Below are 144,179 nucleotides of genomic sequence, written 5' to 3'. Positions count from 1 at the left end.
CTCTAGGAAATATTATAATAATGTAATATAAAGTATATTGCTTTGAAAAGCCAGGCAAAGTCACGAGTTTGCAGCTGAATGATAAATTACAAGATAATATACATGGATGGGATCAAATCTAAAGTGAACTAAATCGAGATATTCTCTTCTAACCGAATGAAAGGTACATACTGCAATATAATTGCCCGATCCAGGATTATACTTGACACAACATATGTTTGCTTTCATGTCTATATTTAGGACACTGGCCTCCTGCTTTGTGCACCAAACTTTGACCTGCTCAAAGAAAAAACAGAAATTACAGAGTTTAATCACTCTCAATCATACAATTGAATTGATAGTGGTAAAAACAAAATTTATAAAAGTTTACTATTTGATTACTTATCTACCTTGCAATTTCATCTGGCAGGAAATGCTACATTATCTTTATTAAACATAAATATGAAGTAACAAAATAATATATTTGATGGGACCAGAAGAATGAAAAGAAAATATGTATAGTGTACATTCGGAAAAGGAAAGAGAAGACAAGGAAAACAAGGCAAAGCAGTTAGAGCAGTTACAGAATTGGATAGGTAGTTAAAGTGGTTAAGTGCAAGGGCTTAGCAAAAATACTAGTTCAGATTGTAAGATTAGGGGAATCAAGCAAGTGGCCAGGTAGTAAAAATGGAAACCCTTTGTTGAAGGGGAATTCCTTGGAAGGAGAATTCTCTCCTTTGATCTTTCTTTGTGATTCAATAAACCATTAGAGAATTGGTCATTCTCTTTCGCTCTTCTCAATCTCTCATTTCTCTTCCTAAGATTTAAGAATTTTAACATGGGCCTGTGTAACAATATTCCATTTTGCTATCACTAAAATCCCTTAATTATACAATAAAAATAAGTTTATCTAACACATTAATATTCAGAAACATATGTTTTGATGTTCATTGCAAAAATATCAGAAATTACTGACGCATTCCAGGGAAATTGGCATAAGAACTTTCAAATAAATGTTCAAGATTACCTTACAGTCATCACTACCAGAAACAAGCATAGAGGGATCAGTTCTTGAAAAATCAACACTCCATGCACGTTTTTCATGCTCTTCATATTCCATTAAACTCTGCCAAAGGGAAATGATAGTCATGAGTAACAAAAACTTAAATATTTAAGCAAGCGTATAACAATAAAGACAATATTAATGAATTAAGATACCAAATAGCTGATAAAAGAACAAACTGTCCATTTGAATTCAATAATTACCTTCCGAGTGGTTACATCCCAAACGGTCACAATTCCTTCATAATCACTACTAGCAATTTGGTTCTTAGAAAATTTATTCCAACTCAAGCAACTAAGTTTTGAACGTGTAGACATTTCCACAACAGGACAATGCGCATCTGCAGGTTCATTCACAACCTGGAAAGCAACAACATAGGGAATGGTTATTTTTGTATTCATAATCTCTTGGATCAAGCAACATTACAAGAGTGAACCCCCTCACGTTAATTTTAATATCAAATGTGCCTTGCCTAGGTTTAGGTACTACAACCTCTCAAACACCATAATATATGTAGCGCTACAGATTGCTCACTCTGGTTATATAGGTGTACATGCACTGAGTTAAAATACAAAACAATTTCAACCAGAAATGCTTTAAATCAAATTAATTCCAAGGAGATAACAATAAACCAAATATTACATGCTTTTACTTTATTAATAAAGCATGTCAATGTCCTTATTTTTTTCAATTTTATCATATTATTCATATGTCACTTGAAGGGTTACTAATGTTGTTCCATCAAATGTTGATAATTGCTCTTCTCCCGTGAATCAGTTTTGGTAGTAGAATTAAAGAAGATAAATTGGTCAACTTGCTATGAAAGTAATAGCACAAGTAAAACTTTTTATTCATAATTCATAGAAGTGATATTTTATGCCAAGATCTATGAGCAGTCCCTACTGCCAGGGAAAAGCTGAAGCATTCATTAACGGAATGTATATAAGAACAACTTTACAAAGGGTTACTAACCAATCAAAAGAAATAAAAAGGATAGCAAAAATAAAAGTGAAAGGCCATCCATCTTACCGCAGAAAAGTCAAAAACTTTAATGCGCCGGGAAACTCCGGCAGTAGCAAACAAATCATCATCGCGGTCAAACTCTATGCTGCAATATACATGGTATATCCATGCATTCAGTAAATAAAGTATACATAGATAATATAAATACGTAAGTACGAATATAAATGTGACATGACCACTTCATTTCACTGAAGCAGTTTATTATGTCTAAGTCCTTCATATTAAGATAGCAATGGGAACAAGAGAAAGTATATCCGATTATAAAATAAAAACCTACTTGTTTGTCGTAGTACCTAACATTCTTATTTCCACATAATCTATCTTCAGCATGAATTGTAAACATATATGAAGAGGGAGTTTAGTACCAGCATAACCAATTTCATATGTACTGGCGGATCAAGACCTTAAATTTGATAATAAAAAATATGGTAACAAGGCCATTACACAATAAATTTTACATTGAAGACTTGAACAACAAAGTACATGAACCAAACTAAATCTTAAATATTGCACCATAAGAAGATAAGGATACTGAATATAAAATAATTATAATTTTATATCCTTTTTGCTCATGGTCGGAGAGCCTTGTGCACGGGGGTTTGCTCTTTATCCTTTCTGCTCATGGAAGTAGCAAACCCCTTTGCTTCAACTGTTCAGCTAACACTTTAACTGTTCAGCTAACACTCCTTCAGACACACAGTTCATCAATGGAATAACTTCTAGTACACCAGCAACTCATAGTGGGGATTTCAGTGTACTGGTCTTCAAGAGAATTTGCATAAATAGCTTATGGATTGAGAGACATTTCAGCTAAATAAGGACCTTACGAACAATGGATAGTTTTCAGGTCAGAAAAATTATCATTCAAATTGAACCTGGAGATGGGAATTTCAGTGGAAAAGCGAAGGAGATGAAATTATAAAATGTTTGACTGTTGTTTGACCAGAGCATAGACAAGGCAAGGGGATTCATAAAGTCAGCAATGTCTTAAAAGGCATCAACTTAAGCTGGCATGGCTCACTTTTTCGGTCATATAGATCATGAAGTTAAGAGCCACAAAATATCTTAATTAAGAAAAGTGCCTACAAAAAACAAGGCCATTGTCAAATTAATTGGCTAAAAAGAAAAAGTATAAAAAAGCAAAAACTGGAAGCTAAGCCTCTGAGTAGACTCCTACAGTACTTCTAACACGTCCAACATACCTATTACATGATGATGTAAGATCCTTATTACCCTTCCACAAATACATGATATAGCGTATGAGCTCAGTGGTGACAAGAAAAGGGGTTTACTAATCTTAACAAAGATCAATGATGATGAAGAACATTGACTTTTCAAGTTAAATGAATGCTTGGAGCAGTGATGAAAAACATTAACCATTCAAGTTAACAACAGCCATATGTATAAATATATGTCAAAATCTCTTTGCATCCAATACTTACCAATATTCAAAAAAAAAAAAAAATATATTTCATGCCGGCAATTAGAATCAAATTGATATTGTGCTTCTGATTACACACATCATTATAATATTATGGAGAAACCATATATAAAAGACAAAATTAAGAAAGCAACCATTGTTGACCCATGATGAGGCTTCAATGTCAACAATGCTGCTGAGATATAACGCAATAGATGAATACCAAAAGTTCTATCAGCAATTTCAAAAAGAACAACTCACCTTGACACTATGTTAGCTGAATGAAATATATCCCCATGCCTTAGTTCTGCAATGGGCCTCAATCGACTGTTTCAAATGAAGCAAAAAGGTTAAAGATAACTGTGCATTGCTGACTCAAGAAAATAGTAATTGACATTAATACCAGCATCTCTGAATTGAGAAAAGGACTGAGAGCAATACCTGTAGCGTGTAAAAGTTGTCAAGACTGACTGAAAATCTTCAAGACCAGAACTGTAACCTTCTCGACTAATGAGATTTGTATCTCTTTCTTGTTGGCTATGGGACTTATCTGCTGCATGTCGTCGCTTTTGAAGGTAACATTCTTGTAGATCATTGAACTGGAGTAAGGGAAGGCAATCAAACAGGATCCGGAGAGCAAAAAATAAAACCATAGAAATAATAGAGGGCAGCAAATAACATAAATTCTTCAAAAAATCCATGCCATAAGTTACAAGACAATAAATAAAACACAAGGAAACATTAAAAAATACTCTAATTTTGATACAAGTCTTGCCTTTCATAAGCAATATGGTGACTGCAACTCTGCTAAGTGAAGCTTTCTGTTACGACCCCTAATAATAAATGTGATGAGTCAGCAGTGGTAGGATAAATTGGTTAGAGTGGTCACGTGGACAGCAAGGGGTTTGTTTCAAGTCTGTTACAAATAGGTGGAGGAGGAGGGGAGAGGATCATCTTTGAACTTGGAGCTTTTGAGCACCTCTTGGGTGATTTGGGAGAGACTAGAGCCTCTCGAATACTCTAGAACTATCAATGTTATCATCTCTTTTCCATTTCTGTAATTGTCTCTTCCTTACTGTTATTGTAATTTTCCAAGCATTATGTTCTCTCTGTTATTGTAATAGCTTCACTGAACTTGTATCGTTTGGTTCATATCAATATATTGTTTCTGGAATTATATTGTTGATCCTTATCACTTTCTTTAATTGCATTTTTGGTTTCTGGTTATTTTAGCAGTTTCTATGATTGATAAGACATTGTAATTGGGCTTCAATTGTAACTTTGGGTCTAAGGAAATTTTATAATGATATTTGGTTCTTAATTTTTATTTTAGAGGCCAAAACATAGCCTGTGAGGGTTTTGATGTAGACACAACAGCCTTAATGTATTATATACCCTAGTTCTGTAAATGTAATGCATGACTTAAGGTTAATCAGAATTTCATAAGACACAGCTTGTTTCTGACACTGATGCAATTCCATCTTAAAGCATGATTCCTAGATCTTATCTTTCTTATCGTTTATTTTTCTTTTCTTTAAACTTCGAAATATCATCCAGATCTGTTTCCTGGCTGGACTCCTCAATATACCACTACTTACACAACAATTATCATATTTTTCCTTGCCTTCTTCAGATAATGTTACTATCCACAGACATAGGTCACATGAGCCCCATATTGGTATTTGTTTGCCGTCCTTTTGTATACAAGCCATCCCTAGTCCCTACCCTAACATGCCATTAAAGCTTTTAATTTGAAACTAAGATTTTCAAACTTTTCTCATTGTCCACTAACTCATATTTTAGCCATGTCACGTCCTAAATTTGCTGCTGTATTTATAAGTTCTATAAAAGGAAACATCTTGGCAGTTGAATCTCATTGCATATTTGTTTCAGCTCATTTCAGGGAAAATAAAAAAATTTCCCTCAAAAGCTGTGTCAGGAATATGCCCAAAAAACAATATAATCCAAATACACGCTAAGTCTGTCTTAAGATGTGCTACAGCTATGTCAATCTTGAAGCTTGTGACAACATAAAAATGACCACAACACAAAAAGTATTTTAGCTAAAAATGTGTTGAGTTAACCAGTAATATTTTAGGTAGCATTGAGTGAAGATATGAATGGGATTTATTTATGAAAAAAGTCCAGAACTACTTTTGATGTTATGAAGAAGGACTTTTCAGAAAAATAATGTAAATAAATAAATAAATTTCAAATTTTAGAAAACTCAGAAAATAAAATTTCTAACTTCTCCAAAATTTCTTTGCTTTTCTTGTCATGAATAAAACTTCTTCGCTGGCAAAAAGCTTTCACAGACAGACACTAAAGCTTTCAAAAAGCACATAGCAATAAACATGAAATAAAAAAGTTCAGGCACACAAAATTAACCCAGAAAAACCTGTGTATGCACTCTCTTCTTTCTAACTAGAGCAAGACCCGATTGATTTATATATTGTGAATCTGATCCACTGATGGTCTCTTTTCTCTGGACTCCATGCACAAGAGAGCTGATTTGGGATTTTCCATCTTTTTTCTTATTAAGGCTCCCTGATGACAACCCTCCCCGAGGATTTAGAGGACCAGATATCAGGCCACTGCTTTTCTTGTCCATTGATGAATGCCATGATTTTCTTCCACCAGAATCATCAAGCATCCGCAATTTCACAGAGTACCTGTCACGTGCATGATACAAGTCCATTCTATGTTTCTCCACAGCACTAATGTCCTCTTTTATAAACTGGAGATCAGTTTGCACCTACATGCGATTGATTGCGATAAGTAGGAATAAATGTAAAAAAAGAAAAATGTCTAAGTAGTACAGTAAAGACCAACTAATGCAAACAGAGGAAAGAAAAAAGTGGAAACATTAATTACTTGGTAATAACTTAGTCAAAAGAAAAAAAATAAAAGATATAGATTGCAGCCAGCACACCTCCTTCAATTCATCAACCTTTTGCTTGCGTAAGCAATGCAAGAAGTCTAACAATATTTGCATATTTCTCTCAGCTTCTTCTTGTTCCATTTTTCTTTTCTTTTCAGCAAGGACTGACAAAAGGGTGTCTAGATCCTTAATTGTCACTTCACAGCCCTGCTCCAAGATTCAATAGATAAAAATAAAATAAAATGAAAAAGGAATTTAAAACAGATCCACAAATTCATGTCAAAGAGAAATATGTAGCAATAGAGTGATCATAAGTATACTAAGTCGTATAAATTCCACTAAAGCTAATAAACAAGTGAGTCTACAACTTAATTAAAACCCTTCCATACGATATATTAGAAAATACAATCTGACAAGAGTTAAAACTAATATTTTTGGTCCTTGATCTAGTTGCATATATAATAAATAAAAGAGAATTATATAACATGATGAATCTTAAACCAGCTCTAGTTGTCCTCTACTACTCTTCCATCTGCTGCTATGTTATCTGATTACGACATGCTGAAAACTGGCTCCAATAAACTGAAAAAAAATTGGTGTAGATTCTGAAAGTACAGAAACAGCCAAGCTAGAGAGATGCAGAGAATTGGACACCAAATGATTGGTAATCAATGATTCTACTCATATCTACTTTTAAAGGAAACTGACACTGCAAGCACTACAGTTTTCCCCTAGCGCCCTTCCACTTTAAAGGCCAAGAATTGGGGGATTATATTCTGCACAGTGGAATTTTCTGGAACTTGGAAACTTCTTTGTAGAGTTATATTAATAATTTAATAAACATGAAAAGCAAGAAGAATAACCTATAATTGCAACAAAGACCTCTTACTGTTGCACAATTAGCATGGTTGGAAATGGAAGCGCCATAATAAAATGTACCAAGTGTGCATGAATCTTCATTACCGTGGCATAACAGCTAGATGCCATATATCCTCATCAAAGTCACAAAATTAAATATTCATTTGAAGCAAAGCTAGAAGCAATAATGAATTACTACGTTTAAGACAATTAACAAAATAAAACAAATCAACTATAACAAAGGTACTAATCAAGAAAAGTGGCGAGAGTACACCCAACCTTTTGTAATGCCTGCCGGAAATGTTCCACTGGGGAGGCAGTTTTTGACATTTGACGAGCAGATGTCTTTTTTAGTAGCTACAAATGTGGTACAGAAACCGTATAACAATAAGCTGCATTTCGAAGTAGATCAAATTCAAGATAAAAATTATGCTCCAATCAGATACTCAAACTTTCACACATGAAATAACTAATAACAAATATGACATTAAGTAAGCAACATTACAAGGAGCGATATCGAATGCACAAAAAAATAAAATAAAATCTAACAACTCGTATCAGCATTAGCTGGATGCGTTACACACCAAAATAAGTTCAGAAACACAAAAAAAATCTTCTCTTCAATGCAATTTCAAAACCGAAATAACACAATTCGCAATTCAAGTTCTCCTGCTAAACAATACTGAATCGAAATGGAATATACTAATGAGGTAAGGGCGAACTTTATCGAGCAAGAAGTTAGGGAACAAGTTGCTGTTGGTGAGGAAATGGCCGCAGCAAGGGCAATCGCTCTTGTTGCGGAGGTGAGTGATGATGCACATGTAGCAGAAGCTGTGGCCGCAAGCCGTTAGAAACGCGTCCTTGATGATCTGCATGCAAATCGGGCACAGGAAGTCCTTGTCCGGCTCCGACACAACTGCCGGAACACCATCACCGGAGGTTTCGGGGGCGAAAGTGGTGTCAGTGTCGACGGCGGAGGGTTTAGAAAGATCAGGTTTGACGGCGGGGACGAGAGGCCCCGCTGAGAGCTCTTCCATAGTGAGGAGGGGTTTTCTGAGTTTGGGATTCTGTAAAGAGAAAGAGAGAGTGTTTGTTTGATTTTCTTTTTTTCTTCTCGTATGGGTGTTGAGATTTGAGGAGGAGGAGAGTGGGGCCCAAAACTGTGTAATTGTGAGGGTGAGAGAACTCCACGTGATAGCTATGCCTGTAGCATGATGCTTCAAACCACGTCACAGAACGCCAACCTCTTGTGATAACAAGAAACAAGCATGTTTTACCGAAAATAAAAAATAAAATAAGAAACAAGTATTTACTTGTTGGCATTACTCTTTATTTTTTAAAAGATATAGAATTGTATTATTTTAGTCAAAATTATAATATTTTATATTGAGAAAAATAGTTACACAATAAAAATTATAGTAAGAGAAAGTAAAAAAAAAAAAATTTAAATATTATATAAAAAATTGTAATTAAAATGATTGCGATAAATAATTTTTTCTTATTTATTTATCCCTTAAAAAGGACAAACATTTCTCCCGGTTGCCTCGGCCTCTCTTTTTATTAATTTGGTTTTTTTGAAATCCTAACCTGAAAGGCGTTGCTCTTGCTTTATGTTGAGTTTTTCTCGTCCTCCGAGTCTTGTTGTTTATCATTATCTTTAGGCTCACTGACTTCTTTGATCAAGGTCGTCACCTTAGTTCTCTCCTTAGCTACCTCAATCATCTTACATCAATTAATAAGAGTTGTCAGGTTCCTGATCGTGTAGCCCACCAATGCCTCACCTAAGTCAAGGCGTAAGCCTCCCTCATTTTTAGTCGTCATCCACTCGTCGCCAAATTGCCCTAGGCCGAAGGAAGTGTACATGGCAAGTTCCTAAAACTTCATCATATCTCCCTACTCCAATGCCAAAAACTCATGTTCTTTTCTCTCGCACTCTACCCTGGGCAAGTACTTTTCCAAGAACACCTGCTCAAAAAGCTGCCAAGTGATTACCTAATTCTATTGCTACAACAGTCACATGTCTCCCTGCCACCACTCGTCAGCATCTCCCTGAAGCATATAAGTGGCAAAGTTCACTTTCTGATTGCCAGTGCACTCTATAACTCTGAAAATTTTATGCATGGCTTGTAACCATTTTGCCTCTGCCACCGGGTCATAAGCTCCATTGACCTCTGGGGGATTGTGCTTCCAAAAATCATTCAACTGCCTATGTTCTCCGGCATCTGCAAGGACCTCTAGTGTGTGTCCCAGTTTTTGATTCGACGAGCGAAATCAATGCATTTTGTTTGTTTTGTTAGGGTTCATATTGACCCATTTGTTATGCCTTGGAATTATGAACCCATTTTTTAAGATGGAACATTTTGTTTTAAATGTGAGGTGCTGATTTGAGTGTGTTTCTGAATCAAATGTAGCAATGACATCCAGATAGGTGGACAAGAACCCCTTCTTTACTAGATGAAGCCAACCTCAAATTCCAACAAATTCAAGAAACTTATTCAAGTATGGTTTCTTGGAATTCTTGCATTTTTTAAGACTTCAGGTTCTTGTTTCTGTTCTAGTTTCAAATTGAAAAAATAAAAATAAAAATATTGAGATTGTTGAATCTGGTTCTTTGCATTTTCTTGGAGCAAGATTTTGTTTTTCAAGTTGTTATTTTGCTTGTCAAGTGGTACTACATTGATTACATTTTCTCTGATTACTTTTATGTTTGCAGGAAAACTTTGCCAGTGGAGGAAATCTTAACAATTGAAATTAAACTCAGATGGAAAAAGGGGACAAGAATCACATTTCCAGAGAAAGGAAATGAACCAACCAAATGTTATTGTTGCAGATATTGTGTTTTTTTATTGATGAGAAACCTCACAGTGTGTTTACAAGGGATGGTAATGATTTGGTTGTGACAGAAAATAAACTGGCAATCCAATCATTGTAAAGTGAATCCTGTGTGTAGTCTTTATTTCTGTTTTGCTCTCTTTCTTAGTTTTCTTTCTCCTCTTCTATTTTAGATGGCTAAAATTTTTGTAGTTTGTGTGTATTATGTTATGTAGAGTCATCCACTCAAATAAAATCCAAAAATCTTTAGTTGAAGATTAAGGTGTAACATACTGAATTACAGTAGTTAAGGAGTGATAGCTACATAACTTTTGGAAATGAGTTGGCTCCGTTAAGATAAATCAATCCAGTACCTTTTTCCAGTAGCTATTTGTTGGATTGGTGATCTTATATACTCCCCCCCCCCCCCCCCACGTTGATCATAAGTTTTTTGTATTATGAACATTGTCCTTATTTGTCATAAAGCAAAATCATGAAGCAGGTAACCTATCGGAATTTTTGATTTTTCAGACTTCTACATTCAAGTAGTCCCATTATAAATTAAGTGGAACTCGAATGCTTAGAACTTCTACCATCAAATAACTCCAATTATATAATATAGATATAATGCTTTAACACATTGCAGAATTTTACTCTTGAAGTGCTGTGAAAACATAGTTGATTTTTGGCCCGCGGGGTTATACGATTTTTTGGTACGTGCGGGCTTTTTAGCCCTAGCCCGCGCAGGCTAGGGCCTAATGGGGCCGGGCTGGCTCGTTTTGACAACTCTACCAGCCAATCCACACACATTGCATTGCATCAACAATCAATTTTTCAAGGACAGAGAAATGGGTGTCTCAAGCAAAGTACTTACTTGGCAGTGAAGATGAAGTTTTCTTGGGCTTTTTCCTTTCTTCCCTCCTTGCCCCTCTTTCTCTTGACAATATTTCCAGCAATTACAAACGCAAGTGCAAAGATGGTGGTGAGATGAGAGTTCTGTCCTTTGTCACAAGTGAAGTGAAATTGCTTCTTAGGAAGAAAATAAACAAAAGAAAGGAATAAAGAAAAGTTTCATATATTGGTGTTGGTTCAAGAAATGTGAAGATGAGGAATTTGGGAAGCAGTGGTAGACGTATCAAATTTTATTTATGTCTGTACACTTAGTGGCTGAGTGTTGCCCCCGAAAAAAAAAATTTAAAGAAATTTTTAAATGCATTAAAAAATAAAAGAATGTAAACAATAAGAGAGAAAAAAACTATTCACATATATCAAGTTTTGTTGTTTTACGCATATTTTATTTTTTGTAAATGTTATTTCAAGTGAGAGTAAAGTACTTTTTGAGTCATCAACAAATATCACTGGCCCAACTTAATCCCTTTGAAAAAAAAGTTCATTTGTGGTCCCTCTAAAATTTAAAATAGACCCATGTTAGTCCTTTTGAGACTAATGTGTGTCTTCTTTGAATTTCAGAGAGATTACGATTTCGACTAATTGTGTCTATTTTGAATTTCAGACAGACCACGAGTCGATTTTTTTTTCCTAAGGGATTAAAATGGATCTTATGAATTTTGTTGAGGACTTAAAAGGTACTTTACTCTTCAAGCTATTAAAAAAAAATGTTATTTCAAGCTATTCATATAGCAAATTTTGCAATAGTAGAGATGACTCACCAACTATTCATATATATTGGGAAGGAAAAAGGCTAGGTTTCGGTTATCATAAAAGAAGGGAAAGCTCAAGTAATGAAGTAGGCAGAGAAATGATAAGAAAAGAGAGAGAGATGGGAGGTCTTCCATGAGAGTTGTTGGAAAAAAAAAAATATGGCCTAGATCTTTTAAGGCTGACTGATTTTTAACAACATGTAATCATTAAGAAAGGATAAGCCAACTTTGGGTGCACTTTTTTTTTTTCTTTTTGTTGTTACATTGGGGTGTACATTTTATGGTTGATGAATAGGAATATTATGAAAGCTATTATAAAATTGGAATATAATTAAGTAATAAAAGCCTTAGTAGAGCATGAGGGTTTCGACTTTCACGGCCTTGTGCTGAGTAGGGAGAGGAATCGTAAGTTGTAACTATGCCACGCCCGAGAATTTTAGTAATTAAGTAAAATAGTCGATAAGAGTTACAGCTGGTTAGAATAAATTAGGAAATTACCAGAAGAATTAATGTCTTTGGTTGTATGCATAGATTTTTTTTACATAATTGGTTCTTAGATTAAGAAAGAGTGTCATTACTCTCTCTTGTTTGATTACTCTTTATAATTGTCACCTTTAAGAGTTTCTTCTCTTCATAGTTCATACTGAAAGGTGAGATTGATGAGATCGTGGCCGATATATATTGAAGAGAGTAGAAAAAACAAGTCGCCTGAAAAGCCTGCCTGTGCGAAGGATTCATCAATTGAGGAAGCAAAGGTTTTTGTCATGTAACTTTATTTTCTTCTTTCATTAATTTCTTTGTCCTTTTATCAATCTATTGAAGATATATACATATATGCCTGCATATTATCATAGTCCATAGACATACTTATTATAACCGCTCAATTTTACGATTCAAATCCTGCAATTTGATATGAAGCTAGGAGCCATCGGTTTATATCATGCAATGAATTAGATATGATTTTAAATTATATGGTACATGCATGAATATATAGGTGGAATTTCATATCATTCATATAAATCGAACGATTTAATCATTTGTCAATTTATTTTCATGAATCTTCCTGAAAGAAATTAAAAAATCAAACAAATTTAATGCATAAAATGAAAAGAAATTAAAGGAGTATTATTAGATGCTCTCCGTGATAGCGGTAATAGCAGCGTGATAATGTTGTGATTGCAATAACGGTAATGAATCTAGTGATTGAAAGGGAGAATGAAAATATTACGCAAATAAGTTAAAAGAAAATAAAAAATATATATATATTCTCCTTTTTTTAATTCTAAATTTATATTTTTTTAAATAATTTTTGAAAACGATTAAATAAAAACTTAAATAAGTACCTAATTAATTTTTTTTTGTAATTTTTGTTCTTAAAATAACAATTATTTTAAAAATACTAATAAAATAAATCCTATAATTTTCTTTTTTGTATTTTTTTAATATTTATACAAAGAATACTACTTTTTTTTTACTTGATTTGGTGCAGATGTAATCGACAAAGCAATACAATTTTAATAGATTATTATGTTTTTCTTGTGATACTGATTTTTAATTTTTTTTAGATCATTCGATATTTTTTTGTTTAATTCTTTTAAATCCAGCTCTATTTTATTATTTTAATAAATTACAATATATATTTATGATTAAAATATTTATGTTCCTTAATTTTATTATATTACATTTTTTATAAATTATAAAAACAACTTTAATCAATCAGAATTAATTTCCATAATTGAAACATCATTGTAAGCTTTTAATATATTATATTCTTTTTAATCTATCAAATTTAATTTTCATATGCGAAAATTTTATCAATGTCTCGTGTTTAGGAAAAATTTTAAGTTTGAATCTTATGAATAGAAAAAATAATTCTAAAAAAAATTTGTCCGCATAAATGGAAAATATCTTTAGTACTCCATAGTACTGAAGGCAGTGTACATCTTTTATTAAATTTGGTAAAAAATAATAGAACCAACTGTTCTTAATTTACCCATAAAATTATTGATAATGTCCCATATTTTCTTATTTTTAGTAAAGGAATCTATACTCCAATAGTAGCAAACATGTGCTCGCAAAAATGAATATAGTTTAGTTGGAATATATTCAATGTAATTTGAGCTATTAACATCACACCAAAAACTGAAAACATTTTCCTTTGATTTAATAATTTTTGTATTCAATTGGTATTTTTCTTTAATTAATTTTTTATACCAACATGTATTACATTTATCATTATAAAAATACTAATGTCATAGGCCTTTTTACTTTGGGTAACTTACATCCCAATTTCAATCAATTTTCTTTCATTCATGCTTATTAAATGGTCTACAATATATACATCAATTAAAAAAAATTGTGAGTGAATTTTTGGTTTAAGTTTAAAGTCTTAATTCCGGGACCCGCCCTGAATCGAATTAGTCGAGAAACGATGAACCGATTGAAATATTTTTTTTCTAAATATTATAATATTAATATCATCGTAAAACATGTTAAAGAGAAAATATGTTCGTAGAGTAAATAAGAGCACAAAAAATTGAAAAAATAATTAATCACTGAAGGTACACGTACCCAATAAGAAAGAAAACTTCGTTTTTACACGCTTGTCCACAAAGTACATTGCTTCCTAATTCATCTTTGTCAAACAATTTAGTACAATACAACAAAAAATGTTTCGGAATATATATTTGGATCATTCCCTACAAGATAGAGTTATTCTATATATATATCTACCTATATTTTACCAACTTCAACAACCTGAATAATGCTCCGCGGAGAGTAATCTAAATGAAGCAAAGGTGGGAGCTCATCATTCATTTAAATATGTCGAAGCTTAAAAAGCTTTCTAATTTGTATGCCTTGTCTTAAATGATCTAGCGCATAACGCAACTCTGTTTATGTTACGTGAGGATTGGGGATAAGCATTTCTTACCCAAAATAGATTGAGCCACAAAGCTCTCTCTCACACAGCGTCACTCTTATTATATTCATAGTAGAAATACGAAATTAAAAGTAGCTAAAGTCTTATGATTTCTCTATGGAGAAACATGTCCTATAGGATTAAGAAAGGCTAAATACTTCGTAACTCAAAATAGAAAACATGCAGAACTAGTGCATAAAGTGTCAAATAAGGAAAAAAATTTAGTAGTCATGTCCTCGTGTGGTCCTTCCATTGAGACATTGACACTTTATAATTTTTTTTTTTTTACTCTCTCCTCTCTCCGGGCTAATTGTCACATCTTTATTGGTTTAGACCACTGAAAATTTGATGTTCCCCGAGCACCAAAACTCTTCTCATCAAATAAGGTACATGAACTTTCACTGGCCTACATAAAGCAATATTGTTATCATGTCCTTACTTATAAATACTAGCTAGCACCCCTAGTGATGCATTGAACAGACCAAGCTGCAACTATGAAGTGTTTCTGTGTGATCTCCTCTTGCTTCCTTCTCTGTCTCTGTATTCAAAGGTATGTCATCCTTCATCTTGATATCTATATAACATCTTGCTTTATTTTCAATATCATCATTCAGTTGCTTGAGTTTTAGCTAGCTGCATGTTGTCTTGAAGACATAGTAAGAAACTGCATAGGTTATTTCGAGCTTTTCTCTATCTTTATAAATGGTTTTTTTATATGTTATCAGAGTTATCCAAAGAAAAGAAAGAGAGAGAGAGTAAAATTTAGGCTTCTGGATATTAATGGGTGGAATAGGATAGAAACCGGTGGAATGGGATCGAGTGATATGGAATAAAATTACCGTACCATTGTTTAGATGTCTTACTAGTTTTTATAAAGTGGACTTAACGTTAGGAAATTTATGAATAATAAGTTGGTTGCATCTTATTCCACCTCATATTCTCCAAATTGGGAGCAAGAAAAATGGAGGCATTAGATAAAATGGAACGGAATACATTCCATGAGGTTGCTTTTCATTCCATCCCTTTTTATCAATTTAATCATGGGAAGGATCCCTTTACAATAAAAAAATTTCATAAATTATATTAAGTATGACCGGTCATACACTTTTGATTGAAATATGACCAGTCAGTTTGTAAGAGTTTATAAACAAAAAATTTATAAATATAACATTCTCCTTTCATCGTAGCATTACTTCAAATATAATAATAAAAAAATATAATATAAAATTATTAATATGATATGTATCTCAACATCAACACCATTTAAGCCAAGTTAATTGGGGTTGGATATATCCTTAAAAAAAAATTATTGAATTAATTATTTTTCCTGATATCAGTTGTGATCAAAACATCACGAGTTCATTTCTTATCACCTTATTCTATCCATAAATAATTAAAGGGACTTATTAATTTCATGTTGTTGGAGTTATCTTGTTTCATGTTGTTGAGATAAACGTGTGAGTCCCTTTATTTTTATTTTTTTATAAAAGGTGGACCCTACATGCTTATCTCTATGACATAAGACAAGATATCTCGCACAATATTAAAAAATATTTTTTCATAATTATATAAGGCTTTATTAATCTTATATTGTAAGAGAGTAATTCTCCCTCACCATAGACACAATCAATATCATGGGTGAAACTCGTTCATTTATAAAAAAAAATAAAAATTGAAGTATATGAAAATCCATAGATGTGTAAGAAAGAGAGTTACTCTTCAACAACATAGTTTTTCCCGATTATATATTATGAAATTTTTTGACACTAGTCCAACCATTCTTCAGTCAACCTTTCTCCATCAGTTTAAATTTTTGAGTTAAAATGAGTATTCCTTTCCTTTCATTTTATCTCTTGCTTCTTTCTTCATCTAGGATTTGGACATCACTTCCCTGTTCACCTGTTATGTCATTAATCATTTACGAAATCAGACAAATACATAAATTCTGCCCAATCATCATGTTATTTCTCGGTCTTTTGTCGAAGCACCTGGATCGATTTCATAAGATCATTTTACCAAATTTACAAGTATAAATGCAAGCCAAAAAAATGAATATTTGATCATGTTAATGATTGTTGATTCCAGCGTTTCATCCCAAAATGCTATCTTCCCTCCAAGGGGTTGGAATTCCTACGACTCCTTTAGCTGGGTAATTTCTGAAAAAGAATATTTACAGAATGCTGATATAATTTCTCAGCGTCTCCTTGTTCATGGATATCAGGTATAGTACTAATGCTTCTGAATTACAGTTCATTTGAATATGTTAATTAATGTATGGATATAATATATTTCCTTGAAACCATGTAGTATGCTGTTGTGGATTACCTCTGGTATAGGAGTCTCAAGGGTGGTAATAATTCTCTTGGTTTTGATACCATTGATAAATGGGGGCGATTGCTCCCTGACCCTGAAAGGTGGCCTTCTTCAAGTGAAGGCAGAGGGTTCATTGAAGTAGCTGATAAAGTACATAGCATGGGTTTAAAGTTTGGGGTTCATCTTATGGCTGGAATCAGTACACAAGCATTCAATAACAACACGCCTATACTGGATACAACAACGGTACTGATTCTTATATTCCCACAACTTTGTTTGATAAACTCTGGTCATATATTAAAATTGGTATTTAATTATAATGTTGTCAAATTTAAATTTTATGCGTTATAAATGTCATTAGTTTTATCCCATATTGGGGTATGTGTAATGTGTACCCATCAAATTTTTGTTGATCTTTGATTTTTACCTCCTGCAACTTTTGCTAGGGACAAGCTTATGAGGAGTCTGGTCGATTGTGGCACGCAAAAGACATTGGAATCCCAGCAAGGGCTTGTGAATGGATGACTAATGGTTTCATGGCTATAAATGCAACAAATGGAGCTGGAAAAGCCTTTTTGAGATCAATTTATGAGCTTTATGCTTCATGGGGAGTTGATTTTGGTACTCTGACTACTCAAATATATTCTGCTTAACATGCACTGTCACAAAATATGCAATATATATATAATGTCCTAGATTAGCCATCAATCATTATGTTTCTAAATAAGCAGTTCTGCGTGTATTTTTCTTGTTGCTTTGATTTCATATGGATTTTCTGCTTTCCTTGCAGTGAAACTTGACTGTGTGTTTGGTGCTGACTTGGATTTGGATGAAATAACTTCTGTATCACAGGTACAGTGCAATTTCCTCTCCCTTTCTGTCCTTTCCATTTTAAAGGTGAGACATGGAAAGATTTATGGTTTGACTTGCCATCTACAGATTCTCAAGGACCTTAATCACTCCATTGTACTTTCTCTGTCTCCTGGAGTCGGAGCAACACCAGACATGGCTAAGGCAATCAGTGGACTAGTTAACACATACCGTATAACAGGAGATGACTGGGATGAATGGCCAGCAATCTTGGCTCACTTTAATGTATCGAGGTGATTATAAATTACTACGTTTGACTTCAAAATGTGTATTGCTCTTCCTTCTGTCTTCTGTTACTCTAACATCAAATGATCTATAACTTTGATTCATTTAATTTATCTTTCAGGGATTTTGCTGCAGCTAAGTTGATTGGAGTAGAAGGTTTAAAGGGAAATTCATGGCCTGATTTGGATATGCTACCATTTGGATGGCTAACTGATCCAGGTTATAAGCCGAGTTACATTTTTCCTTTAATTCTTGGGACCAGGCTAGTTAAGGCATTCCAAACAGTACAGCTTTATATTCCAATGCATGGTAATATTCAATGAAAATATGTTTTTTTAACTACCAAGTGGCAACGGGGTTGGTTCAGTTGGTAAGTTTCGAAAGACTTGGGTTCTAATATTAAGATTCATGTTTGAATTTGTTTTTACTTTCTGAATCATTAGAAATTTGAAAAAGTTGTTTTCAGTTTCATCCCATATCATACTCGTAATTGCGATGAGTTGTTTGAATTTTAGATGTTTAGGAATATAGATAATAAAACTACCCTTTGATTTTTATTTTTATTTTCTGCTCTTTTTCTCAATAGGGGTCAATGAAGGTCCACACAGGTTTTCCAGGCTTAGTCAAGAAGAGAAAAGAACTCAGGTTTATATGCACAAACACTAAACTGAATTGCATTACTATGTTGGAGTGGACATGAATAAATCAATAGATTCTAAGTAATTAAACTTATTTCGCCAGATGACTTTGGGATGTATGGCAAAGTCTCCCATTATGTATGGAGGGGATCTACGAAAGCTTGATAAGTGGACCTATCATCTCATCACAAATCCTACCCTTTTGGAGATAAACTCGTTTAGCTCAAATAATACGGAGGCATGTAAACCTTCTGTCTTGTTTTCTTTTTTCTTGGTAATCATATGTTTTTTAAATCTTAGATCGGTATTGTTTCTGCTATTTTTACAGTTTCCTTATATCACAAGATTAAACGATGTCAAGATTGAAGGACAGGATGTAAAAAAAGTACCATTTACTCATTCATTAGCTCTTACTGGATGCACTGATCCAAAAGCAAGTGGTTGGTCTAGTGAAAAGTATAACCAAGATCTTGAAAGAATCTGTTATAGAAAGAATCAGGAGGAACCTTTCTGTCTACACAAGAAAGAACTTCTGTAATCATGCTTTACCCTTCTTCAATCTATTTGTCCAAATTTGTTCCCATTATTTGTACTAAACTGTAGTATTGCTGCGGATGCAGAGATGAAAGAAGTATGTATAAAGGGAAACTTCAGTTAATGGTTATAAACAGAAAGCAATTTTACTTGGACGCTTATCCAAAAAGAACACTTAGTAATCAAGAGGTCAAAAAAGAAGGTCCATTTTCTCCATGCAAATTTGAAGCAAGTCAGGTACGTTGCAGTGTGTATTCCATTTGCATATATAGCATATGCCACCATGTGTATTGGAAGCTGATCTATACAATCTGAACAGATGTGGGAGTTAAAATCTAATGGGACTCTGATTAACAGTCATTCCGGCATGTGTGCAACAGTAGAATATGTTCAAGGTAAAAATCAGTAGAAAATAGTTATCTCAATGCAATTGCAGAATTATTGAATTGTATGTTTAAGTTCTCTCTTTCATTTTTTTTGTTTTTCTTCAATAATGCAAGTTGACTAATCATGCAGATGAAGGTTATGCTAATGGGATTCGATCTTGGGTTGCAACTGGAAGAAAAGGTCTGATGCTAGCCATCCTAACTTCATATATTAAAATAAGAATAATGAGAATATTCCAATTTAATATTTCTGTTGTACCAAATTGAGATGCACTGAAATTAACACTGTCCTATAACTTGATTTTATTGTTACTTTTGCATTCAGGGGAGACATATGTTGCTTTTTTCAATCTAAATGATGAGAAGACAACAATATCTGCAAAAATTGGAGACTTGGCTAGTGTGCTTCCGGGTAGAAAGTTGAGAGGTTGCATGGGAAGGGATATGTGGAGTGGAAGGACCATACAAATAAACGAGATGTTATCAGCGAAGGTAGCAAGGCATGGATGCGCATTATTTGTACTCAATTCATGTTGACTTTGACCCAAAATCTTATTTAAACATGAGGAAGGATCCGTTTACAATTTTTTTTACAAATTACACTGAGTATAACCGGTCATACACTTTTGATTAAAGTATGACCGGTGAGATGTAGTGTAGTTTGTAAGAGTTTGTAAATATAACATTTCCCTTTAAATATATATAATTTATAGTTTCATATTTCAAGTTGGATTCATATTTTGTTTTATTTAGCGGTAGAAAAATAAAGTCAATCCTTAGTCAATAAGGATGTTGAGAGCAATTACTTGCTGAATAATTTTTGATAAAACTCTAGTCAAAATACATGTTTGCTGTACAGTTTTGCTAGTTTCTTGATGCAGGCTTGTACTCTTTGAATAATTTTTTGTTGCTACCTAAATATTTTGACTCATCCAAGAAAACACAAGGTTAAATGTAGTTGCAGTGCAGTAACTATACAAAATGCCAAATAAATTTAAAACAGTTATCAATTCTTTCTTTCTTTTTTACTTTATTAAATTTAACCTCTCCCACTCCCACTCCCTTGAAATTTCATGTTTGTAGTATTCAACACATTTATCCATAACCCTAGGGTCTTTTGGAAGCCTTGTCAAACACCTCCCCATTTCCCACATTGTTCTGAATTCAGGCTCCACCATTTAAAAGATAAAGGCCACTCCCTCAGTAAGTGACTAAGGGTTTATGGGTAAAATAGGCGCAAGTGGGACTGGTCCAAGGGGCTGGTCCAAATTAATCTACTGATCCATCACATTATAAAATTTTAATATTAGGTTGCATTTACTATTTAGTCATTTAGTGTGATATTATATAAGATATTTTTTTATTATAAAATATTACTATTTTATTATTTTATATTCAATCATATATTTTACAATATTATATTAGATAAATATTAATATTTTTGTAAAAATCTCTTTATTAAAAAATATACACAATTCATTTAAATTTATGTTATATTAACTTTTAAAAAACATAAGTTTCAATGTCTTAAAAAAAACTGATGACCATTAGGTATTAATAAAAATATATAGAAATTAATAAAATTAGATGCAATATACACTGTAGGCAACAATTCTTTAAGATTTCCCCATACCATTCACCCCTCTCATTGGCGAAATCACCTACTTTTTATGGCTTTTAGCCACAAAACACCTTCCTATCAATTTTGAACTCTCAAAAAAGATATTTTTTTATTTTCCTTTTCCTTATTTTATTTCCGATCTCTTATTTATCTGTCACTCAATCATAATAATGACTCTTCTGTCATAAACCAATTCCATAAGCCTATTTTCGACATGTACAAACACAGGGCATGTTTGGTGAACAAGATAACGAGAATATATATTGTATTCTTATTCATTGTTTGGTGAACTAACAAGATACGATAAGCTTATTCTATTTACTCATTTTATCATATCCGCAATAGAATAATCTATCCTAAGAGGGAATGCGGGTTAGGAATAGACATTAATAAAATCCGCGATATGATAACACATATCACATCTCTCTCATTTCGAATATAATCTTATGTTCTTTCACTACAAATATTATTGGGCACGTGAGGGTTATCCCTTGCCATCGACCAGTTATCACTGCGCCAGTCATCAACCTCCTCTACCATCTACTACCACCACCACCATCGTCACCGACCATCACGATGAGCTACCAGCCACCACCATTGTCACCGGCTACAATCACTCCCAACCATCAACCACCAAACACCAAGTACCTGCCACCACTGATTAGCTCCACAATTGCCCCCACCCACCACCGCCACTATTGTCACTAGCTACCGGCCACCAATATTAACCATCAATTTAAAACTCAATTGGTGAGGATATATTTTTTAATATTTTAAAAGAATTTGATAGTTATTTATGTATTTTAATATAATTTATTTAAAATTATGACTTTTAATCTTTTTTATTAATTTAAAATAAGAAATAACATGTAAATAAGTAAAAAAATTAATTTAAGAATCAATTTTAAAAAATCATATAAAATTATGTTAAAAGGATATTTTTGTCTATTTATATCATATCATGACTCTATATAGTTCGCCTTCAATCACCAAATATGATAAATATTATCTTATCAGAATGCTTATCATATACATATCAAACACAGTATAGGAAATGAGCTTATAAGCCTCATATCCAATCATATTCTTATCTATCCCTCATATCGTATCTATTCATATCATATCCACCAAACGAGCCCTAAGTTTATATTACATGGATTACATATAGGGAAAAAAGACTATCATTTAAAAGGACACAAGTTGTGTCCTTTTAGATGATTTACACAAAGTATGACCGGCCATACTTTATGTAAATCTGAAAAGCTGTTTTTTTTTTCTCTCCTCAGTCATATCGCTGACATGTAAAGTGAAAAAAAGAAACTTTTCAGAATTACACAGAATATGACCAGTCATACTCTGTATAAGTCACTAAAAGGACACAACTTGTGTCATTTTGAATGACACACACTAAACCCTTACATATATTACATTTTCCTTTATCCTAACCCTTTTCCGCAAATAAATGAGTATTTATCAACAGAAACCCAGTATAGTAGCAGCCCATAACAGGTTTTGCATGGAGGAAAAAAATAAGGAATTCATAAATGTTTCTGAACTAGTAAAAGAAAAAAATTGAATTATTTCATATGTATCATTTTATTTGTGTGAGTTATTATTGTGTGCTATTAAAACAATATTTTTAATATTATAATTATCTTTATATATTAAGAAATATAAACTAAGAATTTTTTCTCATCTCAAAATTATCAACGAATTATTTTTTTTCTTTAAAAAAAAATCAGCTGAATAAGACTAGCCAACCCGGATGCGCGTAGCCGCATGCTGCACAAACTACCAAAAGTGGAGTATCTACCTTTTTCTTTATGCTGGCATGTGCGGTACCATTCATATTAGGATTGTTGTTAGTACTGTGCAATCTATGGGCTTAGGTAAACCCTCGGATTTTTGGGCTTACCTTAATGTGGACCCTAAATTTGGCTCATTTTCAAGAGCATTTCTGGTCCATACACTTCTTTGCTTCACGATAACTGAGAAGTTTCATTCTCGTTCTGTGTTCTTTTCATTTCTTTTTTTATTTATTTATTTTTAGAAGTAGAATATTCATACTATCAATTATTTCTACTGCCACTCTAATATAACTATGTATTCTGGGAAATAAATTAAAAGTTATTTTTTTTTCTCTCTTTAAAAACTTTTTAGAGATTATAGGTTAAAAAGTAGAATCTAACAGTAATTAAAATGATAAGAAATTAATAATAAAAATAATTGATAGTATGAATATATATCTCACTTTCTGAACCCTTCTCTTTTTCTTTCGCTTCGACCATACTAGATATTAAAAAAAATAAAAATCTCAAACATTACAATTAGATGACAGAATCACATTTGGGATTGGGACTACAAACATGGTTAGAAAATTAGACCAGCGTTGTTGGCAATTTTGAAGCACGATAAATTTTGCATCAAAAGCGTAGTTTTGATGCCTAACTTTTATGGTCAAAAAATTTCAACTATATGTATATTTAAAAAAAATTATAATTTAATATCAGAGATGAGTTACGTTTATAGTTTTTTTTATTTATAACTCTTACAACCTCAACAGTGTACTACCAGAAATATAAATACTTGAGAGTATATTTTTCGAATTACATAATTGTAGTTGTAGGAATTGTGAACAAGAAAAGTTATGAACGTAATATGTCACTTAATATTATGCTAATGCTTTAATCATATTTAAATATTTGCATTAAAAATTATTAATCTAAAAGTTCAAATTGTTTTTATCACGACCACTTTTGAAATATAAAGTTATAAACAAATTTTCATTTATAAATTCATTTTTTAACAAAATTAAATTAAAGTTGGTAAATTTTAATTTAAATACACCTTGAATGGTCGGACAATATTCCGATGAGATGAGTCATAAGTAGGACCAGTTTTTCCATGGAATCCAAATATTTCTCTTTCTCAGAGATTTTGATTAGCGTTTGGATGCGAAGTTTCTCTTTCAGTATATATGTTGGTATTTGAGGGTAAGGTGTGACCATATGGGACGCCGCCGGGAACTTTATTCCATGACCCCATTTTATTAATTGTTGTGGCCTTGAAAGTCAATGATTATTACTCATCGTGTAGGCACTCCTCAAGTTGGTGCTGTATGTCACAGGTACATCATTCAAAGTTTACTGCATACAACCTACCCTTTCCTCATGCTAACCATAATGGTAATGTGAACTTAATGCACAAAAAGGAGAATGTGCCTAATTTTGAGGGAGAATATCAAAAAATTAATATAAATTATTAAAAATGAATTCATCCAATATCTTAAGATTTTGGGTCAAGGTAATTATTTGCACGAAAAAAAGACTTTTTTATTTTCCTAAATATAACTCTTCTTATTTTATTTTCTCAAATACACCATTTTTATGCATTGAAAAAATCGATTCTTCTTAAGAGTTTTTTTTGCCTTCGAGAGCACCGTGCTCCTTTTTAAAAATAAAAAATGAAAATAATTTGAAAGAAATTATGAAAAAAAATGACAAAATTTTAATGGAATCATTTTTTTTTCATTTTAATAAAAAAAATACCTAATTTTCAGTGACCATGGAGTCGAATAAATCTTTAGTACTACCGCTGTATTTAGATTCAGTGCATCTCATCAATGAAAGCATTACAAATCAGAGGAGAGAAAAAAAATCTGACAGAAAAAATAAAATTTTAACTAACATGTAATATTTTCATTGATGAAATATACTGAACCTTTAGTATAGCAGTAATACCAAATATTTATTCCATTAAGTGTACCACCGAAAATTTTCTCGTTCCCGTCAAGCCCACTTATCATTTCTCATTGTTTTTTTTTTTTTTTTAAGATGTTAAAAATTCAATTTTTCAGAATCATAAAAAAACATGTTAAATATTTGATTGCGTTCTATTTTTTTTCTTCTTAAAATTATTTTGTAAAATAATTAAATTAATAGGTGCTTTCTGTATTTTTTGTAATTTTTTAAAGTTAAAAATCAAAATATAAAACAAAAATAATACAGATATATTTTTAAAATTTGATTTTAAAAACTAAAAAACAATTATAATTTTTAGAATTATATTTACAAAACAAGCATTGTAATTTTATTTTATTTTCTAAAAATTAAAAAATTATTTTTGAGAACTAAATTCATACATGACCTAAGTATCTATCTTTTGAAGGCAAGTGTATTTTCTAGAGAAGTACTAGTTATTAATTAGAAGTTAACATTACTCAAATTCTAATGTAGCGTCTAGTCTGTTCATTGCGACGTTAATGAAAACTTAAAAATAAAAAAAAAAGTGACTAAACGCAGTTACGTAGTAGACTCGAGTGAAGAATTTCCTGAACCGTGGAATCTACTTTTCATTGACTATTTGACTATCTCGAAATAATAGACTCCGTCGCTTAGTACTTTGAAAATTCTTAAGTGCTCCTTCCCGGTTCCCGCATTTATTCCGTTTTTTTACCTCATTGGTTGGTTGTCATTTGTCAATGCCAGTCAAAATAAATTTCGTTTAAACAAATTTATATCGTTACATAATTTTTTTCTGGATTCCAATTTAGAAAATAATTAGGATTACTTTAATTTTATTTAGAATGTACTGCGATATTAACCAATGTTAGAATTTATGGTTAATTCATTTATTTTTATTTTTATTTTTATTTTTTAAAAAAATTGTCCAGTTCATCGATTACCCAAAGTTGGGCTTTGAGCATGAATGTGTTTGTAGGAAAAGAAGAAAAAAAAAAAATCGTAAACCTGTTTGTGATTCCTAGGGTGTCGATATAGGTTTTGACACGCAGGTCGATCCGTACACGACACGAAAATTTGTGTTCAGATTGACTCGTAAAAAAATTCATGTCATGTTTGTGTTAGAAAAAATGACTCGTAAAAGATTTGTGTCGTATTAGTGTTAATGTATTCGTGTCGTGTCGACCCGTTTCAACACCCCTATCCTCCCACCCTTGTCGTATTCTCATGAATAATTTCGATTTAAGAGCAGGCGAAAAAGCAAAGTAATTTTTGTAGTATGGTGTCGGTGGCAGAAAAAACACAGAAGAGTATGTGTTGTGAAAACCCAACCACTTTTGCAAGTCTTGCAGCATTGGCATTTACTATTCAAGTCAATCACCTGAAAATCAGGTGCTCCATGCCACTTTGGTTTGGGTCTGGCAAAAGATAATAACTTATAAAGTGGTGTTAATATCATGGGTTTTATGTTTGTTACGTTATGTACCATAATAAATTTATTCACACAATTGAAAAGAGAGAGGAGAGAAAAAAGGAGAGAGAAAAATCAAGAGACGAGACTCATATAAAATTGTATGTGTAAAAAAATTATGTTACATCATGTAACATAACAAACATAAAACCTTAATATCATTCTAACAATTGAGACATTTGAGTGCTCTGGAAATTAAAAAAGTATTAATATTAAGCCATTAATATTGGTTTAGTGGTGATGGTTTTAGTAATTTATAATGGGTTATATGTTCAATTTTTATCAATATATTAAAAAAAAAAGTAATAATATTTTTTTAAATAATTATTAAGAAGATATATTAATGCCTAACAATTGAAGCATATATATATATATATATATATATATATATATATATATATACTTATGATTGGGACATTTACTTGCTGCTTGAAAATGGTGCTAATTTACTTGACCTTCATGATCCAAATAATGGTTCCTTGTCCTATTGCGAACTGCCTTATTTAAAACAAATAAATGAAAGGAACTAACTTTTGTTTTACGTGTTTGTCGTATATGAATCTTACTACCTATGCTATTTTAGGACTCTCTTGCAACTACCCATTTTTAATACACGGGTCCAAGAATCAATTAATGAATAAGGGATTATAATTATAAAAGTTAAGAATTAAAATATTTCAATAAATAAATAAATTCTTATCTACCTTTTTATAAAAAAAAGTAAAATATCTCAACAAAGTATATTTTAAAAAAAGTACAGAAAACGAATTTGTCATCCCCCTAGATCCGTGCCTACACTTTTAGTCATGGACGGTAGTAAACTGTTTAACAATTTGTTGTAGGACTAGGAGTATAATTTGTTCAGATTTGGGATAAAAAAAATCAACAAATTTAAATGAATTATTTTATTTTATTTTTTGAAATTTTGTTTAACAATTTTAAACTAAATTAATCCGACTGAGGTCAATTTTGTTGGTTTGAATTGTCAGATTAAAATAAAAATATTTGTTATAAGGTGAAATACTAATCCCTTATTTATCTATGATCTGATATAATAATTAAATCTATACCAGAGATTGATATTGCAGTTCACTACTATTTAATTTTTATAGTTTAACTTTTACGTCCTGATTAATATCTTTATGCATATAACTGGCGGAAAGAAAGGGGTTAAGGTGGATGCTGACCCCTTGAAATTAACACTTCTTTGTAAAAGAAATAATAATAAATAAATATGTTATTATAAGATATTAATTTTGTAGGTGACCTTAGCCCCCCTGAGAGCTGTTCCTCAGGTGGTCTCCATCCCCCACAAATGTGGTGTTATTATCAGATTCGATCCCCAAAAGCCTATCTATTTTCTTTATCAGACCCGTTTGGATAGGTTTTATTTTTCTTCCAAAAGCTGCTTTTTTTTTTTTTTTTTTCAAAAAAAATACTTCTCGGTTTTAATTTATTTGGATAACAGTTTTGAAAAAAAAAAATCAGAAGTCATAAAAAGAAGTTAAAAATTTACTTTTTTCAGAAGCTAAAAATTTTAACTTCTAAAAAAAATAGAAGTCAAAAAGCTAAATATTTTTTTTAAAAATTAAATATTTTTATAAAAATATAAATAACTTTAACTTATATAAAAAGGACTTATAAAATAAAAAAGAGATAAAAATTATTTTTTTTGAAAGTAAAAACAAACTGGCTCTTGATCTCCTAAGCATACCCAAAAAGTTATAAAATAAATAAATAAAATTGTAGATGGCTTTAGAATGAATATTAACCACTCATCATTTAAAAGAGGTCGTGACTTTGACCACCTACAGTCTCTGGATGGAAGAGTTTGTCAGTGTTTAGGATGAATCTGGCTATGGTTTGACACCTAAGTTGCCCTTAAACATTACATATAAGATTATTTCTCTCATACCACGTGAGAAAAGTAAAGTTCATATTTTAATTAGTGACATAAAAATATTGTTTATTTGAATATTTAATAATTAGATGGACGAGATCATCTCTCAGAATATTGTACCATTCTCAATCTTAAAATTAATATTTGTTAAAAAATAGATATATACATTCTTTATTTTTATTTTTTATTTTTAAAGAGGTTTCATATCGTCTGCCAATAACAAATTCACTTACATATAGCATGAAAGGAGTAATAATAATAACGATGATAAGTATGATTTATTTTTATGTATTAAATTGAATTACATTTTCTTCAAAGTAACGTAATATCTTAATATATACTTTTTAAGTATTGATACATTTTTTTATTATTTTAAACATTCTTTTTTATTTTTTAGCCATTGAATTTACTGAAATAATTCTATAATTCTTTTATAACTTTATTTTTGTATCAAAAAAAATTCTGTACTTAAATTTTAATTTTCAATGCAATGCGTGAAATACTTTAATTTTCTAACATAAACTTCAGGAGGAAAGGTAAGTTAAATCATCTCTTGATTATATATATAAAAAAAATTCATTTCTTGTTTGTCATATTTTTATTAGGGGAAGGATATTGTGTCAACCAAGTTGTGTTACTACCAAGTGACTACCAATCAATCTCACCGTTAGATCGATTATGTTGATCCAACGGTTATATTTATTTTCATCTTTGTATGGTCATGATTTCTCAAATTTAATACTTTATATTTATTTTCACCTTTGTATAGTTATGATTTCAAAGAAAAGGAGAAGGAGATGAACGAGAGAGAGAAAGAGAAGTCATTCAGAGAATGCTAAGAGAGAGAACTAAAAGTATCTGATGTATTTCTTGAATGATGCGAACAATACACGTTGCTCTTTTATAGAGCTATATTAATGACACGTCACTGATTCTGTTTGAACAGAATCAGTTTCATACTAACTAATCTTTACTTGTGCTATTACAAAAATACTCTCAGCTGATAATACAAAAATACCCTTATGTATTACTCTACGTTACTTTACTCTAATATGATTTCTCATATTTAATGCTTTCACTCTAAATATGGGAAATCATGACCATACAAAGATGGAAATAAATAAAACCGTTGGATCAACATAATCAATCTAACGGTGAAATTGATTGGTAGTCACTTGGTAGTAATACAACTTAGTTGTGACAATCAATAACTATTAAAAGCTTATTTGAAGTTTGTCTATATATTCTTCACAAAATGTTTGAACTCTAAGAAAATCCATCACTAAAATTTAAAATTAAATAACCTTTAGGAAACTTGATTTTTGATATAGCAACTTAAGTAACCAATTTCATCTAATGAATAAAGACTTTGCTTTTATTATTGTATTTTTTTACTAAGGTCAAATTGTTTTAATTACTTTCAATTTATTATTGGGGTAAAAATTTTAAACTTTTATAACCCAATTTCTATTTACTTGGTAAAAAATGATATAAGAAAACAACAAAATTAGATATTTTTTTAAGTACTTATAATATTGTTCTCTAACTAAAAGTAATAAAATAATAATACTTGCATTTTCTATACGTTATCATTCCCTTTTTTTTTTTTTTTTGTAAATATTATCATTCCCTTTCGTCCAATAGAAAAACTTTGTTGGTGCGTAGGGGTAGCTACTCCTCAAACGACAAGTGTAGCTACTCACCAAATCCGTTAGTCAAGACTTATTAAGGCATTCCAGCATTCAGTTAGACAAATTATAAATGCGGGGGTAGATCTAATTTCTATTCAAACAATTATAAAATATAAAATATAAAATATAAAATATAAAATAAAATGGAACTATGTACTTCTCCTATATGAGAGTGGTTTAAAAAAATAAAATAACAGAGATAACAAGTATAAAAAAATATCAGGTTGTATAGAAATTAGTAGTGAACTTCAAACAATGCACTTGAAAAAAAAAAACTCAAGCTAATGTTTTTTTTTTTACCAAAAAAAAATATCAAATTGGAGCAAATATACATTTTTTTTTTTTGGATAACGGAGCAAATATACTTTACTTAGCAAATAAGTTATATGGAATTATATTCCAACTCTAATGGTCATGACTTATAGAGAATACATTTTTAGTATTATTATTGTACTAAAGATGCAGTGTATCCTATCAATAAAAATATTATATGTCAGTTAAATTTTTTTTTCTTTCCTCTAATATGTAATGCTCTCATTAATAAAATACACTAAATTTAAGTACAACAATAGCACAAAAAAATTCATTTGGAGAGCGTTAGCATAGCACAATGAACAAACTAGTCTACATAGTAGGGTCTATGGCCAAAAGATGCACTTGGCGTTGCTCGACGAGACCACCTGACGCAATATTTTCAAATTTGAGGTGTGGGTCATGGGACACGTGGCAACATACCATTGATGGCTCCAATTGTTGGGATGTATCGCAGGACCACCAAATCTTACGTTTTTCTTTGGTGAGAAGGAGAGTTGCAATGGCCTCGCAATGCGTGTCTGACTGGTTGCGTATCCAACGCTCACTGTTTTTCATGGGATCCACCTTTTAAATCACTAGCAGCAGATATTTTTCCAGCCATATGATGCAAATCTACGTCATCATCCTATTTTGCCATTTTCACAATTTTTTATGGGATTATATACATGGAGAAGTGTGTATTATTTTAAAGCATAAAAAATTATGTCATTTTAAGAGAAAAAAAGAGATAGATAAAGAAAGAGAAAGTTAACAAAAAAACAAAAGTGTTGATCCTACCTCTTTACGAGAGTAAAATGACACAAATTATATCATTTAAAAGGATAAACATTTTTTCTTATATCTAACATATTTTTTCTTATTATTAATTTTATCATTGTTGTCAAAATTAAATTAATTACTCTCCCTTGATATTATTTTATAATTGTTAATTTGATTTTAATTCAACAATTATAAAATTAGAAGTAAAAAGTGATAAAAAAAAATAGCAAATATAATCTATCTTTTTTTATAAGTAAACTATTTTTCGATAATTAATTTTTCATTCAGTCTTTCTTGGAATGCTTTGAGTAATTTAAATTTAGAGTAAATATCATTTTCGGTTCTCTGTAAATTTCACGATATTCGCTTTAGTCTTTAAAAAATAAAAAAAGGTATTTGTAGTCCCTAAGAAATTCAAAGTGGACCCATTTAGTTGAAATCGTAGTCACTACTAACAAATTCAAAAAAGACCTACATTAGCCCCTCAAAAGAATTAAAATGGGTCAACTTTAAATTTCTTAGGGACCACAAATAGCCTTTTTATTTGCTAGGAACTAAAGCGGACATCGTAAAATTTGCTAGGACCGAAAATGGTATTTACTGTTAAATTTATATTTCAATCTATTTTGACACTCCTGTTCAGTTGAATTTTATTTTATTTTTTCATTCTTTAGTATTCAATTACTTATTAATATTGATTGCCGAAATTTATTATTATTATTATTATCGTCCTAAACAAAAAATGATTTTAATAACAAAAAAATCCTCATAATTCAAGATTTACATATTATTAAGTCAAAACATTAAAAATATCATATCACAATAATGACGTCACCATAAGTTATATATTTTTTTACCAAGCTTAAATAAATAAAATTTTATTACCAAGATGTTATAAAAAAAATCATTTTTTTTTGTAAACGTTTTTTTTTTTCATTTTAAAATATTTTGATAAAAGATAGTTCAATCAAATTAATTCTTCGTGGAATCATAAAAGTAATTAATTATCTTATAATTATTATTACATCATATGTGTATTGATGATGGAAAAATAGAATAACTTTTCTTACGTTAAAATTTCATATAATTTGATAATATAAAATTTTTACGTTTTTTTTATTATAATAATTGAATCCCATTTATTTTATATATGTAAAGAGAGATATAAAAAAAAAAAATCATATAACCAATTTATATAACTTTTCTTATATAAAATTTTAATCATACGGCTAATTGTTCACCACGTGTCACGCACTTAAGCACCCTAGGGTACACTTTAACGGCAACAGTTTTTCACAACCCAATATCTCAATGAATGCTGCAACCTGCAATGCCATTTTCTAGTGTCTAGCACTGTTCAATGACATATTTGCCCTTGTATTGACCACCACTACTACCGTGTGTTACACGAACCCACAGTAACTTGAATCAGACGGCGAAGTCCTCTTTCTGACAATTGGACGGTCAAGATCTTCGAATTTTTCGCCCATTGACGAAAGAAAATCCAAGTCCTAATTATCTTTACTATTTTTGCTTTTTAATATTTTTGGGATGCCAATTATATAAAATTTTAAAGTGGTATTGCTAACCAGGGGCGAATCGAGTGAGTGATTAATATCGATGGCCGCCTCTTCCTAATTTTTTTTTTTAATATTATTAAAAATAATTATTAATATTAATAGTTAGTTCTTTTCTTAAATTTTTTTATGATAATTAATATTTTCTATTAATTTAATAATATTTATATGGATTTGATTTTTATTCTTTTCAAAAATATAGAATTATATTCTTTTAAGTGAAAGGAAGGGATACACAATACAAATTATTTGAGGAAAAAATAAGTTTTTTAATTTATATTTTAAATAAATAATATGAATTTAAGTAAAATAATCATTATTTAAAAAGATAAATATTGTTTTAATTTGTAATTACAAAATCTTATTTTTATCTTCTTCAATAAAAAATTGTGAATTTGCCACTGCTGCCGACGAATATTGAGGTTTAAACAAACGCAATTGCAAAAAGTACCACCGACTGGCAGCAAAACCCAAAAGTCAAAACGACACCATAAAGCTATTATAATTTATTTTGTTCGCTTTTATTACATATACAATATATATATATATATACATATACACACACACTGACGGAGGTATTAACTTCTAATAATATTTTTTACAAATATTTTATTTATAACCGTGCATAACTTCAATGAAAATATTACTTTTAAAAAAAAATCAAGTTAAACTTTTTTAAGAGATAAAAGTTTTTTTTCTATTTTATTTTATTTAATATAAATGAAATTTTAACAATTTATCCTAATGTTTATTGTTCGATAAAAGAAATTTTATTAAATAAAAAATTCATATTGAATTAAGTTTATATATATTATTGGCGTAATTTGTTTTAGAATTTCAAATTCACATAAACCTCTGGAATTCAGATTTCCGTGTTATATCAATATCACTAAAACTACAACTCACTTGCCTATCCATAATCTTAAAGTGTGTCTTGAAGAATGGATCTAAATCTGTGGATGCATGATGTCTTGCTCATTCATATTAAGAACAAAATTATTTGCTGAAACTAATAGTTTAGTGTAAATGCCCCTATTAATAATTTGGGATTAAAAAAACACACACTATTTTTTAAAAAAACATTACAATTAGATATGTAAATAGACTAGATCACCTATTGAAAGTAGAAGTGTGCAAAATAAAATAAAATAAAAAATTAAATTATGAACTGAATTGATCTGCATTTAAAACAATTGATTTTTAAAAACTAATTCATAAACCGAACGAGTTTTTAAATAATCATTTTATGAACCAATTCAGTTTTTAAAATCTAATTCAAGAATCTAACTGATTTTTAGAAACGAGTTCAAGAACCAAATTAGTTTAAAAAAATTAGTTCATAAATCGAATTGCATTTTTTTATTTCTCTTTTTTATCTTTGTTTTACTTATTTATTTATTTAGTGGTTTCTTTTATTTTATATTTTTACTTTATTTCTTTAAAAAAAAATTTCTTTTATTTTCAAAATAAGTTCTATCTAAACTGCTTTCGAGCTGAATCGAACCGTTTTCGAATCGACTCGAATCAGTTTTGAATCCAATTGAATCGATTTTGGGTATAAAAAAAATTGGTTCTTTGAACCAAATTGATTTAAATCTATTCAGTTCAGTTTTTTAAAATATTCAATTTAATTCGACTCATGTACGCTCGTAATTAATAACGTCCTTCATATTAGATTTAATATCATCGTGAAATAGAGTAGGCTCAGATTAAAAAATGTATTTAATAAATAGACCATATGCCTATTTTAAAAAAATCAGGTTTACAAGCCATCTTATTTAGTATTTTTAAATAAAGTAATATTCATTTTTTATTCTCATTCTACATGACAATTTTCTTTAAAATATTTATTGTTGGTGTTTTTTTATCTCGTTTGACCTTCTATATTTATAGATGATTATATATATATATATATATATATATATATTTTAGGATACTCGTACAACCTTAATTCAATGTCACTCATGGCCATAGGTTCTATTATCACTGGTTCAATTTGCAAGAAATGTGTAGACCTATAGCCTTAAATTACTAAGTGCACGCTACTATTGTTTATGTTGATTTTTTAGCATTATATGATAGTGTGTTTGTTATTTAATTTTTTTTTTTTTTGATGTTTTAGGTTGAATATTCAAATTCGCAGATATGGTCTATATTTCCTTAACTTCATAAGTATTTTGAAGAGATTAATTGTTAATCATAAGAGTTTTTACTATTTATTCTTATATTTTAATTTTTCATGCAATTCATTTTTTATTTATTACAAAATCAATTATAATACGCCTTGAAGGCTAGGCCGGGTCTTCCAATCTTTAAAAATAGTCAATACCGGGTTTTATAATTTAGCCTCCATCATATTAATAAAACATGTTATATTCAAAATATTTTACATAGATTTAACTTATTCATGTTATTAACCTAGCTCAGCTTTTTTTATTTTTTATTTTTTTTGATAACAGCTCAGCTTATTTTTACTCCTATGGTAATGTATTATGCGAGCAAAATATATTTATACCCAATAAAAATATTTTAAAATACACAAATTAAAAAACATATACAAGTTAATAATTTTTTTTTTGAAAATCATATGTTAAACTGAACGTTCTATTATATATATTAATATTATTTATGGATAATTTGATTCATTGCATTAATTTAAAATTATTTAATACTTAATTATAAATTTTATGTAATGTATAATTTTAAAAGATATAAAATAAGAATCATTTGAGTAAGTTTTTAGCTAGGTCATTTTTTTAATATTTAATACAAACTATTAAAACAATAGAGTCAGTTTGATCATAAGAATTATATCTACATCAAGCTATTAAATTGTGTAAAAATAATTAATTTTACATCGATATAAATCAATCCTTGTTAGATCGCTCACGAATAATTTTTCTTTTTCAAATTTACAATTACTTCTTAGAGGTGTGAAAACTAAAATTCGAGACCTGTGTGTATGAAATGAGAATAAAATCAACGGTTGAGATGCTACTCCCATGAATCATTCGCATCTACTTTTCAGGCCAATTAATTTTTCTAAACAATCCAAGCATAAGAATAGAAATAAATAAATAAAAAGAAAAATATTTTGGCAGTGAATAGTAGTAGTAGTAATAGATCATGGTTCACGTAAACGTGTTGTGGAGATGCCACGTGGAGGGTAATATTGTACATAGAATTAATTGTTCGTACACGCGCGCAAGAACCTTACTTTAGTATTATTATTATTATTAACTTGTCGGGTTTCACATTCAAAGATCCAAAATGTGCCAAAGGTTGCAGAGCCACAGCCAGGAAATTCTAATTTGACGCGAATTTTCATCCAATGGGAATATTATGATATCTATTTTAAGATTTCACATTTGATCCTTCTTAATTTTACCTGCAAATCTCTCCTTGTAACTTTGTTTTGTTTTTTTTTTTTTTTCTCTCTTTTATATTTATTTTAATTTTCCTGGAAATTTTATTTCTTTGTCTCTTCTTTCTCCTGATGATCATTTTGCCATCTGGGTGAGTTAATTTGTGAGTGTTCTGCGCTGATTTCTTCTTAAAGGCTCAAAGGGTCTTCTGGGTTTGATTGAACAAGCAAAAGGGTCCCTTACCATTTCAACGCCACAAGATGCCAGAAAACCGGCAAGTTCTGAGGAATGCTGCTTCTAATCCATCTGGTGATAACATTGAAGGTAGTGCAGATTCTTCTCGTTATTGATTTTTTTTTTTGTCATGATTCATCGTTTAACTGGTTCTGATCATCATTTAATGATGCCTATCTATTGCTTTAATTGGAATGTTAGATTGATTTTACTCAGCGATTTTGTTTCATTTATGATAGTTCTCTTTTTATGGTGCGATAAGATTTTGATTTGAGGAATTTTGATGATTCATATTATGTATTCTGAGACCTTTGAAGATTTTTGGTACCATGGCTTAACTTGTGTGGTTAAAAAAGGTTCAGAAATTTATTGTTCTCATTTCATGTTTTCTTTCCTAAACTCAAGTGTTGTGCTTGATTGCGTATGGCTTTACTAAGTTGATGTATTTTGCTTGATGATGCAACAAAGGATCGGCTGAAATGTTTTGTTCTTAAATCTTTTCGCTTGCAATAGTGTGCTTTATGAGGTGATCTTAAGTTTCTGATCTAATAAGTTGTATTGTACTCTGACTGTGGTAATTTGAGTTATCGTTTACACAGCTTCTGTTGAAATGCTTGTTGAGACTTTGCCTGATTCCTATCTGATCTGTATTGCAGAAGCTATTCGGCGTTTGAAAATCAATGACAATCGGGATCGAGATGCTGCAGCTCAATCTGCACCATATCCAGATCGACCTGGTGAACCTGATTGCTTATATTATTTGAGGACCGGAATGTGTGGTTATGGGAGTAACTGTCGCTATAATCACCCTGCTCATGTTTCACTTGTAATGGAGCTCTTTCTTTTGTTTTCTTTTCATTCATTTTCTGCTGGATATATATGTGAAGCAAATTTTTTGGTCAATTATTTGACAAAGATGCAGTTTGTGTAATTGTCATCTTCTGATTTCTCTGTTACCTTACTCTCAATCTGCTCATTAGTTTTATCATATGAAAATAAGTCGAAGCTTCTCATACTTCATTAGATTTTCAGGATACTCATTATGGTGAAGAGCTCCCTGAAAGAGTTGGGCAACCTGATTGCGAGGTATGATTATTTTTTGTGGCTTAAAATGTATTTATTTCACATTGTTTTACTTATGTTGAATGCTACTTCATGAAACAGAATGTGGTAGGTGTTTTATGGAAGAACATTAGAGTTAAATCAAGGACAAACTTTACCCACCCGATTTTAACAAACATTGACTTCGAAGAATGTTTAACACTAATAAATGCAATTTAATGTGTTTTTAGATAACTCCACAAGAAGTTGCTCTGAAGAAATGGTTTCATATTTTGCTATTCCCCTCTGGCAGAAGTTTCACTTGTTTTTGCGCCTATTTTTGTCCTTTTGTGGTCTTTTGTTCCAATTCAACTATTTTAAAAATATGTTTGGTCTGTTTGTAATATTTAGCACTGAGTGATTACCAGTGCATTGTTAGGAAACCAATAAATGAAGGGTAAGAAAATGAAGTAGGATACCTAATGAACTGGACAAAATATTGAATAGTCTATTAGTGTAGAACATATATCATTTTGTTGTTTTTTGTCCCGTAGAACTTATTTACCAGATTTCTTTATGATGATCATGGCAAAATTTCATTTGGTGCCAACCATGACCTGTCTGAATTGGAAGAGTGAATATATATTCGAACTTGAGTTTGACTATAATACTGGAAATATCAAGTTCAGAAACCGAAGTATAATGTGAAGATTTTGGTGTATTGTTAATGTGAGATATTACATAGTCCATCTTTGTGAGAGATTTCCATTACTATTCCTATGCATTGAAACTTTTTGGGGCATATGACCTACTCCATACAAGTAATTTATGATCTTGTTTGAAATACGCATTGCAGTATTTTCTTAAGACAGGGACATGCAAGTATGGACCAACGTGTAAATATCATCATCCAAAGGACAGGCGGGGTGCCGCTCCCGTGTCATTCAATGCTTTAGGTCTTCCCATGCGTCAGGTTTGTACATTCCGTTGTACCTGAATATTTATTTTTTCCAAACTGATTACTGTTACTGTGTTGATGGAAGATATGGAAGCCATTGCATTTTTTTTTTTTTTTTTTTGATAACAAGCCATTGCATTTTTTTAACATTCTTTGACTGTTGCTTTTAGGAAGAAAAATCATGTCCCTATTACCTGAGAACTGGGTCTTGTAAGTTTGGAGTTGCATGCAAGTTTCATCATCCACAGCATGCTTCCCTTGGAGCTTACCCTGTGGCTGGATCTCCTACCTCAACAATTATTCCTGGATCAGGTTCACCATATTTTGGTGGGTTTCCTGCATGGTCAGTACCAAGAATGTCATATTTATCTGGGCAGGGCCTTCAATCTTATGTGCCTCCTTTTCTATCTTCTTCACAAGGCATTATACCTGCACAGAGCTGGAACAACTACATGGTTAGTTCTGGCAGTTGAATGTCCTGTGGATATATGCATTTGCTGTATTCTTTGGTCTTTATTTTTTACTTCTACCCAGTAGTTATCCTGTCATTTAATATGATGCTGACTGGTACTATTTCTCAGCATGAATGATTGCAAGGGCTATACAGGTGGGTTAATAGTTAGTAAAAATAAAATGAAATGGAGTGCTGTATTGTATACTTGCTTCTGCCTTCTTACCAAAATGTTACTCCATACATGCAAGTTTTGGATAGGTGCATGTAGCATTAGCCAGTAGCTATTTACTTGGAAGTACATTGAATTTTGTTGTCCTATATAGCTAGCTAAGTAAATGCATAAAGATTAGTAAATATTGTTACCATCTTTCACTACCAGATGTCTTAGATACTGCAGGCAACTTTAAAGGACGTGATTTGTGTATAACAATATTGTTTTCCTTAGTCCTTCAACTCCCCATTTATTTTATTTTATTAATTGCCAAGTACATTTGGCATTCATACACTGATTAATATCTGAAGCAGAATGTGCTTTGTTCTTTAGGAAAGCTTCAGATGGTCTTTCCTCTTTGGTGAAAATTATGTCGGGTTTTGGTTACTACATATAGTCAATGGTACTTTTGCAAATTCAATTAAGATTTTTTATTTTGACGGTGATTTTGTTTCTCAAAATAGGGAAGTATGAGCCCTACAATACCTACTGGTTTTCTTGGATCTAATCTTGTTTACGACTACATGAATCTGGGTGAGTCATTTTCTGGGGGGCAGGCAATAAGTTCAACTCTCCCTGATAGGCCTGATCAACCAGAATGTAGATACTTCATGAGCACTGGGACCTGCAAATATGGATCTGATTGCAAGTTCCACCATCCAAAAGAAAGAATTTCCCAATCATTAGTAAATCCACTTGGCCTTCCTGTGAGACCTGTAAGTTTAGTTTCTACTTGATGCGTAGTTACTTAAAATGATTTTGTTCATATTATCCTACCTAATATCTTATGAATATGTTTTTATATTCCATATTGGCTACAACAAGGTCTCTAATTATTTAAATTCCTGCTTCCTATCTTGGTTATCTGCAGGGGCATGCTATATGCTCTTATTATAGAATCTATGGAATGTGCAAGTTTGGTCCAACATGCAAATTTGATCATCCAGTTTTGGCTATCCCTCAGAACTATGGCCTGACCTCGCCTACTCTATCTGTTGTTGACACATCTCTCATTGGTAATCCAAGAGTGTTGTCAACTGTCCAACCATCCGAGACATCTCCATCTAAATTATCAGGTGCAAAGCTTCAGAATTCTGATACAAAAGCTACAAAAGCTGCTACTGAAGAGTCATCCAAAGAAGCTGATACTACATCAAATACCTTACCAGCCTCCTCAGAGTCTTTACATGACTAAACTGCTTGGAGTATGATTTTTCTATGGGACAATTTTTTTTTTCCACATTTTCAGGAGAAATATATCATACATACCATCCATTCCCCCTTTTTCACCTGCAATTCTGTGGAGTTGGATAGTTTGTTCAGAGGTTGTTGTGACAATCACTAGCTTGTGGGGGATGGATGGCATTTTTTGTGGTGAATAAAATGCAGGTAGAAACTTTGACCTTCGATCTTTTTCCTTTTTTCCTTTTTCTCTCTCTTGGGACCAGTTTGGTACACACTTAAAAAATGCGAGTAATACAGTTCATTAAAATTTCCCCCCTATTTTTAAGGGGGTGTCAAACTGTCAATTTGCTCTCTTTTTTCTTAAAACAAAAATTAATATAGTGGTCTTAAATACTTTCATTTTGTGATGATGTCCACTTGAAATTATAAGAACTGACAGGATTCTTAAATCTTGATTTCTCTTGTTTGAGAAGTTTTGGCCAGTTGAGCCTAAAAGAGAGTTTTTTTTTGGAATGGTGGCTACGTGGAGTTTGTAATGCCATGATGTCGGGTAGTTTGCAACAGGGTTCACAAACGCCAATTTGGAGAGAAAAGAACTTAAAAAAATAAAAAGGAAAGAAAACACGAAACCATGAGCATTACGTAGTTGTGGTTGTTGTTGTTGTTGTTGGTGTTTATTAATTATAATTTTCTTTTCTTTGTTTTGAGCGAAGTTATCTGTTGTGCTGTGTTAAACTAGTTAATGGAGCATGGTTTTAATTAACTGGAAATTTGTACGGAAAGTATATTGGCTTCGATGAAAGCCGAATACGAAATTAACATCCTTTGGATTTAACAATTTCTTTTTTACACCTCCTCTTCGTAATCTAGATTCTAACTAGAATATGACAAGCGAGGTAAAATATTTTAAAATTAGTCTATCGATTCAAGTGCATATGTGATTTGGTTTTTTCTTTTATTTTTGCCAGTTTCCATTCAGAGTTTTTAAAATAAAAAAGTATTTATTTTTAGATTAATCTTTTTCAGACATGCATTAAAACTATTACGTTTGAATATAGTTCGTGTTTGGGTATTAACCAAAATTTACAATTTTATACTTCAAATTATTGCATACGTAACCAAAAACTTCAGTTTAAGGAATACCGAGTCTTTTTTGAATATTAGTTGATATGGATTGAATATTAACCGGATTATGTTGCCCGTACTTTGCTCTTCCTTCCTCTTCCCTACACACCTCCTTTGTTATAAATTGACAGATAGATGATTTCGAGTTTAAATTTTTTTGAAGAGCAACCTAAATTGCCCGTAGTTTAGCTATGATAGATGAAATATTTACAAAAATATAAAACCTAAATCACCAACCAACCAACCATTTTGGTTTTTAATTTGATTTTCTACTTTCAAACAGAGATAGCTCATCCCTTTGCCCTTTTGTGTATTTTCTTTTTACTTTAGCTTTGTATTCAGAAGGGTCTCTCTACTTCCTTGACACAAATGATAATCATAAACCATAAACAGCCCAAGTTTCACCCAAAATGAAGTTCAATCGGTTGAAATTTGATCTATGCCTGCCTTATTGCTCAACTCTACTTTTATAATATATAATTTTTATTACTCACTTGGCGTATGCTAGGAAAAAAAGAGTACAAAAGGTAGGAATGTTCCAGATTCTCCATCCAAAATCGAAATTAACGATTGCTACAAGATTCTATCTGCTGTGTCTATTCTAGCAAATGGAAAACTTTATGATTCTTTATATCTTTCCTAATGGTATGTTAGGTCTATAAATTATTAACACATCATTGATTATTGTTCATCATTAAATTCCTAGAACCTTTAACTATTAATCAATTATATATTAATAAGAGAAAAACTACTCTTATGCAACATAAGAGTAGTTTATCTCCTGTAGATCTATCAAAAATCGTGACACTCTTTTTTTCTTTTTTTTCTTTTTTCTTTTGTAAATAATGGACTCCACCACACGTGTCTCTAAAGATATCTTCTCTCATATAACATGAGATTAGATGAATCCCATTAATAATTATAAATTACTAGCATAATGTACTGTACTTGAATTGAATGCATGCATCGAGTTTATTCAAAGTATTTCTCGTTTAGAATATACCACGAGAGAATAGCAATAAACTCTTGGCTTCTTCAATGTTCTCATTTCACACCACCACCGAATATATAGAGAGAGACCTTTTACATCAATCTATCATAGTGATTGCTTTTTTTTAAAAAAAAAGGTGGACCTGATGGGAATAAAAACCAGATAGTGTCTTATCCCTTTCTTATTATTGCTCATGTCGAAATTAATTATCCTTTGATTCAAAATTTCCAACTCATTTGGTATCACTTGTATTGCATCCATTTCTTAGAATTTGTTTGATGCACTATGGACTACTCCAATTGCTTGATAACAAGCTTTAGCTTTTTGTACATAATGAATTGCAATGCCTTCCGTCTGTGTAACAGATTCAAGAAACTTCCTCATCTCTTTGTTCCATTTCCCTAAGTATCTACTAGTGTTTCAGGTAAATAAATATTCAGTTTATGTTAAAAAGTAAGCTTCGAACTGTGCTTCGATTACCTGGGTATAATTGTTATTTCACAATTTTGAAATTGGTTGGGATGGAAATGTAGTTCAAATTATATATGGGTTTCTTATTCTTCTAAATTGGCACCGTACATAAATAAATCTGTAAGCTGTAAACTTCAAAATTCTTAAATAAACACGAGTAAGTTCTTATACAAAATAAATTTTGTCCTCTATAATCTATACTTCTATTTTAGGCATAGGCCTAAGTAAGATTATGAACAATAATTGAACACTATATTTCCATGGCATCACTTTCAAATTTAGTATGTAATCTGGATAAATATTATATAAATACAAGACCCAGAATTAAAGTCTTCACAATGAAGCAAAGCCTTAGTCCAAGAAGGCTGCAAGCTGCATAGTATTGAAGACTCCATGACAGCAAGCTCCACCATAATAAATACATGCTGCTATCTCATCTCTTTAGCACCAAGACTATCTCAGCAAGCACCTTAACATTAATGGCTACATGACAAATAGGCTCCTTAATATTAAAGCAAGCTCATCAATATTGAATACCTTATCTGTCTGAATACTTCACCTCCAAGTATGCCTCACCACTTGCAAAGATGGTCATCCCCTAAGCTGCTCATCTCTCCACTATAAATACATGTATCAATACTAAGGTACATCATCTTCTCCTACATAATAAAACCTGCTTGAACCATAACTTACTTGAGCGTCGGAGTGTCTTGCAGGTACACCCCCCTCGCGTTCCATCGAAGACCCATGGGATAAAGCGGCCAAACTGCAAGATGCTTTGACCCAAGGAGGTTTCAAGCCTTTGTGTAGAGGAAGATCACATGATCGGCCCAGTTGTAAAGATCTGGTCTGATCAATATGTATAAATGATAAGCGCCACTTCAACCCAAAACCTTAAGGTATTAGGTGAGACTAAGTTAATTATTTTATATCTCTCTAACACACCCTATCATGCAAGATCCCTTTGGGCTTGAAGCGTGGATATTACACAAGCCCATTTTTGGTCTGCCTTGTGCTGCACAAGCCCATTTTGCCTTAAGCTTTTCTTAATTCCACCTGAAAGTGGGGGCGGTGAGAATCGAACTCAAAGGTTGGGTAGTTGAGAATCTGAGTCCTCAACGCACCAAATTGATTAGCATCCGATCCCATAAGGAAATGGTAAACATTTTCCTTTTCAGCTTCATTACTATTATAAATTGCCACGGCACATTTGGCTCCACACGTACAAGAAGGTTGGTTTTTGCTTGCATCTATCTCATCCCAAATAGCCCTCAGACGTGTGTAGTAGGTGCCAACCTTGGTTCCATCTTGTCTGATATTAGCAAGACTGGTGCGGAGTTGATATAGTCGTGGTATATTCGCAACTGAATATCGCTCTTTCAGGTCTTCCCAAAGTTCCTTTGCTGTGTCGAAATAATGAATGTAAGGCTGCAACTGCGAATCAATTGTATTATGGATCCAGCTATTAAGCATCGAATTGCATTGTGTCCAAGCAAAAGACTCATCGGCTTCACTTTCTGGAGGTTCTTTCACATCACACTGATAAATCCAAGTTTGTTCTTGGCTTTGAGGGCGTTTTTCATGGCCTTAGCCCACACATCATAATTTGTTTCTCCCTTCAACACCACGTTGGTCAATAAAATATCTGGTCCATCTGCATTGCTCAGATAGAAGGCTGATCGCTGGTCAGAAATTGCCAGCTTCTTTGCGGTACTGGTCCCTTGAGGGTTTGCATCGGACATGGCTTCGCTTCTCACTTAGAGTTGTTAGCGGAAGTCTTGCTCTGATACCAAGATAAGCGCCACTTCAACCCAAAACCTTAAGGTATTGGGTGAGGCTAAGTTATGTTTTGAAAAGTATAAACGTGTGTACTTATTTTTGCCTCTTAATATTTCTCAAAACATTTGGATTATAGTTTGTAAATCATGAATTGACCTAAGCGATAATATCTCTTTACAACTATTTTGTTAACATTCAATCAAAATTAAATTAATAACTCTTAATTAATGATATTTTATTAATGTTGATTTGATTTTAATTTAAGAATAACAAAATAATTATAAAGAGGTTATAAGAATGAGCAAGTTAAAGGGAAAACCTTCATCTAGAAACTATTATCAAAACATGTTATTGATCTTCCTAGGTCGCAGCATGACTTTTCTTCCATTAAGATATTCAAAACTTTACATTTGACATTTAGCATTTAACTTTTAATACACTTAAATAATCCAATAAGTAAAGCTATTTAGAATGCTTAAAAACACAATATATCAGTATTAAATACATTTATCCAACATGTTGCGACTTTAAATTTGAGCCCTCCATAACACAAAAGGAGTAGTTTTAGTTTCAGAATCACACTTAAAAAGATTAAATACATTTTAATTCTCACTTTATCTTAAAAAATCAAGATGAAAATAATTTTTTAACTATCTTTTTACACCTACCATTCTTGATTGTTAGATAGTCCTTACTATGCTTTGACATGAGTTTAAAAAAACAAAACAAAATCAGAATTAGGCCAAACAATGTTTGATTTATCATTGAAAGGATTCAACAAACTAAACAAAGTTGGAGTCGTGATTAGTTCTATTTATAAAAATTAGTTAGCAGCTCCTACAATTTTGAAAATTTAACGAGACATTAAAAATGAGATTGCTATAAGTATAAAAATCAATTATAATATCTCTTGAAAGAAAATCGAAACCTTACCCATAACATAATGCTAAATCAGACTACTCGGTTTAAAACATCTTAATTTGCAAAACGCAAATGCTATAAATGGTTGCTCCCAAAACTAGAGCCAATATGGTGTCCTTAACTCTCGATGACAATAACAAGAATCATTACGACAAGTATATGCCCCATATGCCTAATATTTCCATGTAAACCCCAATCCCATTTCCATGGCCATGGCTCCCCCCACAATAATCACATTGGGGGCATATACACATAAAAATAAAGTCAACAAATACCATCTATGTCACTCCCATTCTTATTTCCTAATGCAACGACAAAGGGTAACCATGTCATTCCACAAACGTATAATCTACTGGAGCAAATCAGGCAAAACCACATGGGACCCCAAAATTAAAAAAAAGAAAAAGAAAAGAAAAGAGAATAGAAAATTTTGTGTGTTTTCAAAAAAGAGAGAGATGGAGAAGAAGCAAGATTAAGAATTGCCCTTGAAGGAGGTGGTGGCTGGTGTTTGAAGGGTTGCTCCTATTCCAAATAAAGACTTCAACTTTTTTTCTTCAAATCACACACCCACCACCTTCACCTTCACCACCACCTTCACCACCACCACCACCACCACCCATGCGCCGAGGCAGAGCCGCAGATCCAACGCCACCACCACCGCCACCACCAACCGCCGAAAACCCCGTCAAGGAAACGCGATTCCGCGGCGTTAGAAAGCGTCCATGGGGCCGATTCGCCGCGGAGATCAGAGATCCGTGGAAGAAGGCTCGCGTTTGGCTCGGCACATTCGACTCCGCCGAGGACGCCGCCAGAGCCTACGACGCCGCCGCCCGCTCCTTCCGCGGTCCCAAAGCCAAGACCAACTTTCCCTTCGCTAACCCTGAAATCGATCAGATTCCCCTCTTTCATCATCACGATTTCCAAGACGACCACGTGAACCGGTTCTCAAAGTTCGACCCGGTTCACGTGAACCGCCCCACCTCCAGCGGGATGAGCAGCACCGTCGAGTCCTTCAGCGGTCCTAGGGTTCCGGTTCCGTCCTCCTCCACCACCGTCCCCAGGGTCCGTCCTCGCAGACCCGTCAACCCCGTTCCCGTCGACGATTGCCACAGCGATTGCGATTCTTCCTCCTCCGTCATCGACGATGAGGATTGCGTGCTCACCTCTTCGTTCCGGAAAACCCTACCTTTCGATCTGAACCTTCCACCGGCGCCGCCGGCCGATGACGACGCCGATTTCACCGCCGACGAGCTCCTAGCCACCGCCTTGTGTCTCTGACGCGGGACGACCGATGATGGATCTGTCTCTGGTATAATCGCCTGATTTTCTATCTTGTTTTCTCGGGAAAATGGTTTTCTGGGAAAGTGGGGGCTCACTGGATGGTTGAAGAGAATCATTTTTTCCCACTCTCTTTTTTCTTAATATTTAAATTCCACTTTGTTTAGTCCCGAAAATTGGAAGAAGAAAAAGAGGGAGAAAAAAAATTCCACTTTGTTAGATTATTATGAAGTTGTAGAGTAATAGGCACAGCCATCAGTGTTATGTGATAAATGAAGGTTTCTTGAAGTTGATGGTTGTGTCTGTGTTGTTGTAAGTTATTTGGATTATATCTCATAGCATTGGACCTGATCTGAGAGTTCTTCTGCTTTCTCTCTCTCTTTCTGGATCTGCTTCTTACCAATTAGAACTTAACTTTTTTTTTTTTTTTTTTTTATTTCTTCTGTACAAAAATTATGGCAATCAGATGAGAAAATAAATTACATTCTACTTGCACTTCTGCACACTTTGCTTGTTGTTGATCTTAATATTGTCTAATCTGCATCGCATTTCATTGCCTAGTTTGCATTGCATTGGCATTGGATTTTGAGTGTGGTTGAGTTTGATGTGCAACAATGCCACAGTGGGAAGGTTGAATTGAAATGCAATTTTATCCTATATAATCTTTTCTCTGAGCATCCTCTGGTAATCTTATTTTTGAGATAAGAAAAAACCCTTTGGAGTTTTGAGTTTTTCCAACAAATCTTTATGTTGTAAATGGTTTGAACTTTGAAGCATGATCACTTCTTCGGAAATTATCCTGGAATACTCTTATGTATATGATGTTTGATATTGCTACCCCCATATCTAAACTATTTTTTATTTAAATTACTCCTTTTCCTTTTGCTAATCAAATTTATAATTTAGAGAAATTATATAGAAGTTAATTGAATAGGAGTTAGAATAGACACAATGTAATGGCAGGAGAGACTCCCAGAAATATATGGAAAAATAAGATCCTATATTTGATAAGTAATGATTAGCATGGATCTTGAATAATTCATGCTCAAATACCACACGGTATGGATGTTCACGAACTTCACACCTGTGAGAAAATCACTCAAACCCTTTATTCTCGCTCAACAATTTTGGACTAACTTTTTTAATTAAAAAAAAAAAAAAGGTGTTGGACTAAGTTATCTTCGCCTATGCAAGGCTTTTTATTGTGAGAATGAATAATAACTCTTGTTGCAAGCCTCTGGCTTCGTTTAAGTTATATATTTAATTGAGACCATAAAATTCCATGACATGATTTGAGGATCAAGCCTTTTGCCGCACGGTGTTCCAATATATGTTTTAGATTGATACCTTCTTGACAACCTATTGATCAGACAAATAAAAATGTGTTGTATATAGAGAATTCTCTCGGCTTTTTATTTGAACCAAAACTTTCTTCAGAGATGATTGGCTTCTAAAGAGTAAGTGGATACTATGCTATTGCTGCCTTTGTGACGGAATGTCCATATTAATAGCAATAGGTTATACTTTTTTTTTTTGGTAATAGGTTATACTTTTACTACAATTCTTCTCAGTATCAGTAGTGCTAATGTTACCTAAAATGATTCACCAAAATTAAATTGTTACCTAAAATTAATGGTCGGACAGCATCTCTTAGTTTAACATCTTTTGAAGTCTTTCTGTTAATTTTTTTTAGGGTTTAACTTTTTTGCAATTGTTACAGAAAAGTTTATTTGTCACTCTCACGAATAAAACAGTGGATCCCACAAAAAAGCAATGGGCCTGTGCAATAGATTTCGTTTAAAAAAATTTGTTTATATACTTGGGGAATATATTGTGTGTGACAGATAAAAACTTCTGCAACAATTACAGATATATTTTTTCTTTTTCTTTTTTATTAAAGGAGAAGGATGCGGAGCCGGTGATTTGTTCCCAAGTAGTATTATGAATTTTTACTTTCTTCCGTTTATGACAGGAAAAAATATCTGTTATTAAATATTTTTTAAGGAAATAAGAAGATACTAAAAACTGGGATTTTTTTTTCTGTATTGGTATGGATATTGCAATCTTTTTCTTTTCTTATAACCAAAAGAATCCAACTTTCTAACAATTGTAAAAACGAATAATCTTTTACATCCTCAATCCTCATCAATGATAAAATTTTAACAAATACATATCAAAACTTACGATAAAACAAGAAGGAACAAAAATGGTTATTCATGATTTAAAGTATATATAAAGCTGTTTGAAAAAAAAAGTATATATAAAGCTAACCTCAAACAATCCGGTTTAATTAACGGGCTTGAGAACTTTACCGGTTTTAGGGGATGTTTGGTTCAAGTTTTTGACGATGATTACCGGTAATCCTTCTTTGGTAAATGTAATTACCACGTTTGGTAGAAGGAATAAATTACGATTCCCGGCTATCCAAGGATTACCGGTAATTTGATTTATAAAGAAAAGTCACTATTCAGATTACCAAAAATAATATGGTAATTCGGAATACCAATCAGAATACCAAGTAAAGAGAAAGCACAACAATAAATTTTGAGACAAAAATACCCCAATACACATAAAAATCTAGACCCAATCTATCAATTACAAAAGTAAAAATAGTTTGGGGTTATTTTTGTAAAATAACCTCATATTCCAAGTCATATTTCGTTCTAAACCAAATATGGAATCAGTAATTTTTACCCAATATTCCCAGTAATATTTTGGCGAACCAAACACCTCTTTCGTAAGATTCCAAGTAAACTCAATTTCTACTGAATTCCCATTAATCATGATTCCCGGTCACCAAAAAATTTCTCTTGTACCAAACACACCCTTATAGTCTTATCCAACTCGAATTAGATGAATAATTGATCAACTGGTAAAAAAGTTTAGAAAAATATATGTACAAAATCAGGAGAAAAAAAAGAAACCAATCTTATAAAAGTTTTCTCGAGGAATAATACTAGTTACCTCACCTCACCAAAAAATAAAAAAAATTAGTTACCTCATATTTGAAGTTTTCATTATCTCATCACTTAAAGGTTTTATTTTTTTTATTTTTTTTGGGAGGGGGTAAATTGATCACTTACATATTGATTCTGTTACTTCACGTTGATATGAGGTGACATGTTTGTTGTTAATATGTACTAAATATTATTTTATTTCTACACTTGCCAATTAAATTCCAAGAGTAATATATTTTTTACGGAATGTGTATCACTTCATATATAACATAAAAAATGCTTAAAGGAAGAGACATTAATAGTTTATATAATTAAAAATATTTCTCTTTGGACTGATGAGATCTCAAATGTTTTTTTTTTGGAGAAAATCTCAAATGTTTGTTATCTAGGCTCTTCCCTACTGTGATGACTGCTGTGGCGATGAAAGAAGGGAGTGATGCATCTACAAATTTAGAGATGGCACGAGAGAGTGGGAATATTAGAGAAAGATGCTATCTAGATCTCATCTCTAACTACAAGGTACTTCATCACTTTAAGTTAGAGATGATGCAAGAGAGTAGAGAATATTAGAAAAATATTGTGTGTATATTTGAAGAGGTTGAGAGCTCCTTAATCCTTATAAATTACCGCTTTGCTTTGCGCCAAATCTGCTAATATGAATTGAATCTGAGTTAAAAGAAAAAAGTCCAAAATTCGTAGAAAATTAGTCCCTTAATTATTATTTCGAATTACTCAGCTTTTTCTTTGTTGTGTAATAATAGTTGAATTTGTTGGAAGAATATTGGATGATAAATAATATTAGGTTTCAATAAAAAAAAAAAATTTAAATTTCAATGTAATTTATTTTGAAAAAATTCAAATGTTATGGACAGAAAATAGAGACAAAAATATCTGTCACCAACTTAAACGAAAAACTTTGTCATTTGGAGATAGAAACGATTTGTTACTAACAGAGACAGAAAAAATGCCATCACTAACAGCCAAATTTTATAACTTTTAGTTAGTGCAACTCTTTGTATTTATCCCTATAAACCCAAACGTTATGTTTTGATCCGACTCCAACTCCACATTAGGTCTTGTCAAGGCAATTTTACATTAAAAAAAAGTTTTATAAATTAAGACAAAATCCCTTCAACTATAAAGTCTAATTGTTATGAGTCCAATAATTAGTTTACTCAAAATTCACTCAATCCATGACCCATATTCTTAGTCAACTTAGTTTCCTATTATGCCTATCAAATCATAATCACAATTTGAAGGGAAAGAAGAGCAGAAATCTCTTTGTAATTTTCATCGCCAGATTTTTAACATTTTAACCTATATCCTGGGAATATTATTCATGTAGAACAATCATATAAGTTTCCACTTTTAATTGAATTTGATTGAGATATCTAATATTCTTTTTGGATTTTCTTTCAAATAAGTCAAAAATATGTATGATTTGAGAATTTTTTTTAACCTTTTTAACACATATCCTGTAAAAATAATTCATGTACGTAGAATAATTATATAAGTTTCCTCTTTTAATTGAATTTGATTGAGATATCTAATATTCTTTTCGAATTTTCTTTCAATTAAGTCAAAGATATGTATGATTTGAGAAAAATTTATAGAATGGTCTCTTATACTCTCTTGAGAGACGTATAGTACACCATTGACCATACCTCCAATGCATCACCACGCTCTCCACCAAGAGAGTCATTAGAAGAAGAAAATAGAAGGATCACCAACAACATAGACAGAAACAAAAAAAGCAAAGGAGAACGCAACAAGAATATTGATATAGGAACAAACGTACAAGGTAACTCCAAGCATGCTTTCTCATTATTTGGGTTTATGAAAGGACACAAAGAGAGTCATCATGTTATACATAATAAGAAACATAAAGAGGAGCACAAGTGTCATGCGATCCATGCACTAAAGAAGTATTATAGTTTTGCTGGGCTAGGCCCTCCATTTTTACCAAAAAAAATAAAAAAATAGAAGTACTTTTGTCCGATGCCAAAGTGTTACAGAGGAAAAAGAAAGGAAATTCAAGTCATGGACATGCTGCTTGTTCTTCTTCTTGCTCTGTGAATAAGGAAAAACAACATTCACCACGTACCAAAATCAATTTGAACGAAGTTGTTTCCAAAAAATAGGAATCCTCTACATGCAACCACTCCCCTTCCTCATTCTGGAGAAGCCGTTGAAGCTCACATTGCTTATTGGTATAATTGTACTAAAAGAAGAAGAAGATAGAGTAGCTCAAATGCTCAATATTGTTGATGAATTGGAGGATTTTTGTTTTGTTTCTTTTTCATTTTCTTGAATTATTTATTTTCATTTAGAGGAATTAATGACATTTCTAATTACAAGTTGTCTATTTATATTTTATGATGAAATTGTTTAGAGATGCGTTTTATAATATGAATATATATTTTGACAAAAAATTAGAACAGTAAAATTAAAAAGACAAAGTGTGAGTACAGGGGAAAAAATAATCTTCGTTAATTTTCATTAGAATAGAAAAGAATAGTATATTCTATAGTAAAATTGACTAGATATTTATTTAATGATATTATTATAGACATATTTTTGTTTGAAATTATAACAATTTCTATGAAAGAAAAAAGAAATGGTACTTACTACTAAAGACATCTATAAGTTTTGAAGGGGGGCGAATATTAAATGTATGACTAAAAATAAAAATAATATTGCCCAAGGATTATACAAATTAATGTGAAGGGGACAAAATGCCCCCACTAACCCCTCACCCACTCCATCACTTATAGGAGGTGAGTCCAAATAATTATATTATTTTAATAAATTATTTTGAATTTATTAAAAATAGTTCAGAAATCAATTTTAAAAATATAGAAATTATTTTTGTCTATTTATATCATATTCCGACATTATGTGATCCATTTCAAATATAGGTTGAAAATTGAGATGATACAGTCATATCATATTGTTTGTCTAATGTGCATCAAGCACAAGATATGATATGAACTTTTCAAGCTCTTATCATTTCTTACTCCTATTCTGTTCATTTATCCAATCTGCCCTTAACATATCCTGTAAACCAAACTAACTCTTAGGGTGTGTTTGGTACAAGAGAAATTTTTTGATATCCGAAATCACGATTAATGAGAATACAATAAGAAATTGAGTTTACTTGGAATGTTACGAAAAAACTGTTTGGTTCGCCAAAATATTACCGGAAATATTGGGTAAAGATTACTGATTCTATGTTTGGTTCAAAATCAAATATTACTAGGAATACATACGGGGTTATTTTACAAAAATAATCTCCTGACTATTTTTACTTTCGAAATTGGTAGACATACGATACAGCCACAACCGTTGGGATATTTTAGTCTCAAAATTTGGTATCCTGATTTCCTACGGGGTAGATTTATGGATTACCACATTATTTTAGGTACTCTAAATAGTAATTTTTCTTTGTATATGACATTACTGGTAATTAAAAATAACCGGTAAAATGATTTTGATTACTTGTACCAAACATGTCCATTTATGTTTACCAAATAAGATTTATCAGTAATCTTTCAAATAACTTTGTATCAAACGCATCCTTAATCTATCACTTATCACTTGTGGAGTATTCTGCTTAGTCTTGATGTGCGCTCGTTTTAAAGTCTAGATCTGAAAATCTAGTGTTCTTGCTTTAAAAACAGCTATAAATTTTTACGAGAAGAGGGTTATACTAGTTAATGGTGATGCTTTTAGAGAGCCTTTATTGGATACATGTCTTTCTACGTGAGATTTGATATTTTCTTGCAATATATTATTAATATATTTATCTTTTCCTAAATTATTAAGGAAAATATTTGTATGAAACAATTTTGTTATATACAAAAAAAAATAGGGGGGACTCATTTTTTTCTTTCTCTCCCTTTTCCTTAGTGGGTTACATTCATTTTTTTTATTTGTTGTATGAGATAACATGAGAAGCATATTCCCCAATTATTAATTTACTATTCATTCCCAATAAATGTTGATGTAATTAATAGACTGTTTTTTTTTTTTTACTTATCAAAACATTTTTTATTATATGAGAAATTCTTAAATATTCGTCAGCAAAAAATCTCTCTTACCATATATTCTTAAATTTTAAAATATTTATTTACACTAATGTTAATACTTAATTGTCTTTTATTATAATAACTCTATATGTATTATTGTAAAATTAATTTCGCAAAACAATTAAAGTTATAATATTACCTTAAAAACCTATAAAAATGGTATAATCTACTCTTTTATTTTTTTGTTCTCTTTTTCCATAATTTCGTTTATCATGTAGATTTTGTCCCACAAAAATCAACGGAGATTATATTGGTTGTAAAGGTGATAAACTTTTTTGGTGGTAAATATATCCTGTCCCTTGTTTGTAAGCATATAATTTATTATTATTATTACTACTACTTTTATTATTGTTTGTTTTGGTGCATGTTGGTAAAGCTCAAACTTAACATTTTTGGTTAAATAGTGAAAAATTTAGCCGTTGGTAAATCAAAAACGATTTCATACTTTATTTTTATTTATTTTTTGCTTGTTTTGGTTTCACGACCATACAAATAACATGATCTTTGACTTTTAGTGAGACACACACTCTCTTAGTACTTTGATATTTGAGTGGTCTTTATTCTCAACAAGTCATCTTTTTAGCCTCCTCAATACTAAATAGCCCATCTTTTTAGCCTTCTCAAGAAGCCATCTTTTTATTGACTCTCATGCGATCAAATAAATTGGATTCCTATTTAGTATTGAGAAGGCTAAAAAAATGACTTCTTGAAAATAAGGACCACTCAGATATCAAAATACTGAGAGGGGTGTGTGTCTGACTGAGAGTCAAAGATCATGCTATTTGGATGATCGTGGAACCAAAACAAGTAAAAATAAAAATAAAAATAAAGGATATGATATTGTGACACTCAAGTTATGTTACACCCATGTGACACCTAGTCAATCTCACCATTAGATCGCTTATGTTGATCCAACGGTTATATTTATTTTCATCTTTGTATGGTCATGATTTCCCAAATTTAAAGTGAAATCATAACCATACAAAGGTAGAAATAAATATAAAATATTAAATTTGGGAAATCATGACCATATAAAGATGGAAATAAATATAACCGTTAGATCAACATAAGCGATCTAACGGTGAGATTGACTGGGTGTCACATGGGTGTAACATAACTTGGGTGTCACAATATCCTATCCCTAAAAATAAAGCATAAAATCATTTTTGATTTACGAACGGCTAAAATTTTCTATTTAACCAAAAATGTTAAGTTTGAACTTTACCAACATGCACCAAAACAAGCAATAATAATAATAATAATAATAATAATAAAGAGTTGGATTTTGCAATTTTCCAATTTGAAATACATGAATATTCTCCGGTTTTCTTTGCCAGAGGACCACAGGAAAATATGTGTTTGCCATGTATATTTTAGTATTACAATTTTCCAATGGTTGCATGAGATAATATGGCAAACATATTTTCCAATTATTAATTTACTATTCATTCCCGATAAATGTTGCTGTAATTGGTAGACTGTTTTTTTTTTTTTTTTTTTTTTTTTTTACCTTTTCTCCTTGTCAAAACGTTTTTTATTATTTAAGAAATTCTTAAATATTAGTCAGCAAAAAATTTCTCTTACCATATATTCTTAAATTTTAAAATATTTATTTACGCTAATGCTAATATTTAATTGTCTTTGATCAGAATAACTCTATATGTATTATTGTAAAATTAATTTCGCATAAAAATTAAAGTTATAATATTACCTTTAAAAACCTATAAAAAAATGATATAATTTACTCTCTTATTCTTTTTGTTTCCATAATTCCGTTTATCATGTAGATTTTGTCGCAATTATCATTATTTGTAAGCATTGTTATTAAAAATTAGTCTAAAAATATAAAAAATGTAGAAACAATGGAAACGTAGTGCAAAAACGTGTTAAAATGTAAGTAGAAATGGTCCTTAATAGAAACAAGTAAAAATTCCGTGTAGAAACATAAAAGTGGTAGAAACACAAATTTTTATGTTTTTTTATTGTTTTTACTTAAACTTTATTTTTTTTTATTTTTTTTTTTAAAAACCTATTTTTCATTTTTTAAAATTCAATTTTCTCTTTTAATATTTTTGGACTTCTGTTTTATATAATTATGTGACTTATACCTTTTAAATATGAAGTTATTTATTAAATTTTGAGTAGTGACTTATTTTTTTTAGATTCATATATATATATATATATATATATATATATATATATATATATATTTGGGTTATACAAGTATTATGTCAAAGGATTCTAGGTGATTTTCGCGTAGACAAAAAGTGAGGAGAGATAAAATGATAGAAAAAGAGAAAAAAAAATGGTGGACCCCACGTTTGTATTGTTTGTGCAGGAAAGTAGTTTTTTTTCCCTGTTACATGATCTTTATATTACCCTTATAATTTTGTATATTGACTTTAAGTAGTAAAAACTTTAAGTTACGTGTCGTTTCTATCGCTCCTTCCATTTCTACGTAGAAACTCGAATTTGATTACATTGTTTGTAAGCATATAATTTATGAGTTTTATGTTTATCATGTAACATAACACAACTCCACTTTCCTACACATACATTAAAGAGGTGGGGTCCACATGTTTTTTTTTTTTTTTCTCTTTCATCATTCCACTTCACTTTCTTTCTCCCTTTTGTTATGTGTATTGAAAACAAAACTTAAGTTATGTAACATAACATTAATAAAACCCATAATTTATTTCTGTGTAGCACGAATGTTAACCTAATTACTACTATTCATGAGCAGCATATATTTTATGGAAAAAATATTTATCTTTTAAACGATGGTTATTTTTTTTCTGTTAAAATTAGTGTTTTTTTTATTTAAAATTTAAATTAAAAAAAAATCTCACTTTCTCCTATGATTTGCATTGTCTTCATCTTTCTCTAACTTAAAATAATACAATTCTATATAAGAAGAAACACTAATTTCATATTTTATTCACCATCATAGAAAAATAATTATGTCAAATTTTTTTTTTAATTTTTAATGATTTTTTTGGTAGAATAATATTTCTATCAATATAAATTCAAAAGTTGAGATACTTGATTCGTGTATCACCCTGAACATAGTAAAACGGAAGAAGAGCTCTCACGTGAGTTTTTTCTTTTGTTGAGTTGTGTGTCTCCACTCTCCATTTGTTTTTCTTCCGTAAGAACTCCAAAGATTTGAGCAAGTTTTCATCTTGATTATTGAGAATTGGTGTTGCTGATGCTCTAGTTGTGGGTTTTGTTCAAAATTTCAGAATCGTAATGGAAAATTCAGACTACGACGAGCCCGACAAGAAGAGGCCTCATCTCATTTCTGTTTCTTCCCGAATGCCCCGAAACTCAACCAATGCTTCTACCAACAACAAAACCGTAACCCCTTTATCTCTCTCTACTTAGTTATGTATTCATGTATATATGTATGTGCTGCTTTTATGTGTCTCATTGATGTCTTATGCTCTGTTGATGATCTTATTCTGAATTTTAATGTTTGAATTGAATTGGGTGTGAAATTGGATTCTTTTAGCTGTTTGGTCTTGTGGGCACTAAATAAATTGGCTCTCTAGTATAGAGGGGTAGCAATTGTTTTGTGTACTTAGTGCTCACTTACTACTGATTAGGGCTGTGATAGCAAGGATGAAATTGGTGTCTTGCTAATTGTTTTATTATATTATATCTAATTCGATGATGGGGTATTTAGGTTGGAGCTTCATGTTGTGCTCAATCTTTCTGAAAGGGATGTTTTCATGTCATTGAGAATCCTTCTTTAAAGAAAAAAATAGTATATTTTGAAACTGAAAAATATGTGTGAGCAAGGGTTTTTTTTGGGCTTTGAGGTGCTTGGAAAGAGTTGAAGAGGGAAGAAAAAGCTGTTTGGTTTCTTGTGTTTTCATCATTACAACTCTATCTGTGTGGCAACAGGATTTTTTCATTATGAATTGTTTCTATGTTTTACTTGGATAACGGGGAATGATTATGCTCCCGCCAGGCTGATGAAGGAGTCTTACAGTTCCAGAATCAGCAGCTTGTTCAACAGATAGACATCCAAAAACATGCTTTGCATGATCTTGAAGAAAAAATTAGAGAATTAAAAGAAAGGCAAAACTCTTATGATGATTTGTTGATTGCATTGAATCAACTCTGGATTCAGGTTAATCTTTATTATTGTGCTCTGGTTTCTGTCGCCCTTTTCTCTTTTCAGTTTATTATTTTCCTCTTTTGAAAGTAACTGATGCACCTAGAATATGGAAAAGAAAAAGTAAGGAAACACAATCAACATTAAACACGCCTAAAATATGAAACAATTAAACTAAAAATGAAAAATAAGCCTAAAAACCTAAATAGGATACGTGCACTATTTTAATCCAATTTTAGGTGCATTAGTAACACTAGCATAAAAAGTAGCCCATGTTCTGGCAGCCCTATGGGGGCTCGGTGGGTGGAAGGTGAGGCACTTTTTGTTATATTCCTTTAGGATATGCACGTTGGTTTAACTTTCTTATTTGCTTTTCTAGCTGGTTGATGATATGGTTCTTCTTGGGATACGAACTGGGAGAGGCAAAGATGCATTGCAAACTTTGACTTACCTTGATAATCCTCAAGGTACTTCCATTGTTTGTGTGTGTGTGTGTATGGTTTTTTCAAGTTCTTTCATGCAGTATTAAAAAAATTGAAGATATTGACTTGACTTACTTGTTAGGTTCACTTCCTTCGTGTGCCGCGGAGGATATATTTTTATGTAGATTAATCCAGAAAGAATCTATTCAAGTAAGTAATAATGATGAGATCATTAATTACGTTGAGGAAGCCCTTGCTTTTCGTCGGTCATCTACATGGGAGTTGTTAAAACTCCTTCAAGATACCATTGTTGATCAGATGGAAAGAACTAACAGTATTGCCCAGATTTTACATGGAGATTTATCTTCAGAAGGTAAAAACATTTGATTTGCTATCCATTTGTTGAATTATATTGTTTTGGTTAACGATTGATTAAATATTTTTCTACCAGATAATATGGATGTAGGATTGTTTGAAGATTTTTGTATAAATGATCTATTATTGTTACTTGTTCTCGGGTTTACAGATGCTATTATCCAAATGTCTAACGTTGATGATATGACGAAAGAGGAGGCAAATAGTTTACGTGAAGTTATTGATGCTCTTCATGTGAAGCATAAAGAGTACACTGCTAGTATTCAAAATTATATTGGCGAGTGTTCACAAGATCAATCAGACATTAAACACCTTGGAGGTTTCTGAAATGTTCCATTTCTTTTTTGTTTTAACTACATTTATCATGAAATTTAGAAAAACTAAGTGTGAACTTTAATGGTCTTAATTTTCATATGTTCTGGGTTTTATATGATTAGTGGCATGGTTGAATAAACAAAGGTTTCCTTGTGTTTACTGATCTTTTTTTAGTTATGAATGATAATATTAAATGATGTATGACTAAATCCTCAATTTGATACTTGAAAGATGTTTGGAGCATCAATTTGTTCCTCGAAAAAATTAGCAACAATGATTTTAGTTGCTGCATGACATCATTTTGGTCCCTGTAAACAGTAACTTCTTGGACTATTTTATGTCAAAAGAATATCATTCGAGGACCAAATTGATGTAATAATCTTTTAAGGAACAAATTGAATGTTCTGAAAATCTTTTGAGGACCAAAATGGTGCCTTACACTAAAATTTTGTGCTATATCTTACTGCTATAATTGTACATTGAATATCTTTGGCACATTGTTTGTTTCTTGTTGCTTGCATTATTAGTTAGTTTATTTATTCAAAATAATGTTCATTTGGCACATCTTATTTGTAGATGAATTGTACTATTTCATACGATAAATAAAAGGTTATGTCTAGATTGAAATTGGGAAATGTATTGTCTAGTCAATCTGATGTTAAGTACAAGCAGAAGTATATATTTTTAGCGTTACTTTGATTAGATCAGCACTTTGCAGTAGGGATGGTCATTTAAAGTTCATGACAAGCCATGCAGTTTTGAATGATCTGGTCTTGTTTAAAAACTATTGAAAATGGAAGAAAATATCTTATAGTGTGTTTGTAATGAAATATTTTGAGAACTGATTTGATTTATAATTGGAATTTTATATTTGGAAAACTATATAATAGGAATTGTTTTGATTTTGAAATCCTTCTGATTTTAGCTGAGTATATATAGAAATCCACTCAAAATTGGTTGACTTAAGTGGATTTGATTTGATTTAAGTTTTAATTGTTTGAATTGACATATTTACCGGTATTAGTCAAGTCATTTAACCTATTTTAAGTATGGACAATAAAATAAATTACTAGTATAATTCAATTTAATTCATCTTTAATGTGTTCCAAACATTAATTTTGATTTTTATTCAAATCCCATTTTATTTTATTTTTCTTTTTAATTGTTTATTGCTATTTTTTTAATTTCTACTATTATTTATATATTTTTATTTTTTTAATTTTATTTATCCTTTTTTTGTTTGTTTTAGTTTTTGTTTTTTCCCAATCTTTTCGTACTTTTCGTTTGGGTTCATCTGCCAGTGACCCTAACTAATTTGGGATAAAGATGATGTTGATATTGAGTTCCAAACATGAGAATTAATTAATAAATCAAATCAAATAAATTCTTATTGTAAATTATTCCAAACACTTGTTACAGTAATTTAAAAAATTATGCAAATAGGCTTTGCACATACTAAAATCATTTTGTGATTTTTCTATGATAGAGAACTTAGGCGTACTTTGTACACGGGATGAAATTGTAGTTATAAAGAAAGGATTAGCCAACCCTATGTGCACATTTTAAGGTTGATGAATAGGAATTTAATCAAGACTATTGTAAAATTCAAATATAATTTAGTAATAAAAGCCTCAGCAGAGGGATGAGTGTTCTGTGTCCTTGTGCTGAGTAGGGAGAGAATTGTAATTATGCCACTGAAAATTTCAGTAATTAAGTAAAACTATCAAGGAGTTATAGGGATTAAAATTGGTCTGGTTAGAATTAATTAGGAATAGATATGACCGGAGGTAATGTACTTCGATTTATGCAGAGATTTTTTTGATAATTCTGGAGATCATATTGGCTCTAAGATTGAGAAAGTATGTGGTTACTTTCTCTTGGTTGATGACTTTTTATAATTGTCACTTGAGTGTCTTCTCCTCATAATGAAAGGTGAACTTGATGAGATCATGGCTGAACTTGAAGAGAGTAGAAGAAAGCTAGTCAATCTGAAAATGCAAAAGGATGCAGCGATGGGGATGAATTCCCCTAGTACAGATGCAGTGAATGGAAACTTGTCTCCTGAAAAGCCTGCAGACAGGACCATGGGTTTGCGTGAGTTGAAGGATTCAATAGAGGAAGCAAAGGTTTTTGTCATTTGATTTTCTTTCCTTTTGTCATTTCTTTGTCCTTTTCTCTATATGATGAAGATATATTCTTGCATATTGTCATAGCCATAGCTTTTACAATCGCACAATTCACGATTTGAGTCTCATGATTTGATACAATTTAGCAAGCCAACGATTCATATCATGTGATGAGTCGGATATGACTTTAAATTATATGGTACATGTATGAATTGGTGTGATTCCATATTACCAATACAAATTGCATGATTCAATGATTTATTAATTTTTTTTTTGCTTTTCTTTCATCAATTCTCGTTAAGAAAATCGAAAAATCAAATAAACTTAAACTATAAAATGAAAAGGAACAGATGAGTGCTATTGAATGCACCCTATTTGATTATTTCATTGCCTTGTCTTCATTCTTCTGAAATAGGAGCTTCACATAATCACTCACTCACTCTATGCATCCTATTTAGCTATTCTATTCCTATGTTTTCATTCTTCTGAAACAGAGGCTTTACATTGTCACTTGCTTACTCTATATGTACCTTATTTGGGCTTTTTCACCCTTTTACCCCTTATTAATTAATTAATAACCATTTTGCCCCTGATTCGAAACTATTTATCAATCTGCCCCTCTTTAGTCGACTACTTTGCATTTTTAATCGACTAAATGACCAAAACAGACAAAAAATGGCTGCTGGGAGATTTAGTCGACTAAATCTCCCTATTTAGTCGACTAAATCTTCATATTTTACAAAAAAAAAATAAGTCAGTATGATTTTAATCGATTAAGTAGAGAGATTTAGTCGATTAGATCTCCCAACAACCGTTTAGTCGATTAAAAATGCAAGGTAGTCGATTAAAGAGGGGCAGATTGGTAGATAGTTTCGAATCAGGGGCAAAATGGTTATTAATTAATTAATAAGGGGCAAAAGGGTGAAAAAGCCACCTTATTTGACTATATCGTGGCTCTGTTTTTGTTCTGCTGAAACATGTGTTTTATGCCGTCACTTTATGTGACTTAGTTATGACTTATGACTTAAGATATTGTTTTGTGAGACTTAAGGTTAAGTTGTTTTGTCAATTCCTAATTCCTAGTTTAAAATTATTATATTGAGCATTATACATCATTTATGTGATATATTTCAAGTTATTTTTCATTGTGTCTTTGAATTGTAAATGTGATTACATTTCAAAATTAGCCTGAATTCATGATTTGAATTGTGATTTGATAATAGATAGTGGATGCTGATCGTCTTTCTGAGCTTCAAGATGCACAAGAAGACAATCAAACCTTGACAAACCAATTCCAAGATCTTCAGGTTTGTAAGTTTGAATTATCTACGATAGTTTTGCCATGTTTTCTTGAAAAATTGAGATACATTCATTATAGGGTTCGATGTAAAAGTTGCTTTTCATCCATGTTTATTTCCAGAATGAACTGAATGATGATAAGTATGTGCGCTCTTCCCGAATATACTCTTTGGCAAATGATCAACTTCAACATTGGATTGCTGAATTGGACCGATATAAAACATTGGCAGAATCCCTGCAGGTTAACGGCGATTTCCTTATTTTTCCCTAAGATGTATAACAGTTTAATTGTAATTGAATATTTGTTGTTTCCCCCTTTTACTTTTTTTTTTTAAATGCAACTTTAGGCTGGCAGTGTTCATGTCACAAAATGGGAGAAGGAACTGAATTTGAAATTGGAATCTACCGATTCTGCAAGGCATATCCTTGACAATTCTAAACATAGGATAGATGAGCTAGAGCTTCAGTTGCAGAAGTGTATTATTGAAAAGAATGATCTTGAAATTAAGATGGAAGAGGCTGTACAGGATACTGGTCAGCATATCACTTGTTCTGTGTTTAGTCTTGCCCTGCAGATGATTGGATCTCCTAATTTCTTAAAATATTAAATGTTTCAGGGAGAAAAGATATCAAATCTGAGTTTCATGTGATGGCTTCAGCTTTATCTAAAGAAATGGGGATGATGGAAGCTCAATTGAAGCGATGGAAGGATGCAGCTCATGAGGCTGTATTGTTACGTGAGAAAGCACATTCACTAAGAGCACTGTTAAGTGGGAAGGTTTTTATCACGAACTGATTCAATATTTTGTGCTCTTTCATTTTCTTTCCCACCTACTTTATGGTAGGTGTTTTACAGAAATTTATCTATGTTCTCTACATAGTTACTTTTACAGGGAATTGGAATTTCATGAAAGAATAATTCTTTATCCATCTTAAATTTTTGTTGTCAAATGTCAAGAATCAATTCACTCTAAAAAGCTAAGCTATTAGGAGAAAGGCACAAGAATTGTGTTGAAATAGATCTCTAACATGCCCACTCAAGTAAAAGCCCTTTTGACTGAAAGTGTGAACAAAGTAAAATAACATGTTGTTGAAGCCAATAAATATAAAATATTTTGTGCATCAAGGTTTATTAATTCCTTTGTTTTGAAGCAGACAAGCAAACTTAAGAGCCTTGCAAACAAATGTGCAGAACAGGTTTTGGAAATCAAGTCTTTAAAAACATCGGTAAGTCTTCCCTTGTCTTTACCTTTGTGTTTTTCTTTGTGTGTACATATTTTCTTCAATGCCTCTGCTGTATAATAGTAATACTTCTTAATTTCCTCATTCAAGATTGATTTGATTGCATGCCACTTATCTATTACTTTCTGTATCTGGAGTATGTCTGTGAATGAGTCAGATTTCATTGTAGTGTTTTCCTTTGCTTTTGTTGTGTGTTATGGACGTGTATATGCACCTGTGCTTTCCAAAATTCTCAAACACTATTTGCATTTTGATTTTAGAGGTTTTATATGTTGTATATAACTAATCTTCAAATAACTGATTAAGATGTTTGTTACAGATTGAAAAGTTACAGAAGGAGAAACTGGAGTTAGAATTTGTTCTGGATATGCATGGCCAGGAGAATTATGAGAAAAGGTATGCTGATCTGAGATTGTTAAGTGCTGGTAATAGTTTTGTAGTTGAATTTGTGGGTAAATTTTTTTCTAAAGTAAATGCTGATGTGTGTGGTGATTTCTGTGCTTATTACTCTATGCTGTGTATTTTGGATGATAAAATGAATTTTATGGGTGAAGTAATGGAAACACCTGTCAGTGGCTAGGGTGCATATCATACCATAGTTGGAAAAACCTCTTTGGTAGAAGATGATAAAATTATTGCTTCTTAACAGAATGGATATGATGTCATACTAGTCCCAGAATATTTGTGCGTGTCATCCCTTCTTTCTTCCCCTGCTCATGTTTAAAGCTGGTGATGGTCCCTGACCTCCTATATCCAAATTGTGGAGGATTCTGGGTGAGGCAAGTCCCTTTATTTGTGGTTTCTCTTCCTTATTGCCTTTCATCTTTGATTTATGTACACCTAGCCCATTTTAATGGTATGCAAGGTTTCATTTTTCCTTTTATATTCATTTATTTTTTAAGGAACTTCAGTTTTAGGAAGCCTCAAACTTTGTCCTGTAATGGTTCCAGTACTTTCTTTTGAAAATCTTACTTTCATGTCCTAATCCATTCTTTCTTGGTGGATGACGAATGCTTATTTCAAATTGGTCAATTTCTGATATTTAATATTTACATTCTTTTTTTGCGTTGTCTGTTATACTTTGGACAAGGAAAAGTTTGTTGTGGAGAATTGTTTCTCTATTATGTTTCGATTCACGGTGCCCAACTTATTAAGGTTTTAGTGTTAAATTGAACTTATGATAAACATTTAGTTGTAGTTGGTAACTGACTAAGGAATTTGTTTTGTATTCAAAACAAAATGTTGGTCTCCTGTGTCTCTACTTGAATGATTTGTTCTTGATATGCTATAAAACTTGGATTTCAGATATTTGGCTGAAGTTAGAGAATCTGAAAGTAAAGCTCACTCTCAAGCTGAAATGCTGAAAAATGCTTTAGATGAGCATAGTCTAGAGTTGAGAGTAAAAGCTGCTAATGAAGCTGAAGCTGCTTGTGAACAAAGGCTTTCTGCTGCAGAAGCTGAAATAGAGGAGTTAAGGGTCAAGCTGGATGCATCCGACAGGTTGGTGTCATATATACTTCTACATTGATTATGGATTTGCTGCTTTTACAAAATGGTGGAGAGTGTCTATTGTTTTTTTCTTCTTTTTTAAACCTATATTTGTGGATGTTTATTTGGGGAGATAATATTCTGGTGATGAGGAGTGGAAGCTAGATGCTTAGAGTTTATGTAGAATTCAAGGATTTTCTCTCTTGGCCAATATACTATGCTGCTTTTGATACATGGATGCGTGCCCTGGGAGAATGTGTTTGCTAGAGCCCCATTTGAGTTTTTATCACATGATGACTTTGCAGAAGCATGCAATTTCTGAAGTTAAGCCATATTTATTTCATTGGATTCGTAGTTATCTGGGTTGCTAAAATTTATGCTACGGGGTGTTATTTGGCAAAGGCCAGAGTTGAAGTAGTTGCACTCGAGCCTTAAAAAACTGAGTAAATATTACAGTCTAAAGAAAAAGGTGAGGACTAAAGGTTTAATTGAGCTAAATATTAACATAAATTTATGGTGCAATGAATATTTTAAATTGATTTTTAGAGAAACAACTCTCAACGTAAGTACACTAATTACACTGTAAACCTAATTTAACTTGTCTGTAATCATATGTAAATTGCAAAAGCTTGTAGCATTTTCTTGAAGAAAAATAATTAAATTAGTTGTTATATTGTGTCATGAACCAACTATCGTAAAAATTTAAGTTATTAGGTGAAAATACATAAATGATTATGTACTTTTATATTTTTAGCATGCATCTTCACACAAGAGCCCTTTGGCTTGAAGCGTGAACAATATCAGACCCACATTACTCTGTGCTGAAATTTACTTTTTAATTAGAAGAATTAGGGGTGACAAAGAACAAACTCTTGACTACTCAATCAAAGAGGCTCTAATAACATGTCATGAACTAATTATCCTAAAAGGTTATGCTGTTAGGTGAAGATATATGAATATTTTTATACTTTTGTATCTTTAATATATATAGTCTTGATGAAAATAAGAAATTGATTTCGAACATCTGTGTGATCTAATGACAAGAATGTCTAGCAGTTTTCTTTTTATTTTTTATTTGTGTGTATCAGTTTCTTGATGGCAAGATTTGAGTACACCTGCTAACATTACTTTGTCAGATAGAAACAATTTTTTTTCGTATTGATTGTATTCATATGACTGGAATAAATGATTGTGCAAACTGTAATTGTTTTTTAATCTGTTGATACATGCCTTCTCCATGCATAACCTGTCCATATTCAGAGATATTTTGGAGCTGACTGAGGCTATTAAAGTTAAAGATGCTGAGGCAGAGGCATATATATCTGAAATTGAGGTTTCCTATCTGACTTTACGTTTCTTCCCCCCTCATACTTGATGAGCAACAATAAGTTAGTGGCGGCTATGCTTTAACGCTCTTTTCTTGTAATATAATTGATTGCTTTCCTGTAGACAATTGGTCAAGCATACGAAGATATGCAGACACAGAACCAACATCTGTTGCAGCAGGTGACCGAGAGGGATGATTATAATATTAAGGTATGCCTTATTGTTGTCTTTATTCTTTAATAAATGCCGCCTTGCTATGATCTTCCCCATTTTTCCATGCACAACTCCAGTAATGCTTTGGTTATTGTCTAGGCTTTTGCTAACCTGGTTAATGCAAAATTATTGCTTCAACTTTGTAACTAATATGTTAACATTTGCATTGATTTCTTAGATAAGAAATATATTTAAATATTTAAAAATATATGTTAATATTCTGAAGAACTGGTTTTGTATGAATTGATTGTGAAAAAAATAGCTTATTTTGGTTATGTAAAGGAAAATCATGTGTGTCGAACTACTAAATAAGATTTACATAAATTATAGTGAACCTCACTTGATAGAATTAATATCAGGAAGAAATTTTGGAGAACTAGTGGGCTGCATCTCCGAGAGTCAACTCTGGACCAGCCTAGAAAATTTCATAATTGATTTTGGCAATGTTTGATGGTGAGTTTAGAGTAGTGGTAAACCTGCTCCGTTGTGACTCAAAGGTCATGAGTTTAAATTAAGGAAATAGTCTCTTTGCAACCTCATTACTACCCTTGCGAGTTGGGTTTCATGGGAGCTCTTTTTTAGATGTCAATTTTCTCGGTCACTGAATTTTTGCTGTAGGAATTGATTTTGGCAAGGACAAAATCTTGTTCTAAACAGGAACTTAATTTGCATAGATAATCGTGCTATTTGCTAAAAACTGGTGTATTTACTCTGTTGTCTGTACTTAAATAATTCCTTTTTTGGTTACCGAGAACTTGTTTTTATCATATTGTAAACTTAGTGCAGCTTGTATCAGAAAGCGTGAAGACAAAACAGGCACATAGCACTTTACTGTCTGAGAAGCAGGCCTTAGCAAAGCAGCTTCAGCAAATTAATGCTTCAATAGAAAATTCAAAGATGAGGATTACACACAGTGAAGAGCAGGTCTAACTTTCCCTGCTGCTCGGTTCCTCCCCTTGGCCCCATAATTTATTTTCTTTTTTATTTTGATATTCCAGTGAACATCTTTGCTGCTACTTACTGTTGTTCTAAACAATAATTTGAATCCTTCAGATGAAAGCTCTACTATCAGAGGCCATTAAATGTACTCAAGATGAAAAACACCTTGCAGTCAACCTTGAATTTGCAAAGTGGGAATTGGCTGATGCTGAGAAGGAGTTGAAGTGGCTCAAGTCTGCTATTTCCTCTTCAGAGAAAGAATACGATCAAATTCAGAAAGATACGGAAGCTATTGAAATGGAGTTAGATAGTGAAAGGTATTCTTGTTTCCAAGGAGTGTAGCAATCAAGTCTGGATAAGGGAGAGATTTTGAACAATAGTTTTTACATCGGCATTAGGACACTCTCCAGTTCACTACGTAAAGTTCTAGTGTGTTTGGTTTTAGGGGAGGGGGATACAAATTTAATTTTGATGATGATCTTAGAGCCTAAAAAATCTCAAGGTTTGTGAAATTGATGAATTAGTAATGATGGTCAGGGGTTGAGTAAACAAATGGATCACAAAAGTAGCATTTGAATTTGGGGAAATGATTATCTTGTATGAAACACATTCTCAAGTGGCTTAACTCATGTTGATCCAATTATGTCATGCAGGAGTTCACGGAAGAAGCTTGAGGAAGATCTAAGGGAATTGAACAGCAAAATTACTGAGCTGAGTTCTGAAACTGGTGAAACCGCAATACAAAAACTCGAAGAAGAAATGAGGGTTTGCAAGAACATGATCAAGTGTACTGTTTGTTCTGATCGTCCTAAGGAGGTAACCATAGGCCAACTTATCCAATTACAGTTCTTGCTTTCATTGTAGTTAAATTAACTTGTGTTAAATATTATGATTGTTTTTAAATGAAGAGAATAATACAAAGGTGATTTGGCATGTTTTTCTTGGACTTGCATTTATCTTGTATGTTTGAAGACATCTACACCTAAGAGTTTGATATGTATTTGGCAGGTTGTGATTGTGAAGTGCTATCATCTGTTCTGCAATCCATGCATACAAAGAAATCTAGAGCTCCGTCACCGCAAATGTCCTGCCTGTGGAACAGCATTTGGACAGAGTGATGTTCGCTTTGTTAAAATATGATACTGATGTTAACATTCCTTGTACTTTGTTGGCCTTCATTTTTGTGTTTTGGATCCTTGTTCACTGCTGTTTGTCCTTTTTACCCTGATCATAGGTTCAAGCAAGCATTTCTTTATTATTGATAAATAGGAAAAAAAAGAAAGTTGTTGTTGTTGTTGTATGTATTTTAATACATTATACCTGCTTTTATTGAATATGCTCTAGTTTAAACATTTAAATTCATGCTTGAAGATTATTGCAAAAACATTAGGAAAAAAATATCTTCTTTGCCGTCCGAATAACATGTTAAATCATTTCATATCTCTTATCTTTTATCATTCCTAAAGTTGTTTCAGAATTAACATTTTCAAGTATAAACTGGTTTTTTTCATAATTCATTTCATTAAAACTATTCACATAATTAACACGGGATAGGATATTTTACTTATCATTTTTTCTGCCTACCTTTGCTTATCACTCTTCAACACCGTTAGATCAGAATCTTAAGAAGAGAGAGAAAGATAAATGTTAGTTAAGATTCTAATCTAATGGTGTTTTAAAGTGGTAGGCAGAAAAAATAGTAGGTAGAATAACTTATCTCAATTAACACATTAAAAAAAAGTTAAACAGAAGAAAGTTTACATCATTTTTTCTCACAAATCTTTTCAATATCTATTGTTTATTTTTTTCAGTATAAGGGGGATTTATGATTTTAGCTAAGCTTATTTAGGGGAGTGAGAAATGTCCTAGTGTACACAAAATTATAAATACTTTTAAATTCAGGTGCCCTTTTTTTTTTAGAACATTCTATATAATTTTGTACATGTTAATTATAAATTAAAGTGTTTAACATAAACGTGTATTTTTATGAATTTTATTAATAGAATTGATCTATAACCCTTTTACTAAACCATACTATCATTTTAATCTTTTAAAAATACAAAAATAAGTTACTGCAGGGATTATTTTGATGTCACATCATTTTAAATTTTTGAAAAACTAAATCAAAAGTATGTCTATGGATTGGAGAGCGTCGAAATAATAATTTAGGCCCTATTTTTAAAAATAATTTTTGGTTTTCAGAAAAAAAAATCCGTTTGATCTTGTCTGTTTTGTATAAAGAAATTATCAAATTTAAAAAATATGTATGGATTGTTATTGTTTTGTGTTTTAATTTTTAAGAAAAACACAAAAAAAAAACCCATTTTCATTTTTCATAACTATTTTGCAAAATAGTTTTTTTAAAATAAAATCATAACACAATTAAATAAGGGATTGGAAGATTGTTACTACCAATATGGAATAGGATATTATTACTATCAAATAATATTACTACCAATATTGAATAGGATATTATTACTACCAAATAATATTACTACCAATAATACTAGCATATCTTAATCGTTGATTTTCGTCAATTAACAGTTATTATTTTCACAAATCAAACTCACTAATTAATTAATAATTCACAATAAATAATAACTGTTGAATTGCGGAAATCAACGGTTAAGATATAATAGTAACATTATTTGGTAGTAATAGTATCCTATCCCATTAAACAAATCCTTAATTCTTTTTCTCCACTATTTTAATTTTTATTAGTATTTTTAGGTAAACTTTTTTTTTTTCTTTTGAATAGATTTGGTAAACTTTATTATTGAGGTATTTGCACCTGTTGTTTTATTATTATTTACGTTCTTGCGAAGGAAGTAAAGCTGTAAAAGCTTTTCCTGGGAGGTCCCAGGAAAGGGTTGGTATTTGGGTATTTGTTGTGCTGTGTTGTGCGTGGGAAGAACGCACCGCAACGTTGGTTGCAGGATGCAGCGGTTAAGGAGCTCTTTCTTAGGTTCAGTGTCGGCGGCTAACCTTAAACGAAAATCTCTTAATTCATGGGCTGCCGTCCAGGACACTTATTTTTCCACCAAGGTAACCTCTCTCTCTCTCATCAATTTTCATTTTTTGTTGTTGTTGTTGTTGGTTCCGTTCATGTGAGTGATGTCATCTATTTCCGTTCTGTTAGGATACGTTTGAGAGGCACCGTGTCGTCTTTGCAATTGGAACTTCCATTGCATCAGTTGCAACTGCTGTCTTCGGTCTCTTGTCTCTTCTTTCTCTCTTTCCATCAACACTCACTATTCAATAACCTCTTCTTACCTTTCTCTATTTTGATTTTTTTTCTTTCTTTTTTTTTCAATTGCCAGGTTACTCCTTGCGTCATTTACATGAAACCAAAGTTGATCAAAGGCTTCAATCCATCGAAGATGCTGTATCTATCTATCTATCTATTTACCTTTCTTGTCTGTGCTTTTGTTGTTTTTGGTTTTACTTGCTTCATTACAATTACGGATACTGTGTTGTTTTTTTCCGCCAGATGAAAAACAACACTAATCTTCAACATTCAGAAATCAAAGACATTGTTGGTTCCGGAGGTTGCAGTATTCCTGCTTGTCTCGCCACTGCTGGAACCACCTTTGTTATCGGGTTTGTTCCCTCTTTCCCATACTTGAATCTCTCTAAACTCCAACTATAAAAAATGAAATTCTCCTTAACATTTCTCTTCGGATTTTATACCCTTTTTATTATTTTTTTGAGTAAATTCAAGGGTATCCTCCAGCCGAAACCGAAGACTAATCCCCATCGATCGAGCACTGTCATGTTGCAGCTCTCCCAAATTCTTTTTTTTTTTCCATTTCCAGCTCGAACTCGAGACTGCTGGTCAAGGAGCTCTCCCAATTCTTTTTTCCACTTCCAGCGCTCAAACTCGAGATCTCTTAAGGGCTCCTCACCACCTGTTTGGTTACATATACCCTTATTTTGCATGTAACATATGACATCTATTAGAAAATTATGAAAGGGAGACTTGCCACTACAGTTTTGAGTTATGCATGTTGACCTTTGATATTTTGCAATGGAAGGATTTAATTGTTTTAATTTCCTTTTAGTTTTAAGTTTTAACTCTAGCTGATACACAGGTATGGCCTGGGATGGAGAGGTGGAATCTGGTATGCAACTAAGAAGTTCAGAAAGGAGCAGATGAAGATGTTAGGACAGATTAAACCTAGAAAATGGCAATTGCTTGGGAAGATTAAACCAAGAGGGTGGCAATTGCGGTTCCTTAAAAGGCCCCTTTTAAGATCCAAGTTTCCAGATACTGCAGTCAAAACATCTGAAAAAATTATAAAGGATGCACCTACCACCACGCATATTACTGGGAAATCCCAGTAGAATTGCTATTACTATTAAAGTATAGATGGCTGTTGATGCTGGATTAGCCTTTCAATTAGATAAAACAGAGTAGCAATGTAGTTATGACCAATTATAGTCAGATTTTGCACTGATATTTTTGTTGTTTTGGCATGCTGTTGCTCGCCCTTTGTTCCATATTCTTCATCCTTGGTGTGATGAGTTTTTCAGATGCTTTTGATTTATTTTGATTATTGAATATATATTGGAAGAAATACACATACTTCCTTTAATTTTTGTGGTTTGACAAATAGATCTCTCAATTTTCACTTTTGGTTAATTAACTTTCATTTTATAATTTTATAATTGTCTGAAGTCTGAACAATGAATTTGTGTTCATGCGGAATGGCCCAAGTTCTAAACAGTGTAATTTTTAACAACAAAGTTTTCTATCAATGTTATAATTCAATGGACGGATCAGCAGTTGGAAATTTCAGTGGAGTGTGAGATGGGGGGTGGGGTAGCCAAAATGGATAGAAGAGGCTATCAATTGCATAGCATTTAAAATTTTGGAAGAAACACTTTTACAGTGAACTTGTTTGTAAAGGAAATAACCAAGGGTTCATTAAAGTAAATAAGTAAGGGTGTATATATTTTTAAATTGCAGTGAATTGAGATTATGATGTAGTTTAGAATTAAATCTATAGGGAGATATGACATTAAAAATAAGCGCACTTTAAAAGAGTTTTATCTTTAGTCAAATAATTCTGAATGCTAAAGGTAATGATCTTTGCTTGGGCACATCTATAAATTTCATGCGCCTCTGGTAAGAAAGGCTTCTGGTCTGAGTTCCCGATACCTTATTTGGGGGCAAGGTTTTGTTTGCTCTCTATTGCATAATATTTTCTTTATGCCACATGTTTTGGCTTTTTATACGAGAGAATATGTTTCTAATATTGCATAAGACAATTTTATATCATGTAACATAAAAAAAATGAGATCCACTAAAAAGAAGAGAAAAAAAGAAAAAAAAAAAATGGATGGCACTCCCTTACATGAGATAATTTATTTTCTCATGTAACAACATAAGAAACATATTTTTACACATTGGTCTGGTCAGTGTTCAACTCTGCAATGAAAAACCATCCACACATTTCTTGTTGAAGTAAAGGAATCACGGCAACAAAATCCAAAAATGGCCTATAATTATTAATAGGTCCATGGTGGACCCCACAGATGCTTTGTTTAAACCACTAGGTGCAATATGTTGACAAAAAGGTGGTTTAAAGTCCTCATGTGAATAATTTTGTTTTCCTGTTTTCTGCGTGTATAAATAATGTCAGGATTGGGAATATTAATGTACCAGGAAACACAACATGGCCAAGACATCACTCTCAATTATCCTCGTGATTCTCTTCTGGGGTTTAACAAGAGCAACTGGAACAAAATTGTTACCACTCAGTAGAAGAATTGCTGTTACTGCATTGGCACAATCCGCCACTGATGGTATTTGCTCATCAATGGTGAAGACACAAGGCTATACTTGTGAAGAACACTTCGTACTATGCCTGCATCTGTTACTCTTCTATTCAGAAATCACTAAGATTTGGAGCTTCTATTGATTGGCTTATATGTATGTAATGGTTTTTTAGGTGACAACACAAGATGGTTATGTTCTCAATATGCCGAGAATTCCTGTGGGTCGGTCAAAGGGGCCAACAAGAAAAAGACCACCGGTTCTGCTACAGCATGGACTTTTCATGGTTATTATTTGTTTCAAAAGCAACTATATATCATGGATTTTGTAGTTGATGTTGGAAATTATTGTAATGTTGTTGCTGCAGGATGGTATAACATGGTTATTGCTACCTCCAAGCCAATCTCTTGCATTCCTTTTGGCAGATAATGGGTTTGATGTTTGGCTTGCTAACACACGTGGAACCAAATATAGCCGTCAACATACATTGTTACCTACTAACAGCTCGGTTAGTTTTTTTTTGTCTACTCAATGTTCTTCCACTTCTCTGGTCAGCAATTTGATTCTATTGCTTATATCTGTTTTTCACACTTTAGGATTATTGGAATTGGTCATGGGATGAATTAGTTGCATATGATCTTCCAGCAACATTTCAGTATGTGCATGATCAAACTGGACAAAAACTGCATTATGTTGGTCACTCACAGGTGAATTTCTCATGCTAAACTTCCTCTTTTTGTCTTTAACCTTTCCTTACTATACAATGTGTGCAGACTGTTGGATTCTTTTGTAGGGAACTTTGATTGCGCTTGCTGCTTTGTCCAAAGATCAGTTACTGAACATTTTAAGATCAGCTGCCTTATTTAGCCCAATTGCTTATGTTGGTCAGATGACCTCACCGCTAGCTAAAAATGCTGCTGAAAACTTCATTGCAGAGGTAGTTGTCAATAAATATATTGTTTCTTTTTTTTTTCATCATAATAGGAAAAGAAAATGGTTGCTTAAAATTCAGAAGATTGATTCTGAAAATCTGTGTTTTCTGCCTAACAGTCACTGTACAAATTGGGAATCTTTGAATTTGATCTGAGAGGGTGAGTAACTCTTATTATCTTTTTTATGCATGTAATTGATTGCTATTATTATTCATTACTTTGCACTGTGTTGCTTAACTGATTGTTCAAACCTTTAAAGTTGTAAGAAAACATATGACATTTCCCAAAATACTTGGTGGGTGGAATAAGATCAGATTCAGAATACATTCTGATGTAAAACAGTACTTTCCATTGAATGTGAAGTTTAATTAATATTTCCATGTCACAGATTGGTTTAAGCAAGAGTATGACTAATCTTGTAATGCTGATCCATTTCATGATTGGTTTCACTTCACTTTTTCTCATGTTTCAATAGGGGCTCTGTTATAAAGTTTCTTAAGGACATGTGCAATCACACAGCCATTGATTGCACGAACTTGTTGACCGCTTTCACAGGTTGTATGCATGTTTCTATTCAGCTATTATCCCCCCAACAAAAAGAAAAGAAAAAGAGAGTCACTATATTCAACACTTGTTATCTATATTGACAATATTATTATGTTTTCAGGCCCAAACTGCTGCCTTAACCCTTCGATAGTAAACATTTTTTTGGATCATGAGCCTCAATCAACGGCAACAAAGAACATGATTCATCTATCTCAGAGTAAGTGGTCCTATTTTCCTAATCTAAATATCCTGTTTGACAACAATATATCCTATACTTCATGATGAAAGGGAAGTATAGATTTTGAAAATTCAACCTGTTAACAACAGAAGAATAGTTTGTTTCATATGAGGGGATTTGAATTTAAATCCTATATGTATCACAGTGATCAGAGAAGGAACAATAGCAATGTTTGATTATGAGAACAAAGATGAGAATACAAAACACTACGGACAGCCCACTCCTCCAGTGTATGATATGACCAGAATTCCAAATGACCTTCCCCTCTTCCTTAGTTATGGAGGGGCTGATGCTCTTTCTGATGTTAAAGATGTGCAACATCTTTTAGAAAGTCTTGAAGATCACGATGGAGATAAGGTTGTAGTACAGTATAGAAATGATTATGCACATGCAGATTATGTAATGGGTGAAAATGCTAAACGAGATATTTATGAACCTCTTATATCTTTCTTTAGGCTTCAATGATATCTAAACAATAATTAATATCCTTACAGAATTTTTGAAATTACCTGTTTCTATGTCACAGAATTGAATAGCACAGAAATTTCACTGTGTAATTTTATAAGAAGATAATGTTATTAAAGGAAATTCCTATATATTTTTCACTTCCCTTGTTTCTTAAATTGCAACTCTCCTATTGGCTCAATAACAAGTGTAAATGTTGTAAGTTCAATAATGTTATGGAATATTTCCATGTCCTAACCACCTACCCAAAATCCCTTAAAGGATAACTACCTAATTATCCTAACAATATAAAACAGTAAGACTGCTAAGGACAGAGTCCCTATCTCAACAGAAAGGAAGTTAAATCCTACTACAACTGGAAGATCTACACAAACCCAAGAGGTAACCCTTATAAATAGGAGGTTAAAGACCCTAGGTACATACTCTGAACTCAGTTACTACTTCTGCTCACACTGTGCACACACTCACGTCTCGGCTACAAGCCTGTTGCTTGTGCGCGGTGATAGGGATATTGGCTATAAGCCAACCAAGATACCTATCCATAGGATATCTCTGAGTGCATACCCTTGAGGTATCAATAGAACCGAACAAATAACAAGTGGAAACAATTGATGCCTCACTCAACAAAGTTCAAAAACCGGTTCGTTTTTCTGAATCGAACCTGAAAAATCGGTTTGGTTACGAAGCATGCAACCTAGAGCCACAAAAGATGATGTTTTTGAAAGATGCTAGCAATCTCTTCTTCAATAGCTAGAATTTCCATAAGCTCTTCTTAATGCCTAGATTAGAATCACCACGAGTTTAGTAATTACTCTCCACTAAGAAGCTGGAATGGCCTGGATTGGTTTTTAAGTAAATTTAGCATCCCTCTCTTTTTAAATTTGTTTCATTTACCTTTTCTTTATTTTTTCAAAACATACATCATGACTTGTCAAATGAGCTAATAGCTTACGAAATTTTTGTGTGTTGTGTGTGTGTTTTCCATCGTTAAATATGAATGAACATAGTGTAACTAGTGTTCTCCTGGGAGAAGACAATGTAGTTTGTAAGAATTTGTAAACAAAAAAATTTGTAAATATAACCTGCTCCATCATTATATTCCAATTTAAATATATTCTCAATAATGGTAACACACAACAATCTTTGTTGCTTTCAACATTAATTTCTACTTATCAGTTTAGATAAGCTGCGATACACAAAGGTAAAATCCGATTTATGCCCTTAATTAATTTTCATACTCCTTCATTTTGAAAATGCAGGCACAATAATTAATTGTAATTGGCTCAGAGATATATTTTCACGTTGATCTCTCATGACTCATATGATATGATCCAATTTCTTTCTCTACCATATCTATGATAGTACTACTAAAATTTGAAATAATTGATTAATTAGTAATTTGGGTAAAGACGTGTATTCTATAAACAAAACTTAAGATAGTACTAAAATTAATTATTAATTCACTTTTTGTTATTAATGTTTAATTTTGACTCACAAAACTTATACTATATCGTGAATCTAATTTGGTAGTACTAGATTCATCTTATGTTCATTTTTTTATACAATGCAAGCATTGAAGTTTAAACCTATGACATCATGCAAACTATCCAAATTTCTTACAAAAAAATTTCAGTGGTCCCTATGTGGAAATATGAAAAAATTTCTTCCACTTTACTCTTTTTTTTCATTTATATTTTCATTTATCTCTAAAAATTTTCAAAGAGATCACTCAATTGTTGGTGGTCCTGAACCACCGAAAATTTTCTTCACCACTATATCAATCCTAATGATTTATATTTGTCTTTTTGATATAGCATGAAAATTACACACCTCTTTTTGATACCTAATTACAATTATTTGTTTAGCTGATGTTATTCAGTTTGAATTAAAAAAATTGAGTCATATAACAATTTGAGCATGTATATTCGCATTTAAATAAATTGACTTGAAATTAAAATAGAATAAACTCTATTACATTATAAATGGATGATACTAGTAGTTTACATCTCTCTTCTTTTTGAAGAAGGGCTACAAAGTATGACATGAATATGCACAGAAAACTTGCATATATACAGCATCACTATATAATCTAAATTTTCTGTATGAAAATAAAATATTTTTAGGAAACGAGATTTTCTCAAAACTTTTATAAGGTCACGACCATTTTATATAGTATAAGTTACACTTTCAATTTTAACCGTTGATTATATTTATATTTAACAGTTTTAATTTTTTAGTTATGTGAATTATTAGATATAAATGAATCATTAGATACAAGAATGGATAGCTTGATCATCCCTCCATGAAGTTAAATATTATTAGTTTTGTGACGTCTCTTTATGCCAAACCAGCAAAGCAGCCTGTGGTGGCATGTTCAGAAATGAGTGAAGGGCTTTCCTCTCAAGTTTCGTGGCTAATTTGTACACATTTTGGTTACCTTTGCTAAATTATGGGCTATTATTACCTTTGCTAAATTCTATATTTCTTTCCCACATGAATTTTGCTTATGATCCATAGGATCTTTGCGTCTTTCTTATTGCGTCAATCAGAGATCTCCTAAACAAGGATTTGGATGTAATTTATCACGTTTTCACAGAAAGAGGTAAGTCAACAAATTTATTAGTTTTCTCTTCTTCATTTTTTTTTTAATTTTTAATTTTTGTGAAACGAGGAGTTAAGGTATGGAAATTGTAAGTTTGTTTAGTTTAAGAATATTTTTTATTTTTAAATATTTGTGACAATAATAGAATATTTATAAATAAAATTAATATAATACTTTTATAATTATTAATAAAAATAAAGCAGAAAATATTTCTTCAACTAAAGATCCAAACATTCAATTAACTGCAAGGCATCGTACTTGGTTAATTGGGTTGTGCTTCTTTGTTCATTACCAAATAAAAAAAACTTTTATTTCGTTTGTTTAATATTTCTCTTACAAGGAAGAAATAATTTTATTTCATTTACATGCAATGAAGCCCATTTCTTTTATTTGTTGTTTTCTCTTCTCCTTACAGACTCACACCATTTATATGTTTGTTTGGGAGAGTGGATTTTTTTTTACGTTGAAAAAGATATGACATGATCATGTGTTCAATCATAATCATAGATAGATTAACGGTGGTGATAAAAGAAGAGAAAAAAAATTATTAAAATTGATAGTTATTAAATTAAAATCATTGATTTATCTTAATATGATTATGATTATCCTATATAATTATCTGATGTTGTTTTTAAACAGGATTCATTTCGTTGGTTTGTGAGAGATAGAATAATTAAGTCCTTATTTTATTTATTTATTTATTAAAACGGTAATCAATTCCTTTATTTTAACTTTCAAGTCCACCAAAAAAGAAAATTTATTTATAAACAGGGGAATATGACGTGGAAATTCATGATTGGATGACACACGTAGCATAACAGAGTCTTCGACAGAAAAGCCAAGCCCTGCTGCTGAGATTGAGCGAGCAAAGAGTGAGAGAGAAAGAGAATGGCCAAGTCTCAATTTGGAACGCCATTTTTTGTTGCTATACCTCTCTTCATATTCATCTTCAACCTCGCCCCTTCTTACGCACTCTATGGACAATCATCACCTGTGGTTCAGCTCAATCCTTCTAACTTCAAGTCCAAGGTGAATCAAGTTTTTTTTTTTTTTTTTTTTGGTACAAATCAAGTTTAAATTTTGAACCTTTTATCCATTTTCCCAGTTCGTGTTTCCGCTATATTCGCTACTCTTTTGCAAATGGGTATTGCATGAAAACGTGAAATTTTGTGTCCTTTTACTTGAAAACCATCTGGGCATTTATGTATTTTGTGGCATTTCATCTTTACATTCGGTTATTTTAGTTTTAATGGGACTGAAATCGAGGTATTTGAATTGTGTTGCATTGGAGCTTTGATGGTTGTTTCTTGTTCACGGAGATTAATCTGTTTTATGAATGACATACTATTCTAGTGCTAGTGCGACTCTTTTCCTTTGATAGCCTATTGTAATGTTATGAATCCTTTTTATAAATCAGCTTTTTCTTTGCTTTATTTAGCTTGTAATGCATCAGGTTTTATGGATGCTATCTGAATAATGACAGGTTCTGAATTCAAATGGAGTTGTTCTTGTTGAATTCTTTGCTCCATGGTGTGGGCACTGTAAGGCTCTAACTCCTATATGGGAGAAGGCAGCTACTGTATTAAAGGGTGTAGTTACTGTAGCAGCACTTGATGCTGATGCTCACCAGTCTTTGGCTCAGGTTGTTTATTGTTTTGTTCATTTCTTCATTGCTGGCATTTTATATTTAATGAAATCTGTTAAATGAAGACCATCCTGCATGTTTTGTTTGCTTCTTGCAATCAGCCTTTCTGAAATATAAAGATACACTATAATATGCTTAACTTTTCCATACAATGAACACCATAAGTGTACCTTTTCCAGACCAAGCATGAAGCGAAGCATGACTTTGTTATTAACTGGATATGATTAAATGGACCTCATCACTTCAGCCATTTTAGATATTAGATTGCTTGTTGTTTTATGGCATATCAGAAAACCTAACATGCAAGAAATATTGTATGTGTAAAGTTTTTCCTTCCTTTCATTTCTAGCCTCACTCTATGTATGTAAGTAAAAAACCAAAGAATATATTACCTGGACGAGATAGAATACCTCAGTGGAGATTCTTTCTTTTCCTGTCTCTTACATAACATGTCATTGTTTGCATGATGAAATATATAATTTGTTTCCTCCTTGTGGGTTTCTTCAGTTATGATTTACATGTGTGTCTATTTTCCTCATTTGTTATTATAACTTTACATTGAAATTTTCAAAAACATTTAGGTTTGTATTTGGTTTTTCTAAATTCCCTGCAGGAATATGGGATTAGAGGATTTCCAACTATAAAGGTGTTTGCCCCTGGAAAGCAACCAGTTGATTACCAAGGAGCCAGAGATGTCAAACCAATTGCAGATTTTGCATTTCAACAGGTTTGTCAGAATCTCTTCTGGGTTATTTGAAATATTTGCCCAAAACATTTCATAGTCAAATATTTCTGATGATGTATGAGAAGTGTTATTGCTTATTGCTTCTGAGTAGATCGACTCCTTCGACAAACAAAACAACTTCTCATACTTCTATGAAACATTAAATAACTAAAATGTAAATGAGAATCCACTTAAAAATTTGAAAGGGAAGTTCTTTTTGCACGCGACTTGGCAGTGTAAAAAATCTCAGCAGAGTGAGGATTTGGATGTATTGGGATTAGGGTTTGAGCATTGAGAGACTACTCGTAATCTTCTTTGAGCATGTGTTTCACCCATGGACATAGTAGGCCTATAGATCACGGTAGGTCAAGCCATGTTAAATTCTGTGTATATTTTCTTCTCCATATTTTCCGTTTGCACACCTGTTACAACATTAATGGTGCCATACAGGCAGATGTATAAATGTTGTGCTTAAAGAAGTGTGCAAATAACCTCAATTTGAAAACTGTTATTGAGTGGTAGCATACCTTGAAAATTAAATGCAATTGTTGCTCGTCAGATTTGTTCAGGTTCTCTCTAAAATTGATCTAGTAAGCTCGAGCACTTTTTTTGTTGTCAGATAAATATGAAAACAGCAATTTGGAGACATTTTTCATTCAATAGTTTATTTATGCCTCTACTTTGAATTTATGATAAGGGTCCATACAGGTCATACTTGTTAGTAGCAGTTAGCGGCTGACCCCGAAAATGGTATAGCAGTGTAGCTGGTAGCGGTATTGCCGCTTCTACTTGTGAATAGCCCCGCTTTAGCGCGCTATAGCGGAGTTGCGTTGTGGTGCAGTGGCCGGCCGCCACAAATCGCGCCGCGACAGTCAGGCAAAGTGTAGCGGATGTAGCGGCCGCTATTGCTGCTAAATCGCGGCGCTATTGCGCTACTACAGTAGTTTCTGCGAAAGTGTTATCGTCGTAGAAGGAAGAGATTTACAACTTAGATACAAGTGAAAGTGAAGATAAAGATTTGGATGTTCATGATTTCAATTATGATTAGTTCCTTAAGTTCTTTGATTTTGACATTTCACTTAAGCGGCAGTTTGAATTTTGACTAATTTTAACACTTTATTTTGTTGTATTACATTATTTGATACTTTAATTCCTTCAATTTGCTTATGATTTGAATTTTAATGTTTGAAATCATTTATGTTTTGAGTTTAAGATCCTTCAAATTTGTTTTTTATGTCACAATTTCATATTTTAAGTTTTATATTTGTGGAGTACGATTTAGTGTATCATTTAGGTATATTTTGCACAGTAGCGTTGTAGCGCTACCCGCTATAGCGTTATAGCAGTTTGGAGGGTCAGCCGCTACGCACCGCTATCTGAGATTAATAAGTATGTTGCCGCTACGGTGAAGTATTAATTCCACATATATTATACTAACAGTCTAATACTACACAAATATAAATACTCAAACATAAGAAGTCACACGAAATCAAACACATAATTCCACAATCAATGTCAAATACATTCAAACACCTGTACACGCCGCTACCGGCCAGCGTCGTGTCGCGGTTGTTTCGGCCAGCTGTCGCTATAGTTGAAGAGGGAGGATAATGTTCATCTTCTATCTTTATAAGAATGCAAGTGTAAATTTTTTTATTTTATTTTTTATTTTTTTTTGGGGGGGGGGGGGGGGGGGGGCAAAGTAACCATGATTTTTTGAACCCAAAAAAAAGTGCTATGCTGGTCATGTGAACTACTGATTTTATTGAAAAGAAGTTTCTGTATATTGTTTTGAATAATTTACATGAGTGAGTATTTATACAAGAAAGAATCGCTAAGAATGACTAAGCGATGACTAATCAATCCTAATCACAATCAATTCTAATCAATCACAATCAATCCTAATCAATCATAATCAATCCTAATTAATAGGAAATAAAAACGGAAACATGTTTGGATTCTGATTTTCTACACTCCCCCTCAAGTTGGGAGGTAAATATTGATCATTCCCAACTTGCCAATCAAGTCTTCGAATGCTGGACGGTGTAGGCCCTTGGTAAGGATATCTTCCGTTTGCTCTTTGGTTGAAACATATATCAAACGCACACTTCCATCATCTAATTTTTCTTTGATGAAGTGACGATCAACTTCCACGTGCTTTGTTCGATCATGATGCACAGGATTTTGAGCAATGCTAACAGCTGCCTTGTTGTCACAATATAGTTTTATTGGTAGGGAATATGAAATCTTCAACTCTTGAAGAAGTCTTCTCAACCAGATTCCTTCACAAACTCCATGAGATAAAGCTCGAAATTCTGCTTCAGCACTACTTCTTGCAACCATTGTTTGCTTTTTGCTTCTCCAAGTAACAAGATTTCCCCACACATAGGTGCAATAGCCTGAGGTAGATCTCCTGTCTACTGATGAGCCTGCCCAATCTGCATCAGTGTAAATTTCAATTGTCCTTTTATACCCCTTTTTAAAGAATAATCCTCTTCCTGGAGTATTCTTGAGGTATCTAAGCACCCTATAGACTGCACTAAGATGCTTCTCCTTGGGTGAGTGCATGAATTGACTAATCATACTCACCGCAAAGGCAATGTCAGGACGCGTATGAGATAAGTAGATTAGTTTACCAACCAATCGCTGATATTGTTCTTTATCCACCTCATTACCATCTTCAATACCTAACTTGGTATTAGGTTCCACAGGTGTCTCAGCAGGTTTACACCCTAACATTCCTGTTTCCAACAAAAGATCTAGAACATATTTCTTTTGTGTTAGAGTGATGCCTGTTTTGCTCCTAGCAACTTCCATACCAAGGAAATATTTGAGAGTGCCAAGGTCTTTGAGTTCAAATTGAGCTGCTAGAAATTTCTTCAAGGTGTTCAATTCCTCAATATCATCACCTGTAAGAATTATATCATCTACGTATACAATAAGAATAGCAATTTTACCATCCTTAGAGTGTTTGTGGAAGAGAGTATGATCAGTCTGTGCTTGAATGAAGCCTCTTCTTTTGACTGCTTGTGTGAATTTGTCGAACCATTCTCTGGGAGACCGTTTCAATCCATATAGAGACTTTTTTAGTTTACACACTGATCAAAACCAGGTGGAGGATCCATATAGACTTCTTCATGTAAGTCACCATCTAGGAATGCATTCTTCACATTTAGCAACCAGAGCAAAAGTCTCATGATAATCTATTCCATGAGTCTGAGTGAAACCCTTTGCAACCAATCTTGCCTTGTATCTGTTGATGCTATTATCTGCATTGAATTTTATTGTAAACACCCATTTGCATCCTACTGCCTGTTTTCCTTTGGGTAGGGTCACTATCTCCCAAGTTCCATTTCTTTCTAAAGCATTCATTTCTTCAAAGACAGCATCCCTCCATTTTTGATCATTGAGAGCCTCATGTATATTTCTCGGTATCTTTGTACTATCCAACATAATATTGAAAGCACGAAACCTTGGGGACAACTTTCCATATGAAATATGATTAGAAATAGGATGAGTAGTACAAGATCGAGTACCTTTTCTGAGAGCAATGGGCAAGTGTAGATCATTTTCACCATGACACTCAAGTATTGGGGTGCTGGAACTAGAACATAGTTCAGAATCCTGGCAGTGTAGAGGCTCTGGGTTATTCACACTTTGAGGAGGCTTTCGCCTGCTATAAACTTGTCCCCATTTTGAGGAGGCTCCTGATGGTGAGGATTTTGTAGCTCCCCCTGTTTCCAAAAGTAGAGGTAATATCGTGGCATCAGTAGGTTCCCATGACTGATCTTCATCTACTCCTATCTCCCCCTGAAGAGAAGTCGAGGGGAAGAAAGGGTCATTTTCAGAAAAAGTGACATCCATAGAGACAAAGACACGTTCAGAAAAAGTGACGAAGAGAGGATGAATAACATTTATAGCCACGTTGAGTAGGAGAATAACCAATAAAGACACACTGGAGAGACTTAGGATCAAGCTTAGACCGTTGATGGGAGGGAATATGGACAAATGCAACGCAACCAAATAACTTGAGAGGTAAGGAGGAGACACCTCGGAAGGAAGGGAAGATACGAACAAGACTAGAAAGAGGAGACTGAAATTTCAGAATGCGAGATGTCATTCGATTTATCAGATACGAGGCAGTGAGAACTGCCTCTCCCCAAAGATATTTAGGAACACTCGTGGTAAACATAAGAGCCCGAGCAATTTCAAGGAGATGTCGGTTTTTTCTTTCCGCAACTCCGTTTTGTTGGGGTGTGTCAGGACACGAGCTTTGGTGAAGGATGCCATGTTGGGAAAGATATTCTCCAAGAATAGAGTTAAAATACTCTTTGCCATTATCTGTACGAAGAATTTGTATAGCAACTTGGAATTGGGTTTGAACCATGGCATGAAATTTTTTAAACACGGATGCAGCATCGGACTTATCCTTTAGAAGATACACCCAACAGACTCGAGAATGGTCATCAATGAAGGTAATGAACCATCGAGTACCTGAAATATTTTTAACACGGGCTGGACCCCATATGTCACTATGAATTAAGGAAAATGGGGAAGAGTCTTTAGAAGGATAATGAGCACGAGTATGCTTGGCAAGTTGACAAATATCACAAGAAAACAAACTTGGACTTTTATTAATAAATAAGTTTGGCAACAACTTCTGAAGATAAATAAAATTTGGATGGCCTAGCCTACGATGCCACAGCATAACATCATTACATGAATCAAAAGGAAATATAAAGTTTTTTTCTACGAAAACAGCTTCATGAGTCACATCCTCCTCAAAGTAGTAAAGTCCACCATCCTCTCTGGCACTGCCAATCATCCTCTCTGAGTCCTGTTCCTGAAAAACACAACCATGTGGAAAGAACTTAGCAAAGCAATGCAACTCAGAGGTGAGCTTGCTAATAGAAATGAGATTACAAGTCAGACAAGGAACATAAAGAACTGATGTCAAAGTAATCAGCTCAGAAAGTTCAATGGTTCCGTGTCCCGCAATCTGGAAAAAACTGCCATCGGCGATCTTGACCCGAGAAGGTTCAGAATATGGAGTGTATGAACAAAACAAACCAAGATTACCTGTCATATGATCAGAGGCTCCAGAATCAAGGATCCAATGATTTTGACTATCAACATGGAAAGCTGTACCTTGCTGGACCACATGACTAGTGGCCTTAGGAGGTTGAGTCAAAAGTCTCTGAAGTTGTTCAAACTTAGTCTTGCTAAGAAAGACACCATCAGAGTAAGAGGAAGAGTGTTTTGAGGAAGCCATGAATAGAAAGAGAAGGGTTGACCGTTGATGAAAAATCAAGTTTTGTAAATTTTTAATCTGACCTCTGGAATAGGAAGGGGAGAAGCCGGCGAGAAGGTTTGTGCAAGTCGCGACGGAAAAAGACGTTGGGAAGGCGGCGCGTGGAGCTCACGCGCCGGAAACTGGCCGCACGTGTGGCGGCGCGTGCGGCGGTTGACGGCGATGGGTCCAGCGGCGGTCGACTCGTGGGATCCTTCTGAGTCGAATGGTCACCTCACTTTCTTGATCGGAGGTCAGTAGACTAGGTTTCTGTGTTGGACAAATTCAAGGAGGTGTTTAGGAGGTGTTTGACGGTGATGGAAGTGTTTGGATGGTTATTTCAGATTTGAATTAGGGTAGGAATGAACCCGCTCTTGATACCATATTGAAAAGAAGTTTTTGTATATTGGTTTTGAATAATTTACATGAGTGAGTATTTATACAAGAAAGAATCGCTAAGAATGACTAAGCGATGACTAATCAATCCTAATCACAATCAATTCTAATCAATCACAATCAATCATAATCAATCCTAATTAATAGGAAATAAAAACGGAAACATGTTTGGATTCTGATTTTCTACAGATTTATATAAGTAAAAATTCAATATTGTATTATATATCGTGGTTTCCTTGTTTTATTAATTGATGTTTGATATCTTGTTTCCCAGTGAAAGCATTTTTATGAAAATAAATAAATAAAAGTCACAATTGCCCAGCTATCGCATTGTAATGCACCAGTTAATTTATGTGATTTGTTTCTCACAGCCAAGTCCTTTCCTTTTATCTGCATGTACAGGTAAAGACTCTTTTGAAGGATCGATTAAATGGAAAAGCAACAGCGGGATCAAATGAGAAGACAGAAACCAGTGCTTCAGTAGAATTAAACTCTCGCAACTTTGATGAATTGGTTCTCAAAAGCAAAGAACTTTGGATTGTGGAATTTTTTGCACCTTGGTAAGTGCTGCCTGTGTTTCAAAATTAAATTTTGGATATCATCATCTATTACCTGACTGAATCTAAACTATTTCTACTTTCAGATTTGTAGCTCTAATAACATCTTTTGTCCTCTTTTATCTTCTCAAAGGTGTGGGCATTGTAAAAAGTTAGCTCCTGAGTGGAAGAAAGCGGCCAATAATTTGAAAGGGAAGGTTAAATTGGGTCATATTGACTGTGATGCTGAAAAGGTAAAGCTTATATGTCTCATAGTTGTCTTATATGGCTGTGGGTAAGATGATCACTTGCTGTCTTTATAATTTATTTATTCTTCTGGATAAGGGTAAGACTCTTAAATGCAGAATTAATTATATAATTTTTTTTATTCTGCTCTTCAGTTTATATTATTTTGACAGGATGTTTTGTTACCAGTCTCTAATGAGCAGGTTCAATGTTCAAGGATTCCCAACAATCTTGGTATTTGGTGCTGATAAAGATAGTCCCATTCCTTATGAGGGTGCAAGAACTGCGTCAGCTATCGAATCATTTGCGTTAGTGCAGCTGGAAGTAAATGTTGCTCCTCCAGAAGTGACAGAGCTACATGGTCCAGTAAGTGTTTGCTCCCCTGCCAACTTTACCTGGTCGTACATTGGTTTGAGAGAGAGGATATAAGATGATTAACATTAGCCTTCTTTATAGGATGTTATTGAAGAGAAATGTGGTTCTGCCGCAATCTGTTTTGTTGCATTCCTTCCTGACATTTTGGATTCCAAGGCTGAGGGGAGAAACAGATACCTTCAGCAGTTATTATCAGTTGCAGAGAAGTTTAAAAGGAGCCCTTACAGGCAAGTAAAAAGAATTTTTTTGCTTAGATTCCATATTTTAATATCACTTGGTGAGTTTATCTCTTCATGTCTAAACTTGTTAAATGCTGCATTATATACATATGATTTAAATAAATCTTTGTTGTCATATTAACATTTTTTTTATTGAATTGTTGTGTCTGGGACAGCTATGTGTGGGTAGCTGCAGGAAAGCAGCCAGATCTTGAGAAGCACGTGGGTGTTGGCGGGTATGGTTATCCAGCTTTAGTGGCCCTGAACCTTAAGAAAGGTGTTTATGCTCCTCTCAAGAGTGCTTTTGAACTCGACCATATTATGTAAGTCTGTTCTTTTAATTTTATGCTAAATAATAGTAAACACACTATTGAAATGAACAAGTTCTTTGAATATTACCGATTTATTTTCTTCAGACAATTTGTGAAAGAAGCTGGACTGGGGGGCAAAGGTAATTTGCCCCTGGAAGGCACTCCTGCAATTGTAAAGACAGAACCATGGGATGGAAAAGATGGAGAAATAATTGAGGAGGATGAATTTTCTCTTGAAGAACTCATGGGAGAAGATGCCTCAAGCAAGGATCAAATATGATAAATCAAGAAGGAAATTGTACAAAATAAAAAAAAAAAGTCTCGAGTCACCACTTACAGGCGAAGTTAGTATCTATATGTCAAAGGAAAATGTGTCTTTCATGATAATTGTGCTCACTGTTCTGTTTTTCCGTGTTCCAAGTCAAAGACCAGTCCAGTGATGAGTGATCTTTTGATGACGTGTTACGTTATTTTCTTTTCCCTATTAATGAACAATCCGTTAACAGGTACAACCATCAGAATTAAGGACCATTGATCTGTCTTTTGTAATTTATTATTAATAGGGTAATGCCATTGAGATCTTTAGAACGTTGCAAATGGATTCATAGTTTGATTATTTGTAGAATTAGGTTATCTGTTAGGTAACCAATGATACACGTTAACTAATAATAATTGACTCATTTACCAATAAGGTGACGTGTTGGAATTAGAAGAAACAATTTCCTTTTTAAAAAACCCCATCCCTAGGATATGCCTATCTGCACAACTCATTTCGCTTGTTGCCAAACAAGCTTACAATTGGAGTGTTCATACCAATAAAGAATAGGCAAGTTCAATGACAAGTGACTGTACACGGGCAACAAAATGTAGTAGTTGCAACATAAAAAGTAATGCGAATCACAACACTTGAATCCATAGCCTAAATGCAACTGGCTTCACTCTATAAGAAAAATTCTATTTCCAAAACTCAAGCCACATGTTTATGCATCCGCCGCATCTAATGTAGGGGTAGCATTACACGTATATATCTACCATTCAATTCATACCCTAGAGCTTCCTATTAATGTAAGGGCAAAAATGGAAACTGGGCTCGGATCAGCACCAATCCCCTCCCCATGTTCGCTTTAAGCGAAAAAGAAAAAGAAAAAGACCATAACTTCTAAGCAAATATTTACGTCAACAAAGTCTTCATGGGGAAGCTTCCTCGTCAGAAAATTTATCAGTACGAATCTGTTTCAAAGCTGCATTTACTTTCTGCCACCATAAATATTGGAGCGGCAGCTCAAACTCACATGCTTTTTGCCTTGGAGGGATCATCTCTGAATTTCTAATCTCTTAACTCCAGTGTGTTCTTCGAGATTTATAAATACGTTTATGAATTTTCTAGGAAGTAAGATGAATCCTAAAAGCTCGCATTTTGTATCCTCCACAAGCAGTCTTTTCTTAAAGGTGAGTCTGTAAATATGGCTTTTATGAAATCTACCACCTGCAAATAGGTCATCAACAGATATGTAAGAAGCATATAGCAAGTGGTGAGAAAGCATGTGAAGAAAACGCTCATCAAATACGGTTCCGATATTTTTTTCTAATCTTGCATAACATGAATCAGAAGACTATAAAGGCAGAGATATCAGATCAGGACATGTAATTTTATCTTTTTATAAAGAAAAAATACTGGTTAATCATACGCAATAACTCATGCAATCAGTTCTTTTTCCTGTCTCACTAGCAATTTGATCCACAAAAACACTTTTTATTTATTTTTTTAAGAAAAAAAAGAGTACTTGATTTGGAAAGAAATGAAAAAACAATCAAATAATCTAAAGGAAAACGAAGAAAAGAACAGGTAATAATAGGTCCCATTTTGTCCAAAAAAAATAAAATAATAATAGGTCCCATCGCACACATATATAGTGAAAATCTGTAATATATATTGAAGCATATGATTAAGTGGGCTTAGGTTTATAAGATTAAGATCGTATAAAATCATAATTCCATGGCAAGTGTTTCAAAACAATTAACAACGGAAATGAAGGAAATAAAATATATTTCCCCAAGAAATAAAGTCATCAATAATCAAACAATACCTCAGTTACCGTAAAGCCACAAGACAGCAATTCATTATTCTCCCAAGATGCAGTAATGGATTTTAAAGGCATATCTAATAATTCTGAGGCACATGAAAGATGAAGAAATTAGCTGTCAACAGATGAGCAAATAATAACCCAACTACCAGCTTCTACAGAAATAATTGAGTATATGACATGACATGCCTGAAAGTTTGCGGATTTTACATAAGGATGGGATGAGATTTTCAAGAGAATCTGCAGAGAACTCAAGCGAATTCTGATCCCCAGTGGACAGGGACTCAAATAAAGATGATAGGTTTTCCAGCATTAAATGAATAAGTCGTTGTAGCTGGAAATACAAGTGGAATGTATTAGACCAACTTCTAAAACACAATGGCACTATTACGAGCATTGATTGATTGACTTATGGTATAGAATCTACCTGTAGAGTCTCCTCTGCAGCTATGTCATCTAAGAGAAGTATATCTCTTGCGATTCTTGAGAAAACTGACTCTAAGACTGTACACATGCTTTTCCTGTAAGTTGAAGGCAGCAAAAGTGGCTCCCATATAATATGTACTTTTTCCAGAATGAAAACAACCTGATCAAGTACATTCAGCTTCATGACATTTGGGAAACTAAAAAGGCATCAACTAATACTAGTAACCTATATAACAACTCCCGCACCCTGTAGCTAGTTTTTTTTTTTTTTTTTTTTGGGGGGGGGGGGGGGGGGGGGGGGATAAAGGAATAAGAGATAAAAAACTATGGGATAACAAATGGCTATGTACGCACATTATAATAACCAGAATATTACCTGGTCTATGCTGAATTTAGCAGACTCAGATTGTTGCACCTGATGAGTATTCTGAAATCCATCAGCACCATCTATAGCCTATAATGCATGGGCAAATATGGGAAAGTACCAGGTCAGTAAGGCAAATGTAAACCACAACTAAGTGATATCCTACAGATGCTGCATGCATTTTAACAAAGGAAGTACCTCCTTCAAGTTATAAATAACACGGTGAACTTGTCTCTGCAGTATTTCTTCTGCTAAAAGCTGAAATCTTGGAGCCAAATCAACAAACACAGCATGCTCCTTCATAGAACTTGGAAAGTCTGTTCGATACTGAGACAACAGCATCCAAATGCATGAGCCAAGAAAAAAGCCAAGATATAAAATAAACGAGGTTTACATTGAATGTTTGCCTTGACTTTTTCATTTGATAAACTAAATGATCAACTGAGACTTTGAGCCCCAATAATGTTCTAAGTACGTGCCACAATCTAATATTAAAATAATCCATTACAAAGATTACATCAAGAAAAAAAAAAAGGAACTGCATTTTAGGTTAAAAATAGTAAATTATTTAAATAGTGAATTTACTTCATCCTTAGTTATTCAAGTATGAATACCTCAAATGCAAACCCAAGTATCTCTTGGGAAAGATACAGACAGTCATTATGAATCAGAACAGCTACTTGGTTGATGCCATCAAGCTGCCTCTCTAGCTTCACAAGTCAAAAACAGACGTTGTTACTGTAAGCCAAAAGTATACACAGACAAAAATGAACACTCAAATACAGTGATCATAAAGAAGATAAATTCTCAGCATAAATTAAGTATTCGGTCATTAATAGCTCATCTCAGCCAAAAATCAGAAAAAGGGATAAACAATAGCGCGAAGGACATTACTCTAGAATAAATAACATGATGTTGGCAATACCCTTGTGTTATTTCATTAAATTCACCCTATGAAATCAATCCCTGATGAAAGAAATACTAAAAAGTAGCATTAAGGCTTTTCCAGTATGCCACTGCCTTACTTGGACTAACCTTGACTGGGACAACTACTTCATATAGAAGTATAGCATCTCTAGCTGCACGATAAAATTCCAAAGCGACTCTTGTAGATGACAGGCAAACATCCTGTCCAAATTATCATTTATGAAGATAAGTTTCATTATTAATATAAAAATGATAGTATGTCAATTAACTGCAAATAATTAAATGAATGTAAACTACATTAAGCGTATCTAAGAGTATGGTTCAAGAATCAAATGATTATCATTCCAGTATCAGTGACATGAAAGAAGCAAAAAATAAATAATTTGTTTTGTCATCTATTGATAAGTTATCAAATAAAATCATTTTAAGCCTTGACAGTGTAACTTCAACAATAAATAAAATTATAAATTTAAAACTCCTCTCTTCAGTGGTGTTAGAGAATAATATAAACCATTAAAAATGCCCTCACCTAACATATTAAGGTTTTGGGTTGAAATGATTCTTTACATGGTATCAGAGCTTCAATGATTACAAGGTCACGAGTTCGATCCTCACCGTCCCACACTTGTGTAATTAAATAAGCATAAGGCAAATCAAAAAATTAAAAAAAAAAAAAAATTAGGACTATGCAATATCCACTCTTCAAGCCCAAAGGGTTCTTACGTGGGGGGGTATGTTAGAGAATAATATAAACTATAAAAAATGCTCTCACCCAGCACCTTAAGGTTTTAGGTTGAAGTGGTTCTTTACAAGTGGTAAATAAAGGTAAAGCCACCAGAAAAGATGTCTCGTACCATTTCCTCTTTTCTTTTCCTTTCTCCAGCACTCCATAAGTAATTCCAGCTTCAATTCCATTAGATTATTTATGTTTCTTTCAACAATCTCAATGTTGTTTGAAAATCACCATATTCAATATACTACTACTAATTGAATAATAAATCATGTCAGTCAATTAGATAATCCATCACATAACAAATCAAATCAAATCTATACCTCAATGGATACTAACATTTTAAAGAATTTAATCATCAAAATGACTATGTTCAGTCTCTATATTCCAAAATGACATCATTGGAGGATAATAGATACGAGGTGAATATGGTCAGAGGGGACATCAGTTTCATGCTAGAGGAAGATCATTAAAACCCTTGATTAAAGTATCAGGTTAGAGACCTTTGGCATAAATCCAATTGTTACAATAATATTCAGTCATTACCCTTAGCTCTGCAGTTCACAGGTCTTTAGTGGTGACCACCACTTCAAGACCCCATTCTAGTATTCTATAACATGTTAGAACTATGCGACAAAAATGATTAATTCTTCTGTATATTTTCCCTTCAATTTATCAGCTGTATAACAAAAAGTAGCAACCGATACAGTTGGGTCATACTGAGAATGTCCTCCATAGGAAATAACAAGATCATGGTTGGGGAACCAGCATAAATCAACTGATTGAAACAGGTATTGCATATTAAAGAAAGTCCTGATCTTGTATTTCAAACAAAATATGCTGCATGGAATCATTTGTAAAATATTCATAATTCTGGATTATATACCTGCAGCGTCTGATGAACTAGCTCCATCAACTGCTTGGCTGCTTTGGATACCAAACACCGTTCTGATAAGAAAAGCAAATCCACAACATGGTTGGATGACTGGATAGAAGTTCCATCATTCTTCCAGATAGAATCATCCCTTGTATACTCCTGCAGCAATGTTCTTCATCAATAACTACAGATCATAATAACAAAAAAGAATTTGCCCAGTCTGGAAACTCACTTGAGGAATGGAAAAGTCACATTCTAGGAGCAAATTTCTAGCTTTAGCCAAGATCTCAGTCTTTTTCTTAAATGCAAAGTGAACCTCAACATTTTCAGCAAAATTGCTAAGCTTGTTATCCTTGTCATCTGATGCTGAAATGAACATAAGCTCTTTCAAAGCTGTCTCAAATTCAGATGTGCATTTGATGATTTTCTGAAAGTCAGGAAGTTTTGATGCATCTGTTGGGACGACCTGAAATCAGACATCTAGGGTGACTATCTGCAAACTTTAAATACTCACTTTCTCTCTGGCTTTTAGACACTGCAACTAACCACCCAATAATTCTCCAAGAACATAATATAGCCACGGATTTGACTAGTTCAGAAAGATCTTATTTTTGTTGGTTGAGATGGCAGAGATCATATGAGCTGGCATAATTACAAGGCAACAGCAGTATTCAATCCAATTTCAACTGAAATCAATGAAATGGTATTTTTACGGATACACATATTCTTAGACTTGTTTCAAAGCATAGGAAGCATAAACACAATCTTTGTTTAATCAAGTTTCTTATAGCATAGAGCTTAAAGGCAAACCTTTGAAAGAAAGCTAGATATTATTAGCTCTGATATCCTTGGCCACATCAACCATCCAAAACATCGGATCCAAGAACTGTTCTGGAAGCAAATACTTTTGTAAATGAATTTGATAAACAGCACAATCCCCGAATATAGGAACTCTCCATCCAAATATTCAAGCTGCAAATTGAAAATCATATATTTAGAAACGGAATAGCAGTCAAGGGACTGTTTGTAAGATATTTTGTTAAGAAAAAAGTTCTTTTTTAATTAAAAATGTTTAAGAATTTTATAATAATAAGTTAAGTTTTTTGATAAAAAAAATTAGTAATTCTCAAAGAAAAGCAATTTTATTGCTTTTCTCATAAGCTAAAAAAAGTAGCTTCTGAAAGAATGCTCTAACAAAAAGTTATGTCATAAAAACGTTTTTTTTTCAAAAGCTTAAAAAAAGGCACCCTAAATGACAATGCTTCCTAGTTTATTCATGAAAATCTTAACTAAAAAATTGAGAATCTAAGAATAAAATCAATAACATATACAATCAAGGACCTCTCCCCCACTGCCTCCCCAGGTGTCTCTGTCATGAAACAGCAAAGCATGAGCAATATAAATTGTTCTAAGACCCTAACACATACCACTCACCTTACTATCCTGTGATGGAACTATCTTTAGTATAGCTGATTCTTGATTCAAGTCCTCTAGAAATGAAAGAGGTCGTCCACGATTTACAAAAGGAGTGATAACATACTTGATCATCAAATCAGCAACTTTTGCAAGCCCGTACTCTAGAATACCAACCACCTAAAAAACTCCATAAATTAGAGGAAGCTCGAATACATACAACTGAGCTCTTCAATTTCTATGTTTAGAACATTACAACTGGAATACAATTGAACATTTCAAACAGAAAGTGTAAAAGTGAGATGAATTTACTTACGTCCATTGCCTCCAGAACTGTTTGTAATGGAATCCCATTCATATTTTCAACTTTTAAATGATACTTGACTTCAACTTGATTCAAGTCCATATCAAATCGCACAGCCTTTTCCATAAACTTCACAAGGACCTCTTGAATCTACAAACCCAAATCGAATTCCTCTAAAAACAATCACAAACTCAATAAAAATCACAAATTATCCAATCATCATTACTATGGAACAATTACAGAAATCACATGAATTGATTATATTGTTAAATATGCCAACGAAAATATAATTCAACCATCTTCATTAAAGCAAATATGAGCTGATTGTCTGGGGAAATGAATTAAGAGTTCCATACACAGTTTCTTATCATACTACTATTATTACATTTAGCAGAAAATTTTCCAAGCAATATACTTGACTGAATTCAAGCCTCATAAGAGATTTCACAGAAACTCCCAGACCAATGGTAAAGAGAAAGTTCAGCCATAAACACACAATAAAGAAGGAAAAAGAAACCGAAGGGGTACTGAGCATTTTGTTTCCAGATAATTCAGTATGTAGCCTTTGTTTGGGGGAAGGACAGAATCAAAAAAATAAAATAAAAAATGTACAAAGCCATGAATCATGTCATTGTTTATTGCAAATTTTCATGAACCAACCCTAAATTCTATTCTTTCTACCTGTCCATACACATTTGGAAATTCTCTTATAACCATTCCAATACGAATTCCCAATTACACAATCCTTCAGAAAGCCATAAGATTTAAAGTGAACAAAGAATTTAACTAAATTAAGGCAATTTAATGTGAGTTTTTTCTTTTATTTTTCAAATTGTAGTATTTTTATCCTGATTGAATCCAGGATATAATAATAGAAATTAAAAATTATCCAATATATCTCTTCCATGGCTAGATTGAAAATACGGATTTTGCTAGAACCCAACAATGTCAATCAACCCGTGTAGCCAAATCCACCTAGTAGGATAAGCCTTGGTTGTCAATGCATTTCAAATTATTACTTATTACCAATACCTATTCCAGCATACACATTCTGAAACGCTTCAATTCAATTCATAAATACAAATATATTCAAAGCATCACACCCACGCATTGCCATGTAAAAATTTCAATCACATTGAGAAAGACAAAAAAAGACTTCATGAGAAAAAAAATTGATAAATAAGAAAGCCGAGTAGTACCTCTTCGAAACACTGAGACCACTCCTCCTTCAACAAACCATACACCAATGGCTCCCTATCATCATCATCACCAATCCTCAACGCCAGTTTCAACTCCTTCAACCCTTGAGCAGCAAATTGGAACCTTCCACTCTTCAACCCTTCCCTCACACTCTCCAACTTCTCGTTCAATTCCACAATGGTCCCCACCAACCCCAGAAGCTCCCTCTTGACCTTCAACTCCTCCCTCTTCCCCTTCATCTCCTCCAACACCTCGCGCACCTCCGCATCTATCGGGCGGTCGGAGAGCAGCCGCAGGATGCCGGAGACATCGTCGGAGACCCGGTGCGTCTGCGAAACGGCGTCGTTGCAGAGGGAGAAGAGGCTGGCGAAGTCGTCGCGGTGCGAGACGAGGTACGACTGCACCTGTGATCGGATCTGGAGGGAATGAGACTCGAGACGCTGGATCAGGAGGCGGAGATCCGGCGCGGAGAGAGGGGAATTCGGGTCGGAGAGATCTTGCGCCGAGAGAAGATCTCGAACGTTTATCGTGTCGAACAGAGACTCCATCGGACGGTGGTCGCGGTGGCTGAGACAGCGGAGATAGCTAACGTGCGCTTGGAGTGTCGTTGAGAGTGATCTGACAATAGCGTTTGGACTCTATGGACTTTTAGGGGTGTGTGCCTCTTGTTATGACCCGAACCGACCCGACCCAGTTTGGAAAATGGAGTTGAATTCTAAAAAATGCAAATATTGAGATACGGTTTAGTGACATAAAAGTGATTAACTTAAGTAATAATTACTGGAAAAGTTATATTTACTGATAATTTAGATTTATTATTCTTATTATCTGTTTAATTATTATTGAATTAATTTGAAATTAAGGGTTGAAAAAAATTAAAAATTAAATTTTTATATTAAAACTTCACACGAAAGAATCATGCCCAATTTTTGTGTCTATTTTTTATTAATAATAAATTATGATTAAACTCTAATAATGTGAATTTTGAACCTGAAAAGATCCACTCTAAAAAAATTACAAACTAATTCTAAGTGAAGAGTGGATCAATGATTAATGTTTTATATCCTCTCCGAAATGATATGGATGGAAATTAAATCCAAATCCTTCCTCCTTTACTCATCTATCTTACACCAACTGGTTTACGGCAAATTAGCTGCAATTAATTTTGAATTAATTCAACCGCGGGTAAGAATTGTAAGCGGTAAGATTAATGGAAAGCGTCACCGCCGATAATTATTTGTGTTATTAATTATTTGATTTTCATAACCTAAAAGCTCACACATTAACTCCTATCATTAAGAGCAAGGGGCTTCAGTGTTCTCTCAAATGATTTCTCAACTGAATCGAAATAGCTTCTTCCTTTTCCACCCTGCCGTGCATCGAAAACCTGTCGCAACACGAAACCCATTTTCTGTATCTCTCAAAGTTGGAAACTTTCGCGGTTCCGAGGCTACCCGTGTTCCCAGTTTTTCTCCAGTGAGTTCTATTCGGTCTAGGCGACGGGTGTCTCGGGTTGTGAGGACTGAAGCGCAGAATGTTCTGTTTGATTACCTGCATTCAACTCGGGGTTACACCTTCTTGGACGCTGAGTTCGTGAGCAAGAACTCGCCGCGTTTCGTTGAAGGCTTGGCGTCAAAGATTGATGGAGAGAATGATGATGACGATGTTGCTCGATCGTTAAGGAAGTTCTTGAGGTACAATCCCATCAATGAGTTTGAACCATTTTTTGAGAGTTTGGGGATTAGCCCTTCTGAGTTGCCTTTGGTTCTACCTCCTGGGATGATTTTTTTGGCTGATGATTGTGTGTTGCTTGAAAATTTTCATGCTTTGTGTAATTATGGGATCCCGAGAAATAGAATGGGGAAAATTTATAAGGAAGCAAAAGAGATTTTTGGGTATGCTAGTGGATTGTTGTTGTCAAAATTTCGAGCTTACGAAAATTTGGGTTTGAGTAGATCAACCGTCATCAAGCTTGCTGTTTGTTGCCCTTCACTTTTGGTTGGTGATATCAATTGTGAATTTGTTAGCGTACTTGATTGGTTGAAAAAACTTGGGATTGAAAATGATTGGATTGTGAATTACTTGTCTTGTTCAAGAACATATAATTGGAAGAGAATGCTGGATGCCGTGCAATTTCTTCATAAAGTGGGCTATTCTGAGGAACAGATGCACAATTTGTTTAAGGAAAATCCTAAAATATTGTTGGAAGGTTTTGAGAAGGAGCAGTACTTATTTTTTGGTCGATCACTTAAGTTGGGTGTCAAGATGAACGTGATTTATTCTTATTTTATTGAGTATCCCCATATCTTGTCAAGTAAGTGTGCAAAAAATCTGTTGGGAGTGGTTGATTTTTTGTATGTTATTGGAATGGGAACAGATGACATTACACACATTTTGTCTAAGCACATGCATCTCCTGAGCTCACATCCCTTGAAAGGTCCTAAAACTGTTTGTAAGGAGTTAAAAGTTGAAAAAGCTAATTTATGTGAAATCATAAAGGATGATCCATTGAAGCTAATTAGTTTGGGTTCAAAACTGGAACAGAAGAGCGCTGAACGGTTATCCGGTCATGACCCACGTAAATATTTGGAAAAAACAACTTTCTTGCTGAAACTGGGTTATACAGAGAACTCTGAGGAGATGGCAAAAGCATTAAAAATGTTCCGAGGGAGAGGTGATCAATTACAAGAGAGGTTTGATTGCCTGGTAGAAGCTGGTTTGGACTATAACAGTGTGATCGAAATGGTAAAACGAACTCCTATGATTTTAAACCAGAAGAGAATTGTAATTGGAAAGAAGATTGATTTCTTAAGGAATGTTTTAGGTTATCCATTAGAATGTCTTGTGGGATACCCATCATACTTTTGCCATGATTTGGAGAAAATTAGTGAAAGATTTTCAATGTATGCATGGCTGAAGGAGAGGAATGCAGTAAATCCTACGGTTACCTTGAGCACCATAGTTTCAGCCAATGATAAACGGTTTGTAAAATACTTTGTGAATGTGCATCCTGAAGGTCCAACTATCTGGAAAGGTCTTAAAAGGTTATCAAATAAAAATAAGAACTAACAGCTTCTTATTTGTATATGAGTTTTGTTGAGATGAATATTTGCCTTACTAACTCTTTTTACCCAAAATGCCTTGCTTTTTTTTTTTTTAAGATAGGAAATTCCTTTCAAATGAATAGGCAGTCTATTTGCTCCACATCAAAAATTTTATTATTGAATATTGTCTCTCTATTGTTTTTTTGTTTTAACAGCTACCTCTGGTCATACGTCATACCAAGGTCAGGAAAGTATTGGAAGCAATTAGCTAGTTGCATAAAGTTTTAGGGGGCGTTTGGTACAAGTATTTCAAAATTTGGTAAATGCGATTATCATGTTTGGTAGAAGGAATAAAAATCAGTTCCCGGATATCCAAGGATTACCGGTAATTTGATTTAAAAAGAAAAGCCACTATTCAAATTACCAAAAATAATATGGTAATTCAGAATACCAAGTAAAGGAAAAGCACAACAATAATTTTTGAGACAAAAATACCCCAACACACATAAAAACCTAGACCCAATCTATCAATTACAAAAGTTAAAAATAGTTTAGAGTTATTTTTGTAAAATAACCTCATATTTCAAGTTATATTTCGTTTTAAATCAAACATGGAATCAGTAATTTTTACCCAATATTTCTAGTAATATTTTGACGAACCAAACACCTTTTTCGTAAGATTCCAAGTAAACTCAATTTCTATTGTATTTCCATTAATCATGATTTTCGGATACCAAAAAATTTCTCTTGTACCAAACACACCTAAGTAAATCAATCAAGTATCTATCCTCAAGTAGATTCTGACTATAAGAAATAGTCTTTATACTAATCAATTATGGAAAACAAGTTGCGTAAATGATGAAATCAACAAGCAAAAACAAAAAAAAAAAACAAATTATAAGAAATCATCAAAGAGGATAGGCTTTATTATCTTTAGTGGGACAATCTTTTGGTACCATAGCAGTTAATTGCATCGCAATAGCATCGCGAGCCACGCAATAGCGGCCATTGCGATCGCATTTGCGGCTAAATCACATCCATATTGTTGTCATAAAGCAAAATATTAATTTTGTCCACAATTTAAATGTGTAACAGAAATTTTTTAAGAATTTTTTAGTCTATCTGCATATTTCTCTATCACTTTTGCTGTCTCTGTCTTTAAAAGTTGTTTCTTTTGTCATTGTTTTTGTCATATATTTATTCTGCTATTTTGGTAATCGTAACTTGCTATAACGTTTTTTGGAGTTAGCCGTGATATGCCGCAATCAACATTTGATAACTTTGTTTGACATTGAGATGTATCTTTAGATCTTCAGATATTAATGTTAGTTTATCGTTATAACTTTTCAATCACCCTTTGCTTTGTTTATAGTTTTGCATATACTACTACTTGAGTTAGTTTATTTTGACAAAAACTTTTCGTTCGGTCCAAAATGTGATCCAGTAAGTTTATTTAGTTCTTTAATTTGCCTGGTTTTTATAGTATAGAGTTATGGAAACTAGAAATATGTTATTGCAAATTAAATCTTTATATTTATAGCGTGCTTGGCTTTAGCCTGAAGCCATGCATGTTCTTTTTGTTTTAGCCTTGAGACTACTTGAATGTTTGTAATAATTGACACAATTTAGGCCTATTCGGTGGAGTTCCATTTATGAAGCATACATCGTTTGCTTCTAAACCTGATTGTAAAAAATATAAATTTTTTTCTTTGCCCGTAATGTAACACGTTCAAACTATATCCAAATAGCAGAAACTTTTGTGCAAGTCTTCTCCACAGACTCAACTCAAGACCATGTTCCTTGCCTAGTTCGTTGGGGATGGATTAAGACGAATGTATTGCAATTATTCCCATTGTATCAATCATGCACATTTAAATTGATATAGGAACTAATTATGAGTATCAAGAGAGTAAAACACCCAACTGCATATAAGATTTGAATAAAAAATTGTTTACGTCATTCAAATACTGAATTCCGTGTTGTAAGCATCCTCTTTCCTTTTCATCTCTTGCAGGCAGTCAATATTGTAACTCAGAAGTCAGAACCACGTAACAAAAATGAAAGTACATGAGAGTAAAAACTCAAGATCAGGAATTGCAAATTGAGTAATATATCATCACATTCTTATATCACAAATCACAACCAAAGCCACAATTTCCTTGCAATAAGAACACAGAACCAAACCATAAAAGCCTTACAAGTTACGACCACGAAAATAAAATAAAAAATAAAGTAAAAACTCTCTGCCTATAACAGAGGCACTCTCCTCATCCTTCCCACTCTAATAAAAGAAAACATACGCACTGTTTGGTTCTTCAAATTCAACAATCTCAAGCAACCTTAACCTGAATAGTCTTTGGTTTCTTAGGCTCAGGAGGAGGCAATTTTTGCACGGTGACACTGAGCACCCCGTCTTGGCACACAGCAGAGATGGCATCGGTGTTGGAATTCTCGGGAAGCACGAACTTTCGCATAAATTTGTCAACCCTTCTCTCCATTCTCAGATACTTGGCCCCTTCTTTCTCTTCTTCCCTCTTCCTCTCACCGCTTATGAGAAGCACGTTGTCATCTTCCACCTGAACCTTTATGTCCCCAGATTTCAATCCTGGCATGTCGATCACGAACACGTAAGAGTGTGGATATTCTTTCACGTCCGCAGGAGTTGTAGCCATTGCCTTCGCATCCCGAACGTAAGACTGTGTCGGAGCATTCAAAGTCTTGTCGTCTGCTAGGTCCATCATTTGATGCAGAGTGTGGAACAAAGGAGAATCCAAATTCATCACCCTGAAGTCCATGACGCTTTCCTCTGTTTTTTGTTTTTTTGTTACTGTGGGATCTTTCTATGGAGACGCTGGTGGTGAATTTGAGAATTTAAAGGGTGACACGAGTTGAAGGAAGAAGAAGATGGATGATTCTGGAGAAATGAAGCATGTTCTGGAACTTCTAGAAGGTTCGGTTAGAAATTACAGGATCCGAATTCCAAACTGGACTGGACATTACTCGCAAGACATAGCAAGAGAAGAGGACACGTGGCTTATAAGTTATAATTACATAGATTCAACTCTCTTACTGATGTGACGTCGGTTTTTTTTTTTTTTTTTAAATCCACAGTATGATTTTATTTAATAATAGATAAAGTATTACAAAAAGATAATATTAAAGGGCATGTAATTAACATTTTTTCGTAATTAAATTGATCTAAGTTATGAGATAATAAAACAATGGTATTTTAATAACTTGAAGCTTTTAAAATCTTAAACTAATTGAACATCAATTATACTTGTTTTTATATCATAATATGATATAAGGTATCACGCCTTATTCAAATTCTAAACATTTTTTAAAATAATACAATTACTAAATCATGTGTATTTATCTATCTAATAAAATAAACATTTCATTTAAATAAGTTAAAATATAACACAAAATTATAACTTTTTTTTAATTTTATGTAACACAAAAAAAAGAGTTACTAGTGAAATTTTTGCGTGAGGTAAAGCAAAATTAATTTGAACACGCATCAACAATTGGGATAATTTCCCTAATTGTTGACTCATTATTCATTCACAAACCAGAGTATTTCCCGCAGTTTACACTCTTCTCTTTCCATCACCATGGCAGCCACTCTAATTTCTTATATAAAATTTACGTTGTTCGTCATTTTCTTGTATTCTAATTCTTCAAGCAAGAGCTCTTTGTCGTGCTCGTACCCCTTAATCCCCTATCTGCAAAAGGGTACGCTTCAAAACATCTGAAATGATTTCCCAGCTCCATCAAAATCACCACCTCTTTCTTCCCTTCCCTTCAATATATAAAAAATCCCTTGGAACACAGAACCCATTTTCTGTCTTTTTCAAAGTTCCAAGCTTTCGCATTTCTAAGGCTACCCATGTTCTTCAAGTTTCTCCAATGTATTCTATTCAGTCATCCAATTCTGCGAGACGAGTGTCTCGGTTAGCGATGGCCAAAGTGCAGGATGTACTGCTAGATTACCTGCATGCAAGTAGGGGTTACAGCTTCATGGATGCTAAGTTCATTAGCAAGAACTCACCCCATTTCGTTCACGGTTTGGTGTCAGAGTTCCATGGACAGGATGATGATGTTGCCAGGTGTTTAACGAAGCTCCTGAGGTACAACCCCATTAATGAATTTGAACCATTTTTTGAGAGTTTGAGGATAAGCCCTTGTGAGTTGCCTTTGTTTCTCCCACATGGCATGATGTATTTGTCTGATGATTATGTTTTACTTTAACGATTTTCATGCTTTGACTAATTATGGGATTCCAAGAAATAGAATAGGGAGAATTTATAAGGAAGCAAAAGAGATTTTTGCGTATCCTAGTGGATTGTTGTCATTGAAATTTCGAGCTTATGAAAATTTAGATTTGAGTCGATCAACGGTCATCAAGCTGCTTGTTTGTTGCCCTTCACTTTTGATTGGTGAAACAAGCAGTGAATTAGTATTGTTCTTGATTGGTTGACGAAAATTGGCATTGGACGTGATTGGATTGAGAATTACTTGTCTTGTTCAGAAACATATAACCCGAAAAGAATGCTTGATGCTATGCAATTTCTTCATAAAGTGGGCTATTCAGAGAAACAGATGCTCAACTTGTTCAAGTTAAACCTGCTTTATTATTGGAAGGTCTTGGGAAGAAGGTGCATGCATTTTTGGGTCTATCACATAAGTTAGTTCTAAAGAAGAATGTGATTTTTTATTGAATACCCTCATATCTTGTCAAGTAAGTGTGCAAACAATCTTTTGAGAGTGGTTGGCTTTTTGTATTATATTGGAATGGGAACGGATGACATTGCACACATTTTGTCTAACCACATGCATCTTCTGAGCTCACATCCCTTGAAAGGTCCTAAGACTGTTTGTTGGCAGTTAAAAGTTGGAAAAGCTTAGTTATGCCAAATCATAAAGGATGATCCGCTGAATCTGATTGGTTTGGCTTCGAAACTGAAACAGAATAGTTCTGTACAGTTATCTTGTGATGGACCAAGTAAACATTTGGACAAAACAACATTTTTGCTGAAACTGGGATATGCAGAGAACTCTGAGGAGATGGCAAAAGCACAAAAAGGTTCCGAGGGAGAGGTGATCAATTACAGGAGAGGTTTGATTGTCTGGTTGAAGCTGGTTTGGACTATAACATTGCAATCAAAATGGTAAAACTTGCTCCTATACCTGAACAAAGTTTTGATTGAAAAGAAGATTGATTTCTTGAGAAACATTTTAGGTTACCCGTTAGAATGTGTGGTAGCATATCCAGCATACTTATGCTATGACTTGGAGAGAATAATGCTCAGATTCTCAATGTATGCTAGGGTGAAGGAGAGGAAAGCGGCAAAGCCTATGTTGACCTTGGGTACTATCCTTGCATCCTCTGAGGATTAGTTTATAAAATACAATGTGCATCCTGAAGGTCCAATCATCTGGAAAGGTCTAAAGAGGTTATCACCAAAAGATAAGAGTTAACGCTTCCTTGTATTTAAGTTTTGTCAAGATGTCTATTTATCTTAATATATGCTTTGCTCACTCACTTTACCCAAAATGCTTTTTTTTAATTTATTTATTTTTTGAAATAGCAATGCCTTTGCAAATGAATAGGCTGTTGTTTTATGCACAATAAAATTTTTATTTAAATATTTGTTTATCTTTTATTTTCTCTTTACTATTATATGTTTTTTGATTCCTTGATGACTGGTTACACTTTCAATCCGTTGCGTATGATTATGTTTTTTTTTTATGGTACATGTTATGAACCAATTATTTCAAAAGAGTTGTTAGGTTAAGATAAATGAATGGTTTTATACTTTTATAATATCTGCAATGCATTCCATCATACAAGAGTCTTTCGAGTTTGAAATGTGGATAATGTATAGGCTCATCTACCTTGTATTGAAATTCAATTTTTCATTAGAAAAATAGGAGCAGTAAGGATCAAACTTTAGATCACTTGGTCAAAGAGACCCTAATACCATGTCATGAACCAACTCTGTCAAAAGCTTGAGCTATTAGGTAAAGGCACATGAATGGTTGTATACTTATAAAAAGTAGTATGATTTACTTTTACCTTTTTCCTTTAATTTTGGACAATCAATAAACATTGAACAAATCCCAATGAAGAGGCAACCGTTTACATTAGAAATTGTCTGATAAGTGATAAATCTAGTCAGGAAAACAGAAACTGCTTGCTTTTTTAGTTGTATTGTATTGTTTTCATGGTAGTTGAGGTGATGTCCTTCGAGGAAGGCTGCTTTGTCATTTCTTTTATGGGTATGAATCAAAAGTACAAATCCACAACCAGATTCTTACTCTGGGGTAGTCTTTTAGAATATAATCAATGGAAAACAAGCTTCATATATGATGAAATGAACAACCAAAAAGAAGAAATAAATTATATGGAATCATGAAAGAGGATAAGCTTTAATATCTTTAGTGGGAGAATATTTTGGATCTCAGGTGTGGATAGAAAGTTCATTCTCAAGATAATGCCACCCTTTGTATTTATATATGGATCTATGGATATTTACAGTTTAGTTTTTTGGCAGAATCTTTTAGTCAGCCTTTGCTCTCTGTTTCTAGCTCTACTACATTACTACATGATATGATTTCTTCTGATAAAATCGTTTCCTTTGAAATAAAGTGTAATCTAGTTAGTTAGTATGCTTTGTTCTGCAATGTGCCTGGTATATGGTATAATTTTATGGAAAATAGAAAAACTCTATTGCAATTTAAAAAAATTTACATTTCATGCATTGTTATGAAAGCCATGCTTGAGTGCAGCCCTGTGAACATGGCATTTGCAGGTGCCACCCCTTTGCCTCACCTCAGCTGAGTTGAATTGCCTTTTGAGTTTTCATAAGCCACAACAAAGAACTGGCCTTCTGGGTGGCTTTAGGGAGGAATTGAAAGAAGAAAGGCTCTGTCAAGACTTTGTCCAAGCATTCTGCTGAAGAATAGAATTTGTGGTAGCAACACAGCAACTCTAGCTCGCACAGGGCACATGGAGAGAAAAACTCCAGTGCATCCGAACTCGGTGCTCCCTTTTGTTAAAAAGGAAAAAAAAATTCCCTTTTTATCCATTTTTTTTTATATTTTCTTTTAAGTCCTAAATTTTATTTTATTTTAGTAAAAGAGAGCACCGAATTCGGTACTTGCTTCCAGTGGATTGAAGTTTTTCACTCAGATGAAAAAACGAATGTATGGTTTGACATCAAAATTCAGTGTAGATAAAATTTAAGAAGATTTTATCAAACATATCTAAAGTAGGTTTTGCACTTTACACCCTCCAAACCATGGTTTTGAATGTACAGATTCTAAACCCAACATGTTCTGATTGTTCTCCGTATTTAATAGAACAGATATTTCATATATGGAAGGGAGTACTGAGTACATACCTAGAGGAAACCTCATCATGTAAGATAAAAGAAAAGTATGATCGGTAATACTACATATTACTTAAAACAAAACTTTTTATTTTTAATTATAAGCACATTTTATGGTGAATGTGCTGCAGTAACACTTATATATATACACACACATCAAAATGCAACCATTCATAAAAAGCCCAAATGGCATTTTACAGTGAATGTGCAAGCGTGATATATAAGATTACATTACATAAATAAACTTCCACAAGTAGTTTATTATTCTACAAATTGAGCTAAAACGCGCTGCATGACGTATTTTGCAACGATACTATTCGTTTTCTCTGTTGGATGGAAAGCGTCCCAAAACACATACTTGGAAGCATCCGTGCAACTGAACATGTTTCCCCTGCTGCATGCATAACCCATCTCGAACATTCCAGTAGCACAGCAAGCCGTTGACGCTGATTCAAACCCTGTATTGAAAAATATTTGAATTAATGAGCATCATACTTATTACTTTTTATAAAAAAATGAAAATAGAAGAAAAATTAAACAATTTAAATTTTCAAAATTGGGCTTTCATGTTTTTATTACATATTAATTAATATTGCAATGCATCTAAAATAATTTTATGACATGCTCCATACCATATGTGTACTTTTTTTTAATATAATGGTAAAGTAAAAGTGAAGATTCATGTAAATAAAATTAAAGCAAGATATATAAAATATGCACATAATAAATTTTTGGGATAAATATGTTTCTTTAAGAAATAATTTTATTTCGTACATACACATAAAAATATGTGAGGTCCATATTTTTTTTTCTCTGTGGACCCAACACACTTTTATGTATGTAGGAGATAAAATTATCTGCTACAACATGATAAACAATAATCCTTAAATTTTTATGTTGCGTGTCCCACATGCATCAATATGAACCTTTTTTGTTTTGTTGAAACAGATATCTATGGTTTTGTAACATACCATATAGGTCAGGCTTTCTGATGATATGCAACATAACGTAATAGGGATTTGAAAACACCAATTTGATTCCAGGGAGCTGCTGGTTGAGCTTAATGGTCAATTTCTTGAGCTTGTCGTTGAAATCCATTGCTATGGTATTGTAGTTAGAAACACAGTCATTACCACCAATAATGTTAGTGGTTCTCTCCAAAGGCAAGCATCCCATAGGAGGTAATCCACCTAGGGATATCTTGCGAGCACCAACACCATAAAGGTTCTTGATGAAATTCTCAGCTATCCCAGCCAGAAAATTCTGGTACTGTTTTGGTGTGTATTGAGATGCCCTTCCAGGGATGGTGTAATAGTTCTCGAGGAAGTCATTTGTTCCTAGACTCATAAGGTGTAATGCTTCTGATATTGTCTCGTTTGCTTTACTTTCACCAAGATACACACTCAGCTTCTTTTGGTATCCCTTGTAGTACTCTAACTGCTTCCATAATGGTATCACAGACTGCATCCAAAATTTTAATTTGCATAAATTATGTTAGCCTTCTAAGCTTCTTTTAAATTTAAGGTTTTACTAAAGATTAATTTCATTATCAAATAAAAAGGAGATTATTTCAATTTTTATACATTAACATAGATAATAAATATTGTTGAGGTATATAAGGCCTTTGGCACTTCCACCTTTTGAGCTAGCTTTTGGAGTGGTGTATCCCAAGGTTCTTTACATGGTATATGTAAAGAACCTTGGGATACACCACCCCAAAAGCTAGTTCAAAGGGTGGGAGTGCCCAAAGCCTTATATATCTCAACACGCCCACTCACACAATAGCCCTTTGGGCTAGAAGCGTGGAATTGCACAGGCCCAATTTTTTATTTACTTTTTTGTGCTTTTTATTTTAATTCCACTTTAAAATTTAAAGTGAGGGACGGTGAGGATTGAACGTGTGAACTTATAATTACTCAAGGCCTTATATATCTCAACAAATATCACTGATTCAAAAATTGTAAATTTGAGAACAGCAATATTAAGGCCTTAAAAGAACAAACGTAAGCCACTTCAACTAGTTTGAAGAAGAGATGAATTACCAGCACATCTGAAGTTGCATTATCATAACCAGTTGCAGCAGAAGCAAAAGTGACCCCTGTGGCAAAATCTGAAATGTTATACTTAGGATCCAAGTATGCAGGCACAAATTGTTTTATGCCAAAAGCCTCTGATATGAAGTCAGTTGGTATTCTCCCATTGCTGAACCTTCCAGTTGCTTGTTTACCGTCAAAGTCACGTCCATATGGTTGGAAATTGCTCCGAGCAATCGTTGGGATGTAGTTGTTGTTCCCGGCATCCACCGAAGAGTCGCCGAAGACGATCACCGCCGGAACCTTTGCACTAGTCTTGGCCACCAGGGAGAACAATTGAAGCCAAAGGATGCACAAAATATGGGAGCATAGTAGCATCTTTCTATTCCCTTCCATTGTGTGTGTTTAGGGGTAACTTTGGAGGACTGTGCTAAAGGGGTGAACTTGTGATACAATAAATATTGGTTAGGAATATTAATGGAACTTTGATCTTTTTCAAGTTTGGGTGAAGAAGTTGTTGGGAACCATTATTGCTAAGAGGAGTACAGTTATTGTGAACGGGACTTGCATTCGAGCCTTTTTTGTGGTGCAAATGGAAGTTTAGCTTCACTAAATATACGTGTATGTGTGAATGACCGGAAGATAGTATGGACTTTTAGGAGAGTGAAGTGTTTAATTAATGTTGGAATTATTTCTTCATATGACATGAAGAAAAAGATGATACATAGATATTAATTACGGTTTCACAATTTTGATAAGACCCCACTTTGTGTAATATCTTTGTTTTATCTATCTATGTGAAAAACTCATATAAAAAGATCCATTATCATGAAATGTCTAGAATCAGCTAAAATAGAATTTGAGGGAAGAGCTACTTAAGGAGCACATAAATTTACTAAAACTGCTTACCATCACCCCACGTACAATTTACAAAGAGCTCACTTACATGCACTATCTATATATGTCACTATTTACATTGGAGTTAGCACGATTTTTTGATCAAATAAATACCTTTTATATAACAAAAAAATTTATTTAATTCATTTTTCAAAAAATATTCTACACTAATGCAATCGATTTCACATATTAATTGTACGGGACAAAATGTCATCATGTAAGTTTCACATGTTTGTCGTAAAGTCTCATGTTTATAATGCATGCAGGATGTCACGCTGACATTAAATATCTACGATCAATGTGCGAAACTTAAAAGAGTCTCGCATAGTTAATGTATGAGACTTTCATATTGGCATTAAATCTCGCATCATTGATGTGCGAAAATTGTCCCTACAGTTAACCTACGAAATTTATCACATTAATTTGAAATATCTTTTAAAAGATAAATTAAATAAATATTATTTTATGTAAAAAGCTTTTATTTAGTCAAAAAAAAACCGAGATAGCAAGCACTATTAGTTGAATAACAAAGTATTTCTTTTTGGTGTTTTGCAAAAAAAAAAAAAAAAAATTACAAAAAGCAAAAACAAAATTTCCCAACTGATTATATTAAATTTATATGTATTCTGTAGTATGTGCATGTAGAACAAGCTGTCATTGGCTAGCTTGTGCTCGTTACCTATGTAGCACCGACACTGACACGGGACACATGACACGATACGACACGACATTCTGACACGTTAATTCTAAAAAATATTAAATTTCGACACGTTAGGACACATTTTGATATTAAATAATATATTTAATTTATGTAGTATATATTATCTTTAATATTCAATAATTTAACAAATAAATGTATCTAAACTTATAATATTCACAAATTTTGCAAAGAAACATAAGATATTCCAAAAATTTATATTAAACTCAATAAAATGGTAATCGTAATCTAATGAATCTAACAGTTGGAACTAAAAACTCAACGCAATTTAACCTTTGAACCGTTTTTTGAATTTCAATAACGCGTGTTGGAGTGTCGGGTGTCTGAGAGTGTCGGATAATGTCGGACACGACACGTCAGGGTTTTTGAAGTGTCGGTGCTTCATAGCTCATTACAGTATTGCGTTCATGATAATAATGACACTTTTGTCAAGCAAATATTTAATAAACTTATAACAAATACTTCTACTGCTTCTTGCATTCGTGATGTAAATTTTTTTTTTCTCAATTAAAACTAGCTATGCATGAGACTTTCTTATCGCCTGTTAAGTAATAAAATAAAGAAAATACATACATAGGTTGGTCTTTCTTCTATCTTCTTCTTTTGTAAGGAGCAAAATAGAGTGTTTGCGAACACATATCTTTTATTCTCTTTTATATTAAGTTAAAGTTATTAGTTTTTTAACATTAATTTTAAAATGAATATCAATATATATGATCCCAAGTATTAAATATTTAGCAATAACAAAACTTTGCTCAAATAATCAAGACATAATAGTTAATATCTTCAAAATTATCCCACAATAAGGAGGGGAATAGAAACATTTAAGGTATTGTTTACTGTGTGTGTGTGCGTCCTACATTTATAACATATTTAGAAGGGGAAGAATCTGTTTATAATTTTTTTTTATAAATTTTTGCAAATTACACAATGTACTCCCGGAGAATATAGTATAACATAATGTTCTCCTGATGAAAACATAGTATAATTTATAAGAGTTTGTAAACAAAAAGTTTGTAAATATAACCCTCCCATATTTAGAAATGTTTAAATAAAAACTGAATAATTTGTCATGCATCGAAATTCATAATAATATTTTCTTTTTCTTTTTGGCCCTCCTTATATATTGTCTCGCCTAGTTTAAAAGGGTGAACTTTATTGTCAAGTGATGAGTCCCTATTCAATTGATGTAAAGCAGAAGATGACTCACCGCGTGCAAAACCATAAATAAGTCACTACCATTGCATGAATTGATCTTGTGAAGATTGAAGAAATCCGTACATTAATAAATTGGGAGCATGTTTAGTCTACCAAAATCTAGTAAAACTGGTTCTTTTCTGAAGTCTGAACTAAATATCTAGAGTGGAGGTGGTTGTATATAACACCATATGTTTATATCCTTGGAACATGATGGCAATTTTTATGCGCGCATAAAAATTAAAGATGTGGGAGGTCTTTTGCATTCTAACATATCAGGACAAATCTAATTTACATTCAAACACTAAACACTTAATTGTATGAATGAAAACTTGAGTAATTAAATCAAACTTTATTGTTGGCAAACATTAATTTATAATCATTTTATTTATGTAATTAAGGTATTTAATTATCATAAAATTTAACTCAATGAGAGAGGTGTATACTAAATGTTACCCAATATATGAAGCTCAAAGTTAAAAGATTAAGTGCTGGGTTGCCATGGAACTGACTAAGAAGATTTACAGATGTTTGATGAAAGCAGCTAGCTAAGTAAGTGACGACATTTAGAGACATGTTATGTCCATTAATGTGGAATTTCCTTAGATACTTGAGTTCAACTAAAACATTGGAACGAACTAGATTTAGAAATTTAACACAGAATTAGTCTATATCAGTATCACTAATTAATTATTTAACAGTTTTTCTTGTCGGATTCATGTTAAATTAGATTAGCGAATGAAATCATGTTGATATTTATAACCAATTTTGGTAAATTAAATTTTTATTTTTATTACAGTGACATTCTAGATAATAAAATAAAAAATAAAGAATATCTTGGACTAATTATTTTTTAAAAATTATGTACATTTTTTTTTTTTTTTTTGCCTTGATCGTGTGTCATAAACTTAATCAACCTGAGTAGATTGAATGTATGTGAAATATTTTTAAAATAAAGTATTAGTTGCTTTAATTATATAAATTAACAATAAATACAATAATTTAGAATTAAGTATGAATATGGGTTGAATGAATCACGAAAAATAATATCAAGATGAGACATATATAGAAGAAAAATGCTTCCAATCACACAGATAATAGTAAGAGCCATGTTTGACTGATTCCTATCACCAACAACCACCAAAAATAATTAATTAGTCAGTCACGTAGTTGCAACCGCACAAGAAGGGACAGGTTACTGAGCTCATGGCCTAAGCCATTTATTGAATGCTCCCCAACGGGAAAGGTGGTGATGCGATTTATGTGTATTGCCCAATAAATGAGACCTTGTTTTCTGTTCTCACAAAAGAAACCATTAAGTGTGCCATAAGTCATCAGTGTGCAGGATCTTTTCTCTATCTCTAACTACTCAAGAAGAGTATGATATTTTTTATTTGGAGAATTTTTTCAATACTCACGTCCCACCAAGTTGAATCAATGCTGGTAGAGTAACGTATGGTATCAGAGAAAAAACACTGTGATCAGCACATGTGTCTGATTGTGAGTGGAGGGAGTACCTACTACGATAGTACTTAAATTGAGCTCCCATTTGTGGCCAGGCTAACCATAGCTTTAATCAATTCGTGAACATATTGTGTGTACACCGAATTGATCTTAGACTATTTATTTTGAAGAAATTGCAAATCAAAATTCGCTTAAATACTTGAAATTGGGTTATGTTAAAGATAAGGGAAATTGTTTTCTTATGTTACAAAAGATAACAAAAATTTTCTACACAGACATATAGAGGAGAGATGAGAGAGAATATGAGAGAAAAAAATATATAAATAAGTTTCATTTCTTTATTTGTGAGTGTAGGAAAGTATTTTTATCTTATGTAACATAAGAAAACAATTTCCCTTAAAGATAAAGGTCATGATATTCGCACACACAAAAATAAAAGGTCCTATGTTAAGTTGGTAACTTAAAAGGGCCTATAGCCTTTGTTGGGGTTAACGGGTAGGTTCTTTTTTATATAGACTCTTTCCAACAGCTTTGTGTAAAATTTTCAATTTTTCTTGTTTTTCGAAGCTTTGCATTTATTTTCTTTATTATTAATTTTTTTAAAAGCTTTGCATTTCTTTAATTTACTTTGTTGTTGGACCAAGAATGGCCGGCTAACAGACTCGAAATTAATTACTAGTTAGTCTATGTATTGACATTTTAAAAACTCTTGACATGTTGTGTTTGACACTTTGGCACTTTGACATATCAACACGCGAAGTAGAGATTCAAAAAAAAATTCAAAGATTGTGTTGCGTTGCGTTTATAGCTCCAATTAATAGATTTGTTGGATTACAATTACTATTTTATTAAGTTTAATATAAATATCTGGGATATCTTATTTTTCTTAGCAAAATTGATGGGTATTATAAGTCTAACTTTATTTTTTTGTTAAATTATTGAATATTAAATATAATATACATTACATAAATTAAAAATATTATTTAATATCAAAATGTATGTCAAAATTTAATATTTTTTTAAAATTAACGTGTTGAAATATATCACATTGTATCTCATTTCATATCTCATGTCGGTATCGGTACAAGATAAATCCTCCGGATATATGTTTAGCAAGAACCAGTTTTTTCTTTTCTTTTCTTTTTAAAAAGAATATTGGTACAGTACTAAGTAGTGGGTCCACTTCAATTGTTGACTTAAGAGAGTAGGGTACGTAGTGCTTTTCTATCACCCTCAAATCTAAATAGTCATTAATTGCATTAAAATAAAATAAAATATTTGATAATTTACAGAGCAGGAAAATTTAGTTAAATTATTTTAGAGAATTCCAATTATGGTTAGTAAAACAAAGATTCGTGAAAAAAATATAAAAAGTCAAATTAATCTTTAAATCCTTGTATTAAAATGGTTAAATTCCTGAAATTAAAAGTTTGTAATCATGTCCTTATAATTTTATAACTTTATAACCAGATCCTCATTGTCAAAATATCATTAATAAGTTTCAATGATAAGTTCGATTAAGCTACCCGTTTTAAAAATATGAAATATTAAGGATCTAAAATGTTTAAAATTAAAGTCTCCTCACAAAAAAAAAAAAAAAAAATTAAAGTCTCTGTAATTTTAAACTTATTTTATTTGGGTACTTACAATTATAACCTCAATAGAAATGAGTTAGAGAGCGTTCAATTTCTCACGTTGCTCTATCTAATATAAAATTTTATTTTTCTTTATTTTCAAAAAAAGAACTTTTTGAAACTACAGAAACTTATCACGAATTTTTTAAATATTCAGACTTTTAATTCAGAATTTTCTAATAGTACATAAGCACCAAAATATTAATTGAACCCATAAAAAGGATAAACAATTCATTAGTATGCACGAAAATGTCAAGAATTCCATCTTGCGGCACATGGGACTTCTAGATAACATTTATGGGGAATATAAGAGAATTTTATGAGATAATTGATGACAAAAAAATTTTCATATTATATGAGATAATTATATTTTATATAATAAAAAAATAGGTGAAATTTATTAAGGAAAAAAAAGAGAAAAGAAAAAAGTAAATTTCTCCTCTCTTTTTTTGAATGTGTATAAAATATAATTATCTGAGACAATATAAAAGATATATTTTTCAACATTTATTAGGAGGAACCTGTCACTATCCATGCTATTCAGACATCATATAATAATCCAAGGAGTTATTGTCGGAATTTTCTTTTCTGGAAAACACAAATCGAATTATTAGACAAGGCCAATGATACGATAATTGGGACAACAACCCACCGATATAGTAGTGAATAACTTCTATCAATGCTATTTAATTCAACCACCGTCTCTTATTTTTTGCTCAGGACCTAGGGGCATTAGCCAGCTACTAATTCATATAACAAACTTCAATAAATTTATTGGCTAAGCGATTGTGTAATATTATAGAGATTCATTTTGTGTGTCTTAATTTTTTATTTTGCTTTAAAAAGTGTGAGTTCTACAAAATATTATGTGTGTAGAGAATTTTTTTGTGTCATGTGACATAATAAATGCAAATTCCTAAATTTATATCTATAAAAGGAAAAGTGTAAAGATAAAATTATTTTTTACAACCTATTTTAGGGTTTAAGATTAAATATAAATGATGTTTTGAAAATTTTATTTTCCTCTTATATTATAAATTTTACCAAATTTATTTTTAATTTTAAATCTCAAAACAATATCATTTTGAAATTATAGAAAATAACTTTGTCTCCCGTGACTTAATCTCATATATATATATATATATATCTATATATATTTAATTTTAAATCTCCAAACAATATCAATTTGAAATTATAGAAAATAACTTTGTCTCCCGTGACTTAATCCCATATATATATATATATATATATATATATATATATATATATATATATATATATATATATATAAAAAATGTTTCTCTAAAAAATTATCTTCTGCAACTTTCATTTTAAGGTATAGAAAAAATAAAGAATTTTTTCATAATTTTACTCTACTAAAGGGATATAATATTATGCCTATTTTACCTATTTATCCAATGCATCTTCTGCATTCTGCAACATTCACCCTTTCTCTCTCCTCTTGAGATTTTAATCCAAATGTACTAAAAGAGAGTAGATAGAGTAAGCATAAAAAAAAAAATAGGCATAATATACTATTCCTTTACTAAAATACCTGAATTTTTTTTGTTTTAAATCTCAACACGACATCGATTTAAATTTTATATTGGAGATAACTTTATGTCTTGTGAAAATACATTAATCCTATATATATATATACGGGGTTTGTTTTTCTCATGTGTTATGAGAAAATAAATCCTTCCTACACACACCATAAAAAGGTGTGTCATTCTTTTCTTATTTTTTTAAATAGGTAGGTCCCACACTTGATGTATCTATATATGACATGAGATTAGAATTTTCCTACAACATAAGATTTATTTTTCCCATATATATATATATATATATATATATATATATATATATATATATATATGAGGTAGAATCCTTTGACACCAGTGTCAAATTTCAAATTTGACACTTCGTCTGATAGCCGTTAGATCAAAAAAGATCAATGGTGTCACATGCTTGCAAATCAGAGTTGTTGATCTTTTTTGATCTAACGACTATCAGATGAGGTGTCAAATTTGAAATTTGACACTAGTGTCAAAGGATCCTACCTCTACATATGTATATATATGGAAAAATATTTCTCCAATCAAGTTATCTCTAATAAGCTCAAAACGATGTCGTTTCGGGGTTATAAGATTAAAAAATTATTATTATAAAGACTAATATAACCTTGCAATATATCAAAATTACAAAAATACGCTGATTTCTGTCCCAAAATGACATCATTTTGAGCTTACTGGAAATAACTTTATATCCAGTGACTGGAGAAATACTTTTTTTCATATATATATATTGAATGAATATACAAATACATAAATTAAAATTATTGTATTTTAAAGTATTTATTAATGGATACCGGATTAGTCAATCCATTAATAATCTTATAAATACTCTAAAACACACTTATTTTTTTTACAACAATTAATGTGATTTGTGCGATGGACCTCAAGTCACTAGACCCTGCTAGAAAGTCAACATTGATTTTATTCAAGACCCACAAACACATATGGGAAAAGGTATTGTAACAGGGATGGAAGAATGATAACACATATTTTGTTACACTTATTTATTATTATTGGTTGGTATTTTTATGATTTATTTGAATTAAATAGAGATCTTTTGGGTCAAATCAGAATTATAGATTTTAATTGGGTTTAATTGATTTTCGTCATAATTTTCTAGATTTACTCTACTTTCGTATATTGGCCATATCTCACTCTACAGATGTCCAATTGACTTCTTTCTTGTTGCTTTTTGCAACTAACAGAAAGGGCTACAATATCTATTTCAGCCACTAAAGCCCAATTCGAACGGGAAGATGGTCGAAACCTCAGCCCAAGATGGATATGTTTTGCTGGAAATTTATTTTGACGTTTGGACTTAAGTTATAATTTTGAACCCAATGTACATGAGGCCCAGAGCCATTAATTCTGTTTTGTTTCCTTTTATTTTGGGTTGTATTTGTAGAGCCCGAAGCCCAGCTTGATTAGGGGTTAAAAGGGCGAGAGTAGTGACCTTGTGGGAAATCTTTCGTTTGAGTTTGAATTTTACAGTTTTTGAAATTAATATAATTTTCGTCTTTTCTCTCTCCTCTTTTCTTTAATCAAACCAAGGGTTGAGGATTCCATGGTTGAATCCTGAGGACTTGCGCCTCATTTTGAATCAAATTCGTTTCTTTTTCCAACTCGGTTTGACATCGCGCAATTGTGGGTGTTCAATATGAGATACGCGATTGCGTTCTTAGGAAAGAGATTAATCATTAGATTTAATGGTTAGGTTGATTAACCCAATGAACTCAAGTCGAACAGGTTGATACTCCGCGATTGTTCGAGTAGACGCGCCGTATTCGACCAAACGCTAGGCTATTGTCTAGAGAGAGGTTTCTAAGAGAATGTAGGGATTCTAATTCGATTAGGGTCAACCACGATTTGGTAATTATTTGTCCAATGATAGATATCCTTGGAATCCTAATTCTTGAGTTGGTTGCTTTTAATTTGATTATTCTTTTTTTTCATTTCCATTTAAATTTACAATCATATTAAAAACCCCTATTTTAGTTTTCGTTTTTCTTTAATTTCCGTTTCTCCTTATTTTCTCTTTTTATTTAGTTCCCATTTTTATTTGGTTTTCGTTTTTATTTGATTCCCGTTTTCATTTAGTTTCCATTTTCATTTGGTTTCCATTTTATTTTTATTTTTATAACTGAGCGATTAAGTTCATTGCAAACTCCTTGAGAGACGGCTCAGGTTGATGCTTTACTACAAAATTTTAATAAACCTGATTTAATTAATTTGTGCGAGTTCAACAGCTCATGTCAAGGGACATTTTTTACAATGCAATGTTGGGCTTGTATCCGATAGCTTCAACGGAGAGGGGAGATTCTTGATCCCGATAAATTGAATATTGTATGTGATAGTATAAAATTAAGGGTTTGCTTTTTATGCAGTTACTGCAGATAAGTTATCTGCAGTAAGCCCAATACGACGTCGTTTTGGGGCGGAAATCATGGTGTATTTGTAATTTTAATTTATTTCAGGGTTATAATAGTCTTTATATTTATATTTTTTTAAGATTTCAATATCAAAACAATGTCGTTTTGAGAATAAATATAGATAACTTATCTGCATTAACTGCAGAAACATTTTTCCCTAAAATTAATTATCAACATCTCATATTTTAAGCTTTGTAGAATAGTTGTTCCATGATATTCAAACTTATATTTTCGCATTTGGATGGATTTAAAAAAAAATGTTTAGGTATTAAAAGTTTTTAAAAGTATTTTTTTTTTTAATTAAAGTTGTTTTGTATTTGAATGTAATGCCTAACAAAATTTTAAGAAAAAAATCATTAAATAAAATAAAAAAGCATATTTCTTACCCAAAAAAAGCATATTAATGTGAAAAATTACTAAAAAAAGACATATATAAAATTACTATTAAATTTTTTTATTGTTAACATCTTAATATTTTTTAATTAGAAAATTTTTGTAAAATTTCTTATTTAATTATTTTATGTAAAGATAATGATTAAAAAAATTAGGAAATAAAAAATAATACGTAATAATAAAAAATTATAATTGTTGTGTCCACGACAAGTATATCGATCGTACAAATAATAAAATGATAAGGAGAGTTATCATTTCCTATCAAGCATTAAGTTCAGTACACGACTAAAGTTGGATCGACCATTAAAGTTGTTGGGAATATCATTTAAATATAAAATATTAACCTAGAGCTAACAAACTAAATATCAAGAACGAAAAACATAAAATCAGAACAAACATTAATAACTCAAAACGTAGCTAGGGTGACAATTTTCCCAATTTCATCCTAATGAATCTACCTTTTATCGCAATTGACATTCAATCTCATGTTATTGACAACTCTTCAAGATTAATTAAAACTCAATCCCTTGGTGTTTCAACTCTTTACCCTATTAAGAACCACAATCCCTTTATGATCCTGCCTCGGGCAAGCATTAAGAGAAAAGAATCAAAAGAGTTATAGATTCCACAAGTCTATTCCTAGATCAAGTAAAATTTAGCAATTAATCAGGTCAGAATCCTCCATCAATATCCTTGTTGTCATACAAGATTTACATGTTCATCTTTAAGTGATAAGTTCATAAATAAAACTAGGAATAGAAATCAAATTAATTGCATAATATAAGGATTTTGAATATCAAATTATGAGGAAAGAGTAAAATAACATTAAGAATTAAAAAGTTCCATCTAACTCTAACTAGCCTGACATAGTCAGATAAACTAAGACAAGAGATGAAAAACATAAAAGAAAGAAGTAACCGGTCTCCACGGTGAAGCCTTGACTGTTCCTCAACCTTATCTTCCAAGAATGGTGCTTTCTTCTTATTCAGATCGTTGTATCTCTGCTAGTTCCTTTTTTGCTTTCGCGGGCACCATAATGGAGTTAACAGTTAGGGTATTGATAATTTGAAACATCCAGACAATTCAAGAATGGCGTATAGGTCGATTTTGGTGTACGATATATCTTATCTTTATGATAATAGTGTTTTTTATGATGATGATGATAAGAATTTTGGAACAACGACCAAAGTGCCATATTTAAAAAAATAAGAGTAAATATCATTTTTGGTCCCTAACAAAAAACACGATCCCCACTTTAGTCCCTTATAAAAAAAATTAGTCTCGAGGTCCCTAACAAATTCAAAGTGGACCTATTTAGTTGAAATCGTGGTCCCTCACAAATTCAAAAAAGACCTATATTAGTCTCTTAAAAGGACTAAAATGGGTCCACTTTGAATTTCATAAGGACTAATCGACTAATTTTTTTTGTTAGGGACTAAAGTGGGGACCGAATTTTTTGTTAGGGATCAAAAATGGTATTTACTCAAAAAAAAATTGCACAAATACCACGCGAACAGTAAATTTTTTCAAAGTGCCCCGCGTACAAATTCGCTACAACAGGTAGCGAACTACATTTGCAAAAGTGGCATATTTCTGGTAACCACCTAATTCTCTATTGGTTATAGCATACTAGGTGGCCAAAATATCAGTCTGCTTTGAGCAAAAGCAGGACACATGGCAGACAATGACAAATTCTCTATGGGACCTAGTGAACTATGAGAGAGAAAATGAGTTACTAAGATGGCATTGTTTTTACATTAAAAATTTGAAACACCCTCGCACATGTCCCTATCTTCTCTGTCTAAACTCTAAGGTGATGTTTGGATAGGCTTTTTCCAAATCAAAAGCTTTTTTTTTTTTTTTTAAATGCTTCTGAAATTTTTGTAGTATTTGGATAATGACTTTTAAAAAAAGCAAAAGTTAATGAAAAAGCCAAAATTTAACTTTTTTTAAAAGTTACAATTTTCAACTTTTAGGAAAAGGAGAAGCCAGAAGTAATCGAACCACGTTTCTGGACGCATTCTACCCCTTATTTCGTTGGACATCTTTCACCGTTTCTCTTTTTCCATCTTCAAGTTCAGACACTTCTCACTTTGGGCTCCTCTTTGAGGTACTCTCCTTTTTTTGCTTCAACCCACTCTCGAAGGGACTGTTTACATTATCACCTTGTTGTTTGGGAGAGGATTATGTTTGGCTTTTTTTGTGTTTGTGTTCCAGTTATGGTTGTTTCAAGAAATTTTCTCAGAAATGTAGACATTGGGTAGCTTTGCAGCATTTTTAATTTTGCTGATGTTCCTTTGAGTTTTTGAACTTGCCACATCTCCCTTTCCCTTCGACAATAATTTATGTTTGATAGGAAAGAATATATTTGTTTCATAGGTGTTCAATGTTTTTCGCAGGGTTTCAATTTGGGTTGCTTTATCGAATCTGACATTGTTTTGTTGCTAGTCGAAGAGGAGCTGAATGCACAAGGGCATAATACTCATTTTATACTTAAAAGTATTTTTTTTATTTTAACATCCAAATGGTTTTTAAACTTAAAAGTCGCATCCAAACGTAAAATAATTTTTACTTTTAAAAAAAGTTCTTTTAAAAAAGTAACTCGTAAAAAGTTTTTTTTTTTTTTTCAAAAACTCATCCAAACGGATTTTAAAGCTACATTGCAGTTTACAAAACAAAACCACGTTGAGAACATCAATGCAGAATTTAATTTAAACTTATTAATTCTAAACTGTAAACATTGAGAACAAAACCACAACAGTGTAAAGAACATCCTCCTTATTCTACAAACAATTTTTAAACTCTAATTTTAATTTGTTTAAAAATGACTTTTAGTTTAAAATAAAATGTAGTGTTTAAAAAATCGGCCCGACCATCGACCCGGCCGAGGTCAGGGGTCATGGAGTCACAGGTTCAACCGAGGGGTCACGGGGTCACTATGCTGACCCGATTTTATATATTAAATATATATATATATATAAATATTAAAAAATAAATCACCAATCATTAAAGATTCAAAATATACTTAACGTAATTCACTAATTACAACCATAAGTCAATATTACACAACCTAATTAAAGTTTCAAGATACCAAAGTACAAAGCTCATATTCTAATGGGATCAATACGCTGACCCGGTTTTGCCTCTTCGGAGAAGGTCCCTGACAAAGAAAAATTTAAAGGAAGTAAGAATGAGTTTTTGTTTTCCATCGACGACCGTAAGGTTTTCATTTGAATAGATAAAATTCTTACCTTTTCTAGAAGATTCACGTCTGTGAGGTGAAGATTGAAGACATATAGGTCGTTGGGAGAGAAGAGAACAATTAGATTTAGATTTGCAAGCATTTTTATTTTATTTTTTTAATAAAACGAAGTTGTTTCATGGAATTTTTTAAAAAAAAAAAAAAACATGCAGTGACCTCCTTTGACTCCTCTGATCGGGAGTCACTGAAACCCGACCGGATTTTAGAGGTCGGTGGGGTCGATGTGCATATAAGGTCCAACTTGTGACCTCAACCATCAGAGGGGAGGGGTCAGGGTTGACCCGGGTCAACCCATAATGCAAAGTGGGATTTTAAACACTATTAAAATGTGACAAACAGAAGCAACTAGACTTTGTTATATATGCTTATCTAAAATAAAAAAATGATTTTTTAAACTAATAATATAGCTAAAGATAATAACGAATTATATAGCTAATCTAATGTACATAGAAAAAGCTAATAACGAATTATTATGAAAAGATAATTTTTTTTTTTTTAATTTGAAATAGATTTGGACAATAGTTTATATGATATCATCTCTACAATAACGTCTTTTTTGCGCATCCTATGTAAAGGCGGTCAGGTTATAGAGAAAAATAATGACGGTTTATCTGTCAAACATCTAGTTAAAATATCATAAATAAAAATTGTAATTGTTTTTGTTTCGTAACTAATTATATTTATTTAATTAGCTGTATAATAGTTTAAAAAACTATTTTTTTTATTTTAGATAAGCTTATAACAAAGTCTAGTTGCTTTTGTTTGTGGCATTTTATTTTAAACTATAAGTTATTTTTAAACTAAAATTAAAATTAAAAACTGTTTGTAGAATAAGAAATAGAACATTCTCTATACTGTTGTGGTTTTTTTCTCAATGTTGGGAGTTTAGAATTAAAAAATTAAAATTAAAAACTGCATTGATGTTCTCAATGTGATTTTGTTTTCTAAACTGCAAAATAGCTATATAGTTTAGATAGGGTGTTTCGATTTTTTCATTGTAAAAATGATGCCATTTCAACAACTTATTTTATCTCTCATAATTCGCTAGGTGCTAGGTCCCATACCGAATTTGTCGTTGCCTGTCACGTGTTTTGCTTTTTTTAAAAGCAAAATGATATTTTAATCACTTAGTTCGCTAATACTAATAGTAAATTAAGTAGTTATAAGAAATGTGTCACATTTATAAATATAATTTGTTACCTGTTATAACGAATTTGTACATGTGATATTTTAGAAAGTTTTATTATTTACGTGCCATTTGAATAAATTTTTTTGATGATTTGTGGCAATTTTAGTCACAGTTATGAGGATTCTTCTTTTTCTTGGGCTTATGTTGATGATAGCCCAAGCCCGTGTAGATAATAAAGGTGTTAAAAACCCATACTTTAGGTTTTTTATAGATATATTTCAATAATCGTTTAGTAGTTTAATGCTCAAAAAGTTAGTTATTTAATACTATGAAAATAAAAAAAATTCACAAAATTACTTTTGGTAAATACAATACTACAAGCATCAAACTTATTCTTCAAAAAATAATTCTTTCAACAAGTATTTTATTTCGTAATTTTACACTAAAATTATGTCGTCTACATGTTTTTTGTGTGTGGTAACATTGGAAGTAGAAATAGTATACATATATGGCATGACAATCGATATTAAATGTCGCATCCGAAGGATATTGGTAGACAAGGATATATTTAAATTATCACAGTAAAACTATATTTTTGAAAGGAAAATAATGGATCATCTATTTAAAGGTTGCTAGAAGCTTTGGAATTAAATAATTTGAAACTATGCGGTTTGTCTTCTCGGTAGGGTGGAAGCCATCCCAAAACACGTATTTACTGGCGTCAGTGCATGTAAATGGATTCTTGTCGCTGCACAAGTAGCCGATCTCAAATGTTCCAGTGGAACAACATGCCTTCTCTACAACCTCAAATCCTGAAATATATATATCCATATCTCAGTGTCAGCATTTTATGCATTTTTTATTTACATTTTTTCAAATTTAACTAAACCAAGAAATTCATATAAACTAAAAGAGCAACAGAAAAAGTTATATATATATTTCCAACTTTAAAGTTGGAAATTTGAATGATAACAAAAAGCAGAAATCATTCCAGTAAATCAACTTCGTAAATAAAACACACTCTATAGTTCTTATGCTTCTGCTTATATAGGGAGGACCCAAAAGTAATTAACAATGTCATACAAATCAATAAGGCAAATGTCTGGAGAATAGATAGAGTACTAGTATTACACAGTACACAATGAGTCAATGACATAAGTGCACGAAATAAAAGAAAAGAAGAAAAATATTTCTCATTTTAAATGACATAAAGTTATATTATTTTAAAAAAGATATAGACATAAGAAATTTCTCTCTCATGATTTCTATTTTTTATGTCTATCTCTCTTAAAATGACATAACTTACGTCATTTAAAATGACAAACACCAAACCTACAAAACAAAGAGGTCTTAAGTTTTAGATTTTGTTTGATTTTTGTTTGTTGTTTTCAATTAAAACATAAAACAAAACTTTTTTGTTACTTATTTTTTATACTATTTAAAAAATTTATTCTCCATTATTAGATTTTAAAGAAAAAAATAAAATAAGAACAATTGTGTACCACCGCCGTCAAGCTGCAATTGCTCCACCAAAGCATTTGAATTCATTCTCAAAAATAAAATTCATCAAATAAATTTTCAATATTTTTATTTTATAAAATAATTTTAAAAAACAATTCTACAAAACAATTTTCAAAAGCAAAACTTAAAAATCAAATAGAACTTCTCTTAAGGGAGATAGCCAATTGGATTCCCCCTGCGTTAATTTAATAGTGATAATGTAACAATTAAAACAATCTTTTTAACCTACATTAACAATCTTTATGAGAAAAAAATGATAAAAAATAATGGTTCAAGGTGGAATCCCTGGTACTAAAATTATGATGTATCCATGTCACTTATTATTCTTTTTTAAATAGTAAGTATTTCGTTTTTTGTATGGATATTTTTTTAATCCAGGTAAAATAAATTATAAATTTTTTTAATCCAGGTAAAATAAATTATAAATAAAAAAAGGGAAAAAAAGTTTCCGATGTTACTTTAGATAACTTTATCTAATGTTCATCGAAACGACGTCGTTTTGGGGTTGAAAAATTAAAAAATTAGAGTGATAAAGACTATTATAACCCTGAAATAAATTAAAATTACAAAAATACCACGATTTCCGTCCCAAAACGACGTCGTTTTGATGAACATTAGATAAAGTTATCTAAAGTAACATCAGAGAAAACAAACCCATAAAAAAATTATAAACTTAAAAGAGATGTGCATAATTAATTTAAGTAGAATTTAAAAATATAAAATAGAAATATTTAAAATTATAATCAAGATATGAATAATTAATTTAAGAGAATTTAACTGAAGAGAAGTTATGAATCACATATATGATTGTTTAAGAAAGAGTACACTAAGAGATTTAACCACTTAAAAAATAATTTTAATTTAATATATAAAGATAGATTAAAACAATAATATTTAACTTTATATATGATACAAATGGGCTCGAGACCTTCGCACGTATCATCATAATTATTTTTTTCATTTTAAGAAAATGATAATGTATAATGTTTGTCTATTCAAAATTTCGACTTTTTAACATTATTTTACCATAAACACAAAAAAATAATACCTTAATCTATATATCTTATTACTACCAAAACTAACAGGATGTGTTAACCCAACCCAATGAATTATTTAAATTTATCTCGGTGGACAATTGCTCAGTAAAAAAAAAAAAATCTTTGCAAAATTTAAAGATGGTATGTAAATTAACCTAATGACATTCTTCTGATAAGGGTTTTGGGCATTTTTTTTTTATACAAATGTGGGACTGAGATTCGAATATACAATCTCATGTGTGCTATCTAAACCCTTCATCTATTAGATCAATCCTAATAAGTTATTTTGGGCATTTTTAATTAGTCTACAATGCCATTTGAATGTACAAGAGTAGAAAATGCTTATGATTTTTGATACTTTTTAATTGAAAACATTAATCGCTATAAGTCGTGCATGTGATGCAAAGTTTTTTTTTTTATAAATATTTCAATCAATTAATTACTTTTTTACTAATCTGATTAGAACTAGATTTAAAGATTGTGTTTGATTGTGTTCTGATTTTTTTGTTCTTAAAACTGTTTTGTAAAATAATTATGAAAACAGTTGTTTTTTTATATTTATTTAATTTTAAAAGTTAAAAATCAAAATAAAAAACAAAAACAACTCAGACATATTCTTTAAATTTGATTCTAAAAACAAAAAACAGTTATAATTTTCAAAACATTTTTTAGCAAAGTAGTTTTTTAGTTTTTTTTTGTTCAAAAAACAAAAAAAAACAATTTTTAAAAACAACAATCAAATAGAGTTTAAGATTTTTCTTTCAAAAATAATAATGAAAAAAATCGAACATATATATGCCATCACATCTCAATTCCTCTTGCTTAGTATGAAATGTCAAAACGTACGATACAGTTCACCATATTCTCGTGGGCAGACACACCACAGTACTGTCTGTATCTTGTGTGTCAGAGGCTCCAGAAGTTACTACTCTTAATGATAAAGAAGTAAAAACAAAGCCAAACGTTGAGTTGGTACACAAAGGCCCTAGTTGACCACTAGTTAAAGCGCAAGACAAGCGCATAAGCCATAGGGTAATTTACCCATCAAAAAACAAAGTCCAGGGTGTAGGAGGTAGTAGCTTTCATGGGGTCTGCAAGCAACACCCATGTGCATGTATGATAGCTTGGTTCAGGGCAGGAATACCATAAATACCCGAGGCTTATGAAGTTAACAGACCGTAGGTTAAAAGAACTCACGATGGGACAAATGCAAAACTTGAATTTACTAAAATAGTGCCAAGGCTTAGTTCCACCAAAATAATACGTACGAACATCAATAATAACACTTCCACAAGACCACAGCAACGCTAGTATAGTAACTGTTTACGATTTATTAATGGGTTTTATTAATGAGATTATATTTTCTTATGCAAGAGGATATTTATATTTATCTCATGTTACACTCATAATTTTACGTGGGTTTCATTATACGCAAAAAGAGAAAAAAAATTAAAGTGATCAAACCTATATCTTTTTTAGTGTATATGAGAGAGTTGTTATCTCTTGTGACATGAGATTAATATTTTCCTTTATTAGTACAACTTTCATATTCTCAATTAACTTATCTGTCTGGAAAATAAATAAAATAAAATAAAGAGTAAAGTATTTTTCAGATTCTTAACAAATATTACAGAATTCAATTTAATTATTTTGAAAAAAAATTGACTCATAATTTTTCTTAAAATTTAAAATAGACTAATGTTAGTCTTTTAAGAAACTAACGTGGGTCTTCTTTAAATTTCAGAGGGATCACGATTTTGATTAACTGGATTTATTTTGAATTTCAAAAAGACTACAAATCAATTTTTTCTAAGAGATTAAAATGAGTCCCATAATTTTTGTTGAAGATCTAAAAGATACTTTACTCTAAAATAAAATAAAATAAAAACACGCACATATATTGCCATAAGCATTGAATCATATAGGTCCTACACTTTCTTGACAAATCATTTGATGTTGAATTTCATTCATTAAATAAAGGGAAATAATTTTTTTATATTGTACGAAAATAATTATCTTATATTATAGAAATAAAATTGTAAGTGAGATTCATAAATAAGAAGAGAAAAAAAAGAAAAGAAATGTGACTCACTCATTTTTTATGTGTGTAAAAAATTTAATTATGTCATATAAAATGAGATAAATATAATCCCTAAATAAATATGAAAGATTCAAAAGGAAAACAAATGAAAAAGAAAAAACTACATAAACTGCTAAAGAAATATGAAGGACTCAAAAGAAAAACAAACAAAATACCATGAGAGTTGCTATAGTGTCCTGAATCCTGATAGATATGATATATCAAAATTGCTAACTTTTACAATAAAAATTACAAGTAGTTATGAACCATATAAGAAAAAGAAATGGGTATCAAATAATATAATTAAAGACGAAGGAAGAGTGGAAGACTATGCAGTATATTAACCCTGTATAGCTTTATTTTGTCAATTTTATGAGGATTTCTATTTTCTAGTCTTTGCAATTAAAACCAAGGCTATAAAAGTAAATTTTTACCCATAATTAACCTATTCACAATTTTGAATCACTGAGGGATATTTTGAGAAGAAGAGAGAAGTTTTCGAGTTCGGATGAATCACTTCATAATTGAAAAGAAAAAAAAATTGAAACAAAATCATGCTCAGAAGTTAAAGCAAATAATACCATAAGCAACTGTATGTACCAAAAAAAAAAAAAAAAAATAATAACATAAGCAACTGCAAATACAAAAAGCGTACATACCGTAGAAGGATGGTCTTTCACAGATATCAGCTAAGATGTCAAATGCATTTCCGAACAACAGTGTCAATAGTGGGAGCTCCTTTCTTAGCTTTGTGATCTTTTTCTCTAACTTGTTATTGAAGCCCAATGCCACATTGTTGTATTCTTCATTGCACCCATGGTCACCCAAAATGTTTATAGCCCTCTCCAGCGGTAGACACCCCATGGGAACAAGCCCAGTTATGCCTAATTTTCGGGCTCCAAGTTCGTACAATTCCTTAACAAAATTCTCTGCAATGCCCAAGAGAAAATCCTGATATTGTGTCTCGGTAAATTGGAATCTTCGGGTTGGCAACAAATAGTAGTTTTCAAGGAAATCATTGGTTCCTAAGCTCAACAGATACAACGCCTCACGAAGGATCTCATTTGCCTTATCTATCCCAAGATGGGCTCTCAACTTCGCTTGGTACTCCTTGTAGAACTCCAATTCCTTCCATAGTGGTATCACATTCTGTAATATACAGTTAGCACAAAAAAAATTTAAGTTTACTTCAGAATAATACAAGAAACAAATCATTTAAAGACACATTTAATTTTCGTGTTAGATGTTGTATTTTATTTGACATAATGTACAAACTTGAGAGCACATAAAAATTTACAATAAGAAAGCTGGATGCCTGGCACATGCTCTTCGGAACAGTAACTAAAATGTCATTTTTTGACAAAAATTTTACTCCAAAAGTAACACGAACAACAATACTTTTTATCAGAATATTACGTGGGCATAATTCGCTACGACTGGTAGCGAATTACGTTCGCCAATGATTTTATGACACGTGGCACACTTTCGCAGAAAAAAGCTGACGTGTCATAATTCGCTACTAGTAGTAACGAATTTGGTCTGCAATATAGCCACGTGTCACAAAATTATTGGCTACGAAATTCGCTAATAGTGGTAGTGAATTATGACACGTGACAGTCTGAAAAAAAAAATACTGTTAGCGTGACATTTGGATAAAAAATTTGCCAAAAAAATGACACTTTAGTCACTGTTTTGAATGCTCTTCACACAAACGTAAAATTAATTAAGATTATTAAAGTAGAACTTTTGTGAAGGATAAGAAAAGTATGTCACGTGAACATGCAGGAGCTGAGTCAAGCGAAAGGCAAAGATATACAAGGTGAGTGAGAATTCCAATAACAGATGTTACATGGAATGATGGTAATAAGTCTCTTTTTTATGTTCGGGGGAAATTAAAAACTTTGGGAAAGGGTAGAGGCACTCACTAGTACAGCAGAAGTTGCATTATCATATCCAGTTCCAGCAGAGGCAAAACAAACACCAGTGGCAAAATCTTTGATGGTATACGAAGGATCCAAGTAAGCTGGTATATAGCGTTTAATGCCAAAAGCCTCGGCAATGAAATCTGGTGGAACACGGCCATTGCAGAACCGTCCCGTGGGGCGGCCACCGTCAAAGTCACGGCCATAAGGCCTGAAATTGCTCTTCAGAACAGTTGCTATCTGATTGTTGTTTCCAGAATCCACAGATGAGTCTCCAAAAACTATGATGGCTGGGACATTCTTAGCCTCTGCAACCAACATAACAATATGGGTTAACAGTAGCCATGCTATGTATATGAAACCCATATTAATCTTTTGGTTTCCTTTTGTGTCCGTGGAGAAGCCTGGATCCAATAGAAGCTTTATATCTATGCGAGATTAAATAAATGCAATTCCTGTGAAAAAGAAAGTTTGGTGGGGATTTTAATGACTGGTTTCCATGGGGTTAACGGTTGAGTTCAGTATTGTATAGCCATTTTTTCAAACAAAATTATTAAATTAAGCCTCGCATGATCTATTTGTTGGATTCTGGGAGCGTCCGGTACATGAGAATTTTTTTTTTAGCCGAAAATCTTAATTTTCAAAAATATAATTTTTACATTTAATTTATGATAATATCTGTAAATTTAAAATTTAAAAAAATTCAGTTTTCGGAATTCTCGCTTACCAAACGCTCCCAACTTTTGTATTCAGAGGTTATGTAACATAAAGTTTAGATAAATAATTAGTTAGACGTTATTTTCTGCAAGTGTTAAATCAGTTTGATAAATAATTAATAAATATGTAGTTAAAAATATATAAATACATAGTTCGTTCAATTTGATAATTAGTTGATTTGGTTTGTGAAGCTATACCTTATGGACAGAGTAGTGCATCCCAACTTTTTCAATTAATGTGCTTACTATACGGGGGGAAGTGTGTGTCATTTTAAAAATGTAAAATTATGTTATTTTAAATGAAAAAAAGAAATAAATAAAAGGTGAGAGTGAACAAAAAAAAAAATATGGATCTCACCTCTTTATGAGAGTAAATGATATAAATTATGTTATTTAAAAGGACAAACAATTTTTCCTATTATATAAGTATGTTTATATGTGGACTTTCTAAATATGAATATTAATAACTTTCTTAATATATGATAGATAGCCTTCAATTTTATATGCTTGTTAGGAATTCAACTATTTTTTTTTTAATTTTATAGTATTCACAATTATTTTTTTTAAAAAATATTCTTAAAATTTTAGCATAAGAAAAATGCAGGTTCGTTTGCATATCTTCCCTAAAATTGATATTGAAAATTCATACAACAAACTTGGCTTGTTTTATGGTACATCGTTGGGAAAGTGCACGCTATATAGGTCAAAAAAAAAATTTCGATCATCAAAAAAGGTTTACAATTTTTGTGTGTGTGTTCATATGAATTCTTATTACAATGGCAAAGTTTGTAACTTCTACATATACAATCTATATCATTGAGAGCTGCAAACCCAATATCTACCCTTAAGAGGGGTAAAAGTCACTGTAGGGGTATCACTTCCAGCAAAGGTATAGAACAAGCTAGACAATGGTGTCCCATATATGATGTTCTACAGCAAAATGTGGGGCGGGGGGGGGGGGGGGGGGTGTTGAGTTGTAGTTTGGACTCATGAAATCGGCAGGGTAACGACACATAGAGATCAGATCCCTTTGTTTGGTGATGGAGGAGGTATTTAAAAGGGGGGGTGAGGGTGCCTTACTCACATAGGAGGGTGAGCCAGATCAACTCTCCTTGGGAAGTGTCAAGGGCGCCTGACATTACTGCTGCAGCACCCTTTGCGGTTCTTGCTATGCTAATGCCAGTTGTTGTTGTAGCTGTGAAGTGAAAGCATCTATTTAGGGAGTCTGGGAGGTCTATCAAAGGAAAGTAGCATCCTAACGTAGGATATTTTAGTGTCTTATGTTGGGGAATCTGTCGCATGAGGACAAAAAGAGGGCAGGATTGGTAATCTAAGGTTAGCAGGGCTGATGTGGATAAGTGGAAGGGGATTGGGCCTGTCTTAATGGGCCAGCCAGTTGGGGCCAACCAGAACACAATCTTTAAGTATTATTTAGCAAATCCTATAGTTGATGCACAACTCATCATTCTATGTTTTGTGCTTTGTATTAAATATATCGAATTGTTGATATATTCAAGTGCGATGAGTTTTACATTGGTTGATAATGGGTTAGGTGAATTGTATATAAGTAGAAGGACCTGTGAACTCAATGTCTTAACTTAAGGTTTTGGATTGTAACATGGTGTCAGACTCACTTGATATTATTAGCCTAGCTTAGCTTATTGATTGTGGTCCCTCGCCTCAAAGTGGGGGACCCGCCAAAAAATAAGCTAGTCCGCCCATCCTCACTTTTGAAAATGGGTTAAAAAACTCGATCCCTCGGCCCGAACCTATTTTACACTGACTCTCCTCGGCATGCCCCTCCCCGCCATCAACCCGCCAAAAATGAACCCGCCTCGCTTTTGAGAGTAAATTGTAAAACTCAGCCCATCTTGTCCCGTTTGGCGGGCGTGTTAGCCCGCCGAGCTCATTTTGCCAACCCTATCCTCCACGGGCTCCTCCTGGACTTGCCTAACAGTGGTATCAGAACTGGATTGGGCTCAAGTTAGCCTGGTAATTGGCTAAAGGCGGGTTGAGTACTTGGGTTTGGAGTACTCGGTTGAGAGAGAGCACACCAATGGTGGGTTTCACCCTTGAGGGGGCGCTTGTTGAGATATTCAAGTATAATGAGCCTCACATTAGTTGATAATGGGCTAAGTAAAGTGTATATAAGTGGGGGACCTATGAACTCAATGTTTTAAGATTTTAAATTGAGACAAGGTGTCAAATCCACTTAATATATTATCATAGTTTAGCCTATTGGTGGTTGTCTCCCACCATGGACACGGATATGATCTTATGTTGATGATGGCCCATCTCACGATCTAAACTCATTAATCTTATCACTTATTAGGCTAATGGACCCAATTATTACCAAAATGTTTATCACGTGTAAACACGAGACTCAACTGTATACAACAATTTTCTACTTTAATTTTGATACATTATCAGTGTAAAATTGTTTTTATATTATCATGTAATCTTATTGTGATCAGGAGTCGGATAAATTTTTTAACCCCTGCCAAATATCAATTCCTGAAGAAAAAAAATTCCAGTATCAACGAGGAAGCTATGGAAAAAATTGTTATTTTCATAATTCTCTGTTATTTCCATAGTTCTATAAAAAGAAAACCAATCATTTTTCAAAACCAGTCTGTGCTTGCTGATTTTAAAGTGGCTTCGCCACTGATTGTTATCATTTGATACTTCATTGTTGGATGTTATATTTATAATATATTAAAATTAAATAGATTTTGTTAAATGTGTCTTGAAAGCACAAACTAAGCAACAAAAATAACATTTATTATTTATCTTAAATATTTATCCTTTTATTTAATATGTTTTTTTATTTCTTAAGGCGTGTTATCTCGTGAAAGAAAATTTAAATTAAATTCATAACTTTTTTCTGTATATCATAGCACGTGTATAAGCATGTGTGTGCAATTTGTTTTACTATACCTCAAAAAATCGCAAGCTTTTGTTTAGCACATGAAGATGTTTGGGTGGGGTTAGATATGATTTAATGACGTAATGAATGAATTGGAGGAAGAAAAAAAAATTAACAATGCCCTTTCATATTTAAATTGCCTTTTTTTTAATCCCAGCAAATAGTTATTTATATAAGGGTTTGGACCAATCCAAATAACTAATCAGAATTATTTCAAATCAAGTATATTTAACTACGAATATTTTTAATATAGGTAATATATATTAATTTTTTTAAGATATTCTTAAAGTTTCATATTTGCACTGTTTTTGAATCTTTTTTTATTTAAATATTGATTCAATTTATTTAAATATTGATTCAATTTATTTATATATGCACAGTTTTTGAATCTTTTTTATTTAAATATTGATTCAATTTATTTATATACTCCTTCCGCTAGAAGCCTGTTGACTCTTTATTTATGTCTCATCTTTTTTTAAATCGAGGATCACTCTATGACTTCATCAAATGTAATATTATTCATATCCTTTGCAATGAAATTAATTTCTTGTGTATAGCAAGGAGATTTTTATCATTAATCTTAAATTACTTTTTTTAAGAATTGAACTAGGGACCTTTAATTGTAAGTGATATGGGATGAATTTGTAATTGTCAAATAATGGACTTGCAACTTCTCATATTATATATGAGAAGTTGAAGATTTTTATTAAGAGAGAAAGAAGTGAGACTTATTTAAAAAAAAATAGAAAAAAATGATTAGTACATATATCGAAGTAAAGGTAATATGAGAAGTTTTTTTCCTTAAATAATACACACATTATTTAATTTAGAATTTAGTGACGCTCTGCTAATTCTGACCTCTAATTTTAAGTCCGATTTATATATCCACGTCTCTTTGACAAATAAACAAATAATTTTCATCAACATTATCTATATGATTGTGATTGGGCTTGTATCACATGTCACACCATTATGATAAATTTTAAATCCGATTTATATATCCACGTCTCTTTGACAAATAAAAAAAATAATTTTCATCAACATTATCTATATGATTGTGATTGGGCTTGTATCACATGTCACACCATTATATATATATATATATATATATATAAAAGATCCTTTGACTCATCTGCAAGTCGTTAGATCAAAAAAAATAATGATTTGCAAACATGTGACACAATTGATTTTTTTTTATCTAACGACTATAAGATAAGGTGTCAAATTTAAAATTTAACACTAGTATCAAATGAATCTATCGTGTGTATATATATATATATATATATATATATATATATATATATATATATATATAATCTAATATCAGAATTTAATTTTGCAGGTGAACTGTCTCTGAATTCTGAATTATTGAGGAAGATTCTAGCAAGAACCAGGCCCACTATGTATCACGCATCTGTTAGACTAAAGACAGCAAATTGCTATCAAATTTTAAATTGAGCATGGACTTTCACTAATGGTTGATCTCCCATCTTATATTATGAAAGAATGTCATTCTTTCGCAAGTTTGTTGATGTATCGCTTTTTCCTTCACTTTTAGTTTTGTGTTCACATTACAAAATATTTAAAACCTTTCTTTCTTTGGTAAAAAAGAATAAAAAAAATATTAAATAAAATTGAATTTGTAATTAAATTCAATTGAGAAAATATATTAACAATTGTTGGTGACAGACAACTCATTTAATGTCCTTCTACTTTTTGCATTGGAATTTCCAAATAATATCTCTGCTTTCTGAAATCTTGATTTTCAATTTTTAATTTGAATTTGGATTTTAAATTTTAAATTTGAATTTGAATTTTAAAGGGTGGGAAACATTTGAACAATTGTTGGTGGTAGATAGCTCATTTACTATCTAATTACTTTTTTTTGTAGACATTATCCCATTATTTTCTACATGGGTAATTGTTAACCATATTAATGCTGCATAAAAAAAATACTATTTTGTTAAAAAAATCATTAAAAAAACGAAAATATTTTATAAAAAATGCAAATATTTTGTGTATAAATAAGATATGTGTTATTGGGTTTTTTCATTTTGTAATTAGCTTCTATGTACATATTTCTTCTCTTATCTGTCTGTTTATGTTCTTCATCTTCTCAAATTTGGTAATTAGCTTCTGTGCACATATTTCTTCTCTTATCTGTCTGATTATCTTCTTCATCTTCTCAAATTGTTGTTCTATTACATGAACATATAATATTTTTGATTTTTTTCTTTTGCAGCTTTGTTCTAGAACAAAACTGACGGGATGATTTGGAATCACTTGGATATGTGCTTTTGTACTTCCTCCGAGAAAGGTATGACATTCTTCTCTATTTGCTTTTCTTCTATAAGTATTTTCTCTATAATCTAATATTATGAATGAATGAGATGATATAATAAAATGTCTTAACTTTTCAATGACTAAATATTTGACTTTAGCCTTCTTTGGAAAGATCTGCAAGTTGCAACAAAGAAACAAAAGTATACAACGAGTATTGGCATAATGCGTGGATCATCCCAGCCTTTTGGTAAGTTATGTCTTTTTCTCTCCTGTGTGTTATCTATGCTCTTTGGGCACCATATCAAAATTCAACACGGAATTTTTTTTCCTTTATCTTAAAGTTCTTCTATTTTCTATCTTTAATGTCTGCAAGAGCAAGATGAGCTTTCCCTTCTATTCTTTCTGTCCATACATAATTTGTTTCGCATTGTTGTTGCTGTTATTTAATTTATGTCTGTTCTTGACATATATGCTTACCGTGATGATGGGAGTGATGAGTTGAATATGGATAATACTACTTTGATCCTCATAAAACCATCTTCTATTTCATCAAGGAATGTTGGAAGTGTTCCAGATGCTAGACCAGTGCAACCCAACAACAAAGTTCCAAAGCAATTTTTTTTTTAGGAATTTTTTTGCTTTAATTATCACTATTAATTTATTCTTCTATTTTTTTTTAATTTTGTTTGTGCCTATTGTATAAGTGCCTAGCCTAATTCAATGTAATTAGGCTTTGAAAAGCTCTATTTTGCATGATCATATTCAGAATATGAACTAGAGGAGAAACTAATGGCTCTTCAATTCCAAAATATAATACAAGCATATGAAACTTTTTATCTTCTAATTAAATTTATCATAATAAGCCTTGAAACCAACCTCCTTTAAAAAAAAGTGAATATTTCAGAATGTTTTTTTTTTAAAAAAAAAAACAATTCGAAAACATAATACAAAAAGAGAAAAGAATTCCGTACAAGTAATTTTTTTAAAAAAATATTTAATCATTTTTTTATGATTAATATTTCATTACTCTTTTAAATTTCAAAATTCAAACTTGATATATGTGGAAAAAGAGTTCAACATTAATTGGTGGCAAATATTTTTATTTATATCTCACTACTTTTTTGAAATTCAAATTTTAAATTAATATTTGTGGAAAAAGAGTTCAATAATTTTTAGTGGTAGACAACTATATTATTATATATTTGTTGGAAAATATATTATTATGGTTAGGTTTAATAGCTTTTATTATTATGTCATTTGGGCTTAACTTATTTGATCAATTAAAAAATATCATATATTATAATAATAAAATTTCACCTATGTATAATAATAAATTTTAATTTTAATTTAATGTTTAACATTTATTCAACATTTAATATTTCTGAAGTGCAAAGAGATATATATATATATATATATATATATATATTTAAATTTAATATAAAATTATAGATCAAATGAAAAAATATTTAAAATTATAAAAATATATGCATAATTGTTTAAAAATAAGAAATTACACATTTATACTATAAAAGAAAATAAATTAATTAATTAACTTAAAAAATTAATAGTAAAAGAGAAAAAAATACGTACAAGTATTTTCTTAAAAAAACAATTAATATAAATATTTTAAATATATATATGTAAATCTAATCTAAAAATTGTAAATTAAAAGAAAAAAAATCAATTTTTCAAAAATTTGTAAATTTAATAAAAAAAATTACATCTATCATTCTATATAAAATAAAATATAAAAATTTAATCACTATAAAAATAAATTATCATTCAGTGACCACTGACCATTCAACTCCTGCATTGAAAAAGAATGTTTGTCATTAAGTATTTTACAGACTATTTTACTGTTTCTCATTACTTTTACATGAAAAATTGTTGAGCATATTAATAATATTATTTATTATATATATTGGGGGAAAATATTTAATTTATATAATTCAAACTTTTTAAATTTAAATTTTGAACTTGATAGGGGAAAAACAGTATAAAGCAAAAACTGAAATTATCAAAAATTAGAATTTGATTAAATAGAGTATTCTAATTACGTTTTTTCTAATGACCGTGTTTCTAATACACACACACACATATATATATATATATATATATATACTTTTTAATTATGTTTTTATTTAAATAATAAAATATTCGATTATATTAAATGCAGTTCAATTGAATTTACCAAATATACAAAAAGAAAATAAATGAATTTAAATTTTAAATTTAAATAAAAAGTAAAAAATGACATTTATCGTTCTGTAAAAAATAAGTAATAAAATTTAATCACTGCAAAAAAGTTTTTAATTTAATATATAACCAACAAATTAAACTTTCATTCTTTTGATGTAAGAGTATAAATAACACAATTTCATATGTCGTAAATGAAAACTAGAAACTATTACTTAGAGAATGTGCACATCCTTCTATCCATGTTTCCCACAACTTTGTATATGGAAAATTATTTTAAACTTATTAATAATATTAATTATTATGTCTATTGTGTGGAAAAATATTTAACATTGAAAATTTAAATTTTTTAAATTTGAATTTTGAACTTGAAAAGTTAAAAAAGAGTTCAACATTTAATATTTCTGTTGTGGGAAAAAGATATCTATATAACAAATTTGAATTTAATATAAAATTATAGATTAAATAAAAATTATTTAAAATTATAAATTATATGTATAGTTGATAAAAAATAATAATTTAAATTTAAATTTATAGTAAAAATAAGAAATAACGAATTTATACTTTAAAAGAATATTTATTAAAATTTGAGTTTAAAAAAGTAATACAAAAAGAGAAAAAAATTCCGTACAAATATGTTTTTTTTAAAAATATTTAACATAAACATTTTGAATATACATGTATAACCAATTTAAAAAAACATATAAATATCATAAATTAATACAAAAGATTTAAATTTTAAATTTAAATAAAAAATAAAACAACCTCTATCATTCTATAAAAAAAATCTATAAAAATTTAATAACTATAAAAATAATAATTTTAATTTATTATATAAGAAAAAAATTAAAATCTTATTTTTTTATTGCAAGAGTATAATTAACACAATTTCCTATGTCATTAATGAATACCTAAAAGCTATTACATGAAAAAAGTGCACAACCTTCTATGGATGTTTTTCACTACTTTTGTATGAAAAATTATAAAGTCTATAAATAAAATTTATTATTATATCTATTGGGTGAGAAAATATTAAATATTTAAAATTTAAACTTTTTAAATTTGAATTTTGAACTTGATAGGTGGAAAAAGAGTTCAGCATTTAATGTTTCTGCAGTGGAAAAGGGACATATATAATAAATTTGAATTTAATATAAAATTATAGATTAAAAAAAATTATATTGATAGTTAATAAAAATTAATATAAATTTGAAATTTAAACTTCATAGGTAGGAAAAAAAGTTTAAAATTTTGGTTGTCAAACAGCTATATTGATATCACACTACTTTTTGCATAGATGATTGTTAAGCCTATTAGTATTACCATAACTTTCTGCATCTAAAATTGTTAAACCTTTTAATAATATTTTGTCAAGCCTATTAATAATATTTATTATTATGTAATTAAACTAATGAATGGTCTTTTGTTATTACCCTATTCAACTATAAAGTGTTTGATAGAATATTAAACGTACGAACTCAAATATTTTTCAACTCTTTATCTCTTATATATGTCACAAATACACAGGCCACAAATAGTCGATTTAAAGACAACTGTAAAAAATATAGATATATAGTAATCTAGATGCAAGTATAAGAACAATTTTGTGTTGCTAAATAAAAAAATATATTACATGCTAATATAAAATGCTGACAGTTAGAAGTGACAAACTAGGTCCGGCCCGGAGGGCCTGGCCACCAACTTATTTTTATAATTAAATTAAAATTTCATCATGATTCTTTTATAATTAAATTCCTAAATCTTATTTCAATTTTTGTAAATAGAAACTTGTACAATTCAAAATACTAAGGATACAAATCCTTGCAAAAAAAATTATTATTTACATAAAATATTGATAGTTAAAGGTTGCAAATTGGGCTTGGCCCGAGGGCCTGCCCGCCCCCGCCTGCAACTATATTTTTATAATTAAATTAAAATTTCATCCTTCTTTTTTTATAATTAAGTTCATAAATCTAATTTTAATTTTTGTAAATATAAATTTGTAAAATTTCAAATACTAACGACACAAATCCTTGCAAAAAATAATATTTTATTATTATTTTTTAAATGTGATTGTAATAAATGAAAGTTCATATTTAAGATAAAATATAAAAATCTAAATGCGATTATAAGAACATTTTTTGTGGATAAATATAAAAATCTATTACATGTTGATAGTTAGATGTGGCAAACTGGGCCTCGGCCCCCAGGGCCGGCCCATCAACATATTTTTATAATTAAATTAAAATTTCGTCATTCTTCTTTTATAATTAAATTCCTAAATCTGATTTTAATTTTTGTAAATACAAATTTGTAAAATTTCAAATGTTGATGACACAAATCGTTGCAAAAAGTAATTATTTATCATTATTTTGTAAATCTGTGGTAATAAATGAAAGTTCATCTCTGAGATAAAATATAAAAACCTAAATGCAACTATAAGAATATTTTTGTGTGGATAAATATAAAAACGTATTACATGCTGATAGTTAGAGGTGGCAAACTGGGTTTTTGGCCTGGAGGTTCGACCCACCAACTTATTTTTATAATTAAATTAAAATTTCATACTTCTTCTTTTATAATTAAATTCTTAAATCTGATTTTAATTTTTGTAAATTCAAATTTGTAAAATTCAAAATACTAAGGACACAAATTCTTGAAAAAAAATATTTATTTATTATAATTTATAAATTTGATTGTAATAAATGAATGTCCATCTCTGAGATAAAATATAAAATTTGGATAAATATAAAAATATATTACATGCTGGTATATAATGCTGACAATTAGAGATTGCAAACTGGACTCGGTTAGGAGGACCGGCCCGCCAACATTTTTTTATAATTATATTAAAATTTCTCCCTTCTTATTTTATAATATAAGATTCCTAATTCTTATTTTAATTTTTGTAAATACGAATTTGAAAAATTCCAAATACTAACGACACAAATCTTACAAAAAAAAATATTTATGTATTATTATTTTGTAAATTTGATCTTTCTAAATGAAAGTTCATCTCTAGAAAATGCTGATAGAAGATGAGTCAAACTTTGTAATTTTTAAATGACCACATGACAATGTAAAATGCAGCAATATACTTTTATGTGTTGCGTTAAGAGTGAACCGCAGAATGAGTTTTATAACTTTTGCAAGTATACATTACACATCTTTCTTATTACCTTGATGTCAAGCACAACGTTTAAATTTTTTTATTACAAATACATTATATTAAGTTGCAAATCACTTAAATATTTTGAATTTTAATTAAATCTTTATTAATTAATATTTTTTATTTTATCATCGTCGCGTTAATAATACAAGTTTTGTTACCTGCATATGTGAATATGTTTTGTAATACAGCTCAGTATCGTTAGTTAATCTAGACTGAGGAAAGATATATCTCTTTTGTTTGTTCCTACATCATGCTATTAAATTTTAACAAAAAAAATTATTCATAATATTTATTTTAAATTTAGATAAATTTTTACGAGACAAACAATTTTTTTTTTTTTTTCTGTGCATCAACACGGGTAATAGACTGGTTGGTATTATAGGGTATTATAGCATGCCTCTTTCCCATGTGAGTCGAGGATGAACCTGTGTACACTGATTTTTTTCACTTATTATATTTTGTTGTTATTCAAGCAGAACAGACAACAGATACAATGACGTACACAAGCGGCCAAGTGTTTGCTCTGCCAAATGCAAATCCGAGTACATCCAGAATAGAGCAAAATATGATAGAAAGACAAAATTAATTAAATAAATAAAATAGATTGTCCTTCTTCCAAAAAAAAAAAGAAGCTGCGGAAAGACAAGGATGGTTCAAAGAAAAAGCTTCCTTCGATCAATGTTGTCCGTCTCAGTTCGGCAAAGAAACGAAGAAGTCCAGACTACAAAATTAACAAAGAAGGATGAAAGTAGGTAGAGAGGATCAGAAAAAGAAGAAAAATCAGAGGAAGAAATATCAAAAGGTGAATGGTATTTCGCCTACAAAAAAGAGAAGGAGCGAGAAGCCAGGAGGAGACAGAATGATAAAGGGGTATTTGTATTTACTCATTTGAGATTTGGTTTATTTTTTTAAAGGGGTATTTGTTATTCATAAAGAGTCGCCTCCGTTTCTTCCCAAAATGATAAAAAAAAAAAAAAATGTTTGTGATATATCTTTTCACTTCTAGAAAGAGGTGGAACCCGCACTTTTATATTTTTTTGTTTATTTTCTCTCTTCTTTTATTTATTTATTTCTCTCACTTAAAATGACACAATTTTATATCATTTAAAATAATACACACTTTTCCCAAAAAAATTTGTCAATTTACTATTGATATTATTTAGCTTATCGGTATTTTATCAGAAGATTTTATTCTAAAAATGTAATATCTTGTTAATTTCTTTTTTCTTTTATTTACTTGTATTTGTATTTCATTATTTTAAAAGGAAAGAAAGTAAAAAATGATAAAAATAAAATAAAATTATCGTGCTTTTTCTTTCGGTCAAGTTTGTCGTCTGTTTAATAAAAGAATGTCGCGTTAACTTTCTTAGAGATATAAAGGAAATTGTTGAGGTTTTCTTTTATAATTTGTTTCAATTTAGATCATTATTAATTTGATTAGAATTTGTTGTTTTCATTGCATGTTATGTTAATTTTAGAAAAAGTATTATTATATTAAGTGCCCATTTAGTTTCGGGAATCTATTTCATTTTTTTTATATTATTATTACATAATCGAGTTGTAACAAAAATAGTTCCATTGCAACGATTCGCAATGTAGATTGTTCTCAAATGTTACGTATTTCGTAACTTATAACTATGTTATCTTGCATATTTTGTGTAACGTGGATTCATTTTCTAAATTATTTTTTCCAAGATTTCAAAAAAATCAAAATTATTTATTTAACAAATGTTATTCAAAAATATCCTAGTAACGATTTACAACATTGACGCTATGTTTACCATCCTAAGTTTCGTAGGAATTTATGTATAGCCAGAGGCAAGGTGGCTGCAAGTGTATGCACTTGCATATACAAAGATGGGAGAGAAAAAGTAATTCACATGGGTGGATGATTCAGGTCAAGTAAAAAAAAGAAATATGAAGATTGAAAGGAAAAAGGTAAAGATATGCCTAACCCAACCAACCCCTACAATTAAAAGCTTAAAACTTAAATCTTAGCCCATTGCTTTGTCTCTTCTTCTTTTTTACATAAATCTTACTAGTTCCAAATCTTAATAGATATCAACGATTCCTGAAATTCAATCTTCATCAGGTGGAGGAGAATCGCACGGGATTTTTCACTTTTTTTGTGAAACAAAAGTGGCCAACTTTGAAACAAATAGACATCTACAAAGGTGGATTTTTGATCGATTAACCCCTACAATTATACTATATCGTACAAATGTCTTTTTGTGGTGTTTTTTTTTTTAATTATCAATATCGATTATTTTCTTAAAACTTTCGTGGATTCACCAAATCTTTAATTTTGAAGTGGAAGAAAAAATTGGATCATGATCTTTAAAAAAAGAATCTGAGGCCTTCGAAGCCTCTTTATAAGTGTGCAGACATAAAGAAAATTTTCTGGGTCCGCCACTGGCTAGAGGCGGATCCAGGGGAGGGGCTAGGGTTGGCCACCGCCCCTCACTGATTTTTAGATTCTTTTTAATATATATATATATATATATATATATATATATATATAATTTGGGATAAAAAAATTAAATTTGGACTAAAAAATTAAGTAATTGGGCTAAAAGATAAAAAAAAACATAAACAAACACAAAACTTAGAGATTGAAATTGCAATTTCTACAAATGAAGTAGCAAACTTTTAGGGCCTAATGAAAAATTCGAAATCGGGCACATCTGGAAAATTATTTATTTATCCTCTTATTGATAGAGTGATTAGACTTGTACTCACTATCACAGTTTTTATGGCAACTACTGAAAGAGCTTTATTTGCCATGAAAATAATCATGACCAGACTTCGAAATCAAATGGAAGACCAATTTTTTTATGATTCTTTGATTACATATATCGAAAAAGAAATTTTTTGAATTTTAGCACAAATTCAAATTTCAATTATAGAAGAGTTTAATAATATGAAAAAACGTAGAGCAAGAGTTAAGTGAA

At 31.8% G+C, this 144,179-nt stretch overlaps 12 protein-coding genes and 2 pseudogenes across 15 annotated transcripts in view; 9 read left to right on the top strand and 5 right to left on the bottom strand.

Moving 5' to 3' along the window:
- LOC133315930 (E3 ubiquitin-protein ligase COP1) overlaps nt 1-8,331 on the bottom strand; it is a 10,483-nt gene extending 2,152 nt beyond the window's left edge. Inside the window, exons 1-10 of one of the 3 annotated variants that reach the window (XM_061517615.1) lie at nt 7,947-8,331; nt 7,504-7,581; nt 6,418-6,576; nt 5,884-6,240; nt 3,927-4,084; nt 3,747-3,812; nt 2,072-2,150; nt 1,246-1,401; nt 1,007-1,105; nt 172-276 (exon numbers count right to left, since the gene is read on the bottom strand). In XM_061517615.1, the coding sequence (XP_061373599.1) occupies nt 172-276; nt 1,007-1,105; nt 1,246-1,401; nt 2,072-2,150; nt 3,747-3,812; nt 3,927-4,084; nt 5,884-6,240; nt 6,418-6,576; nt 7,504-7,581; nt 7,947-8,261 (1,572 nt within the window). In that variant the 5' untranslated portion in view covers nt 8,262-8,331. Of the gene's footprint in view, nt 1-171; nt 277-1,006; nt 1,106-1,245; nt 1,402-2,071; nt 2,151-3,746; nt 3,813-3,926; nt 4,085-5,883; nt 6,241-6,417; nt 6,577-7,503; nt 7,617-7,946 lie in introns of all 3 variants that reach the window. The other 2 variants (XM_061517614.1, XM_061517616.1) reach the window with 2 other exon arrangements.
- An 8,353-nt stretch (nt 8,332-16,684) lies between these two features.
- On the top strand, nt 16,685-20,478 carry LOC133315953 (uncharacterized). Its single transcript, XM_061517641.1, has 14 exons — nt 16,685-16,837; nt 16,924-17,175; nt 17,376-17,550; nt 17,720-17,781; nt 17,869-18,032; nt 18,146-18,243; nt 18,611-18,669; nt 18,766-18,900; nt 18,991-19,196; nt 19,283-19,433; nt 19,516-19,591; nt 19,713-19,763; nt 19,908-20,074; nt 20,464-20,478. Exons 1-14 carry the CDS (start codon nt 16,685-16,687, stop codon nt 20,476-20,478), a joined length of 1,764 nt encoding a protein of 587 aa, XP_061373625.1.
- A 15,439-nt stretch (nt 20,479-35,917) lies between these two features.
- On the top strand, nt 35,918-40,449 carry LOC133315931 (zinc finger CCCH domain-containing protein 3-like). Its single transcript, XM_061517617.1, has 7 exons — nt 35,918-36,345; nt 36,912-37,081; nt 37,288-37,341; nt 38,153-38,269; nt 38,425-38,709; nt 39,384-39,635; nt 39,791-40,449. The coding sequence occupies exons 1-7, from the start codon at nt 36,282-36,284 to the stop codon at nt 40,112-40,114; spliced, it is 1,266 nt and encodes a 421-aa protein (XP_061373601.1). The 5' UTR covers nt 35,918-36,281; the 3' UTR covers nt 40,115-40,449.
- A 5,358-nt stretch (nt 40,450-45,807) lies between these two features.
- LOC133315936 (ethylene-responsive transcription factor 3-like) lies at nt 45,808-47,159 on the top strand. The gene has a single exon (XM_061517624.1). The coding sequence runs from the start codon at nt 46,010-46,012 to the stop codon at nt 46,667-46,669; it is 660 nt and encodes a 219-aa protein (XP_061373608.1). The 5' UTR covers nt 45,808-46,009; the 3' UTR covers nt 46,670-47,159.
- Nucleotides 47,160-56,788: 9,629 nt separating this feature from the next.
- LOC133315932 (E3 ubiquitin-protein ligase BRE1-like 2) lies at nt 56,789-68,897 on the top strand. The gene is made up of 20 exons (XM_061517618.1): nt 56,789-56,806; nt 56,957-57,071; nt 57,688-57,849; nt 58,214-58,301; nt 58,399-58,629; nt 58,783-58,950; nt 60,879-61,072; nt 62,296-62,379; nt 62,493-62,612; nt 62,719-62,905; nt 62,989-63,149; nt 63,527-63,598; nt 63,933-64,009; nt 64,919-65,113; nt 66,362-66,434; nt 66,551-66,637; nt 67,427-67,564; nt 67,694-67,896; nt 68,233-68,395; nt 68,588-68,897. Exons 2-20 carry the CDS (start codon nt 56,964-56,966, stop codon nt 68,717-68,719), a joined length of 2,643 nt encoding a protein of 880 aa, XP_061373602.1. The 5' UTR covers nt 56,789-56,806; nt 56,957-56,963; the 3' UTR covers nt 68,720-68,897.
- Nucleotides 68,898-70,419: 1,522 nt separating this feature from the next.
- Nucleotides 70,420-72,176, top strand: LOC133315938 (uncharacterized). The gene is made up of 5 exons (XM_061517625.1): nt 70,420-70,624; nt 70,719-70,791; nt 70,900-70,964; nt 71,070-71,179; nt 71,671-72,176. Exons 1-5 carry the CDS (start codon nt 70,517-70,519, stop codon nt 71,921-71,923), a joined length of 609 nt encoding a protein of 202 aa, XP_061373609.1. The 5' UTR covers nt 70,420-70,516; the 3' UTR covers nt 71,924-72,176.
- A 1,005-nt stretch (nt 72,177-73,181) lies between these two features.
- Nucleotides 73,182-75,539, top strand: LOC133315937 (triacylglycerol lipase 2-like; annotated as a pseudogene).
- Nucleotides 75,540-79,002: 3,463 nt separating this feature from the next.
- Nucleotides 79,003-88,454, top strand: LOC133315942 (protein disulfide isomerase-like 2-3). Its single transcript, XM_061517628.1, has 9 exons — nt 79,003-79,170; nt 79,625-79,783; nt 80,400-80,513; nt 86,599-86,756; nt 86,887-86,986; nt 87,168-87,344; nt 87,435-87,580; nt 87,748-87,894; nt 87,988-88,454. The coding sequence occupies exons 1-9, from the start codon at nt 79,030-79,032 to the stop codon at nt 88,160-88,162; spliced, it is 1,317 nt and encodes a 438-aa protein (XP_061373612.1). The 5' UTR covers nt 79,003-79,029; the 3' UTR covers nt 88,163-88,454.
- A 175-nt stretch (nt 88,455-88,629) lies between these two features.
- Nucleotides 88,630-96,811, bottom strand: LOC133315933 (centromere/kinetochore protein zw10 homolog). Of its 2 annotated transcripts, none has more exons than XM_061517619.1 (14): nt 96,207-96,811; nt 95,020-95,157; nt 94,725-94,883; nt 94,101-94,262; nt 93,523-93,756; nt 93,300-93,449; nt 91,792-91,884; nt 91,371-91,466; nt 90,955-91,083; nt 90,769-90,846; nt 90,394-90,552; nt 90,156-90,300; nt 89,970-90,052; nt 88,630-89,368 (listed from the first exon to the last, which is right to left on the bottom strand). In XM_061517619.1, the coding sequence occupies exons 1-14, from the start codon at nt 96,753-96,755 to the stop codon at nt 89,285-89,287; spliced, it is 2,259 nt and encodes a 752-aa protein (XP_061373603.1). In that variant the 5' UTR covers nt 96,756-96,811; the 3' UTR covers nt 88,630-89,284. The 2 variants fall into 2 exon arrangements, with proteins under 2 accessions (XP_061373603.1, XP_061373604.1); XM_061517620.1 differs by having other exon boundaries at nt 93,300-93,419.
- A 722-nt stretch (nt 96,812-97,533) lies between these two features.
- On the top strand, nt 97,534-99,315 carry LOC133315952 (transcription termination factor MTEF18, mitochondrial-like). The gene has a single exon (XM_061517640.1). It carries the CDS (start codon nt 97,534-97,536, stop codon nt 99,274-99,276), a length of 1,743 nt encoding a protein of 580 aa, XP_061373624.1. The 3' UTR covers nt 99,277-99,315.
- A 2,037-nt stretch (nt 99,316-101,352) lies between these two features.
- On the bottom strand, nt 101,353-102,138 carry LOC133315934 (17.9 kDa class II heat shock protein-like). The gene has a single exon (XM_061517622.1). The coding sequence runs from the start codon at nt 102,044-102,046 to the stop codon at nt 101,582-101,584; it is 465 nt and encodes a 154-aa protein (XP_061373606.1). The 5' UTR covers nt 102,047-102,138; the 3' UTR covers nt 101,353-101,581.
- A 697-nt stretch (nt 102,139-102,835) lies between these two features.
- Nucleotides 102,836-104,732, top strand: LOC133315951 (transcription termination factor MTEF18, mitochondrial-like; annotated as a pseudogene).
- Nucleotides 104,733-106,618: 1,886 nt separating this feature from the next.
- Nucleotides 106,619-109,124, bottom strand: LOC133315927 (GDSL esterase/lipase At2g04570-like). Its single transcript, XM_061517608.1, has 3 exons — nt 108,688-109,124; nt 107,617-108,106; nt 106,619-107,103 (listed from the first exon to the last, which is right to left on the bottom strand). The coding sequence occupies exons 1-3, from the start codon at nt 109,072-109,074 to the stop codon at nt 106,907-106,909; spliced, it is 1,074 nt and encodes a 357-aa protein (XP_061373592.1). The 5' UTR covers nt 109,075-109,124; the 3' UTR covers nt 106,619-106,906.
- A 14,684-nt stretch (nt 109,125-123,808) lies between these two features.
- LOC133315940 (GDSL esterase/lipase At2g42990-like) lies at nt 123,809-130,320 on the bottom strand. Its single transcript, XM_061517627.1, has 3 exons — nt 129,939-130,320; nt 128,673-129,162; nt 123,809-124,187 (listed from the first exon to the last, which is right to left on the bottom strand). The coding sequence occupies exons 1-3, from the start codon at nt 130,299-130,301 to the stop codon at nt 123,994-123,996; spliced, it is 1,047 nt and encodes a 348-aa protein (XP_061373611.1). The 5' UTR covers nt 130,302-130,320; the 3' UTR covers nt 123,809-123,993.
- Between the last annotated feature and the right edge of the window lie 13,859 nt (nt 130,321-144,179).

Source organism: Gastrolobium bilobum, unplaced genomic scaffold (assembly GCF_033153095.1).
Source record: "Gastrolobium bilobum isolate Gb01-03AN ecotype WA unplaced genomic scaffold, APGP_CSIRO_Gbil_v1 utg4923, whole genome shotgun sequence".
NCBI lineage: Eukaryota > Viridiplantae > Streptophyta > Magnoliopsida > Fabales > Fabaceae > Gastrolobium > Gastrolobium bilobum.
This window is presented reverse-complemented; position numbering and strand designations above follow the sequence as displayed.

Excerpts from the sequence above, each read along its gene's own strand:
- LOC133315953 (XM_061517641.1), top strand. The coding sequence starts at position 16,685 with ATGATTGTTGATTCCAGCGTTTCATCCCAAAATGCTATCTTCCCTCCA. Across the intron at positions 17,176-17,375 it reads CTATACTGGATACAACAACG|GGACAAGCTTATGAGGAGTC; the intron begins GTACTGATTCTT and ends AACTTTTGCTAG. Across the intron at positions 18,033-18,145 it reads GCTCACTTTAATGTATCGAG|GGATTTTGCTGCAGCTAAGT; the intron begins GTGATTATAAAT and ends TTTATCTTTCAG.
- LOC133315931 (XM_061517617.1), top strand. The coding sequence starts at position 36,282 with ATGCCAGAAAACCGGCAAGTTCTGAGGAATGCTGCTTCTAATCCATCT. Across the intron at positions 38,270-38,424 it reads TAGGTCTTCCCATGCGTCAG|GAAGAAAAATCATGTCCCTA; the intron begins GTTTGTACATTC and ends TGTTGCTTTTAG. Across the intron at positions 38,710-39,383 it reads AGAGCTGGAACAACTACATG|GGAAGTATGAGCCCTACAAT; the intron begins GTTAGTTCTGGC and ends TTCTCAAAATAG.
- LOC133315936 (XM_061517624.1), top strand. The coding sequence starts at position 46,010 with ATGCGCCGAGGCAGAGCCGCAGATCCAACGCCACCACCACCGCCACCA.
- LOC133315932 (XM_061517618.1), top strand. The coding sequence starts at position 56,964 with ATGGAAAATTCAGACTACGACGAGCCCGACAAGAAGAGGCCTCATCTC. Across the intron at positions 64,010-64,918 it reads CAGGAGAATTATGAGAAAAG|ATATTTGGCTGAAGTTAGAG; the intron begins GTATGCTGATCT and ends CTTGGATTTCAG. Across the intron at positions 67,897-68,232 it reads ATGGAGTTAGATAGTGAAAG|GAGTTCACGGAAGAAGCTTG; the intron begins GTATTCTTGTTT and ends TATGTCATGCAG.
- LOC133315938 (XM_061517625.1), top strand. The coding sequence starts at position 70,517 with ATGCAGCGGTTAAGGAGCTCTTTCTTAGGTTCAGTGTCGGCGGCTAAC. Across the intron at positions 70,625-70,718 it reads ACACTTATTTTTCCACCAAG|GATACGTTTGAGAGGCACCG; the intron begins GTAACCTCTCTC and ends CCGTTCTGTTAG. Across the intron at positions 70,965-71,069 it reads TTCAATCCATCGAAGATGCT|ATGAAAAACAACACTAATCT; the intron begins GTATCTATCTAT and ends TTTTTCCGCCAG.
- LOC133315942 (XM_061517628.1), top strand. The coding sequence starts at position 79,030 with ATGGCCAAGTCTCAATTTGGAACGCCATTTTTTGTTGCTATACCTCTC. Across the intron at positions 79,171-79,624 it reads CTTCTAACTTCAAGTCCAAG|GTTCTGAATTCAAATGGAGT; the intron begins GTGAATCAAGTT and ends GAATAATGACAG. Across the intron at positions 80,514-86,598 it reads CAGATTTTGCATTTCAACAG|GTAAAGACTCTTTTGAAGGA; the intron begins GTTTGTCAGAAT and ends CTGCATGTACAG.
- LOC133315933 (XM_061517619.1), bottom strand. The coding sequence starts at position 96,755 with ATGGAGTCTCTGTTCGACACGATAAACGTTCGAGATCTTCTCTCGGCG. Across the intron at positions 94,884-95,019 it reads CAGTTCTGGAGGCAATGGAC|GTGGTTGGTATTCTAGAGTA; the intron begins GTAAGTAAATTC and ends GGAGTTTTTTAG. Across the intron at positions 91,467-91,791 it reads AAGTAGTTGTCCCAGTCAAG|CTAGAGAGGCAGCTTGATGG; the intron begins GTTAGTCCAAGT and ends TGACTTGTGAAG.
- LOC133315952 (XM_061517640.1), top strand. The coding sequence starts at position 97,534 with ATGATTTCTCAACTGAATCGAAATAGCTTCTTCCTTTTCCACCCTGCC.
- LOC133315934 (XM_061517622.1), bottom strand. The coding sequence starts at position 102,046 with ATGGACTTCAGGGTGATGAATTTGGATTCTCCTTTGTTCCACACTCTG.
- LOC133315927 (XM_061517608.1), bottom strand. The coding sequence starts at position 109,074 with ATGGAAGGGAATAGAAAGATGCTACTATGCTCCCATATTTTGTGCATC. Across the intron at positions 108,107-108,687 it reads ATGCAACTTCAGATGTGCTG|TCTGTGATACCATTATGGAA; the intron begins GTAATTCATCTC and ends TTTTGGATGCAG. Across the intron at positions 107,104-107,616 it reads CAGAAAGCCTGACCTATATG|GGTTTGAATCAGCGTCAACG; the intron begins GTATGTTACAAA and ends TTTTCAATACAG.
- LOC133315940 (XM_061517627.1), bottom strand. The coding sequence starts at position 130,301 with ATGGGTTTCATATACATAGCATGGCTACTGTTAACCCATATTGTTATG. Across the intron at positions 129,163-129,938 it reads ATGCAACTTCTGCTGTACTA|AATGTGATACCACTATGGAA; the intron begins GTGAGTGCCTCT and ends TGTATATTACAG. Across the intron at positions 124,188-128,672 it reads TGAAAGACCATCCTTCTACG|GATTTGAGGTTGTAGAGAAG; the intron begins GTATGTACGCTT and ends TATATATTTCAG.